Here is a 142217-nt window from a genome sequence, read left to right as displayed (position 1 = left end):
TTCGTGCGGGGCGAAGAGCGGGGCGTCGGCCGAGACGCGGGGGCAGCGCGGCGAAGGAGGGCAGGGGGGCCCCGGGTGCCCCGCGGCGTCCGCCGGGTACAGCTGGGGTTCCCCCGGCAGGATGTGGGCGGGGCCGTGGGCGTGGCCGTGCGCATGCAGGCCGGCCGGCTGGCGCCCGCACAGGTAGGGGTCGGGCAGCGCCCGGAAGCCGCACTCCTCCCGGGGCTCGGACCCGGGTTCGTCCGCGGGGCCGCGGCAGTCGGCGCGGACGCAGGGCCGGCGCTGTTGCAGCGGGGCGGTGACGGCGGCGGCGGCGGCGGCGCAGGGGGCGGGCCCGGGGTTGGCGCGCAGGAAGACGGACAGCGAGGCGATGCGGTTGATGGCGCGGCGCAGCGTGGCGATCTTGGAGAGCCGCTTGCCGCTCAGGTCGTGCTTGAGCGCGGCGCGCAGGGCGTTGAAGGCCTGGTTGTAGTCCAGGATGCGCTTGCGCTCCCGCACGTTGGCCGCCACCCGCCGGGCCTTGGACCGCGCCGGCCGGCTCCGCCTCTTCCCTTGGCCCTTGGCCTCCCCGGGCTCTCCGGGGGAGGCCCCGCCCGCCGAATCCTCGCTCCCGGGCAGGGGGGACGACCCCTTCCTGCCGCCGCCGCCGTCGTCGCTGCCGCTGTCCTCGAACCCGTCCCCGCATGGCGCGGTCCCGTCCAGCTCCTCCTCGGAGAGCTCCGACTCGGTGAAGCTGCCCCGGCCCGTCATGGATGCGGCCGTCCCGGAGCTCCTGGAATCCCAAAAAAATAACCACCAGAGAGGGCTGTGGGGCGCTGTACTACGTCTGCTGCTTAGGGACGTTCAGAGTGTCCCTGCGCTAAAGCTACACAGCAGAAGCAGCCGAAATAACAGCCTGGCCTCCCTGTCCCGCGACTCAGTCGCCTGGCGCAGTAGCTCTGACTCCCCCTCGCCAGGTGAGCGGCTTTTTAAAGGCGGCTCCTTGTTGTGTCACATGACCCGGGCCTGCCTCTGAGGGAAAAGTGTGCTCTCTCTCTCTCTCTCTCTCGTTTTTTTTTTTTTTACGGTAGCGCCTCGGGGTAAACGCAGACAAGCATCACTCCGCTGCTCGGCCCCGCCCACTGCTCCTCAGATTTTTTTTTTTTCCCCCCTTGTCTGCTTGAGTTGGGTTATTAACGGGATCAGTGTCAAAACCGAGCGCACGTGTGACACACAATGTATGCGCACCAAAGCTCCCCGCGTTCCAAAACCCTGAAAAAAAAACCCTTTTATGGGCATGAAACGCACCGCGACCATGACAGCGACCGATTTGTGGCATTATCATGTTTTGTGTCGGTTTGAATGTGTCAAGGTGCCATTTTCTTTGTTCATTTAGGAAAAATATTTAAAACTGCTCCTGTTCTCCCATATACAACCTTCATAAGAAACGCTGATAGTGAACAATGTTTCATGACTAACTCCTTTTCCCCTGACTCATTAGCTTACCTAATGATGTGTAAATAGTGCAAGAGTGCAAATGTACTTTAGAGACAATGCAAATGTACTTTAGTCAAATTGCACATGTACTTTAGTAACAGTGATAATGTACTTTCATAGTGTACTTTAGTAACAGTGCAAAATGTACTTTAGTAACAGTGCTAATGTATTTTAGTAACAGTGCAAAATGTACTTTAGTAACAGTGCAAATGTACTTTCATAGTGCAAATGTACTTTAGTAACAGTGCAAATGTACTTTAATAGTGCAAATGTACTTTAGTAACAGTGCAAATGTACTTTAATAGTGCAAATGAACTTCAGTAACAGTGCACACGTACTTTAGTAACAGTGCTAATGTGCTTTAGTAACAGTGCATATGTACTTTAGGTCTCAGACCATATGCAGGTGAAGTTACCAATATAAAAATGATAGTGTTCAGGCAGGAAAATCATTTGTTAATTCAACATAGTGATGCTGCTCTTGCCAGCACAACTTTTTAATGCAATGGCAAGCTGTCGGTTGTAGTTGAGCAAAAGTTTCCACATGTGGCATTGCCATTGGATCTTTAGGAGAGGAGCTTAAACCAAAATGACTTCAGTAAACGAGTTGTGAAATATGATATATATCTGTTATAAGTTGTTTAAGCCTTTGTGGGTCAGAGTGTCCTCTAAGCACATGAGCATCATAAATAACCTAAAGACAATGCTGCTCTCTGAAGATGAAAACAAAGTTTTGAAAACTGTCAACTGCCATATATTCAGTTGTTCTTATATTTGCTCCAGGCTTCCTCTTTTTTCCTACTTCTTCTCTGTGGCAGAAAAAGTTTGCATCCTGGATCTTGGGTGTTCTGTGTAAAAAAATTGGCCGAGGACCTTCATGACAAATTGTGCCTTTATCAGATAACAACCCTTTTATACACATTTCCCTTTACACCTTATCCCTGAGAAAAAAAAAAGAAAAAAAGGACACTTGTCTCCTCTCCGTGTAAGCTGAACACATCGCCACGGCTACAATTAGCGGGGGTCCTGTGGGGCGGCTAGCCCTTCCGCGTAGCTGCAGTGAAGGACAGCGTAATTTCGGGTGTCTGCGTCGAGGCCGTGTTATAAATCAGCACCCCCGAACGCCCCCCCCCCAGGACAGGAACAGACAAGGGGCCCGGACTTCAAAGACGAGGAAGAGGAACGCAAATGTTTTACAATTATCACCTGCGAATGGTGGCTGTTTGCTGGAGCGCTCAGCTCCCTCCGTGGCCCGAGAGCGGATCCGTTTGTCCAAATTAATGGATCACGGCTCGGCCCCAAATAATAGGAAACTATGCGGCTATGATTTAGCGACCAGCCAGCTTCTGCAAGGTGCCACTTATCTCTCAAAGATCTGTCATCTTCTCTCAGATTCCTGCGCTGATACATGCATAAATATGCAGCGTGCATATGTGTGCGTATGGGTACATTGTGTGTGTCCTGTTTTCTTCTCTGTAATATTTCCATGTGCCATCAGAGCTTCGGCATTCTTGCGAGTGACGTTTTTGGCAGATTGCCAAATGATTTGTTTAAAGGAGCGTCAATTTTTTTTTTCCCCTCTCAAGTCAAAAGTGAAAAAATCTTTTCTGTTCTCATTACTAAGGAAAAAAAAGAAAAGCGTGCCAGAGTGGTTTATCTTCTTTTAGCAGAGGGACATTCTTTCATAGGTTAACATTGTAAACATTATCCTGCAGCAAGGATTTGAACCTGCAACCACTCTTTTACAAGTCTGGTTCCATGCTGCCAAACCACAATACCATTTTTCTCGTGACAACACAACTTTCATTCTACTGCCATTATCGCATATTATACTGATCCTGGATCAGACATTAACAATAAACAGAGCCTTCGTTTGTTTCACATGCTTTTGTGGTTTTAATACACTTTTACTAACAAAACACAAAAAACAAAACAAACAACAAAAAAGTCATCTACCTGTCTAACTGATTTATTTCCTCTGTTTTTCTCTTTTTTTCTTTCTTTCACTTCTAAAGCATCGTCATTAAAACTGAGGATTCCTTCTTTCAAGGAGCATTAACCGAAAAAAAAAAATTTATGACCTGACTCCAAAGAGCATAGCTCTGAGCCATTTTTTGGGAAACGGCCCTCCGTCCCCAAGACCGAAGGTTGAAGCGATTATGCTATCTTGGGCTGTTGCTGCCCCCACCCCTAAGCGCAAAGCGCGGCTGACGGTCGTTTAGAAGTGGGCAGCAGTGGACGTGTAGAGTGCAGCAGGCCCTCCAGCCAGTCCTTCCCCATGATGGTATCAGCAGAGAGGGTGGCGGCGTCGTTACCATCGCACGGTGAACGGGAGGTCATCGTGGCCGTCCTTCTCTTCCTGGCCCAGCTTTATGGCACCACTTTCAGCGGTTACAAGGCGTCCGTTCCACTGCTGCCCGTTAGTAAAATCTAAACTGGAAAAAGGAAAAAAAAGGAGGAAAAAAAAAACACATCCTGATGACAGATTGCGATCTCCTGACTAAGTCCATTGACCCTTTGAAGAGCGGGTCTTTTGAAATGTTTTTCAAAATTCTAAGTCGGTGTTCTAGAACTCTCCATTGCCTTCAGTTACCAGCAGCAATTGTTACATCAGCATTAGAATGTTCATGTAAGAACGTTCTAATCACACGTTTGTAGTTTTACACCTTAAAGCAGTGATTCTTAAGCTAAGGGTCAGGACTAATTTTTTTTTTACAAATGATAATGCGGCAAACCTGTGTTAACGCAATCTTGGATTCTTCGTAATCAGCCAGATGAATAGTTTTAGTGGCCATGAGTCCACTCGCCGATGAGGGGCCAGATGATTCGCCGCAGTGTGTAATTTGATCTGTTAAAAAATGTACCCCTCTTTATCTAATCATCTGCAGTATGGCAGAATGTGAATATAGTGCTTTTGTTCTTTACAGCACGCATAGCTATTCCTGACATAATGTACCTCAAGAGGGTGAATCATCTCTCAAAACATGAGAAGTGTCATTAAGAATTTTTAATAGCTTGTTCAAATTCTGGGTTTGCAATTGTGGTTGGAAAGAAAATCAGCATACACGGGGGTCCCCAGGACCGAGTTTGAAACCCACTGAACTACACTATGTCAGTGTGTGTACTTGACAGGTCCCTGAAAGGTACTAAAACTCTAATTCGGGTCCCAATATTTAAAAAAGTTTAAGAACCAGTGCCTTAAAGGGTTAAGTATAACCTCACTTTTCACATCTTCCCTTTTCAACTGACACGTGGACTTGATAAGTTTGAAGGTTTCGTGAAGTTATTTTTCGTGGGTGCCAGAGGTGGTGTTATTTTTCGTTTTTTCGTATGAAATTGCATTTTTTTCAGTCTTGTTACACTGGGTCTACTTTCCCATAATTCATACAATAAGCTCTGTGCGCTTGTCTCGACCACACTTCACATGGTGAGCGGTACCATTTAGCACGTGAAGACCCAGGTCACAGTCCACCGTAGCCTGCAAATGCTAAGACTCAGCCATGCCATAGTGTGGCATTTCCATCCGCAGCTCAGCATTTCTCAATGACACCTGTTCTCCTGTCGTGTCGTTGTGGGGAGACAAAATGAGGACTTCTTTAAGACTGAGTGATACAATGACCTGTTAAAAAAATGAAATTGACCAGTACCCGTTAAAGGGGGACACAGAACTTCCAAATGAAGAGCTTGGACTACCAAGAAGAACGCACCATTTTGTGATAAATATTGTTACTTTGGTTCTTTACTTCTGGCAAGTGCCACCATCATGTTAGATGCTTCAATGACACAGTCTTTTAGGTTTATATATATATATATATATATATATATATATATAAACAGACGGTTTAGTTTTTGTGACTTTAAGGGGGCTGTCTGACCATGTATGAAAACTAAGAATGCAGCCAGGAATGGGCCTAGATCTTAAAACACAGGCCAGGGGGCTACAGGTTCAAATCCCAAGGAGGATTACTGCTGCAGCCTTGCTTAGAATCGCGGTGTATGAAGGCATAAGGCCAAATTTCCCTGCATGAGGTTGTTTGCTAAGCACGTTTTTAAAAGCCTGAAATTTTAATTTTCTGACACGGTAAGCATTTTATATCCTTTCCATTTTTGCCCAAGGCATTGTCATTTGCATTTCAAAAAGTGATTGTGAACTTTAACAGAGACACAGAATTCACTGTAATGTCCGCAAGATGTTTCTAGGTCAAGAATTCTATCACATGCTAACGCATTAATGTTTGGCTGTGGTCTGTGGAAACAAACACTCTTACTTTGAGTAATGGAAAAGTGTGGTACTTACATGCCTTCATTGAAACAGGCCGGCACCAATCAGAAACAAGGTGTTTTCCACAGTCTAACATGGCAGTAAAAAACAACTGTGTATTCTTTTTTTTTGGAGGGAAAAAAAGGGGCTGTTGCAGTGAACATTGCTACACAATACTGTTCTTCCCCTTTTTTTGTAATGCAATTAGAATGTAATTAGTAGGTTGGTTAAATACAGTTCCCCGCATTCCGTCATAGGGTCTTCTCTCTATAATTTGAAATTAGCTGTAAAAACCATAACCTTTGCTTGCTAATTGCAGGTTGTCTTTTCTGGGGCTGGGGGTGGGGGTGAAGGGTGGGGAGGAACTGGGAGAAAAAAATATATAGCTAGAAATAATCCATTTTTCACCACAGGAAAAGACACCCAAGGAAACAAAACATTCCCATTGCCAAAGCCACTTTAAAATGCACTGTGCTTTCTTTTGCCCTCACTGCGCGACGGTATTTCAGAACGCTGAAGCATTCAGCTCCTGTGGCACCTCCTCCTCGCCCTGCAGTCTCCAAGCCGTAAACCAAACGAGTCCCCCTAAGGTCAGGAGGAGATGGCCGCGTCGAAAACAAGAGAGACTGGGAGCCGCGTGCAGCTGCATGCGAAGCGGAGCATTGCTGGGGTGGCACAGTTAGGCTCCTTCATGCAGGATGGACAAACCGGTGGACCCAAAGCCTATTGGGTGGAATGCTCATGTTCCATTGTTTGTAGGAGAGTATAACTGGGGATGTCTGTGGCGTGCAGTGTGGAACAGTGGGGCTCTGGTGCATGCTGGGTAGTACTGTGAAGTCGTATCACACACAGGGTGGAACAGTGATGTTCTGTTGCAGGTAGGGTATTACAGTGATTATTGTGCATGCAGAGTGGAGCACAGATGTACTGCTGCATGCTGGGTGGAGAACTGGCTTAACATCCAGCACAGAAAGGTGATACACTACTGAATGTGGAACAGATGGACTGAACAGACTGTTTTCTGATCAACTCAATGATTCAGGCCCTCGTTGATTATTCATACATTACAAATTATTTCCATACATTATCCATTCACACATCTTTGTGTACATTATCTCCAGAAGCAAGTTTGCTTGAACACCTTATCTGGATGCAGTGACAGTACCCCTAACAGGACCTGAACCTACAACCTTCTGGTGGGTCACCCTACCCCATCCCACCACACACACCACACCATCATTGTTATTTATTTTGTTGTGTTTATACTGCTTGCTGTCAACTGTACCATTTCATCACATTTACTGTTGTATTGCGTTACTAATATATTGTATTCTAATATAACTAATATTTTTATTTGTGTGCTCTTTCTGCATCTCTTTTTTTACTTTCTTCTGTATCCTGCTTTGTCTGCAGGGCAGGTTATCCTTGCAGAAAAGCTGTTTTTAAACCCAAAATGGGCCAAAAGGTTTTTCATGATGTTTTTAAAACTTTTTCTATGTAATATCATAAATAATTACCCATTTTGGTTCATTTCTACCTGCCCCATGGTCCCATTGGGGCCCCATGTCCCGCTGCGTGGGTCCCGTCAGTGTCGCCCCGTCCTGGGGATCAGGGGGACCGCGGGCCCAAACCCCGGGTCGGGCGGGGCAGATCAGAGGGGTGCGGCGGCCCCTCGGCCAGCGTGCCTGTGTAATTACCTGTGCTTACCTGTGCTGAAAGCTCTTTTCCTCAGACAGGAGGGGGGCGGGGCCGGGGGCGGGCGCCTGTCTGCGGGCCAGGTACGCTAATTGAGGGCTTCGTTCTGGGGGGGACACGAGCGTGGGAACCCCAGGGCCTCGGAGAACCAGGGAGAGTGGGATTCCACAGACACCCCCGCTCCCCGAATCACGCAAAGCACAGCACTGTCCGGGTCCGTGAAATGTCAGCTTCATTTTTATCTGCAGAAAGCAGTATCGTCTCTCTGCCACTGTAAGAAACACTCTGCTCTCGGGTGTTGTAAATCTTGTTATAATAGCAGCAGCAACCGCTCAATAATAACTTTGCTGGGATATATTTGAAACTTCCCTCATTTTCCCTTGTAATTAGTTTCACCATAACGGCTTAATTTTGTGAATATTTTGCGCAAATTAAAAGGCACTCTAGGTCAGCAGACCATCACTCTGTGATTCGACACACAGATGCAAGCCCAAGGTTTTCGTTTTCTGAGAAAATGTTTTGCATAGACAGGATGACCCCTGATGGCAAAGTAGCTGTACCGGTGGTGAGCGCTGCAGTACATTACATTACAGGCATTTAGCAGATGCCCTGATCCAGAGAGCGACTTACACAACTTTTACTTTGTATCCATTTATACATACATACATGGCTGTATAAATTTATATATACATTTATACATGTATATATACTGAAGCAATGCAGGTTAAGTACCTTGCTCAAGGGTACAACGGCAATGTCCTGCCCAGGAGTCGAACCTGTGACCTTTAGGTTACTAGACCAGTTCCTTACCCATTATACTGCACTGCTGCACTGCACTGAGTGTGTAAAGCAGGCCGAGAAGGATACATACATGAGCAGCAGCCTCTCGCAAACCCATTTCACATGCATGTTTTTATTACAGTTTGATTCATCAGCCAGATGACTATGGAGGACCTGTGTATAGAATAAGTGTGAAACGACATGCTTAAACGTGGACTTCAGTTAAAAATTGTGGAGAAAAGCATTAAACCAGTTTGAATATTACAGCCAAAATGTACCTCTTGCTTAAGATATTCTAACTATAACTACCTTTGCCAAATACGCTTTGCTTTTATTATTTTAATATGTCCACCTTGAGCAGTGCAGTGTGGTGGAGCTGGGGCTAATGCTTTGACCTGCTGACGGACAGGTCAAATGTTAAAATTGCTACCCCCCCCCCCCCCCAGAGAAAGGCACTTTACCTGAAATTAGACCACTTAAAACTAGTGCAGTATAAATGGCTTCCAAACTGAGAGGCAATTTGAATGAAAGCGGCAGTTAAATGAAGGAGGGACAGTAATGGCGGTCCGCCTGATGCGCCAATTCCAAATTAAGGGGCAAAAAAAAAAAAAGCAAAATCTATTTGAGTTTACGACAGGAAGTGCAGGTATAATGCTTCGCTTGAAAAGGACAGCCTGAGGTTGAGACGCGCGACTTTTTATTAAGCCGTTTACCGGAGCTGAGGCCTCGGGCGTTACCTCAGCTTCCGCCAACCTGCGGTCGGATCTTCCGCCAACCTGCGGTCGGGTCCCGCGGATCCGGGTCGGGTTCCTGTCCCGGGTGAGGCGTTTCATGTGGGTTTGGCTGCGCGCTGCGTCACTTTGGTTTAATTGCCGTTTTTTTTTTATCAGAACCTCGAGCGTTTTTTTTTTCTGTGTGTGTGTGTGTGTGTCTCTTGCTTGTGTAATCGTAGGCAGGCCTACCAAAGTACGTAGTCCATAACGTTCACAATTTCGACACATGGCTCAGTTCTCACCCGTAATTAGTGGTTAGCGATAACTTACTGGCTTCGTCAATTATTTTATTTTATTTATTTTGTATAAATTTGCGTTGCTAACCCATACCGCGGTGTTGAGTAATGCTTAACCCATACCGCGGTGTTGAGTAATGCTGTCCGGTGAACAAGCAGCCTTCGTTCGGGGCGAGCTTATTTGCGACCGGGCTTTGACAGATTTACGGCTCGGCGAAGAAAGCTTGAAGTGTGTTGTTAGGAGCGACGAAGTCCCGGCCTTTTCACAGACAACAAGACACTAGTAATTATCAGTCGCCATGAATAAATCAAGGCCTTTATTGCTCCTTCAGTGACTTCCTTCAAGGTATAACCTCTTTTTTCTTTCTTTCTTTCTTTTAAAGACAGTGCAACTTGCCCAACCACACTTTCCTAAGCTTTTCCAAATCTCCTGTCCGAGCTCCAATAATGAGGGGTTGTTAGCCTGCTTTTATTAGAGGTCTCTGCCGTATTTTATAGATACATATTTCCACGGGGGCAATTAGGGTAATAAGTAAGCAGGGGTTTCGTGCGGTCCAGTACGCCGGCCGTGGCTGTGCAGTGGTATGTTAATACCTGCTCTCCATGCCGGGGGAAAATATGTGGAATCATCTCACCTCTCGGTGGAGCGCCTCCAGTAATTAGGGGCTACGGCGTCTCTCTCTCTCTCTCTCTTTCCGCATATTTACAATCGATAGTGTTTCGCCGAAGCTTTGAAACTCCCGTCTCGGGTGCGATCTTAACAGACAGGGGGAAATGACGTGTTGCTCAACCATCCGAATTTGTGCGAAAGGAATGTGCTCGTGCGTCGCGAGCCTGTTTTCACAAGCAGGAAGGGAAAGGGAATTACCTTGGTATTGTTGTGAAGTTGCATGTTTTTGTAAATGTTCAAATGCTAATCAGACCGCGCATTTTAGAAGTAGATACGCATAGCCACAGAACCACACTGTCTGTTCACAACGTTCCGCATTGCAATTTACATATACAGCTGGATATATATACTGATGCACCTGAAGGTTAAGTACCTTGCTCAAGGGTACAACGGCCGTGTCCTACCAAGGAATCGAACCTGTGACCTTTAGGTTACAAGACCAGTTCTTTACCCATTAAACCACACTATTGAATGACTGTGAGGAGAATAGGAAACTTGTGTGAAACAGTTACCTGATTGGGCAGCAGCTCGGTGGAACCGTGAAGTCACCCCAGCTATGCTTGATGGTAAAGAATTTCCATGTTTCCAGGATTTTGTTGTCTTCATGTTAATGGTAGAGGAGACTGCCTTGCAATCCACAATGTCTTTCTACGCTCTCCATTCATCAGAGCCCACCACAGAGAAAAGAAGGAGAAGCCAAAGAAGGAAAGAGTAAAACCAGTGTGCTCCATACACAAGCAGCTCCAGAGAGTGAGAATCAAAGACTCTGAAAGGCAAGTACTAAGTACCCTGCATGGTCTGCCAAGACCATAAACATTGGCTCCACTACTGTCCATGAATATGTCCACTGCGATGGTTGCATGAAACCAGGCAGCAGTACAAACGACTGCCATCACTGACACTCCTGTAACACCTGCAAGGGAAAATAACCTACATGTCTCCGTAATGACGATTATATTAAGGAGGACAAACCAGTACCAGTCACAAACCAGAGTAGTACAAATGAAGCAGCTACTACAATGTCTCTTGGTGTGGAGACTGCGAGACCTACCTACCCACTTCACTCTAGTGTGTTTCTTTTGCACCTCTGCACCTTGAACTAATGCACTTGCTGTATGTCGCTCTGGATAAGAGCGTCTGCTAAATGCCTGTAATGTAATGTAATACAGCATACAATGACCTTCTACAGAATTGTGGGCTTCCAACTTTGTGAACAGTTTGGGAAGGCCCTTTCCTGTTTTAGCATGACAATGCTCCCGTGCACAAAGCAAGTTCCATAAAGAAATGGTGTGCTGAGTTTGGTGGGAAAGAACTTGACTGGCTTGCACAGAGCCCTGGCCTCTAACCCATCAAACACCTTTGGAATGAACTGGAATGCCGACTGCGAGCCAGGCCTTACACCCAACATCAGTGCCCAACCTCACAACCTGCTCTTGTGGCTGAATGGAAGCGAATTCCCACGGCCATGTTCCGAAGTCTACTGGAAAGCCTTCCCAGAAGAGTGGAGGCTGTTTCAGAAACTAAGGGGAGGTCCAACTCCATATTAATGCCCATGGTTTAGGAATGAGATGTTCGACAAGAACATATCGGTGTGATGTTCAGGTGTCCACATACTTTTGGAAATGTAGTGTATATCCGATGTCCGATATCAAGGCACTAACATTATTTTATACTGAAATTATTTGCCAACTCGTCTGTTTAATTGAGCGTTTTTCAACTGCAGTGCTTCTGACGAGCCATGTGGTATCAGGCTGTTTTGTTCTGTGATTAAATAAATGGCATCAATCTCAGTCGGCCTTCAATAATTTTCTTTGTTGTATTCAGTGTTTGACGTAGAGACATTATTGCCTGTAACTTGCAGAAACAATTCAAAAAATGTCTATGAAACCGAAAGATTTTTTCTTGGCCTTTTGTGTACAGGTACTTCTTGGGCATCAACCCAGAGAAGCGTTCAAAATCAAAGAAGAGGGTGGACTTCAACCAGAGAGTTCTTTTCTGAGAAAACTACTAGATTTTGAGCGGATGTCAGTGTAGACATAATTTTATGACTGGACTGTATACTGTTTATACACTGGAGGTTTTATAACTAATAAACCAATAATAATAATAATAATTGTTATTATTATTATTATTATTATTACAAATTGCATAAAATTGTCAAATTTACAGTATTTAATATTTACTGCAATTTTATGGTATATTACTGGCTACTGAGTTTTATTTCTTTTACAGCTGATTTGTGAACATGTTATTACTGTAATTCAGAAATAGTTGATTATTGGAATTCTACAGTAGTATACAGCTATATCACAGTAATTAATGGTATTGTTTACTGTGACATCACAGCATAGAGTCATCATTTCATTGTAACTTACTGGGAATAGGTAAACAGTAAATTACTGGGAAGCTTACTGTAAAATTTAGTGTAATTTAAATTTACAGCCAATTGTTTTTTTTACAGTGTATGTGTGAACAGGGGAAACCATTACCTATTCCACATAATTGAACTAAGCAAAGTTGTGGGTTTCATGTGAGAAAGGGGCTTGTCGTATTGTCCAACACAATAAATTACATCATGCACTTTTCAAATTGCTTTTACACAGAGCAGTCCAAATGATCTCTGAAAATTACTGGAATTATTCCGGCGACCTGTAAATTCTTCAAAAGTGAGCCAGCTGTCAGTTCTGTATTTTTATACCTCTAATTTGATTTGCTTCATATATTTTTTTTTTTTTTTTTTAAAGAATCATGGTGCCTTTGAGATTGAAAAAAAATCCATCAGTGGAATTACAGAGTATAACGTCCCCTTGTTCTGTGGAGTCTGTGCCTGCCTGTGTCTGGGTCCAGCAGGTGGAGCTGATTGGGGACCGGATTACTGATGATGCGCACCTGTGTTCACCTGAGGGCCCAAATGAATAAAACCCAGAAGACTGCAGTTTGAGAGATTCCCTTTTGATTTTAGAGACTCTTTCAAATGGCGACATGGTGCTGCAGTGGGTAACACCATCGCCTCACAGCAAGAAGGTTCTGGGTTGTGGAGTGTGCATGTTCTCCCCGTGTCCGCGTGGGTTTTCTCCCACAGTCCAAAGACATGCAGGCAGGCTAATTGGAGACTCAAAATTGCCCATAGGTATGGGTGGGTGTGCCCTGCGATAGATGGCCTGTCCGGGGTGTGTTTCTGCCTCTCCCCCAGTGCACGCTGGGATAGGCTGCAGCACCCCCCGTGACCCTGCCCTGGATAAGCGGGTGTAGGTAATGGATGGATCTCTGTCCACGCACGTTCTCCCCCGCCCTCTCGGCTCTAGCTCGCATCTCTGGTTTGCACTAGCTGGGCCAGTGATGTCATCATTTGGACCCAGGGCTTGTCTTGTCCGGGCGGGGTAAGGGAACACCCCCCTTGACTCACACCCGCCACCTCCCTCCACCTCCCTCCACCCGACGGCTGTCTGAGCTCACGGCTTCTGAAAGAGAGAGTGAGCAAGGCGACATGGAGGTGAGTCATGATTGGCTAAGGGCATCTCTCGCTCTCTCTTTCTCTCTCTTTCGCTTTCCTGCGCTCTTGCTCTCTTTCTCTCTCTTGTGCTCTCGCTCTTGCTCTCTCTCTCTCTTTCTCATGCTGTCTCTTAATTCAATTCAGTTTGCTTTATTGGCGTTACAGAACACTAAATTTTGTATTACCAAAGCGTACAGTATTGAATAAAACAGTTAACATTGAACAGTACTAAAGATTAGAAACAAATGAACAGTAAGCACACATGAACACAAGAACCTTTTCTTTGATTTGAGATTTTGAAATACTAATGAAAAATAATAAAGTACATGCAAAAAAAGTATGATTATAGTAATAATGATGCTGAAGATGGAAAATGAAATCTATCTGACAATCTATCTATCATCTATCTCTATCTTTCTATCTCACTTTTTTCTCTTTTTTCTCTTTCTCTCTCAGCTCAGTTCAAATAAATAATACTTCCTGGCAAAACTACCAGATCAGTATTGCCAAACCATGTACAAGATATGTATAGAAGATATATTAAAGCAGTAACAGTTGGTGCATTTTTAAAATATCTCCTCTAACACTGAAATTTGACATTTTCAAAAAAAAAATGTATTGCTTGTATTTTGTATTTGGAGTTTATGGCATATATCATAAACAAAAGCATGCTAATACTCAACTTAGTCAGAGCTACTTTTACTCACTAGATGACGTAATATGTTTCAGCATAAGAGATGTGAGAACATTTTCTTTTGGAATGTACACATTAGTGCTAAGAAATATTTCATAATAGCTGGGTGGAATGGAATCTTGTATGACAAAAAAAAAATTGTTGAATCGTGCAAACTAGATAATGGTATTCCGTGAATGGACTTAAATGGTGTACTGGTTTTTTTCTCGCATTCATTCTCATCTACTTTTCTCCACTTAAAAGCCTTGTTACTAGGTGAAACTATAACAGATTTGTAGACATCATACAATAAGTGTATGATTGAAAATACATTAGCCAGTGTTAAAGTGTTACATAATTAAAGTAGACCTATGCATGGTCAGTCAAAATCTGGACTGCGTTATAAATTATGAGACTTTCAATTGATGCGGACTGTTGCGGAGGCTGAATCCAGTCTTAAAGTATTCTCTTTCTTTCTCAGTCTCTTTCTCTTTATTTCATTGTACTGTTAAGAGCCACCCATTTCCCAAATTCCAGATGGTGGCCAAATTGTGCCTAATACCAGTAATAAATAAAAAAAGAGAGCCAATCTGACTGAACCTGGGTTCAAGAGTGTAATTAAATGTTGCTGCTGTGGGCTACTGTTAGAAAGAAATTTTTTTAAATGACTGTTCTAGAAAGGCGTGATTGGATTGATCTATTGGTGCTTGTGTAGAATTCAAAGTGACCGAACTGTTCTAGAAAGGTGCGATGGGATTGATCTCTATTGTGCTTGTGTAGAATTGTTCATCCTCTTTGACTTGCACCACTTATGGACATTGTAGGAACTTGAAGTCCAAATTGAGAAACTGAAGAAAATATATTTTTTGATTGGCAATTTGATTTCAACAAACATATCCATGAGTAGCCTCTAAACATTTTCTAACTTCTTAAATAGTTATTTTCTCAGTGTGTTATATACATATGGATATGTGCCCAATCAACAGTGTTTTTAATGTGAAAAAAAATCTATTTTATCTGTTCAGTCCGGCCAGTTTTAATGAGTATTTCAGTCCAGGATATTTTGCGAGTTTCTGAAAATCTTTTGGATTTTAAATTTACCAGTATTTTTTCTTTTCTTTTTTCAAAAAACAAATCCTTCAAAAATGATGTATTGCTTGGTGCCTAGCCCCCAGAAAGCACAGAATTGCCTGTGATTAGCCTACATGCGTTGCCTACGATATCAGCGCTGGGTCCATAAAACATAAATACACTAGTCTCCCAGGCCCCTATAGCAAGGGTGTAATGCTGACAATCTGACTGCCCATGTCTAAATTGTGTCTGTTAATCATCCAGTTGGGTAATGATGACTTCATCTTTCAGCCTGGAGTTGAGGCCATTAAAATTGTTGTTTTTGTGATGTGTTGGTCTCCATGGTGATTGTCCGCACAAGTTGGCAGGGGAGAGAATTTTGGTAATTCACATGGTATTCTTTTGTGTCTCCCGAATGAAATAACGTTGTAAACTACTACAAAAACCGATAATGATTTATCTAGAGTTTCATTTTTTTCTTATTAAAAATGTTGGTGAGGGAATCTTAACCACAATGGCATAGTTTCTCTTAGATGGGCCTTGGGCGATTCGCCGTAAAGTGATCGCTCTGGTCTATCTAGTGTTAAGGGAAACTCACTTGCTGTCTCTCTGCAGGTGTGTGTGTGTGTGTGTGTCTATTTGAGAAACTTTGTGCAGACGTCTGAGCAAATCACTTCAAAGAGATGAGGAAAAAAAGATTGAATCCGAATAATATTGGCCAGACTCGGGAGGAGAAAACATTCTGGGAGAACGCATTATTTGAGTGTTGCAAATTATATGGTATTTGTATTCGGCACCATCCCTACAATCCACAGAGAACAAGCAGGGAACTGGTGTGATGAGGACCACTACACTGACCTTATTCATATGTCATCATGGCCTTTTATGGAATATTCTGGAACAATGCCCGAGACACTGTTTTTCCTCTTCAGTCAACAAAGTTGCGAGCTGATTGACTTTGTCGCAGAAGAATGTTTACCTGCCTGCAGAATTCCAGATACTGATTTCTGACTCTCTGTCATGTGGCACATACAGGCAATACTCACCTTATTCATACGTCCACAATTATTTATCGCCACCCCAAAGGCTTTATCAACTTCATCAGACGATTGCACTGAATGAATTTTGTGTGATTATGTGTGCAAAGTTAGTTTTGATAGCGCTTCATTGGGAAACTCGAATCAAAGTGCTGGTCATTCGGTTGCTATTAACTTACCCCTAATAACTGACTTTGCAGTTGTTTCCATTCTTTTTTACTACCTCTAAACAGTGACAGATACAGTATTTAAATAATTTCTTAGAATTTCAGCACATTAATTGAAGTGACTCTTAGGCAAATGAATTAATTGAAAAGGCCAGGAAACAAGTATCAACCAGAAGGGAAACAAAGTAGAAAATTATTCCTTGCCAACCAGAAAATTTGGAGAAGGAAACTGCAGGAAAACAGGGAACAGAGAGGGAAGAATGGGACAGAATTAAACATTTTTAATGAAAATTCCATCAGTTCAATACATAAACCCAGTCCAGTGTTTCACACAGCCACTTTCCTGACTGACAGCAGTTTTTTTTTGTGTGTGTGTTCATCTGCACGAGCAAACAGCCTTTCCCCTGTCCTTGAGCCAGCATGCAGAATGAACTCTTCAAGGCGTGAGATCACAAATATGTCATTAGAATGTTTTTAACTGAACATTCTATTGCTGATGTCACAATCACTCCTGGAGTTCTAGGACGCAGTGAGAGTCTGTCACAGGCGCAGGCCGCGCTCTTTCCGCGCATGCCCTCTCTGAGCAGAGGATCCCGCTCCAGTCAGTCACTCGTATCCCGCAGCATTAAGAGACCCGCCGTCTAACATAACCAGGGTCCCGCACCGTGCAATTAAACCCTGCAGCCTTTCGCTCAGAGGACGACAGCGCCAGACCCGCCGGTCGATGATTTACGCGCCCGTCCGACTCCGTGGGACTGCGACGCTATGAGACGCATGGGCTGGGGATGCTCGCGGACACACCAGCAGGAATCCGAGCTGAGCGCCCCAGCCCGTCCCCCTCAACTCCCCACCACGCCCCCACCCCTGCTGCGGACTGCCCCAAATAGTTTGAGCAGGAGAGCTCTGTTTCGCAGGAAAGGAACACAATCTGTTTTGGGGCCCGGTAATGATACACACTGACATCTACCCATCTGTTTCTGGGTTTCATACCAGCTTCTGCTATTTAATTAGCCCACGGATTTACATAATCCCACTCCATGCACTTGCAAGCTCGTGAATGACTGCTGAAGATCGTTCTCGTGTCCCTGTATGAAATAGTTTGCCATGGTCCAATGTACGATTGAACCAGCGTCGGCGTACAAAGCCAGTTATTTCACTGAGACGAGGCTCAGTTGCATTCACTGAAGTCAAGCTGAGTTAATGACTTATGAAGGGAGTGAAAAAGCTGATTTATTTTCAGGATGAAGGATCTCTGTCTGCTCAAAGAAATCACTTTGACGTCGGGGCTGCTCATCCTGTGAAGGCACTTCCGTGCGGACAGGGCCCCGCGGACCGGCATCAAACCCGGGACCGCGCCAATGCCGACTGTGCCTCGCCATAGCGTTGCCTGGAGGCTTCAGCCGATGAGACATGTCCCTCACCAGCGACCTCCCGTTTGGCCCAATGAGTGCCCACAGTCTGCCCAACTCATTTCCTGTGTAGCTGAACCGGAGTACTCTGAAATGAATAAAAGCAGCGTTTCGTTGCTCCTTTCAGAAGAATACGCGTGCTTGTCCAAAACCCTCCGGGGTTGACAAAAAGGGGCGCAGTGATTAATTGAAGTCATAATTAAATACATTCTGCATTAGGAGTGCTTTTTTAATCACGTGCGTACGAAACGCCTGCAACCTAGCATGAGGCGGTGGAGCCTGGGGAGAAGGTTGGCACCACGAGTCTGCCAGTCTTCATACCATGACCCCCCTAGAACAAAAACCTCCACCGTCCCCTGCTCAAGAACACGTCAGGAAAGCAGAGATTTTTTTTTTAACGTATTTTGAGTTGAAAGCCGGCGTCCCCCTCCTTCCAAACGGCAGCGTGGCTCTTTGAAGCCGCATTCCGGCGCGCCGGAGAGGCCCTAATTACAGAGAGAGAGCGGGCGTCACGGGCCCTAACCGCCCCGCTCAGAGCGGTGGTCAAGGTTAGGAGGTCTAGGGTTCGGCGGGCCGGTTCCCACGCGCAGCGCGGTGAGAACGGAGGGCCGCGGCTCCTGGCCGAGCCCGGCGGTAACGGCGGCCGCTGCGTCCTGGCCTGCGGTGCAGCGCTGAAACAGAGCGTGTTAGCGGGAGACATGGCGGGAGGAGGGGAAGAGGCTCGCAGTTTCGCATCATGTCTGATTGCACAGCGAGAGTACAACAGAAAAGAACATTTGTTTTTGTGGATTAGACAAAATTCACATGCACATGCACATTTGTGGCATGTCTATTATTATTATTATTATTATTATTATTAATAACAATAATTGTGTTGTTGTTACTGTTGTATCTCAAAGCCCAGTTCAATAGACAGTAAAGGGGGACTCACCTCTTCCACCCAATCTGTGTGGGCCCCATTAATGGTTGGGGGGGTGTACTATGAAGGAAGCTGAACATACCCAGAGTTTCTCTTTGTGTTAGCTGGCTTCACGAAACCTAACGACCGCAATCGGGTTTAACCGGTATCGGTATCGATATCGGTATTGGTATCGGTAGTGGTGGTTTTCAGTTTGCTAAGTGAAGGGACGGGTTTTTGTTAATTAAGCTCTGTGTGCGTTCCCTGAAAAGGGGCGGAGTCTGCATCAACGATCCCATAGTGGTGCGGCATGGCGCGCCACCAACAAAGCCAGCTGACTCCATTTCTGATCAACCCCATCCAGTCTCCCATCCAAGTACAGTACTAACTGTGGCCCCACTCTGCTTCCGTAGGGACAGGATTTTGCCGATTATAATCAGGAAACGCTGACTTTTATCTCCTAAACGTCTCAGCCGGGGGCAGAGGATCTGGATGTGCCATAAGCACACGCATCAAGAGCTTCGGACAGCTTTGACAGCTGCTGAGAGCCAGAGAGAATGTTCAGCAGTGATGCCATTACTCCCTGGGAAATCAGCAGGGAAATCAGGGGGGAAACGGCTCCCTGTTGAACCATCAGTTAGAAAATGACGATGCCTTCACTGACCCCGACATCCAGCTGATTAGAAAATTAAATTAGAATGACTGGGCGGAACTAAAGCCAGGATGCACACCAACAGTCTAGAAATGGAGTTGGCCATACTGCATAACTTCCTCGTCCTTTAGCAGCACCCACATACGTGGACATAAACAAAAGGAAACAGAAAGCATACACTTGCAATACTTGTGATGTTTTCATCTGGGAGGTCAATATTACATTTGAGGCAGGCACTATATTAGCACACCTTGCTCATGAGCACACAGTGAATGGTGAGGCATGTTCAGGAGCACTGCACAGACCACAGTCTGCATGAAACTAGTCCACATAATATGACTGTTATACTGAACCTGGAGTGCCCTCTAGTGGTATGGGTCCTCCATTGCAGAGCATTTCATTTGAATTCTTCAGAGCACATGAATTTACATAAATTGTCCTGGCCTGGCCAATGATGTTGTTAATCAAGGTTACCAAGTCTGGTATTTTAAAAATAGAATGAATAAAAAGTATCCCAAATTAATTTCCCAGAGCCAGTTATTTTATGAGGAGAGGGCAGAGGTTGAGGTGGGAGGCAGGGCTGGATGTGAAGTAACTGAATCTGGATGATCTAAGAAGGAGAAATTATATGGGCATCTCCAACAGCTCCCTGAGCTGGGCTGCAAATTCTCTGCTTGCTTCCTGGGAAATGCTGCCCTCTATTGGCCAACCAACACTACTTCTAACCAGCACCAAGTCTTCCATCCGAGTACAGTACCAACCAAGCTTAACTCCACTTTATAGCAGAATATAGTTCTCATGATTAATCAGTAAATGTCCCTGAATGTCAAGACACACCTTGAAAACCGTGAAAACCCTACTTACTTCCTGAGATCTCTACAGGGCACAGTAAGGTAAGTAAGAAGGGGCACGTGGCTGAAGCATCCTCTAACCCACAAAGCTAACACTGTCAAACAGGCTTTCTACTCAGTGATCATCTGTTACCAGCGTGTCTTACATGCCACCTATCCCCATAATGTTGGTGAATCAGTTCAATACTGGGATAAGAGCTGGATTCTCAGATCGGGGTCTTTTTCCGAATTAATGCCAGCCCAACCAGCCAATTTCCACCCAGTTTACCCGAGCACCGCTTTGGGGTTACCCAGTTCCATCCATGTCATTGCTTGTGCCAGGTCCTCTGTATTAGGAGCTGCATTTGCACAGCAAGCCTGGCGAAACAGCACAGCGTGCTGTTTCTGTGGCAACAGCGGTCCTGTTTACTTTGCATCTCCTGCACTTTTTTTCCTCCAGCGGGTTTTCCCCCAGGCCTACAGGTATATTTCACTGGTTTTGAGTGAGGCATAATGTGTGTTCATGAAATTAAAGTGCTTTAGCTAATGACATTCCTTATTACATCACAAAATTCCTTAAGATTGTAAGATTGACTTTTCCAAAAAGTTCTTATTGAACAGTTTTGTGGATGTTCCAGCTCCTTGTATCTGTTCCCCCTCTCCATTTTTCTCACATTTCAGAGCCTCCCCTCTCCTCTCCCAGGTCCTGATGTGCCTGTATCAGGAAAGAAGCTCAACCTAATTAAGCCAAGGTTAGCCGGCTCAGCAAATCCTATCCGTGGCAAGCACAGATAACTGGTATCCCGACACTGGTTATAAACTCGCTCGGTCGACCCTAGAATTCCCTCTCAAGCCAACTGCCAATCACACAGAGCCAATCACACAGAATCACAGAGAGAGCAAGAGCCATGTATTTCACTGGCGAGGAGCGAGCCATTCTCGTGTTGAAATATGAAGGTTCAAGAAGCGTCATCAATCAAAAATGCAACACAGCCGCTGCCCTCAACACCCGAGAGTACTGCTGGAAGAAAACTACAGACAGTGTCTGTACTTAAGGGGTTAATCTCTACTCCATCCCTCTTCATTGATGGTAAAGAACTGCATTTTTTCTTTGGTCTTTTTAACGTAGATTGCATTATCTCCATAAGAAATTATTTATGGCCTCAGCAATACTCCTTTCCATCCATCTAACTGCAACCCCAGCAGTGCCAAGAGGCCTTGGCAGCAGGATAGGACTAAATGCAAGAACATAACTCAAAATGGTAACCGGCTCAAAGACGTCATTGTCCGCTTCACAATAAAAAATGAAACTCTGCCGTGGCTTCATGACAAATGCCACCAACCTTGATAGAACAAAGTGACCTAAATCATTTCACTAAAATGTTTTTGTGCATTTGTTCCCAATTTGTGGCTTTACTGGATGCCCTGAAGGAGCTATAGTGATATATGGATGAGGGATCATTTTGATCAGGCTTTCCCCGGCAGTGGGACTTTGAATCTGTGGCCTAAAGGCAGTAAGTTCAAAGATGGATGAGTCTTGCCTTTTAAAGTATGACCCAGTGATGACCATGGTCTTTTATAGTACTGTACATCTTTCAATGCTTTCAATGCATGCTTGCAATTGTAGCATGGTGGCACTCATCTCGAGTGACCACTGTATGTTCCGTGAAGGAAGCCATGCCTTTCATTGCTTTGCTGTGCATCGTTTCATAGGGGGATGGACCCCCTCCCCCCCACCACCAAGACCAGAGACATCTACCTCTCAGCCGAAGAGGGTAAGATTTTTAACTCTTAACAGTGTACGAAATGGCATTTCATATTTAAAAGGACACAATACACAATGCTAAAGGCCACAATACCCCACCAGAAATGTCAAAAGCCTAATTTCCACACCTTAACATCAATGCATGACGTGATGTCATTCTAACCGATGCTCAGTATTGACAGGGTCCCACTGATTCTGTCAGGAAACTACAGAAGCTGCCAGTTAAAAAGGCTTATAGCTTGCTGAAGCCTGAAAATGAAGAACAGAAATATCAGAGGAAGGTACTCTAGTAGGTCAACTATTTTCCATTTTCAAGATATTTTTAAAATTCATATTTTTGTCCTCACCCCCTGCCTATTCCTAGAAACGAGAGATGGAATAAATTAGAAGAAATCAGACTTGTGATTTTTCATTCTGTTCTGGCTGCGGTAAGAGAAATCTTGTGCAATGTTAGCATCCCTTGTGGCCCTGCCAGTGGGGGTGGTTGAGTGAGGGGGTCCACCACGTCCAAGAGGAGGGGTCTGCCCTCTGCAACATTGCGCAGCAACACATGATGCTCCAGGCCGGGTGGCTCACTCTGGGGACTTCCTCAGCCCACTGAGGCAGCCAAAGCGGGCTGTTGCTCTTCTCTTATTGAGGACCCTGTCTAAGGGTCAGGAGGATAGGCGTGGGGGGTCATCAAAAACCTATAGCATTCATAGCCTCTGTCACCAACAAGCATGCCATCAATGAGTCCTGTCAGCGACTGGCAGGAGACAAAATTGTAAAATTCATCAAAATTCCTAAGCTTGCAGCATGCAACATACCCTCCTCAAACTACCTGCATAAACTCCATTCAGACTCCCGAAATATGCGGGACAGGTCAACCCTTCGTAGCTGGCCCTTTAAATTTTGCGGGACAGGTCAACCCTTCGTAGCTGGCCCTTTAACTTTAGCGGGACAGGTTGGCCCATTGTAGCTGGCCCTTTAAATTTTGAATGCAATTCACTGTGTGAGCTGGATGCCAGTTGTAGGCAAGCTAGTCTACACTAAGCTGTGCGATTGATGAAATGGACGTCTCTGATCAAAAGTTATAGTCAGGGGAGAATGAAGTGAGGTAGCAGCCATCGATAAGAAAAGCTCCAGTCTGGACAAACTGGTTTCTGATCAAGCTGCAATCATCAATGGGATCCTCCAGGAATGCAGATGTCTGTTGTTTTTCCAGTGAGCTGATTGGTCAGGGGGCAGTGTTTTTATATTGTATATAGTGTCCTCCAAAAGTATGGTAGAGTGAAATGTGTCATTTTTGCTATATACTTAAGGCATTTGAGATCAAAAAATGATAATGAATAAGAGGCAATAGTACATACAGTCAGCTTTTACTTCACGGTGTGTATATGTTTTACTGTTTTACAGAAGCAGCTGCTTTTGTTTTGAGTCCCCACATTTTCTGCTGTGTAAAAGTTAACAAAGTTAACGGAGTTAACTGTTACTCAGTTTTTTCCTTTTGAATGGATTGTTCACACATAAAAGAGCAATGAGTGTCTAGTTTTGGTTTTAACCTTTATTTTCATCTGTGGAGACTGCATTCAAAGCCAGAGGCATACACCATCATGAAGACCACAGGACTAACTATGGAAAACAACCAATCTGTAAGCTGAAAGGGCAGAAGAATTCATTAATAGGGATAGCTCAGAAACTGAATATATCAGGTAAAACAGTATGGAAAGTGTGGAAAAATGAAACAAAAAGAAAAACACACTGGTGGACTCACCAAGGAAGAAGAAGGAAGACAACAGCAGGTGATGACAGAGGAATCCTACAAGCTGTGAAGAAAACCCCTAAAAGAACAGTCAGTAACATCACCAGCAGTCTCCAGAGGGCAGTGGGGAAAATACCAAAAACCACCATATGCAGAACACTTCAAGAGCAGAACTACTACAGAGGCTGCACTGTAAAATGCAAGCCTCCAATCAGCAGCAACAATCAAAAGGCAAGATTAGAATTATGAATACAGAGAGAGAGCCAGAAGAGTTCAATGGACGGATGAGACCAAAATAAACCTTTACCAACATAACGGAAAAACCGAATGTGTAGAGAAAGGAACAGTCTAAAGAACACCCACCACCACCATCTGTTAAATATGGTGGAGGTTGTGTAGTGTCATGGCTTGGGCATGTATGGCTGCTCCTGGAACAGGCTCACTCATCTTTATAGATGAAGTAAAAAAGGATGGCAGTAGTAAGACTAATTCGGAAGTGTACACACAGATTTTGTTCGTACAAAGAAATTACTCCAACCTCATCCTGCAGCAAGACAAACCTCAAAGACCTCAAACACACGGCCAGTGCAACCAATGTATTCATCAATGGGCAAAAAGTGGACAGTCAGTCACCTGATTTAAAACCAATTGTGCATGTATTTCACTTGTCGAAGAGGAGACTATGAACAGTAATCCCCCAAAACAAATATCAACGGAAAGCAGCTGCATTGAAGGGCTGGTAAGGCATTTCCAAAGAAGATACCGAGCGATTGGTGATGTCACTGGTTCATAGACTTGATGCAGTTATTGCATACAAAGGCTATTCAACCAAATATTAGACTTCATTGCTTTGATTTACTTTTAAGTTCATTTGTTAACTTACTTTTGCACAGCTGAAAATGGGGGGATTCAACACTGTAAAATGGTAAAACATATATGCACACAAATACCACAAAATAAAAGCTTATTGTCTGCTCTTTTGTCTCAATTTCATATCTTTTGTTCTCATATTCAAATGCCTTAAGTACATAGCAAAAATAACAATGTTCACTCTACTGTTCCCAAATAATTGTGGTGAGCACTGCAGGTTGAACTCTTAGCCTGAACAAAAACTGCATCAGAGCAGGTTAGCTCTGCAGCATAAGTCACCATGGTGATTTAGCCCGATCAAAAGAGAACGACCTTTGTGATACCAGAAACTCAGGATTAAGCCTAAAGGTATACCGGCTAACCCACTTAGCCTGCTTCATGATACAGGCCCCAGGAAGCTAGTTTAAAATCAGAATATGCACTCTCTTTAATGTTCCAAAAATGAATGAATTAATTATTCTCGCTCATATTATCTTGGTTTCTAATTATTATTATTATTATTATTAAAACATGCTGGAAACGTACCAGTGTTTCTCTCTCATAACAGCGTTTGCTAAATCACAGCCGCCTGAACTGCTATTTCATATTTTACCGCAAGGGGTTTCAACAGAATCAGGCAGGGGTTTTCTGAGCATACTCCTAGCAGACAAGAACTTCACGCTACAATAACATTCAGTTCGAAAATGGTGCTGGATTTAAAGTAGATTTAATGAAACAACTGCTAGTTTTTTTTCTGCGAGTTTTTTTCTTACGAATCTGCAAGAACTCAAATGTGGTGCAGATTTGGAATTTGATGTAGATTTTGATGTAGATACTTACATTATTATTATTAGATAAATTATATATATCATTTCTGCTGTACGTTATTCACGTAAACATAAACGTGCCATGTACTTCGCCTTTTAAAAAATAATTCTCAAGTGTATGACTCAAAATGAACCAAATGTTTACATATCAATGCAGTATTTACAGCTCAGTGTTTTTTTATTTTTAAAATGACCCATGGAAGGGTCATCATTATATTTTTATTTCACAGACGGCCTCATCCAGGAGTATTTACAATACATATGAATATAACATTACACATTCCGTTGCAGTAATACAGCAATAAATAACGTCTGCCAATCGTCACAGCGATCGAGGTAAACATTGCTCAAGCAACAGTCAGACCTGGAACACTCAGTTTACTATTGACTAAAGTCCATTTAACAGCAATGTATTGCACATACAGTATAACGTTATTAACTTTGTGTTTGTGGACTTTCCGATTAAAGCTGGGTTTTTTCTGCATTCCGTTTCCAGGAAGGACTAACAAGTAGAGGATAGCGCACACCGATGAATCACGAGACCCTGAGTCAGTGTGTGGCATCGTACCAACACGGGATGGGGTTTTATCTGTACTTGTTCCACACGTTGCTCTGTTCTCTACGTGTATGCGTTTTGGCAGTATGGTCGCACTTTTATCGAACTGTAACCGTAATAATTTGAAATGCGTAACCACAGTAGCGAAAAATGAGATAAACAAAAAACAAAGTCCCAGAGACAACGTTTTCAAATTAAAAGTACCTGAGTTCCCATTCAACGGCAAGCATACGCTGGTGTTCTTTAGCAGCATGCATCGGTGGGGGTTAACTTTGATTAAACAAAAACATCAAACTAATTAATTTATTTAAATGTTTAGTACATGACACTGGGAATGGGAATACTATGCAGCGTGATATGAACATTGTTGACCTGTAGTTCAGAGCTATTCAACTTCAGGTCCAGAGGGCCCCGTGTCTGCAGGTATTTGCTCCAACCATCCACTATATCACCCAGTTTCACTACCTTCTTGGTCTACCGAGTGAGGTCACCCTCTAGACATAGAAGGTAGAAGGGGGGGGGGGGGGGGGGGGGGGGGGTCAAGTCCATTCTTGAAAGACTGGTGCACATGGAGGATTTTGGTTCCACAAATGACTTGACTCAATTAGCAGAATTATCCGTTTGCACCCAGCCGGTTAGAATTGGGGTGGCAAGATGGGGCACTTTGTAGCACTGTACCTGTACAGTACCTGTACCTGTATATATACATTGCGTCCCAACAGTTTTTCCAGCTCAGTATATCTAAAATAGAATAACATTTGCATTACAATCAGAGTATGATAGCCAACAGCAGTACAAAACGAATTATTTAATAGCCATTTGCAGATGTAAAACACTGAGGATGGATAATGCCTTAAAAATGTATATCTCTTATTCAAGTGGGAATTTCTTTGGGGCTTACTGAAACAATAAAACGTACTGTAACTAAAAGAAAGAAATGCATTGTCAGAAATGCACAATATCCTCGTCACGGACACTACAGTTCATCATTAATAACTGGTAAAGAACAAGGCTATGCGTTCGCACTAGTACTTTTATTTTTAAAAACAGAAAACTGGCAGAGAAAAAAACTTCCGGTTTAAATAGTTACTTGCTTCTTGTGGTTTTTTAAAGTAGGTTACGGTTACGATTATTGACAAATGTAAAAAATAAATGTAAAAAAACAATGCAAAAACTCGTGAGTGATCCATGTGAACGCAAAGTGAAAGTTGCAGGCAAAAATGGAGATCTGTATTTGAAAAAAATAAATCGCAGTCTCAGAAATTAGCCAAATATTTTATGAAATGTGTGTAGATCAGAGAATCACATACAATCCAGGTTTTACACGTACGTCTGTCCGAATACATGCGTAAATTACGAAACGTTTTGGCAGCTATCTAGTTAACTCCATAAAATGGGCCCTAAGAATCTGGCCACGTATTATATCCCACACATATCGTTTAACTTAATACAGTAAACAATGCAGTTGTTTAGATAATTTATGGTATACGCAGTTCTGTAAAGTTATCTTTGTATATGCAAACGTTTAAAGAAATTGGGGCTCTCGAACCTAAGATTATTTTGTTTACAAGAACTCTTCTCTATTGCAGTAGCATTGCTTTCTTCACATTTATAATAACATCTCACTATCAGAAGAGTATTTCTTGACGGGCTTGGTCTTCTTGAAAATGTGTGGTGCAACCGAAGCGAATGAAATTACCAATTCTCTTATCACCTATCCTCTTATCCTTTTGAAGTGCTAAACTGACCGAGACCAAAGGAGATGGTTGCACAGTCGGACTGCTGACGTTTCTACTCAACTTTACCTTAGCAGGCGGCGGAACGTACTAACTACAAGTGGCTGTGGGGCCGCGCTGGTTTCCCTGAAATCGCTGGCGTTGATTGGGCGGTACAGCAGTCTCTACATTACTCGTTCAGTGCGCCAGAGTGCACACTGGTTGGAGCCGGAGAGTGTCCCTTATTACACTTAAATGGAGGAACGGCCCAGCGATCGGGCACACGAAAAACGCTATCACCATGGAGGAGAGAGGAGCTCAAGCCGCACAAAAACATCGCTGAAAAATGATCCAAGCCAGTGCCAGCACCAGGAAACGCAGACGAAGAAAACAGGTTGGATTCGTAGACATGACTCTAAAACCTAAAAAGTTCTCCAGTAGCATAGAGGAGGGGGCCGAATGGAAGGGGACTCGTAGTAGGTGAAGGTGCCGTTTGATTGGGGTGTGTGTCTCGGCGATGTATGCATGTATGGGTGTCTAGCTGGTCGTGTATGGACATTGACCTTGTGCACCACCGGGTTCCATCCAATTCCTGCTCATTTTTCAGACTCATCTTAGGCTATTTAGCCTCGTCCGACCGAACCATTTGTAATGCAACGATTTTTTCTTGACAGCTCATTTGGGTGAGTTGAAAGAAAAGAGGAGCTTTAATTGACGAAAAACTGAGTTTAGCACACTCGCCTCCCAGCAACACAAGCCGGCTCCGCTGGAATGTTCCTGCTTTTGGTTTGCTCAGTTGCTATTTCCTGTCCGCCATGTTGGAAGTAAAAATCATACTAACTGATTCTTTAGTTAAGTCTTTAAACATGTACAGTGGTTTTACAGCACGGAAAATACTCTACAAACTCTGCTGTTCGCATCAAGTGGCATTGAAACGGTGTCTTTTGTATTTTGTCGGTTTGCCACAGTCGCATTTTGTAGGTGGGCCTGTTGCTCTGAAGTGTGCGTGTCACTGTCATACGGGGAGGGCCTGTTGAGAAAACTCTAGCTGGTAAGCTAGCCAGCTAATTGCTACCAACATGTTTCAAGTGTTTTGCGAACAAGTCTAAAATGTTACTCCACTTGGGGGGAAATTGTCTAGTCCGCATTCAATAGCTTGGAAAATATGCGTGACAGCGTCTAGATCACTTGTTTGCTAGCTAGCCAATGAAATGAGCAATATAGGCTGTAGCCAGATAATGTTCACTCGTAAGCTAGTAATGTACCGCTTGGCTAGCGAGCTAGTCCACCCAAACGGAGCAATGCTTATTTCCCAGCGACTGAGTTTTATGTTTAAAAGTCTGTATTTTGTATGCATTTAGTAACTGCACGTGGTCATATTCAAAATAAGCGAAAACTTCCAAAGATCACGAATTGACAATCATAATTTAATTCAGTCATATTAAATACAGGCCAGCCTGGTTTCTTTAGTGACCCACTTAGTTAGCTATTTAGCTAGCTAGCTAATTTTACTACTTATACAGGCACTTGCCAACTAGCTAATTTGTAATGACAACTTGTTCATTGTGAATATTTTAAATATTGCTCATTTGTTTATTATTTTCGTTAGTCTATGCTGACAACACATGAATTGTTTAAAAACATTCCCAATTCTACCCCCCCCCCCTCCCCCATACCCACTTAAGGTAGCCTGCATAGCGCATTTTTAGCTAGGTGGTATTGCTTAATTTAATCGAACTGTATTGTGCAATCTCGGATAGTAGTAGAATATATATAATTGGCTCTCATGTCTGTAACGTAAATTGTTGTATTAACATGTTTCTGTAATGGGATATGCAAGAAACGCAGGAAGATTAGCCGGGTTCAACTGAAGTAGGTAGCACCAAGCTAGCAAGCTAACGGCATGGGTAGAGTTTAACTAAAGAATGTGCTGTTCGTGCAGTTCTGGCTCGCTAGTTAGAGCGAGTTGAGACGAATGTAGCAGCGGTCCCACTTACAGTGGAAAGGGATGGTCGGTTTTTAGATTAGAACAAACATGGTGATGTTTGGTTGCCAGGCACGCATTGTGTTCGATTTGAAACGGATACCATACACAAAACAATGCAAAACGACCACTTTTTTCTAACGTAAATGTTGGCTACAGATTGGTATGAATGGAAACCCGCAGTTGTGACACGTCATGCGTGAGGTTAAAAATAGGACGTGAGAACGCCTGCCACATGGGCTCGCCTCAGACGGTGAACTGGAGCCCCCCGCTCGACGTCTTTCGATGTCGGATCGTTGCATTGGATTAACTGATCCGCGGTCAGCAGGGTAAGGTTTGGTAACAACAGTGCATGGATAATTTGTGGAAGGTTAAAGGTCAGGAGCATAACCATTCCTCGTGCCTGTGTTCTTATCTGACAGGCCAATGAACTAAAAAGAAAAAGTTATCAAACAGCACTAGCACTACTGGGTAGCGCCTTTTAGCAAAATGTTGTCGTTTTTTTTCAAGTATTAAAAAGAACAACTTAAGCGATCAAAGTCTTTGGTATTTGGTATATGTAAACCAACTAGGGATTCTTTACAACCATGCCACTCCATAATTAAATTTATTTTTAGTTGATATTTTTGTTATTGATAGGCCGGGGTTGTGTTTGCAATGAAGCCTGGTGTAGGGTCATTTAAAATGATCATTTGAGAAATATTTTGGTAATATACGTGCACATGATTAATGGAGAGTGGAGAAGTAGTGTCACTGTACCAGCTGCTTTGGAGTCATTTGGAAATCTATTTTCTTGGCATAGACCAGGGATTTTTAAAAAAAACCTTTTTTCTCATCCAGGGAACCCCACCCAGATTCAGAAGCATCATCGGCGCCCCTCATCAATTTAAGAAGGGTTACATTTAATAAAAATAAAAAAGTTTTCTATTTTCAAATATTTTCCCAACATTTATATGGTCATTGCCTATGGCCAGGGCCTCCTACAGTAGCTTTAAAGAAACTCTGGGTTCTGCTGGCCCCTGCTGAACTCACAGGCCTTAGACCGCAAGTATTCTTGCCTGCTCAATAATACAAACGCAATATCCAGCCAATCGTACACGAAAACAGAACCTGAATCTCAAAAAGTCCCCCAAAAGTGAACCTTAAAGGGTCACATGCAGTCATGTATGTGTTCACAGAACGGGCATAGGCAGGGTAGGTGATGGCCACCAAAACAGTATCCTGGCCCACCCGTTTATCTTGGATGAACCACCACGCCCTATTGCCAGTGCTGGGTTTGTTCTGCCCCAGCTTTATGCAGGCCCAGCTATATTAATATTTGTGGCTGCACTGCTGGTGAATAGCCTGTTCAAAATGGACATGTCCTCTGAAACGGTTTCCGTCAGGATGCTTTCGTGATCTCTGCGGCGGTTCAGTGAGTTGTGATGGGGTTGGATTTTAGGCGGCAGTGCAGTATAATGAGTAAGGAGCTGGTCATGTAACCTAAAGGTCGTAGGTTCGGTTCCCAGGTAGGACACTGCCGTTGTACCATTGAGCAAGGTACTTATCCAGCATTGTTTCAGTATATATCCAGCTGTATAAATGGATGCAGTGTAAATGTTATGTAAAATCTTGTGTAAGTCGCTCTGTTTAAGAGGGTCTGGTAAATGCCTGTGATGTAATGTAAGGCGCACAGAGACTACCGCAAAAAAAGGTAGAAGGCAGTTGTACATTCCCAGCACAAATCTTTGACTGTTAACTTGAAGATATTTATCAGGCCAGTGCGTTTATATCCCTGTGCAAAATCAAAATATTGTTTTTTGTTCGGTGTGCGTTTTCTGTTGCTTTCCTGGGATACACAGAGTGCGGCAATGTCTCTCCAGGCCCGTTTGCAAATCTATGCTGTTAATCAGTTGCTCGCTGTGCCTCTTTGCCTGTGGATTGGATTGTAGTTTCTCCCATTTTCTGCTTTTTAAACAACCTCTGTTACGGTGTCAAAGGGCGACGCGGTGTCCTCAAAGTTTTGTGCATTGGTGCGTGGGCTGACTGTCGTTACATTCCGCGCTCAGCCTAATTTCTGGGTGGCCTTTTTATTTTTAAACATGTCACCTAATTTATAAAATAAACAGCCGGGTTCTAGTTTAGACCCCGTATGTAACGCAACTCTCGCGAGCGATTTTAACGAAAATTTTATTTACGAGAAGCCCGGCGAGGGATCGGATGTATAGCGGCGCCTTCAGCCGCGCTTGGCCTGACGCCACGCAGCGGCCTCAGTCTAAACATCCAGTATCGCTCCGCGCCGCGCCGCCGCGACCTCGCTGCGTCTGCGACCCAGCCAGCCGAAGGCCCGCACCGGAGCCTGTCGCAATCCGAGTGGTGAACCACGCTAAACCACCAGGCAAATAACCTAACATGCCCCCTAGCTTTTGTAGTGACTTCCTATTTTTATGTGTCCTGGTTCAGTTTTTATGGCCCCCTTCTCCCTTTTTAAAATGATTAATTTTTGGATTTTCTTATTTAGCTTTTTGTGGCACAAGGGTGAGATAAATCAAATGCATATCGCCTTCGTTTGCATTATGATTTTTGCGTGATCACACGAGAGCTCTGGCAGATTTAAAGCTGAAAATGGAAAGGGTGGATTGTCAGAAGACCTGTCAGTCAAAGGACGCGGGCGTTACAGGAGCGGCCGTACAGCATCGGTGGGCTAGCTAGTGATATTTACTTGCTCTCTGAGCGAGGGAATGGATCACAGAACTTTACCAGAACTAGAAAGGGAACTGGATAAACAATGTTATGACGAGCCATGTATCCTACTGTTAACTAAACCGCTGGTATATTTCCTGTTTTTGTTAATCTGGCGTGGTAACTAGGGACATATGCTGTGTGTCAACAGATCTGTCTACACAAAGTCCCCACAAAACCAATGATTAGCTAATTGTATCGTCAGAACACACTGTCATTCTGTCGTTATTTTGATGCCCTGTGGATGCGGGGTCAAAATCAGCCTTATGGCGCTTTACATAGCTATGCTAACCGAAACCGCTAACCGAAGTTTCACATGTGTATGCCTGTGCAAATTCAAATAAAAAGTGGTACCTTGATGTATTTTATCAATCGTTCAATCTGTCTACAAGGGATCATAGTTTATAATAGCCTAACAGTGGCATTCCGTGCTGGTCATACCTGCAAGACCTACCCTTGTCACTTTGGGCATTTAGGCTATATCACGATTTCTAATTCTGTATTAGATGACCTTATGTGCACCGGTCAGGGACAGGACTTACAGTCTACCAAATTACGGTGGATTGCTGTGTATGGATGTGTAATTAAATAAAAACATAATTTAAAAAATCATATAGATGCCATTTTGTTTTAACCTGGATGTTACTTAATACCTAGATTATTATGACGGGGAAGATGATCAAGGTTGATGAGGCTGAGATGTGGAGCAGCGATGTCCGTCAAAGGAACGTCCTTTAACGATGCTGTAGCGGTGGCTAGCTATCTAGTTTAGAGCTACAATAGCTACATACCCACATTCGGTGGATCGCTAAAGCTAGCCACCAACCCTACATGGCACTGCAAGCAGAGAGGATTATAAATACTGCCTTCCACCAAAGATGCTACTTAACAGTGCTAATAAAACTGGCTTACAGTTACCGAATAGGAACTTTAACAAATGTAAATTACACAGCTTTTTGTCAAAATGCTCTTAACTGGTTGTGTTGGTCAAATTTTATTTTCTAAAGTATGATTGCCTTGCTTCTTTCTTTTAAATGTACGTCAAGTAACCACTGTAAGGTGTGTCAATGGGCTTTAGCTGTGCGTACTTTGCTTATGTTGTTCTCTCTCTCGCCTCCTCAGGCAATGGAAGAATAAACGGAAGTGCTGTGGAGAGGGAGTGTGCCACGCGTCCTGCCAGCGATTCCGTGGGCGTCGCCTATTCCGCCAACGCCAATGGCCACCAGGCGCAGCTAGACGCCGCCTGGAAGCCGAAGCAGTCCGGGAGGGCCCCGCCCGCCATCTCTAAGCCGGGGAGCAGAGGCGGCGTCGGCTACCGGAACGGCATCATGGGCAGCCGGAACGACCGCTCGCCCGACCTCCTCGCCCCCGAGGGCAAGAAGGAGCCCGCGCCTCTCCCGAACGGGGTGTCCGTGCCCCTGGGCTTCTTCACGAACGGTTACCCCGGCAACAAGCCGCCGCCGGCCCCCGACAACGACGGCAGCGGCTCGGAGAGCGGATACGCCACGCCCAGAAAGCGCAAGCCCCTGCGCAGCGGCGCCGGCGGCAAGGGGGCGGAGTCTGGCGCCCAGCCCCCGCCCGAGGCCCCCGAGTCCCCCGCCCCCGAGCCCACGGAGAAGCCGCCGGGCCCCGCCTCCAGGGCGGAGGCGCGGACGAACAAGCAGGCGCCTGTCTCCGCGGCGACGCCCGTCACCATGGCGATACCGCCGCCGCCCACGGGGGCGTGCGAGCCGCAGCGAAGGAACTTTGACGGCAAGGCCGCCGGCGCCTTCGGCAGGAAGCAGGACGACCGGCCCGGCAAGGCCAAGTCCGGCCCCGTGGTCACGGCGACGGCCAAGGAGAGGGAGGACTCTTGGACCCTGTTCAAGCCCCCGCCCGTCTTTCCTGTGGACAACAGCAGCGCCAAGATTGTGCCCAAGATCAGTTATGCAAGCAAAGTCAAGGAGAATCTCAACAGGGCCGGAGGGGAGGTCCCGCCTCCGTCCGGCCCCCAGTCGGCCCCGCCCCAGGCCCCCGGGCGGCCCGCGCAGGTCCCCATGTCCGCGATGAAGACCATCACCTCCTCCGGCTTCGCCAACGGCGCGCTCTGCTCCGCGGAGGGCCACGCCTACTCCCTGACCGGGACCCTGTTTGCCAGTACTGTACCCCCGGAGAATGTAGCGCCCCCCGCGGACGAGGGCGGAGGCGTGCTGGACGGCGCGGTGGCCGAGCCGAGGAAGCCCAGTCTTTTCGTTTACCCCCTTGCCCCGTCCTCTTCTAATATGCAACTCGCCCTCCCCAGCGGCAGGCAGGCCGACCCGCCCGTCACCGCCCCCCACCCGGCCCCCGCCCCTGGCTCCGACCCCTCCTCCGCCCCCGCCAATCAGAAAGCCCTGGGGGACATCTTCCAGAACCAGTGGGGCCTGTCCTTCATCAACGACCCCAGTGCGGGGCCGGAGGGGGGCGCCGTCGGGGCTGGGGCGGAGCGCGTCCCGGGAACGGGGGCGGTAGCGGAGGTGACCTTCCAGGGGGACTGTCCCGTCGCCCCGCCTGCCCCCCGCGAGGCGTCCGAAGCCGCGCCCCCCCCGCCGAAAGCCCACGAGTCGGAAAAACGGACTAGCCCCCAAACCCATAGCAGTGTTTTAAAAGCGGGCCCTCCCCCGGCCCCGCCCCCTCTGAGGGAGGGCGGGCCCCAGGCGCCCGGGCCGGACGGACAGAGGGACGCCGCCGAGGCTCGGAATCTCGGTGCAATAGTGTTCGCTTCCCCTAAAGACCCCCCCGCCCCGGCTGAGCCCCTCGGGGCGTCGCCCACCAATGGCGCGCCCCTGCTCCGAGGCCCCGCCCACCCCAAGGGCCTGGAGAGGAGGTGTAGCTGGGGGTCCTTTGATCTCAAAGCTGCTGTTAGTTATCACACTAAAGGTAAGCTGGTCGTTCAGGGACGCAAAGTCAACTGCTGGGGAGTCTGGGAAGAATGCTGGGGGGCTGCCATTAAAGGAAAAATTCGCCAAAAATATTTTATTGATTTATTTTTACTGTTTGCAGATGGTAGTTCCCCGAGCATGATATGTGTAATGGTTTGTTTTATAAGATGCTGCTTCTTAATGTTAAACAAAATTGTGATGACGTGGTTAGACACTACAGAAGGCAGATTTTACCAAACATCGTAAAAACCTTTTTAGCTTTATGTACACTGCGGTACTAATGTGCATCAAATATCACTGGTGTAGATAACATTTATTTAATGAAAGTTTTTCCTGTATTACTGTATGAAATGAAGGCACACGAAAGGCCACCATTGCCTCGTGAAAGCTAAGTATAACATGGAGAATTTATTAAATCTGTCTCAGTCTATAAGTTTATACCTAAGGTGCACCATTTCAGACTGAAAAGAAAGCTGTCGTGCCCAGTGCACACACCACTGAAAGGCCAGACTGGGTTATTGCTTTGCTGATAAAATCACCCAAATGGTGGGTCTTTTTGAGGCCTGTCCGAGGGGAATCTATCCTTGCAGGACTGATTTTATTTATTTATTTATTTTTCCATTTGCTTTTCCTTCAGTCACCATGGTAATTGTCATCTGATTTTTTTTTATAGCATGTGTTGTGGACAGTTGGACAAGTGTTCATTGTATTTCATTGTGTTTGCCAGGGCTGAAATTCATTTTTGGTTTGAGGGAGATTTCTCCCCCCCCCCCCCCCACCTTAAAGAACAATATTTTAGGGGGGATTGCAAAGGTTTGAGAGGGGGGAGGGGGGAGTTTGAGTGAGGGGTGGGTGCTGGCAGAAGAGGCGGTATAAAAGCATGACGGACAAAATTAATGCGACATGCTTTTATTTTGTTTTTGTCTTATTGCCGTTTTACTTTATGTAGAAGTTTGAAAATCAAAAGCAGCCTTAGCTTTCCCCTTTGTTCATGTGCTGCTTTAAAACTACCAAAATAACTTAAGACTATTCAGGAAAACTGTCCAGGATAACACATTTTGTTTTAAAAAAACAAAAAAAAAGAAAGAAACACATTGACCATGGCTACTTCTCCACTTTAATTTGCGCTTTGTCATCTGCCTGCACTTCCTCACTGGCCTTGCAAAGTCAAACTTCTCCATTGCAGGACCTCGTTCTGATATTATTTACAGGTTGGTCAGGCTCTCATTCAATGAATTCCTGATCTTGGATTTAATTCTGTTTAGGGTGCAGACGGCCAATCCCCCCTGACCCCCCTAACCCTAACCCTTCCCTCCATCAGAGCTGACAGTTGCTACTGGGATCACCAATCACCTATGAACTGGCTTCTCTGTCTCTCAAAAGACCCCTTTATGTTCTCATAAAAGTGTCTGTGAAAACTCCTTGAGAGTTGTGTGGGCGTATTTCTGGTTGGAGGCCCATCGCCCGTTACCCCAGGGTGAGCTCTGGTCTGATGGTCTCTGAGCAGCCAGTGGTAGGGAAGTGCCTGAGAACCCTCACAAGCTCATCATGAAGTCTTCATTACTGCCTTGTTTTGCAGTACGGGCTGTCCTTGGCTCCAAGATGCTGACTCGTGAAAAGACTTCAATGAAAAGATTGTGTCTGCCGGGAAGTGGTCATTCAATTTCAACTGCAGCAAAAATCAAGCTGTTGACAAACTTCTCTTCAGATTCTCAGAAGCTGGCTTTTGCAGGTGGAAATCGTACAGCTTGTCTCCCTTGCCTTCAGTGCCTTGAAGACGTTCAAAATTCATGCACCAAGACTCCAGGATGTACTAGATGTACATTTCTCAGATTCACGCACTGAGACTCCTGGATGTACTAGATGTACATCTCTTAGATTCACTAGATGTACATCTCTTATTGCTGCTTCTATTCTTTCCACCAGTGGCCGGACAGAGGAGAAGTCCTCCCTTTGGAAGTGTTTGGGCAGGAGAACAGTGTGTGAAAGTACATCAGTTTGTCACAAAATTTGAATGCCATCTAAAGACATTTTGCTTTGTCTTTATCCAATACCCTGGAGGCAGCCATGTGCTCCAGGACATCTCTGAAAGATCTCAGTGTTCTGCACAGTTCTGTCCCTGTGAACAGACTCTGTCACTGTTGGTGAATAGGTGAAGTTCAGCACAGGCTCCTGGAGTTAGCTCTGTAGCTCGTGCAACTTGCTGCTTTTATTTGCAGACTGGTCTCATTGAAGTTTCTTCACTGGCTCTCGAATGGGCTGCATCTGTAGCACAGAAAACTATGCTGTACAGTGCCCTCCCGTAAGCTCTGGATTGTGCTCTCGAGCCCCCCCCCCTCCCCCCCCCCCCCCCTTCTCAGTGGCCTGTATATGGCATTGGGAACAACTTGTTTCCTTGCCATTGGAAGTTAGCAGCACATATAGACAGTCATTTCGACTGAAACTAGTCTTTCTTGCTCGTTGTGTTCCTGCCATTCGTTTCATTACCTGTCAGTGTCGAGCGCATCGTTAGAAGTTGAGCTGCAGAGTTCCTTATGAGCCAGCGGTTCGTTAGTTGTATGTACATTTACTGTATTAGCCCTGTCTGCTGCTGCTGCACATGCGTTCGGCTTGCCTTCACTCTCCTGGAGTGAGTAGCCTAGCGGACGGCGGACGGCGGGCGATTGGCTTCAGTGTTCGTTTGAATAACGTATCCTCTTTCCTCACATTTCACTGAAGCAGCCTGCACACGCGCGTCTCGTTTACTTGGAAATGGCCTATGCAGCCTAGAGGACGGTGCTCACAATTTTTATATTCGGTGTTGTTGTCCTAGTTAGGCTATTGATGAAAATCAGTTTTCATCCTAAACGTATCGGTGGACTTTTCCTGCTTTATTGCAGACGTGGGATTCATAAAATATCACTATAATTTGCGCAATCCCGCACTGAATTTGCAGCCCTGATTCCAGTCCTCATTTTGTGAATTTCTTCTTGTCTTATGTTGTGGGGCAGCAGGGATTATTGTCCGTTAAACTAAATGTCTTTCTTGTTGGGAACGTTTGGCTTTTTCTCTTGTCTCGCCGCAGGTGAGAGTTTCATGTTGAAATTTTTTTGCTTTATGAATTTTCTTGCAATGCAATAAATTTTACACGTCTCCCGTCCCGCCCTTCCTCCGCCACACCCAACAACGTCCCACTGCAGCATCCCCTGGGGGAAACTAGAAAACCGACAGACGTATTCACACTGAATTACACCAAGGAGAGAAGAGGAATGAAAAGACCCATCAGGGATCACCGCCCCCCCCTATTTTGCTCCAAGCACTGCACTATTTTTACAGAATTGTCAAAGGACGTGTATATTATGGCTTTCCAGTAGTCATTTAATATCCCGGTTGCGTTTGCCGTTGTCTAAGAAATTTACACCAGGCATCAAGCTCAGAAGCTTAGAAGTGGGTGGCAGGGATTGGCTGTCTTTGCTCTGACTGTCACATTGAGGAGAATAACGTTTTTTTGGTTGGTGTCTGTTACACGGTTGTGTGTTTGTGTTTGTTTGTTTTTTTTTTTTGTTATTGCTGGGAATTGATTTCTCTTACTTTCTCTCAACAGAAATGGAGTGTGTCTTGAATCTGCAAAAACAAGGTGAGTAATTTGTTGATTTTATTTAATTAATTGGGTGGGTGGCGATTTGTTTTCTGAGAAGGACGAGCACCCTGCCATCTTGGGCTCTGAGAAAGGCATCATGTACGTCACAGTGTCTGTATGCTCTGTGCAGTAAGTGTGCTTACTGTAAGGCCCTGCCCTGTTTGGGTCAGTATTGAAGTTACCTGGGACAGGGTCCCTTTTGCATTCACAGCACTGTGTCTGTGTCCGGGGGCTCGTAAGAGGAGTGTATTTATAGACCTCTGCTGGTCACTCTCTTTCTGGACCTCAGTGTTTCCAGTGCAGAGGAATACTGGCTATTTCCAGGGCTCCTGATTAACCTACTATGCCAGGCTGAAAAACTCTGTTTATGGTAGATGGTTTATGGACGTGCTATCAAATTGTCCAAAATCAAAACCCGCCGACATTAAAGGGATATTTCACTTTGGTATAACAGAAGTAATATTGTGGAGCTTACCAGATTCTGTTTGCGTAGCGTGAATACTAGCAGCATCAGATGTCCCTGTTGACCGTTAACGGTTTCTCTTCACTCCCGTTCATTTTTGCGACTTCGCCGAAATTAAATTAATGGGTTTTAAAACACAAACTAACTAAGGAAGATAATAGGTCGATAAGAGAGTAGTAACATCTTAAGGTCTTGGGTTTTTCGCGGTGATGAGCGAGATGATGTTTTCAGTTTTAGGTTAGCTATAAACAGAAACTATTTCAGATAGAAATTCCGCCAGCCGTAGTTTGATTTTTTTAATGCACGCGCACATATGAATACGTCATCGTGCTCAAGTGTACAGTGCTTAGTTAAAATAACGCAAGTTTTCCCAGACCTTTTTTTAAAGTCAAAATACACCAGATATTCAAAAAACCTTTTATTGAGCGATTAACCTCCGTAGTTGGTTGATTAAAAAAAAAAAAAAAAAAAAAAACATGATTTACCGGCCTTATATGTTTTATATATATGCACACCAGGTCTACAAAGGGCTATAATTCCTAACCGTTCACCTGATATGGATATAAATATCCTCGAATTAAAGCTGACCGTCTGCACCGTTTCATATAGTTTAATTTCAAATTTAATGTGCTGGTGCACATAGCCAAAATAAAAATCGTGTCACTGTCCAAATACCTAAGGAAGGACTGCACTGTATACTGGAAATGCACTGAAAGCGAGATATCATCCAAGAAAGAGAAAGTGAGCTATCCCTTTATGCGCTGAAACACACCAAGAACTGGTACACACGGCGGCCCTCCGGGATAGTAGGTCTAGTGGGATGGTAAAGTATAATTATTTGTCTTGTGTATATATTGTATGATCTGCTTAACCTGTGTTTCTCTCCCCTCCCCCCCTCCGCAGATCCAAAAAGAGTTGTCCTTTACGGGGAGACCAAGGACGGGCCCAATCAATGAAGGCAGGAGTAAGATGGAGGAGTCGCTACACTGTGGGGCGGAGCCATCCTGACAGTCGCTGTTCACTCCTTTCAACAAACCAATCAAAGTCCAATCTTATCGATTTCAGACTCAAATCCAAAGTCCTCGCTCGAGCAGCGGGGCGTGAAAGAGAGCGGTGGCATTAGAGACTGCCCCACTGGGGTTCCAGAGAACCGAAAGGGTATCGGGAGGTTGGCTGGAAGGGAGAGAGAATCCTGTCTGCAGTTTTTTTGAACAGTGGGGGCCAGGGGCGGTTGTGGATCAGTGGCCAGATCGGCACGACGGCTCTCGGCTTGTCGAAAGACGGCAAAGGCAGTGCCGACGACCTGCCCTGGTGCAGAAGAGGACTTGCCCCCCCCCCCCCCCCAGACAGTGAGGACGGTGCGTGACTATCGGGACTCCGAACGCCGCACTTCCTGCGAAAACGGACACTGGCCTCCTGGTAGCCGCTGGGGGTGGGAGGGGTAAGGACTCAGGGGTTAGATAAGTGGGGACGGCCGAGGTCAGTGGGGTGCTAGCTTTGCTCCTGTCTCCAGAGAGGAGGAGGAAGAGGAGGAGGAGGAGATGATGACGAGATCATGGCCATTATGGGATGCCTCCATCACGTCTTTATGAATTCGAGTTAGCTGTCTATATCCGCGCTTCGCTTCACGCATCGATATACCTGAGCAAATTTGAATCCATAAACGAAAGAGTACATTTGCTATGAACTTCCTATTTTTTTTCCTTGAAAGGTTGCCTTGAAAACTGTACAAATGAGGAGAAATATAAAAAATAACTAATAAAAAAGAAAACTTAAAGACGGACAGAGGAACTGGGAGTTCTGCCTAGGCACAGGTAAACTAGAACACAAGTTATAAATACGACGGACTGTCAGGCCTTGGGGGAACAGTTGTCTTAACTTTATTTCGCGGGGAGAAAAAGAGGATCGTGCTGTACATCAAGAGTTGTGCTGGACGGCGATGCTTCCTGTTTTTTTTTGGGGGGGGGGGGGGGGGGGTTTGTTTAGGGGTTTCTTTGACATTTTGTTTTCGTTTTGTTGTTTTCCCCCCTCTTCAACGAAAGACTCGACACAAAAACCAAACCCAGGAGGGCGGAAGGAGGCGCAGCCAAGTTTGAGCGGGAAGCGGGTCCGTTTGGGGCGGGAAGCCCCTCCCACTCGTTAAACTCATTTCGCTCCAGGGTTGTTCGTGGTGTTATCAAATATATCTTCGCTTTTCTTTTCTTTTTTTTCCATCTTTTGCTTGTTTGCCTGTCTGTCTCGCCTGCCTGTGTTAATTTAAGCCTTTGCCAGCCTCAGCCCAGATAGGTTTCAGTATTTAACTTTCGGCCTACATCTGTGCATGGGTCGCTTGAACGTTTTGCTGCCTCTTATAAATTTCACACCCCCTCAGTTCGCAACATATTGGACAAAGGGGGGGGGGGGGGGGGGGGGGTGAGGGTTTCTGAATGGTGGGGTCGTGTGTGCATGCATTGCTATGTTTGTGGTTGACTGAGTTGACAATGGCTGTCATTATGTAATCCTATTATTTCTTTAAAAACATTTTCTTTACTTTTTGGTTGTCTTTGTAGAATCTTCATACGTGATCTCATACGGGTTTCAAGCCCCCTAATTCGAGCGAGTCGCCTGTTTTACTATTAAAGAACCTCGCAGGCAAGTGCACACGCAGGTGCACTTCCAAATTTAGCCGGGCTTGCTGCAAAAGCGGAGCCTTCTCACTTTCGCTAAATTAACGATTTCATCTCTGTGTTTGGACCGCACGGTTTCCGACCGCCCGTTTCGCCTCTGGTTTTCAGAGATTTCGTAGCTGCTTTTGCCCGGCGAGGCGGTGGGTGTGTCAGCCTTCAGGAGCCGCTCTGTGTTAGCGATAGCACCTTCAATCTAAACCAGTCTTAGTGTTTATGCAGTCGAGAGCGAAGCATTGCGACTGGCAGCGCCTAGCCTAGCCCCCTATTTACGGAGCTCTGTCTGCCGCCATGACATGAGACCCCAGTCCCTGCTGATCTCGTTAAGTCACCTTGGGCGTGTCCTCTCAACGGGTGAACCGGGGTCAGTTTACAGAGTCCCAGTCTAGGGCTCTGCCAAGTAGAGTGAAATGTAGGACACTGGTCTGGGCTCAGTGATAGCAGGCCGTTCCTTCAAAAAGCAGTAACGGCACGTAACACTTTTACGACGACTGTTTCTCCGTTGTGTTTCAGGTTCACGCGTGAGTTTCGCCCCCACTTCCCATCCGTGTTTTCATAACGCATTATTAGCACTTTAAATATATACAGACATATTTTTTTCTTTTAAAAATAAATATATATGAAATATAATACGTACGGTAAATGAGAGAATAAAACATACTAACCCCAGCAAAAGAAGGCTTTGGGCTGTATTTGTTTGCTGCTTTTAAGCCACAAGGTTTTAAAAAAAATTATAAAAATAAAAAAAATTATATATATATATAAATTATATATATATATACACACCTCCTGTAGATGGAAGGTATGCCATCAAATTTACACGTTTCAAATTCGGTTTCAGCGGTGTGGAAACGGAGAAATTTGTTTTCACACCCCGTCTGTGTCACGTGATACCAAAACGAGATTGTGTGCTTGGTCTTTGTTACTGTTCTGTTGTCTCCTCCACGCTCCGTGTGTGATTGTTAAGATCAGCAGAAGACGATCTGGGAGAAGAAGCTTGTTACAGCAGCTCTAATTCGCTTATCGCAGTGTCCTTTCTTTTCAGGGCCAGCATGTGTGCTGTGTGTTTCGTATGAACGGTGGCCTTAGTGTTTAACGAAACGGACATTTTTGCACACAAATGGGGAGTTATAATGTTTCCCTAGTTCATGTGTACCCCATCAACAAAGGATGGTTTTTGCGGTGGGCCTACTGTTGTCTTTCAGCAATGCTGTCAGTTTATTTCTAACACGTGCTTGTCTGTCGCTGTCTGTGTGTCTTGTTTTGTATGTCCAGTGGCTTTTACTGTACTCTTAAAAGATGTCGGCACCTTTTTCCACAAGCTTCTCCTAATGGGAACTGCAGCACCCAATATTAGAGTTGTGCTTTGAGGGTTTATGCGGGAGGCTCAGTCGCTGGTTGGCTGTGGAGACTCACCCAGCCCAGTGTAGAGAATCATAAATGAAAATGACCTCTCTATTTGACTTGGTTGTTCTCTGCCCTTACGCGCGCAAATGCAAGCTCAGTCTCGCAGGATCTCGCTTTAATTCGGGCCTGCGCGCGCCTCTCGATCGTTAGCGTGCGGGAGAGTAACACTTAGCGAACCCCTTAGCGGCTGGAGCTATCAATAGGCTTTGCTCGGAATTTTATTGGAATTTTATTGGTTCGGATTGGTGCGTTGTTGATGACGCGGTGGTTTCACCTGATTTGGTGCTGAAGCCTCGCTCCCCCTTCACTAATGGACGTGGGTGTCTAACATGGACATGAGGAGGGAAAGGGGGGGGGGGGGGGGTGTACGTTGGTGGGATTAAATACTGTGAAATATTAAGTTTCCGTTTCCTCCTCCACTTTCCCCTTTAAATGTTTTTTTGTTTGTTTTTAAACGACAGCACTTATTAAATTCAAATTTTAAGATTGTTTTTTATATATATATATATATATATATATATATATGCAGATGGAAGAAAATATATATTTCTCCCTTTCTGCCTTTATAGTAGGTTTGCGTAAAAACCAAAAACTGATCCAGGAGAGTTACTTGGATTTGTGTCTGTGTGTCTGTGTTGGGTGGGGGTGGTGGTTGTGAGAGGGGGGTGGGGGGGGGGGTGAAATTTCATGTGTTGTCTTATTTGAAGAAAATGTCTTCTCGTACCATTTTCTTAGCCTGCGGGACGTCCGTTAACCATAGAAGTGTTGGCACCACTCTGTCACCTGAAGATGGGCCAGTGGCGGTTTGTTCTGGTTTATGGTTCATCTCCCCTTCAGGGTGGACCTGGGCAGTTTACACTGGTTCGTTGTAACCTTTGACCTCCTGAGTACGTGTGGGTTTGATTTCCAAAAATCAGGATGAGCAAGCCCTCCCAGTCTCGTCTTGGGGTGCCTGCGTTTCACGAAACTTTAATGCGACCCGTTTGATAATCACTAGAAAACAAGTATATATTTATCACTGTCAGTGGCCATTTTATTAGGTACGTCCATCTTGTACTGGGTAGGGACCCGCGTTTGCCTGCAGAACAGCCTGAGGTCTCCAAGCCGTGGATTCAACCAGACGCTGGAAACATTCCTTAGAGATTCTGGTCTGTGCTGACTCGATGGCATTGTGTAGTTCCTGCAGATTCTTCAGCCGCACGTTCGTGCAAACCTCTCGCATCCTCGTTCCAAAAGGTGCTCTGTTGAACTGGGATCTGGGGGCTGTGTGATGATGTGTGATTTGTTACATGGTGTTTTATCCTGCTGGAGGCATCCATTTAAAAAAAGTGTAGACTGTGGCCATAAAGAGGCACATGGTCAGTAACGGTGCATGCTTTATATACAGAGTTTTTAGCCGCATGATTCACTGTTTGGAGGAGCAGGCTTTTCGCATTAACGAGCAGGTGTACCTAATAAAAAGGCCACTGAGTGTATGTGTGTGTGTGTTTGAGTGTGTTAAAAAAAATTATAATTTTTTTGTTTTTTTGCTTTCTTCTATTGTTTTGCATATTTTCATATTGTGCCATGGTTTTGAAGATTGAATGACATATTTGCTATTGGCTTCGATGTCCAGGTTTAGATTTTTTGTTTCTCTTCTGTTTATTTCTGTGATCCTGGAACAACGGCAACAGCGTTCACCGAAATCTTAAATTGTTTAGCGCTAGAAAAATGTTAGAATTGAATCTGTTTACTTTTATCAGACATGCACCATCACTTTTACGTGAGAACTTTGCGGTTATGTGCAGCCATTGGCTGATGGCCGCGAATCACAGTTATTACATTGAGTTGATTCAACACTTTCATGTTGTTATTAATTTTGTTTTTGTCACATATTAAGGAAGCTTGTGCTTGTAAAATTGTCACTCTTTTTATTTATATTTGACTTTAGATGCACAATGTAGATTTGAAGTACACAGCTCGAGAGAATATGGGGGAGACTACAGATTTATATTATTTTCACACTTTTTTGATAAAATGTTTAAAATGAAATTATTAACGCTAAATGATTAGTCGGTGTTAATAATAAATAACTGTTAACACAAATTTAAATGCATTTTGTTTTTTTGGTTTGTTTTTTAAACCCATGTTGTTTGTAGCTGTGTTGGTGCCCACTGACCTTGATCTCAGTTTGAGCTCTCTCTCTCGCTCACTCTCTCTCTCTCTCTTTCACTGTCTCTCTCACTCACTCTCTCTTGCTCGCTCTCTCTCTGTCTCTCTCACTCTCTCTTGGTTTCTGTCGCTCTCTTTCGCTCTCCCTCTCTCTCTAGAGAGGACGGAAGTTTCGTGTGAGCTCTGTTCTTGATCCTAAAAATGTTGTAAGGACAGTGATGGATTTATAGAGGCGGAAACATTTGGTGGAGAAGAAAAGGAATTTGGAGTGTGTTGCTGCTGGGGGGGGGGTTTCTTATTTGACTTTCTGTACTACAGTCTTCTGCTGTGTTCCCAGTCAGCTTCTTTAATGGGGGAGGGGGTAATTAGGGCAAACGTTGAATAACATACTTACCTCGGGGGTCATTGGTGTCCTCACCCAGATTTTTTTCCTCTCCTGTATTGTGGATGACGGGACTGCATTTCAGACTTGCCCTTCTCTTCTCCATAGGGCTTTCATCAGTTTGTCTGCAAGTTAAGAACTGGATTAGAAATACCAGAGATTGTTTATTATATTGTTTCATGTATTTGCATTTATGGTTTTTTTTTTTTGGGGGGGTGGGGGCAGGAGGTCTGGGATGCACCCAAGGGTTGTGTTGGCTGGTCACCGTGGATTGGTTTGAGCTAATGGCCTGCTTTCTGTGAATTACAAAAATAAGGAGTGGGTGAGGGCAGACCTATCCAATAATGAGTCAAACCAGGAAAAAAAAAAAATTGGTCATGAATGATTTATCAATACCAGAAGTGCTGCTTCTGCATCCCATCGTCGGTTGTTGTCGTCTGCAGTCGGGCGTGTCTGGCCTGAAGTGCGTGTCCCGCATTCTTCCTGTCCGCCTTTCTGCTGGCTGTGCCTCCTGGGAAAAACTGCTGACATCACCTTATCCAGAAATGACACATCTACCAGGGGAGCTGAATAACTGTTTAACGGACATCCTGTGCAAACTGCCCCCCGTGCCAGGCTGTCCGCCCCCCCCCCCCCCCCCCGGACCCGTGCCTCGGTAGAGACCTGTCATTAGCGCTGCTGCGGTTCCCGGCACCAAACTTCATTTTCCCCCCCAGTTCAGAGAAATTCTGTCCTTTTGTGTTCGTAATTCCACAAAATGGCTGCTTGCCCACCTTGTCAACTCACGGGGAGAAGGGCGGGCCTCCTGAAGCATGTAACAGGGGAGCTGCTGAGGTTCTGTCAGTCGAACTACGACCGGCCTATGAGAACACTGCTCTGGCTGGCGGAACGCTATGACTGGTCCAGATTTGAGAGATCTTTGGTGTCACAGGGTAGCTCCTCCCACTTGTGAAACCTCACCACCTTCCATTGCTCAAGATGTGCACAGAATACATTGCTTGTTTTCTGAATTGGAAGAGGCCATGGCTGTAGGCATTTACTTTTTCTTTTTTCCACCTTAATTTAGCATTAACATGTGTGAGTGTGGAGTCTTGAGATATATATCTTTCATTTTGTCTGCTTTCACAGATGTCAGCACACTAAGCAATGTTCTGTCTTTTTTTTCTCTTTGTCAAGCATGAAAATGTCCTTTAAAATTCCAAACCAATGTAATAAATTCAAAAGATTCAACTTATTTTTAACAAATTTTGCTTTCTTTTTTTTTCATTAAATTGTTAAAACAGTTACTTACAAATAAGAGCCGGTATCATGTTATTTTTCTTGGTGACTTCTTTGCAGCGACGATGCTGTTCCATTCGGTATTTCTCTTTGGGTGAGCTGTGGTGTCAGACCCAGGCAAAAGTTTAACTGTAACTGCTGAGTACTTTGCCCTGTTGGAGTTTTGATGCCACTGAATGAACAGACAGGAGAATGCCGAACTTTTGCTTATGTTCTTGCCTCTGTGTTATAGACAAAGCCCCCCCACTGCAGTCTGATGCATGTCTCGACTTACAGTCTCAAAGACTCGAGTGCTTCAGGTGGGCATTTAACTAAACTACAAGGACAGGGAATGTGCGAGGCCTGCTTTTTTTGTTACAGCGTGGAAATTGGTGCATTTACAGTATAGAAACCTGGAGCTGCTAACCTCCGCTATAGATCGGTCAGCCGGACAGGCTATGAACCCAGAAGTATCAAAAGCTATTATGTCTTTTCACGCTTCTTTATCATATGTGATACACAGATTCTCTGCGTTTTTGTCACCGATGCCAAAAAAATTAATAAAAAAGTGAGCAATAAATGGAATTGAGGTATACTTTCCATTGATTAAAAATAAATTCATTAATTAAACGTAGCCTTGCACCTTGCCCTCCATAACTGCATTCTGAGGTAGTAGCATAAAGAAAATGACTACCTTCTCGAATTCAATAATGTATTTAATTTTTTAATGCATTTCTCCACACCCTCACAGACATTCGTCAGTAGTACTAATCTAGGTTTAACTCTGTACCTAGCAGCCAGGTGTGTGTCTGCAAACTGTTGCCCCCTTTCAATGTTTCATTATGGAGTTTTAGATATGACAAGAACCACCCTAGCTAGCCCAATTTATTGTATTTATTTTTGCTAGCAGTTATTGGTTATTATGCCATGGCTTATGCTGTATCTTTCAGAAAGCTGTGATGAAAAATTAAATTGGCTTAGACTGTATTGATTTATAACTTTAAAATATATAACTTTATAGACTTAACTTGCTTTGCTAGTAAATTAGGGCCTTTTAACTAAGGGTAGACTAATACAAGTAACCATTCCAAAAAATTCTGAAGGGTTTGTATCCAAGATTCTTCTGTATATTTTACGGGTTTAATGATACTCAAAATCCGCGATTCAATACAACTTTAGATTTTGAGGGCATAATTCAATTTTCAATTTTTTAATTAAAGTTTTTTTTATATACAGACTGCTATGCTATTGCGACAGCAAAGGTCTTCTTTATTCTTTATTTAGCACATTTTTAAAAGCCAAAAAGACAATTTACACATACAAAAATTGAATAAAAATAACATGCAAGGGAAGCCCAAAAAGCACTCAAGGGGCTTGCCAGGAGGAAGTCTCTGAATTAACATTACAGGAGTCACTATCACTCTGAGAACTAGAACTGTAAAGAAAACACTTGGCCTATTTCTCAAAAACAAAAAATAATAGTCATTTTTGCAACTAGATCATGGAAACCGGTAGACAAATCTTAAATTCATATGATTGTCGGCAGGGCAACCAATACCCCAAATCTGGTTGCCCGGGGTCACCCTTTTGGTTGCAGGAACAGGGTTGGTTACCGCTGTTCTAGCATGAAGACAATAAAATAGAAACACAACTTGAAAAAAGAAACTTGCTTATAGCAGTTTATTTGCAAATAATTCATACAAGGCTATTTTTAGACCAAGTGTATATACGTATGGCTAATTTGCAGCTTGCTCTGACTAATGTTGTGCAACACTATTTGAAATGCAGCGTATGTACTCAAAGTGCAGTGATTTAATATGAAAGTCCCTGCACAATGGCTTGGATAATACGCATATTGTTTTCCTAGATTACACGCATGCTGCCTGAGCGTAGTTTTTGGTAAAATATTTCCGGTTACTGAGGTTCCGATTACTGTTACTTTACAGTAGATCTTCTCAGTACATTCCCATTCAACATTACTATTTTACTGTTACCTTCCTACCACTGTCAGAAACCAAGTCAAGGCCCTACTGTGCAGTTATCCAGGGCTTTCTTACCATTTTCAATTTATATACCCTTGACAGTCTTGGGTGGCTGTTTTGGTTTGATGAACAAATCTTATGCACCCGCATGCTGAATGAATTGCTGAAAATGTGGTTCCAATTAGAAAGTTCAGGTTGGGAAGTGGTAGGCCTGTCATGACTGTCAGAATCTACGTGTCACTTCAGTTGTCACTAGAGGGCGCCATTTTGTAAGCAGACAGGGGTCTGCCGCCCTTGGTTTTGGAGAGCCGTCAGCTCAGCTTGTTTGTGTTTTCACTTTAAACTCAGCACCCAGTTCTGACCCGAGTACCCAGGTGAGTCATCTGTGTACTCAACTCCTCTGATTGATTAATTAGGTGCAGAGTAACAACGAAAACCAGTGGAGCCTGTGGCTGTCCAGGAATACAGTTACAGACCCCTGCTCTACAATCATCGGTGAAGACGGCAGGTAAACTAGCGACCTCCATTTTCACTGAGGCAGAACCGTTCGTGTCACACACTGAAACGTAATCTGCAAACATTGCCTGTTTCTTAAATACCACCTTCATTCAAGTGAGCAATGAAATTGGACTTGTAACAAGTGTGTGGGCCTAGGCGTGAATCAGCCCTATAAACTAGCTGGAATAAACTTAAATATTGTACATCCAAGTGCCTACAAGTGAATGAGGAGCACCTGTCTAAAGTGGCCCTTGTCATTGTAAATTTCAGTAGGGCATGTACAGCTCACAGGTTTTTGGTTAAGCAGGTTACTTGGTGTCTCAACCTTTCTAGTAGAAATCCGATGTTATTTCTGTGTGTGCAGGTTGGGATATTGTGCCAGTCCAAGGAGGAAGTGACTCAGAAAGATGATCAATTTGCACCGGTACTGTGGGGGTAGTTTGAGGACAGGAATAGCAAAAAATATTCTATGTGAAGGGCAACACGGGGGTGGGGGAGTTGCGCTGGTTCTGTTGTATTTACGCTGATATACGTGCAGTTAGAGGAGATGCAGCCACAGTGGACCTGTGCATTGGGAAGCGTAAGTATAGTCCAGTCTTGAGGACGTCATTTTAATCCAAATCTCAATGCGTTACTTTAAAAACATTTACTTTAAAAATGTAATAGCCACTCTGGCGAATTGTCATTTGTGCGGGATAATTAGCCCTCAGGATGACTTCCTTCTGTGACGGATTACCGAATCCAAAGAGCGCAGAAGTCGGCCGATGGGGGGGGGGGGGGGGGGGGTTTAAATCCGTTTCTGGGGTGTGAGCTTGGAGTGCGTTGACGCAAACGGAAGGGATGATGTCACAGATTGGCTGCGCTTTCTCGCGGCGGCCGTGCTAAGAGTGCGAGGGACGCGTTGGTCTCGCGAGCGTCGGATTCTGTTTCACGCAACCCAGAGGACCCCGCCCCCCCTATCCCCTCCAGCCCCACCCCCCAGCCATAGCCCTCCCACGCTGCAGGCTCCATTCTTAATTAAATATTTACACCCGGGGGTTCATACTGCGGCTACAGCTCAGCTACCTGCTGACAGCGGGAAAATTAACGGTCACCCCCCCCCACCCCACCCCCCCTTTAACCCTTCTTGTGCCAGGCTGTTCAAAGCCCTGTACTGGGGGAGGAGAAACCGCTGAAAAGCCAATCCCCCTCCCAACGGAAATTGTCCACTTTGAGAAGCAGGGAGACGTTGGAGTCAGACCAGTAATCGATAAGAACCAGCGGCTGTTCGTCTTGCGACTCGGATCTGTCAGATGTACTGGAGCGAGCTTGGCTGCCTGTGTTTGCTCAGTTGGGGGTGGGGGATGGACGGGCGGGGGGGGGGGGTGTTAGGCGCAGGTGGGTTGCGGCAGGGCCTGGCTGTGGATGTTTATCCGGGTGGGAGTGTGGAGAGGGCTCTGCTTTCAGATGTAGCTGCTCTCCATCCTCCGTGGCTGTGATGGATGGCCTGGTAGCAGCCCCTGCTTCTGGGGAGGCCTGTCCTCAAAAGGGAACACTGACCGTGTGACCCAGCAGCTCTGCTGGACCCTGAGGCCACTGGAGTGTGTGTGTGTGAGCGTGTGTACGTGCATCTGAGTGTGCATGCATGCATGTGTGTGTGAAAGAGTGTGTGTGTGTGTGTGTGTATGTGAGTGTGTGTCCATGTGAGAGAGGGAGTGTGTGTGTGTGTGTGTGTGTAACGCTGACAGACAAAAGCCTCATCTTCCCTACATTTATCTCCCTCTGCTTCTCCTCCTCCTCCTGATAACTTTGTCTCCCTCTTTTTTCCATTTTATTAGCATACAGCAGTTATCTAGTGTTGCCAAATAATTCTGGACACAGAAAATACAAGGCCACAGAGAAAATAAAAGACAACCATAATATGATGTAGAATAGTATAATATGGAATAACAAGGAAAATGCATAAATGATCAGGTATAAAATAAAAACAATGTCACTTCTCTCAGAATAAATCATCAGCAAACAATGAAAAAGTATACTGGAAAAGAAGTAACAAATATTTTTAAATGTCTCTAAATATCTCACACGAACACACACACACACACACACACACACATTCCATGCTCTGGGGTAGCCTAATTAGTAATCAGCAAGCTCTGTATTCTTCACCTTCAATCACAGACACACACCGAAATACACACACACACACTCACATTTTACAAATGCTAATCAGATACATTTCTAAAAAAGCAATCAGCATGAACATAGTAAACTAGCTCAAGCTTACAATAAAGCATTCATAAAGGTTATGCCAATCCTAGCTAGGCTCTGAATCATGAATAGCACACACTGTTAGGTTTTTGGTTTTCTCCATAATTTTATATATATATATATAATTTTTTTTTGCCAACTACAATTTTAGTGACATCGTTGAGTGTATTCAGTGTCTTTCATCTGATTGTTGTCAAATTACTCTTTAGAATGTGCTTTTCAAAGCACGAATTTTAAGATGCAATTAAATTCATATTGTATATCAAGGAGACAAAGAACAGGCAGTGTGGGAACAAAAGGGATTACACGGGCTACATTTTTGTTTTGTTGCATTTTTAAAAAAAAAATGGGCTCCAGTCAATGTTTGGAGAGAGAAAAGACAAATGGTTCTCTGCGATTTGTTAGTCAAATGAGTGGCCTATTATTAATAATGTTATGCAAAACTATTCATGGCTGTAATCTGCATTTTGTATGTAAATCCATTGAAGTTTAATTTTTTCAAGGCATTCTGTGCCCCTGTCCTTCACAGGTGTGTGTTTCATTAACTTTGAATCCATGCTCGTTCATACAAATGCATAAAAACCCCCCATGTTTTTGCATAAATAAATACATTGGAGGATTCGTTTTAAGGATTCATTTTGAAACGGAAAATGCATTGGCCATCTGAGCCTAAAGCACAGCCATGAAATGCAGTCTTGAGAGGGACATATACTATCTATGCCCAGCACACTCCACACAGAGTGCAGATTCAGACGCAAGCAATGTAACCGGAAAAGAGTTTCCTGACCGAACTCGCTCCACATACTCCACGCGCTACACTCATACGTCAGACATTTCCAACCCTGAACGCAACAGATGTGATGGTGATAGCACAGACGGAAAGGGATGCTTCAGGCCTTTTGAGATTGACCTTATAACTAAAGGCGCTAACTGCTACTTTCCTGCGTGAGTGCTGGTGAACATAAACCATGGAGGATATACAGGCGCTGGAGACAGCTCCGCTTCCCGGTTCCATGGATTCCTATGGGAGCTGCTCACTGATGGCTGAAGCCAGTTCATGGAGGCCGCCATGTTTGACAGTGGGGCTTTTGGCACCAGATGTGCTTGTGCACCGGGTACCTAGACGTGAAGGGATGAATAGGAATGAAAAAAATCTTTTATCTTCTGTGATGCTCGGAAAAAAAAAAAGAAATTGGTCTCTGGAGTGCAGTGTGAAGAAACTTTTGAATTTCATGGTTTTGCATAGAGTTCAATAGGAATTTTTGCCTTTTAACACCTGAGGATTACTAAACTGCAATACCTCCAATAACCACTGGGGTTTGTGAGTTTTAGGGGGAATGTTAATCCCTGGTCCCCTGGTATAAACCCTGGAAATGTATATTATTTTCTAGTTTTAGGGCATTTTGCAGTTAGAATTTTTGCCTGATTTCATTATAGATTAGAGCAGTTCTGAGTTGCCTGCACCCCTTTCTCTCCCCCTTTCTATTTGGTGCCGATTAACAGGATGGTAGTCCTTTTATGATCTCTCTTATTGGTTGAGCATTTTAAGGCAATTCAGCGAAGACCGAGCTCTTATGCGTTCCTATATAATTCAATGTGAGGTGCTGGCCACGGACCGTATCCGCGCACAGCCATCTGTTATGAGAAACCGGGCCAGATTTTCACGGTCAGATATCCGGTGGTCAGCTGTAGCTGGTTCCCTCTGTTCTCTCCAGGACATAAAGTCCCCACTCGCTTTTATCCCACTCATCTGGTTACTGTAGGTCATAGTGACTGACGCAATTAATAAGAAACTATTTTTAAAAAACAGCCTTGTACGCGGTAATGCGGAGATTCTGTTAAACCGAAAATGTGAATTGGGCTGACGTCACGTCTCATGTCCCCGCTGAAGTGACGCTTTAGACGCGTTTCTAAAAACAGCCCCGGTAACGATCTCCGACTCTCTAAATAGCACGGCCTCGCGGCGAGAGGGAGGGAGGTCGTGAAACGCGGCGGACTCATTGTGTCATAAGGAATGCACCTCCCTGTGCGCGTGCGAGTTGCACAGAGACGACGCGGATACTTTAGGCTCGACAGATACTCAGAACCATATAATTGTAACCATGAAAGTTCTACATTTATGCGGTTTTATCCAAAACATTCAAACGTGCTGAATTTTCTTAGCCTTAAATTCCTTAAGGGACGTAACAAAGTACATTATGAAGTACATTAAGCAGTTATGAAACAGTGTGGATGGAAGGAACGCAGGAGCTAAGTACCTGTACCTGCGTAAAGAATCTGTGGACAGGCTTCTGTAAACAATAAAAATGCCTCACAGCCGACCTGTTCCCCAAGCTGCTGTACTTCATCTTTTCATGTTTAATGCCCTGGCCTGACAAAGGAAAGCACGGCTACATGATGTTCCTGTTCATGTTTCTCAAAAAAAAAAAAAAAAAAAAATCACAGGAAGTGCAGGAAAGGCCATCAGCCTCTTTGAAGATACTTGCTCATTATACCGACTTGTTTTAACACCAGAATGGTTAATATCTTTTATCTTCCAGCATTCTTATTATTATGGCTTTTTGCACTTTTATGGATTCCAACAGTTCACATTTTAAATATTTTTTCTTATCATTATCCAATGCTAAATAACATAAGATTTGCTAAATAACAATAATTATCAACATTGTGATACTCATGATCATCATCGTTGTAATTCACAACTGATTTAGCACCACCCATATAAAAGTGTCCGGAGATGGATTTGAATGCGGGCATCAGTCCTGACACACACACACACACACACACAGCTTCCTGCACTTGAAGAATATATACGCCTGACAGCCACTAAATCAAACAGATATATTATGCAAGTACAAAAACCCTCCATACTTTAAATGGACCATTTGCATGCCACAGCAGGAAGATGAGAGGCACTTAAATGCACCAGGTTCACAGGAAAGCTAAAGCCACCGGGCATGTGCATCCTGCCACAGGAGCCCGTCTGCGTTAAGAGGGCCAAGGCCCATGTTTCCCCCGCTCCACTCTGGACTCAGTACCATCACACGGAGGTCTCTCTGCAGAACTAAGCACTGCACACATACACTGTGTGCTCGCCCACTGATGTAAATCAGGTCATTCTCTTTGATGCCTATGCAAATGTGTTTGTTTGTGTGTGAAGCGTAATTTGAGTCATGTTTTTGCATGCTAAGTGCACTGCTTACATGTACCAGTTCATTTATGCCCTTTTTTTCTGTGCAAACAGCAAACACATTAATTAGGCTGTGTCCTGTTATGTTTTCTGTGCAGTTCTGCTCTGTTTGGTTGTTTTAGATTTATACTATGTTCTATTTTGGACATTTCTCTTCTGCTCTATTTTATTGTATTCCATTACAGTCTGTCATATTCAGTTGTATATTACTGTTATCTTCTTTTCATGATATTCTGTAATTCTTTTCTATTTTGCTTCTTCCATTTTTGTCATTTCTATTCTGTTCTATTTATTTTCTATTCAAATATATTATATTCTTCCAAATTCTGAATATTTCTATTCAGCTTTTTATATTATCTTCCTTTCTATTTATGCTCTATTCTGTCTCATTATTTCCATTTAGATTATCATTTGTTATGTTATTTTCTTGTCTGTTTCTATTTTGAGATTGATTTATATTTGCGCAAGGACTTGTAGGTTGAACACAACATGAGATCCTTGATAAAGATTAACAAAAAAGGCTGTACAGTGAGCTGTACTATATGCTCAAATGTAAAAATTATACAATATTTTTTTTATTTGACCATAACTCCTGCTTTCAATCGAAGTTGAAGTGCAGCTTCATAGCTTTGCTTAAGACGAGGTGTTACGATCAGACGAGGTCATAATGGAGCTTTATGGCTGTGGCCCATTGGCGGGTTTGGCACCAGAATAAGAGAATAAGGACTCTCACATTAAATGTAATGTAATGTCCATTGTAAGGACATCGTACCTGCTCTTAAATACGGCAGTGGCTCTTTGATGTTAATGGGGCCGTTTGTTTTGCATCTGCTGGTTCCTCGGGCTCGTGTTAAGGTCAGTGAAATCGTGAATTCCACCGGGTGCATAAATGTACCGTAGCTCTTCCACAAATAAAGGAAAAACTCATTCAAAATTCACCTTACAGAAGAAGAAATCTGCAGTTTTAGGAGTTCCTTCTAAGCCAAATCAGCAGTGAAAAGGTTAAATCGCTTTATATTATGTTATCATATCACAATTGATACCAGCGCTGTTTTCTGCTATTTTATTGTTAGCGCTTTTTTTTTTTCTCTTAGTGCCTCTAATTAGGTTGCTCAGGGCAGCACTCGTTGTGCTGTAATCTGTAATGATTTTGAACAGCAGTGAAATGGATGGGCCTGTCAGTCTATATCTAAGCAGTTATAGCAGCATCGTCTGATGGGATGGAATTAAATCTGTTCTATACACCGCCTGAGTGGTGCCCAGCGAATACAGCGTTATGTGGTGCTCTTGGCCAGCTGGTGATCAGGTGCTACTTGATCGCTGGTCTCTAATTAATTGCTGATCCCTTTTTTTTTTTTAATGAATTACCATCAGGTGGAAAAGGGGGTCGGCAATCTGCTAAACATCGTCTGATTTAAACAGATGCGGCACAAATATGCATCTTAATTTATGCAGTCACTACAGAACTGAAATTTCCTTCGCAGGATAGGTATAATGGTAATTTAATGATTATGACGAGACATTACTTTGCAGAGGTGTAGTGTGATTTCAGCCTCAGGGGTATTTAAAATTGAAAGCTATTTCTGGGGCACATAAACTGACACAAAGGGGGATAGTCTCATCTTTGAGGAGGTGGGGTGGGGTGGATGAATCCCACCTGTCAGACCTGAGGCACCGAACGTGTGCTCTTTATTACATTTTAATATGCCGTATAAATAATGCATTCAACCTAAAATTATCAGCCTGGCTGTGAACTACACAGAATTTCAGGTGCTTCGGAACCAATATTTTCTAACTTTAATTTCTATAATTATAAGGATGGTTATTTGTAAAGGTGAAAGATGCTGCTCCTTTGAGAACGCTGCACGTCAGTCGTTCTTTGTTTTTAGTTGGTGGGGGGGCTTTTAGCCGGCACGAATATGGAGCAAGTCTCAGTAATCCACAGAAAGTAGGCCTGTACTTAAGGAGGGCAACGTTTTTATTTTTAGCACAAGCTGGGGATTCATTATTCCTTCTTAATTTGTGCCAAAATTTAATTAGAAACATAATTTATTTTGGCAGATTCTTTTTTTTTTTTTTTGCTAGTGTTACGGCCTGCCTAACACCCTTGAAATACTTTTAGACCATACTTATCCTGATTCTGCTTAATAACACTCCTTGGCACAGATATTGCACTGCGCTCTCTGTTAGAGAATTAAAGACATGCTTCCAAGAGGAGTTAACCTTTTAAAAAAAGACATTTTGAGTAGAGGGTGACTTTCACTATACAGATTGATTTTTTGTGCAGAACCTGTTACAAGAGCGCTTTTTTCACATTGGCTCACTGTAGATGGAGAGCTTCTCCATCTGAGTAGGAAATGTGCACGTATGAGCAAAATTTGTGATGTCACAAATATGTCAAACCTATCATGGTCCACTCTGGGAAGATATGCAAATTACAGGAGAGTGGATGTGGTTAACTAAAACCTTAGTGCATGGAAGGCTGACTAGTTAGTGACGTTGTTGGGACAGTTGGTGTGTTGAACACTGCAGACGAGGCAGTTTTATGATGCAGTTCCTAGGGAGGAACTTTGTTCCACTCTTTACCAAAGGAGCCTGTTCTAAAACAAAAAATTGGCGGAATTTGTTTATAAAAATCACGTGGATGCACCTGACAGCACAGAGGGAACCTGTGTTTGTAGCGCACATTTTACATGTGACTGCTTCCAGAACCTCATGCAGAAGCTGATGGGTTTCGCGAAGAAATTGATTTCTAATTCAGATACCATGCCATACTGTACATCTCAGGGCCACATCAGTGACTCAGCAATGGACTTTCAGCCAGTCAAGTAAAATGCGGACAGCCAGCTGGGGTTGCATTTGTGTGGAATGTGTGATTGCTGTCGGTGTGTCCATGGTGCCGAAAACTGCTGACGTGGTGAAGTCCACCTGGCTGGTGATTAATTATTCCCAAAGGTTAACAAGCACCCAGCAATCCCACCCCATTTTGCTTGGGACACACAAAAATTAAATTCCATTCCACCATATTATATTCCTTTACATTCTGGTAATTTCCATTCTATTCTTCTCTATTTTTTAAATTAATTAATTAATTTAAATATTTTCCCCAGTGTCAAGCTGCTTTCATTTTCCTGCAGTAATTTGTATTTGAAGATCATTCAAATTGAGGCATCTTGTGAAAAGTACAAAATTATTATAAATAATAATATAATTACGTTTTCAGGAGGGGTACACATTTCAACAAGTATAAATTTTGTTTAAATAATTTTATGGGTGATGCACATGCATAGATTTTTATGGTTACTTAAAATTACTTGTTTAAAAACAAATAGATATGATTTTGTACTGAAACGAACAAATATAATTGCATCGGTAGCAACATGACAAGTTTTTTAAAAATATATTTTTGTTTTACATTTTTAAACACACACACACAAACTTGGTACCTTGGACCTGATACTCCTTTAGCTGGCGCCTTAACATTGCAGAAAACACCAGGGGGCGTAGACACCCCCACCTTAGGTCCGTGACGACTGACTTAAAGACTCGTGCGGGGCGGATCCACTGATCTCTCTATTATCAGATCAATGCGCGCGGGTCACGCCTCTGACACTTGCCAGCTCTCTTTTCTGCACGTCGTAATTAAAGAGCTGTATTGACGATATGATTGCGCTGTGGTGAAAATATGTGCACTATTTAAACGTAGATATACTGTACGTAAGTTACTTCCAAAATCAGCCATGCTGTAATATTTTATGCCAAAAGACAGCGCTTAGCGGCCAGTCACCTTGTCATAACCCTAGCCCTTCACGGTGCGACGTCAGTACTCATTGGTTAGTTGTTAATGACAATCATTTCAGACAGACAGGGATCACTCCCCCTTTGGCATATACGGATTGGTTTAGTCTTTTGCGAAACCACTGTAGGCAACTGGGCTTCATTGGTGCCATTTTGGATCGAAATGTCCATGCATATGAATGCAGGGCTTTCGGATCTTTAAAACCGTAATGGCGGTAGTTTCGTGTGGTATAAGCCTTAGATCTTTTGGGAAGGACCTTGTTCCAGGCTCTATTTTGATTGGCTTGGCCACTTCAATTGCGTCAATGTCTCTATTCTGATTAGCGTAAAAACCTTCCATCACAAGAGGAAAGGGCGGGTACCCATGGGTCTTAGGCTGCGCGTGTCCCTTCCTAGGTGCAGGCAGCACCATCCGGATGAAGGGAGTCGACTCTGTCGCCGCTTGTTTTGTTATTGCAAAGGAGCCGGCCGGGGAGTTTTATTTTAATTTCTTTTAAGTGATCTGTGTTGTGTTGAACGACACATCGACGTGCACGCGGTGGACCAAATGGGGAAAATAAGTTGACTGATCGCTCCTAGGAGAGTTTGTTTTCCACGCTCCCGAAGAGAAAGATTGCTAGTTTTGATAAAAATTCGCTAGGGCTTCTGGAAATAAGCGATGCAGGAACGTGGTCATTTCTAAAGCAAGGAAACGAGCGACCTAAATTTCAACCAACCTCGGGCTGGTGGAGCTGTGGTGGCGATAATAACAACGACAACAACCACTACGAGAGGAACATCATCTTCATCCTCGCGCATTCGGGTTGTGTGGCCCAAACAGTTGCGGTGCTTCATCTTCGTATTTACTCCAAGCGAAACATTTTCACTTTCAGCGTCGCTAGAAGGCTGAAAATAAGCACCCAGCTGGCCAGGCTACTGTATGAGCCGAAAACGACCAATACCATCGGAACTTCTACAAACTGAATGCTGCACGGGTCGGGTCGAGGCAGCGACGATGCTGGATTTCACAAAATCGCAACCATGAGGAAATTTAAAAGATGAATACCTCGTTTCCTATGTGATATATTTACCTTTGGTTATAAAAGAAAAGTGGGGAATTCTCCGACTTTTCGCGAGTGGAGAGGGGATCACCACCTGCAACATGAGGGAGGCGTAGGGCCGCTGAGTGTTTATTTATTGTGGGGGGAGCGGGGTTTGATGTCGCAACCACATTATTTTAATTTTCTTTTAAGTCAGTGCGAATCTTACATTTGCGTTATTGCGCTTGCGACAACGGCGTTTGAACTAGGCCTACGATATCAAACGGGAGGAAACTGGTGTCAGCCACAAGAAGTAGGTCAGATCTTTTAAATGATACCACCGGAGTATCAGTGAGAGTAAGCGGTACTCTCCTGTAGTTATGGCAGTCGGTGTCTTTATTTGATTTATTTTCCACAATTTTTTTTATTTTTTATTTATTTTTTTGTTTAGCCTACTGGAGTGTCAGGTTTGCCGTAGCCCGATGACCGTTTGGCAGCCACCTGCCCAACCCATAGGACCCTCATCCATCTCTTTTTCACTCTTTTTTAGATCTTGGGAGGAGTTGCCTTTTTTAACGAATATATAGGCTATAGTCTATATATAGGCTATTGTTCGTCTTCCTGGTTTTCTTCTATAGTTCTTTATTTTGCTAACTGTTGTGGAGTTAATGGCTCTGTGCGAAACTACGGCCACCAACGCCGCAAAAATGATGGCTGCGTACAACGGGGGCGCTTCAACGGTGGCGGCACATCATCCGCACCACCATCACCAGTTAGCACATCTCCCGCCTCCTCACCTCCATCACCACCATCACCCAGGCCAACACCACCTGCAGCACCCCGGCTCGGCCGCCGCCGTCCACCCGGTCCAGCAGCACGCGTCCACGGCCGCAGCTGCCGCCGCCGCCGCCGCTGCGGCGGTAATGCTGAACCCGAGCCAGCAGCAGCCGTACTTCCCCTCGCCGGCACCCGGACAAGCCCCCGGGCCCGCGGCCGCTGCAGCGCCGGCCCAAGTTCAAGCAGCGGCGGTCAAAGCCCACCACCAACACTCGCATCACTTACAGCAACAGCTGGACATCGAGCCCGACAGACCCATCGGATACGGGGCATTCGGAGTGGTCTGGTAAGCGGCTGTTTACGATTGCTGTCTCGCTCACTTCTGATGAAGTAGCCAGCTGTAGCTCACTTTCCTCGGTTGGATGCCTGTGTGCTGTTATGGTACAACCTGCCTGTGCGGTGTGTGTGCGTGTGTGTGTGTGGAGTGGTGGTTTGTTGTTCTGTCTATGCGTATATGTTCAGTTGGGAGGTGTCCTACCAGATCTATTGATGACATCTTTATTAGATATTTACGTACTGCATAAGTTGGACCACGCGGGATTTCAGTCTAAAACGCCAGCGTGGTTCCCGGTACCGTGTTATATAATTACCCCAAGCGCGCGCTCAGTTTGGTGTCAAAGTGCGCGGAGGGATTGAACTTGTACAGAGTGCAGCGTTGTCAACTCTCCCGAGGCAAATAAGCGGCCTCACCTGGAAAAAAAACACGCCCGGAATAAGCCCACCGCTATTATAGCCGCACGTGATTCAGGCGCAGCTCGAGCCTTTTTGCCGCCCTAGGTGTGATTGGATGCCGGGGGTGTGCGAGCCATTGCGGACCGGGGGATGTATGGGAAGGGGTGGGGGGATTGGGCGCGACTGTGGACTGGCCGCCGGTGTCATTACGAGGAACGAGGTCGCTTATTAGTTTTCAAACAAGCAACCGAAATGTTAAACTCGGCTCTAGAAACTGCAACCGAAGACTTTCAATCGGCCACGGTAAAAAAAAAAAAAAACAGGCTCAGAGTTCCGTACAATAACAGTTCTTGGCAGCAGGGACGGAGTACGTGCTGTGCTGTGCTGTGCAAAGGGTTACTTTAGGGTGACATGCTCGTGTCAAAGGGTGGCACAAAATCAATGGCACTTTTTTGGCTCCTGTGGGTGAATGGTTTTGCGTGGAATGGGGAGAGTAAAAAAAAAAAAAGTTGCTTTTTGTCTTGTTAATGTGTTCAGCTAAGTTGAAACTCACCGTCTGCCAATTTATCTTGTGCCTTTGCCCCACTGGTGTGTTTTTTTTTGCTTGTTTGTCTGGCCTTCCCTGTCTCTGTGATCTTTCACTTTCCTTGAACCTGTCTGATCGTCCCAAGGCCTGGGTTTACATCGGGGGTCCACAGACCCCTGGGGAGGGGGGGGGGGGTGCCTGAAGGTACTCTAGGGGGTCCCTACTCAGACTTAAAATGCAATTACTTCATATAAATTTAGGAAAATATTTTAAAACGTGTAACCATTTTTTAAAAATTCATCCCGTTTTAACGTATGGCGGGGGTCCCCTTGATGCCTTTGAGCCTGGGTGGGGGGGTCCCTGGATCAGGAAGTTAAAAGCGCCTGTCCTAAGGAGCTTTACTGTGACTTCCTGTGACATTTTAGCAGGGCCCCGAGACAGATTATGAATTGATTGAGGCTGAGCTTTCAGCAAATGGATGCTACGACTGGTGCACCTTTCAAAGGCAACGTCTCTATGCTTAACCTGTAAGGTCTTTGATTAGCTATATAGCCTTTGCTTTTCCATTTACCTTGAGTTCTGCCTCTGCGGTGCGCTTGCTTTGGGAAGGTAAGGTGTTTTAGTGTGTGACGTGCTGTGCCTCAGGCCAGCGGCTGACCCTGGAGTTTTCAGTGCGGCGGGGGGGGTCACGGGTTTAATCCCCGCAGCGGTCCGCTCGCCCCTCTTTCCGGCGGGCCACCTGCTTTCGGCGCACGTGACGGAGGGGAGCGAACCCCCCCGCCCCCGCCCCCACCCGCCCCGGTCACACGCCTGACTCCGTGGCAGATTGGTCGTCAGAACCTAAAACAGTATTTCCCTTCAGAGACCCACCCTGCAGGACGTTGAGTGCCCCGCTCCTGTACGTGCGCCAGGCTCCCAACGCGCGCGCGGTTCTCGGGCCTCGCTGCGGCGGGCGGTTTCCGTGGCGACCTGAGCGTCGCGCGCCGAGGAGGCTCGCGGCCTCGGCCTGCAGGAAGCGAGACGGCCGCTCCGCGCCTCGCTCGGCCCGCTCCTCCCGCGTACCAGGAAGTCCGTTTCGCTTCTGGAAAAAAACGCCTCCCGAGATTACGCGGTGTTATTGGCAAACCCGACGGTACGTGCGTGTGTGTCGGCGGGCATTGCCGAACAGGAAGCGGAGGGTAATTACACGCGCTCGCCTGCCAGGTCGTTGAACCGGAACGCATACGGGCTGCGGGAACGGATAAAACTTTCCTCACAGCTCAGCGGCAGAACAGCCGGCTGTACGTGAACCGCAGTAGCCTGTTAGCGTTTTGATTCATACCTGCGCTGTCGCTTTTTACACATACTATAATTAGAATCCTTCCAGTGACTGGTTTACTGAATCCTTCCAGTGACTGGTACCTTACTGAACCCGTGTTTAGCAGTTGTCTACGACCATGAAATGCACTTTTTTTGTACGTCACTTTGGATAAAAGCGTCTGCCAAATGAATGTAATGGTTTTGTCATTTGTATGTGCATAGCAGTTTGGCTAATGCCTTTGCTCCGAATGGGAGAATGATATTCAGGCTGTTTAAAACGCACTTCAGTTTAGTTCCCCCACCCCAGCACAGTCGCCCTGTAAACGTCCCGCTCTACTCGCAGCACAGTGACCCTTTGCTTAGGCATTCCTGCTCGCTCGATCGTGTTTTCTCTCTCAGTGCTTTTGCATAAAATGTTTATTTTTTGTTAGTCCGCCCCCCCCCCCCCCCCCCCCCCACACACACTTTTTCAAGGACTGGCCCTTTAAAACCGGAGCCAGAGTTACAATACGGGACCGTGACTGGCGTCAGGTGCTCCTTTTGGTTACGGACGTGCCGCTATTTGAATTATTGGCGGACCGTGATATCTGGGAAGCACTGGGTGTACAGTTTTATACTTCTGAAAAATTGCCTGTGTCGCCTGTTTTTGGAACGCGTCGTGACTAGGGGTAAGAACTCTGAGGGGCGTGGTCTCTCTTCTCCCAGTGATGTGGGGCCCTGGTCACGTCTGTCACTTTCCCCCCCCCCCCCCCAACCACCCCCCCCCCCGGTAGTACGGGCAGGCGCTCTCCGTAGCGCTAGTTTCCGCCTGACCTTTCCTCTGGATGGCTTCCTGTCGCTCTCTCTCTGTGTGCCTGTAATGGACGCCGCTGCCCACCGCCGTGTTCTCGTCCCCGTTTGACGGCAGCGAGGGCGAGATCGCTTCCTCTCAGGCCGTGTCCCTTCGTCGCCCGCCGTGGAGGGGCCCGTATCCATGGGAACCGCTCCGGGTCGCCCTGTGGTTTTGCATGGCGGGGGATTATGGGAGACGGCGCGGTTTCCTGCGCGGTCTCGGTCGTCGGTCTTGACGGACGGGTTTGTTGCTCCGTGTCTCAGACGTGTTTTTGCCAGGACTCTGTGGAATAGCAGAGGCCGCCGCCCGGCCGCACTGCAGGTGTTTGGGGATGGAGCGTGTTCGGTGTTGGGGTGGGGCGGGCGTTCAGATTTGAGGTCGAGTCTGCAGGTCGATTTGAGCCTGGTAGACCGCCTGCTCCAATTTGACCAGAGGGGTCGCTGTTGTGCAAAGATGCGGACAGTTCCTTTTTAAATGAATCCCTCATCGGGAGATACCATGGCCAGATACAGTGCGCCGTGCAGGGCCGCCGGTCGTAGGTGGGACTGAATGGTACGGTCCGATCACAGTGGCAAACCCATGGGGCGTGTGACCGAGTAGCGGTGCTTTTACGGCGCAAGCCACTCAGCAGCTTTATGTAGTTTGATTTATAAATGCAGAACTGCGTGGAAATGCAGGAACCGCAATTCTGAACGATTCCTTTTTAAAGCCTGTGGCATATGAAAGAGGCACTGTCCTGCGACGCTGAAATTAAACTGAGGAAATTGTGTGTCTTCCTGTCAGTCACCTTTGTGCTGATTATGAAGGAAATGCTCTTTATGTGTTTCAAGTCCAAGACTGCGTGCGCGTGTGTGTGAGTGCGATAGTGAGAGGGACACAGTGCGTTTTCTTTGTGCCTGATTCGGCGAATGAGCGGGCTTCCTGGACTTAGAGTGCGTTTGTCCGGCTGAGCACGAACGGCAGCGCCAGAATAGTGCACTGGACCCAAATTCTTGCTTATCAGTGATTTACCGTGGTATCTATTTGGTATCGATATAAAATTGGCTGAATTGGTGAATGGGATTCTCTCTCTCTCTGCCTGTGTGTGTGTACATTGATATAATACCCCATTAGTCATGCACCTTCCATGAAATCCCCCCCCCCCCCCCCCCGTCTCTGTGCGTCACGGAACTTCTTGCCAGTGTGAGCTGTCTGAGGAATTGTGGGAATGTGGGTGTGTAGGTGAGTGGGGCAGCTGCATGGGCAGGGGGCTGTAGGGTCCAGGCTGTGGGGGTTTTAAACGCAGCCCCTCTGACACTGGGGTAGGGGGCTGTAGGGGCCAGGCTCTGGTGGTTTTGAACGCAGCCCCTCTGACGCTAATCTCTTTCCTGGGCTGTCCTCACATCCTCCCTTACTCATCGGCCTTTTCTTCCTCCTCCTCTTTTTTCCTGCCTTTCCTCCTTTCCTGCTCTTTCTCTCTTCCGCTCCTCCTCCTCCTGGTCCACCTGGAGCGCTTGTCCCGCTCTCCGCCTGGAGGAAGAACAGGCTGCAGTCCTCCAGTGGTGGAAGCGCTGTGGGTGTGCCGCTGTGTACTTAGGTTGTGGGCTGGGGCGGGGGGGCGGGGGGGCAGGAGGGGGGGGGGGGGGGGGGTTTCCTCTGGATATCCGTAACGCGGGCATCATGCAAAACCCGTGCAACGCGACACGCAAAACCGCCTCGTCCGCCCCCGTGGAAGATCCTCCTGTAAATGTTTATTCTGGAGAAGTAACCGCAGCCCTGTTTGTGTGCGGCTGAAAGCTGCAGGCAGAGAGCCTCGGGTCGAGGCTCCGCGTTCGGTCGATAGCGTGCGTGTGGTGTTATTGAGTTTACGGCGGCGCGCGCGCGCGGGTGGGGGGGTTTGTGGGAATTATGCGCTTCGTATCGACTCGCGCCGACGCGGAGACGTAGCTGCTGACGTAGCCGCGGTGTGGAGCTTGAGGAGAGAGGACTGCTCCAGGCTGTGGGATCTGGGCGGGGACTGGGATCAGCACTTTCACCGCCCCAGGACTGCGGGGTGTGGAGGGCTGGGCGCGGCGGGCTGATCCCAGATCAGGTGTGGAGGCGGCCGGTGCGTCTGACCGGACGGAGAGCCGGGGGTCTAGAGGGGGAGACCCTAGGCCATTGAAATAGATGGATAATTTTGGTCGATTTGCTAAATGTGTGTGAGATCCTTAGCAGGGAACACACCTGTTTCAACTGCCCCGTTTCTGTGTCGACCAGGCAATTTGTGTTTTCTTCTGCTGAGATGATGTCACATCACTCCAGTCAGGAACCAAAGTAGTTTTCAGGACGTTTTTAGTTTAAGGATGAACTTCCGCTTGTCGGAAGTGTACCTCTACAGTGGGAAGCACAGCATCTTTTGTGTGAAAGGAAGGAAAAGATTATTTAAAGTTATTAATAAGGAGTTATTAATAAAATAGTTGGGTCTGTGTACCATTTTTTTTTTAAATGAAAGGATAACCTTGAACTCGATTTTGAAGCTCAGTCCTCAGTCCCTCAGTGTTAAGCTTGTTCTCGGACAGACTGTCTGAGGGGTCCCAGTAGAGCTGAGGGGGTGGATATAACACATCAGTCCCCAATGGGCAAGCGTTGCATCAGTCTAGTAATTGTCTTTTTGTGTGTTACAGAACACTCTCACTCTCACTCTCTCTCACTCCACTTCAGTAAAACCTTCTCTGATCCCAGAGTGAGAACTTGATTTATTATTTATTTTTTACCTGCTTGAATGATGTAAAGGGGGGAGGCTTGAAGTCATACCACCTGTGACACAGAGCGAGGTCCCCCCCCCCTCCTCCCCCCCCCGGTGGGCCGGGAGCTGGTCGGGGGTCAGTCTCCTGCTTTTGAGGCAGTTTGGTTTCTCATTTTTAATGGCCAGCCTGCTGACTGTGCTCTGAAGCGTGCTCTGCTGGTGCTGACAGTCTGGGATTCGTGTGTGAGAGAGAGGGGGATTTACACCTGCCTCTGCCCAATGGGGTGCCACCGGGGGGGGGGTCACAGGTGCCATTCCCAACCTGGGGCACTTCCGTGTCGCCGCTGAAGTGCTTTACCTCTCTGTCAGTTGGTGGATGGTTGTGTCTGCACCTTAAGCCGAAGTTATAGGCAGAACGGGCGAACGACGCAGATGGGTTGGCTGCAGATTTCAGCTTGGGGACAGCATGGCCGGCTTCATCAGCAACGGGGGGCTGGACCTAGAGCTGGCCGAGTGCCTTTCGCTCGTTTACGTGTGCCTGTGTGTCAAAGTAAGCTGTGGGAGGTGGCGTGGGTGCTAAGCTAAAAACATACTGTTGTGTAGTGATGTTATTAACGCTGGCGGTGTGTGATGAAGGAAACCCCTGATTGTACCCCAGGTATCCCATGAGGAAGTCATCGATTAGCAGGCCTGGTTAAGCTTGATTACACTGAGCCCTGCCCTTCCAGCTCACTGCCCCCTTCCCTCCCTCTCTGCCTGTACCCCTCTCCCTTCTCTCTCTCTCTCTCTCTCTCTGCCTCTACCCCTCTCTCCCTCTCCCTTCTCTCTCTCTCTCTCTGCCTCTACCCCTCTACCCCTCTACCCCTCTCCCTCTCTCCCTCTCCCTTCTCTCTCTCTCTCTCTCCCTCTCTGCCTCTCTGCCTCTACCCCTCTATCCCTCTCCCTTCTCTCTCTCTCTGCCTCTACCCCACTCTCCCTCTCCCTTCTCTCTCTCTCTCTGCCTCTACCCCTCTCTCCCTCTCCCTTCTCTCTCTCTCTCTCTCTCTGCCTCTACCCCTCTATCCCTCTCCCTCTCTCCCTGTCCCTTCTCTCTCTCTCTCTGCCTCTACCCCTCTATCCCTCTCCCTCTCTCCCTCTCCCTTCTCTCTCTCTCTCTCTCCCTCTCTGCCTCTTCCACTTTCCCTTCTCTCTCTCCCAGTTTTCCCCCTCTCCCCCCCCCCTCTCTGTATGGGGATGAAGTTGTTTTCGGTGACACAGTGCAGACTCTGCTGTGGGCGGAGTCTCAGTGGTGCCGTTACCCGTCCTGTTCAGAGGGGGTTAGTGGGTAATCCCTCCGACTGCCATTACCAGAACCGTGTCCCCATGGCAACGCCTCCAGCAATGCAAGGCTTGTGCCCCCCCAACCCCCCCCCCCCACCCCCCTCCCCCTCCCCCCACCCATCCTGAAACATTATTTAAACAGAAAAGGCTCCACAGAAGGGAAAACGTCCATACTCTGACCATGTTCATACAGGCCTGTGTGAGTGTGTGTGTGTGTGGGCACGTGTGTGTGTGTGTGCATGTGTGTGTGTGTGTGTGTGTGTGTGTGTGAATGAGTGAGTCTGTGTTCTGTGTTCAGGGGTTTACAGACCTGTGTGTCTGTGTGTGTGTGTGTGTGTGTGTGTGTGTGTGAGTGTGTGAGTGTGTGAGTGTGTGTGTGTGTGTGTGTGTGTGTGAGTGTGTATTTGACTGAGACTCTGTGTTTAGGAGTTTGGCGTTCTCCCAGGGGGGTCTGTCTGCGGTACACACACTCGTTTGGGGCGCAGGTGGTGCCGAAGCACCTGCATCCCAGGTGCTGTTGACGCTTCTGCCGGTTTTGGCAGGTGTGCCAGGTTTAGTGGAAACTCACCGTACACCACAGTCCCATTACCCATCTCCCCCCCATGCGCTCAAGATGTGGGGTTTTACTGTGAGGATTTTAACAGGTTATTTTTCCCCCTCTGGAAACGACTCTGTCCTGCACAGATGGGGGCCAGACGCACTTTTTTTGGGGGGGGGGGGGTTTTCTTCCCCCCCTCCCGCCAGCTTTGATTTGCCTTCTCGTCGCTGCACGCGCTCCTTGTTGACGCACCGTCATGGCGTCTGTGGAGCGGCGTGTCAAACAAGCTTTTCGGGTCCGCGCGGTGCGTCCAGCTCCGGTTCAGCCGCCCCCGCCGGGCGGAGTGTTCGGAAGGGTGCGCCTCTCCGTGCGGGACACGGTCGGCGAGTGTCGCTGCTCCTGAGCGACGTCGCTTGTCCTCTGCTGATCCGGATTGAGCGAGCCCTTATTGTGTTCTCTGACTGGAGTGGGGCCTTCTGAAATTCTGTAAAGGGTCCAGAGGGCGCGTCCTGCGAGCCGGAGGAGGAGGAGGATGACGATGATGATGAAGACAGGGAGAGATTACGGGACGTGCCGGCCTGCGGGGGACAGATCTGGCGACGCGGCGTTCGAACCCGGGGCGCGGACCCGCCCCTCCCGCACAGTCAGGGGGCATCGGGTTCATTCCCCCGCTCCGCCCCCCCCCCCCCCCCCTCACCGCTATCTGCCCCGGACAGCCGCCCCCCGCGGGGGTGACGGGGTTCACTCCGGCCGCCCCGCCTGCGCCTCGCCGATAACGCCGGGGCCCCCGACTCCGCCCATTTCTGCCCCAGGTGCGGAGCCAAGAGAGGGACGGAGAGAGAAGTGCATGACGCAGGATGACTGTTTCTTTTTTTTCCCTTTTCCCTTTTTCTGCTCACTTCTTTATATGTTTTTGTCCTCCCCCCGTCCCCCCTCCCCAGAGGCTGGCGTTGTGCTGACGGCCTGTTTTCTGAGACACCGATCGATCCGTTCGCCACCGCTCGCTCTCGCTAAATGACATCTGCTAGTCATCTGCCTTTCTGTTTCTGTTTTTGTTGTTGCCTCTGTGCTGGTGCAATCCTGTGTTAAACCTGTGCTATCCGTTAGGGGCGGGGGGGTGTGGTCTGTGCTGTGTCTCCAGCACACACCCCCCCCCCCCCCCACCCTCATAATTAGCAGGGCTGTCAGGCTGCCATATGGCTGCCTCCCTGATCCTGTTTGAGAAGGTTTACCTCAGGGCTGAGTAGGGGGGGGGGTTGGTTGGGGGGGTGTGGGGGGGGTGTGGAATGTTTTCCTGCTGAAGACACGCATAGCTTTTCCCCTGCAGATCCTCCCTCCCTCAAGTCCGCACGCACGTAATTACAACACACACACACCCACACGCACACACACACACCCACACGCACACACACGCACACACACGCAGACACGTACACTCTCTCTCTCTGGTGAGTTGGTGCTGCCAGACAGGGTGCTGGGTGGGGGGGGGTGGTGGTCAACACAGCTGGGAGACTCGCACCCCCCCCCCAGCAGCTCTGCGTGTCCGAGCGGCCTGTGGGTCCCTCCCGGGCTCTGTGTCACAGACGTCACACTCTCTGCAGGGAACGCAGCGGGGAAGCAGACACACATGCGGGACGCGCGTGCGATTAAAACAGGAGGAAGAGAGGGAAGGAGGGAAGGAAAGAGGGAGGGAGAGAGAGAGAGGAGTGCAGGTCTTGCACTGTCACTCTATCTCTCTGTTCTCTGTGAGCTGGGATGAACAGAAGAGGGACAGGATTTCAGTCTGGCGGTGTTGAGCGCTGTGTGACAGTGGCTTTCTTTCAGTTAGGGTTATTCCCCTGAACCTTTACCGCAGCCCCCCCCCCCCCTCTGCCCCCCGCCCCGTCAGCTGTTTCTGTCTTCAGTGGGAGGATTGGTAGAGACACTAAACAGCCCAGCTACAGTCCTTTATCTACCATAGCCCCCTCCACTTCCTGTCCCCATCCCTCCACCCCCTCTCCCCCTCCCCGTACTCACGCGAGAGCGCACGTACGCACGTGCACGTTTGGCCGTCAGTCGCGATTGGCCGGTGATCTTTATCGTCTCAGAGGGAGGATGGGTGGGGCAGCGGTTCTCTTCACACTAAACTCACTGGAAACCGAGCGCTTCGTTGCGTGGAGTTCATTTGCTAACCTGGAGCACGGAACGGAAAGAACCCAGAGTACAGAACAGAAAGGCCTCATGCCCATTTTCACTGGCTGTAACCAGCACGCACTTTCACCCGCTATCTGCAAACACTCTTCTGAAAGGGGAAGTGGCTCATCACTGCTCCCAGGAGAAATGATTTGGGCTGGGGGTTGATTTTGGGCCAGGGGGCTTGATTTTGGGCTGGGGGTTCATTTTGGGTCAGGGGGGTTGATTTTGGCCGGGGGTTTGATTTTGGCCAGGGGGTTGATTTTGGCCGGGGGGTTGATTTTGGCCAGGGGTTTGATTTTGCCCGGGGGGTGGAGCTGAACTGGTTTAGGGGCAGAGCAGGGCCGGGGGGTGGAGCTGAACTGGTTTTGGGGCGGAGCAGGGCCGGGGGGCGGAGCTGAACTGGTTTTGGGGGCGGAGCAGGGGCGGGGGGTGGAGCTGAGCTGGTTTTGGGGCGGAGCAGGGCCGGGGGGCGGAGCTGAACTGGTTTTGGGGCGGAGCAGGGCCGGGGGGTGGCGCTGAGCTGGTTTTGGGGCGGAGCAGGGCCGGGGGGCGGAGCTGAACTGGTTTTGGGGCGGAGCAGGGCCGGGGGGCGGAGCTGAGCTGGTTTTGAGGCGGAGCAGGGCCGGGGGGCGGAGCTGAGCTGGTTTTGGGGCGGGGCAGGGCCGGGGGGCGGAGCTGAGCTGGTTTTGGGGCGGAGCAGGGCCGGGTTGGGAAGGCCGTGTGCTGTAGCGCACGGTGACGAAGCGGAGCCTCTGACCTTTCGCACAAACCCCTCGCCGCGCCCGTCTTACTGTCCCGCTAAGCCACCTGGATCAGGAACCCTCCGTAAACCTGCCGTTGCCGGGGAGATCGCTCCCCGCCTGGCAACCACCAGCCGGGCCTCCAGCCGAGATCCCATTGGCTGCAGCACAAGCCTCTTACTGCAGTTCTGTTTTTCCGCTGAAGTATTTCTGTTGTTTTGTGAAATCAGAGATAATGCCCTTTACCCAATCCTGCGTGTGAGGAGACACCACACGTTATCATTGGATTGGCTGATTTTGACCAAATGCTGAGGTTTGCTGTCGGAAGACTTTAATAAAGTCTTTTTTTATTGGTTTTAAGTGCTTAACAGCGCAGTTGCTCCACCTCCTCTGGGATTTGTTGAGTCTTTGTTTTCCCCTCATTAAATTTAGACTTACTTTCCATAAGCCCTGCACAGGCTCCTGTCCCGTCCACAGCCGGGGGGGGGGGCACGGAGGGGGCACGGAGGGTCCTGTCCGTTCCTGGATTTCAGGCCAGCTCCTGCTCGCAATTATTTGTCATTTATGCCCAGTCATTTATGCAAGCTGACATTTTAGCTGCATTCTGCAATATGAAGAGCAGCTGATTATTGTTCTTGTACCTGTGGGCACTGCTGAAACAGGAAAGGGCCTTCCCCAAACGGTTTCCACACACTTGGAAGCGCGCAGTTCTCTAGAATGTCATTGTGTGCTGTAGCATTTAAGATTTCCCTTCGCTGGAACTAAAGGGGCCAACCCCAAACCATGTAAAACAACCCGAGACAATTATTCCTCCTCCATCAAACTTGGCAGTTGGCACTATGCGTTTGGGCAGATAGTGTTCTCCTGGCATTCGCCAAACACAGATCCGTGTGTCAGACTACAAGATTGCGAAGCGTGATTCATCACTCCACAGAATGCGTTTCCAGCACTCCAAAGTCCAACGGTGGAGTCCTTTACACCACTCCAGCCGATGCTTGGCATTGCGCGTGGTGATCTCGGTCTTGTGTGCGGCCGCTCGGCTATGGACATCCATTTCATGAAGCTCTTGACGAAAGGTGCTTGTGCCGACGATGTTTCCAGACGTAGTTTGTGGTGAGTGTTGCAGCTAAGGACAGATGATGTTTATGGGCTACAGGCTTTGCAGTCCCTCTGCAGTCCCGTTGCATTACGTTCATTTGGCAGACGTTTTTATCCAAAGCGACGTACAAGAAGTGCATAACGAAGATCGTTAAGGTACAATAAGTGCGTAACGAAGGTCCAATAAGGTACAATACTCATTATGTGGCAGTTATTCATAGCCTTGAACACATTAAGTCCAGTTCACACAGTAAGCATAGGCTAGGTCAGAGAGTAGTGTTAAGTCAAACTAGGAGGCATAACAACAAGGTACAACATCAAGATAACGATACAATGCAATATAAGTGCTGGATGGAGGTACATGTAGCATGAAAAGTGTCACTGGAAGTATACGTGTAGCATAAAAGTGCTACAGGAGCAAAGTGGAAGGATGTAAGTGATAAGAGCGATCCTAGATTGGGAGTGCCCTGCAGAGAAGGCTAGTTATGGTTAGTCCCGGTATAGTCTTAAGTCAGACCACTTCGGAAGATGGGCAGTGACTGAGTGATCTTGTTCTGTGAGCTTGTGTGGCCTGCTGCTTCGTGGCTGGGCTGTTGTTGCTCCTATATGTTTCTCCTACACAGCAACAGCTCTTACTGTTGACTGGGGCAGCTCTGGCAGGGCAGAAATTTGACCTGTTGGAAAGGGGGCATCCTATGACAACGCCACGTTTGAAAGTCACTGAGAGTCTTCAGTACAGCCCATTAAACTGCCAGTGTTTGTCTGTGATGACTGCATGGCTGTAGGCTTGATTCTATGCACCTGTTAGCAATGGGTGTGGCTGAAGTAGCTGAAACTACCAATTAGGAGGAGTGTCCACATGCATTTGGTCATGTGGTGTATATCCCTTTACCCATGCGTTTCCTAGAAATGGTACCGTTTCCGCCTTGTACGTACTGTGGCCTCTGGCTTTGTTTAGACTGCTGGTGGTTGTGACCCGAATGGCTTCGGCTGTCTTTGTTGCCTCCACCCTGTGTGTTTGCACTTATTAAAGTCTTTCTGAATGAGTGCCTGAACGTAAAACACACCCGCGTGACTGACCCTCTGCGTGCGGGTCGTCGAAGAGAAACGTGGCCGGAGAGGCTCCTCCCCCTCGTGCGACGGGGACGTGCGAGTGCGCGGGGGGGCGGTCGCTGAGGCGCTGTTGGACGCTTCCTGGAGAGCAGCTGGGGCTGGCTGCCGTTTGATGGCCGCATTGTTCCCGCTCTTTTTATAGACGCACCTGAAACTGGAGGGCCTTTCAGGCCGCACCTGCCAGGCCTCTGATCTAAAACTGCAGAGGAAGTGAACGTGCGCACTGATGCACGCACGCATGCGCACACACGCACACACACCCATACACACGCGTGGAGGCGGGGCCTGGAGGCGGGGCCAGGGGACTCATTTATAAAATGGTCCTGCCATCGCTTTGCATTTTAAATAGTGGCATGCTCAGAATACCATGACTAAATCATCATTATTATTACCATTGTTATTTAAATAAAATCTCGCTCTGCTGGATGTGAGTTAATTGCTGGTTGTGTGGAGGTGCTGTGCGTCTGAGGGCTGCGTGTGAATCTCTGAAGTGCGCTGTGTTTGTGCTTTAAGAATAATATTTAATTGATCATTTTATGCTTGAACAGTGTGGGGGGTAAACATGTTGGATTGCAGCCTTATTTAGAGGAAAATGACTTGCTGGTCGCGTTCATGAGACAGGGTAATAGCAAAGCACTTTCATGTTCAAATCAAAGTTCTTTTCAGATTATATACCACAGGTGCGTAAGAGAGACCATTTTACACACCACAATTTTTTTAACCAGATTCCATTCCTGGGTTTGCTGCTGCTGGTACTTGGTTTGGTTTGGGTTGGCTGTTGGGTTGTCTGTTGGTTTGGGTTTGCTGTTAGATTGGGTTGTCTGTTGGGTTGGTTTTGGTTGTCTGTTGGTTTGGGTTGGCTGTTGGATTGGGTTGTCTGTTGGGTCGGTTTGGGTTGGCTGTCGGGTTGGTTTTGGTTGTGTGTTGGGTTGGGTTGTCTGTTAGATTGGGTTGTGTGTTGGGTTGGGTTGTCTGTTAGATTGGGTTGTCTGTTGGGTTGGGTTGTCTGTTGGTTTGGGTTTGCTGTTAGATTGGGTTGTCTGTTGGGTCGGTTTGGGTTGGCTGTTGGGTTGGGTTGTCTGTTGGGTTGGGTTGTGTGTTGGGTTGGGTTGTCCGTTGGGTCGGTTTGGGTTGGCTGTCGGGTTGGTTTTGGTTGTGTGTTGGGTTGGGTTGTCTGTTAGATTGGGTTGTGTGTTGGGTTGGGTTGTCTGTTAGATTGGGTTGTGTGTTGGGTTGGGTTGTCCGTTGGGTCGGTTTGGGTTGGCTGTTTGACTGTAGTGTGCATACCTGCAGTACGTCTCTCAGGGTGAGTTAGGCTCTCTGCTATGCAGGTGACTAACAGGCTCTGATCATGGCTTTGATGTGTGAGGTCAGACCTGTCGCGCGAGATGCAGATTCACGCCTGCAGAAAAGAAGCCTCTCCGTTCCTCGTTAGGGTGCGGAGGCTGGCTAAGAGCAAAGGCCAGGCATTCTAATAACGGCAGAATGTTTTCACTGCGGGGATATTTACCGTGCGCGACTTGTGTTGAGTTTGTGTGTTTGTTTTTTTTTTTCCAGTAAGTCATTCGTTTTTCTTTGTCTTCAGTCATAATTTGGTTTGGTCTAATTCTGTAAAGGATCGTATGGCCGCCTTGAGGCTGGTTGGTGTTGGTAGTGTTAGTGTCTGTAATAAGTGTTAGTATCTCACTCACACTCTCATTCACATTTTCAATTTGGGCCTGAGCAATGTGCACGCATCTCTCTCTCTCTATCTCTCTCTGTCTCTCTCACTCTGTCTGTCTCTCCATCTCTCTCTCTATCTCTCTCTGTCTCTATCTCTCTCTGTCTCTCTCACTCTGTCTGTCTCTCCATCTCTCTCTCTCTATCTCTCTGTCTCTCTCACTCTGTCTGTCTCTCCATCTCTCTCTCTCTTTCCGTCTCCCTCGCTCTGTCTGTCTCTCCATCTCTTTCTCTCTCTATCTCTCTCTGTCTCTCTCACTCTGTCTGTCTCTCCATCTCTCTCTCTCTCTCTCTCTCTCTCTCTCTCTCTCCCTCCCTCCAGCCCTCCAGCCCTGGGCATGCACAGACTGTTGTGGTGTGTGTGTGTGTGTGTGTGTGTGTGTGTGTGTGTGTGTGTGTGCGTGCGTGCGTGCGTGCGTGCGTGCGTGCGTGCGTGCGTGCGTGCGTGCGTGCGTGCGTGCGTGCGTGCGTGCGTGCGTGCGTGCGTGCGTGCGTGCGTGCGTGCGTGCGTGCGTGCGTGCGTGCGTGCGTGCGTGCGTGCGTGCGTGCGTGCGTGCGTGCGTGCGTGCGTGCGTGCGTGCGTGCGTGCGTGCGTGCGTGCGTGTGTGTGTGTGCGCGCGCTACCCTTTTTAGTTCCTGAATAAGTAGGCCATTGACCCAAATCTGCGGAGAGCTCTGAAAGGCGCGAGCGCAGCCGGCGTTTAAGCGGGTCTGGGGTTTGTTCCCCCCCGCGCGGATGCCCGCGGCCGTCAGCGCGGCTGCCCGGGCGCCGTCAGCGCAGCTGGCGTCTCCGTCGCGCGCCAGCAGGTACGTCTGCAGGTGCCCGCGGATTGCCAGGTTTCGCCGGTGAGGAGGGACAAGCCGCTCCTCCGGTCACTGTGGAGCGCACTGTGGCTGTGAGTGCGTAGAGCTGTCAGCGGTGGGGAGAAAAGGAGGGAAAATGAGGATGTGCTGGAAAGTTCTTAGAGGGGTAGAGTTGATAAAATGCCTCGGTGGCCAATTCTCCAGACGGAGGTGAAACGCATCTCAAAATAACTGGAAGAAAGTGGGTGGCAGCAGGGGGGGGTTGGGTTTGCGGGTGGTGGCGGGGGGCGGGGGGGGGGTTGGGTTTGAGTTTGGGGGTAGCGGGCGCTCGGTAGATGCCAAACCCGGCCTGCCGGAGGTTCCTCTCTGGCATCCCTCTCAAAGCCCGAGCTGATTACCCTCTCTGTTCCCGCCAAACCGCCAAACCGCCCGCCTCCAGCTGCCTCCTCGCCACGGTTACGCCCCACTGCCGCTTTCAGCCGCCTGCTCTCTGATAACACTGCTTCTGTGTGTGTGTGTGTGTGTGTGTTTCACATGCGCATGAGTGTGTGTGTGTGTTTCACATGCGCATGAGTGTGTGTGTGTGTGTGTGTGTGTTTCACACGCGCATGAGTGTGTGTGTGTGTGTGTGTGTGTGTGTGTGTGTGTGTGTGTGTGTGTGTGTGTGTTTCACATGCGCATGAGTGTGTGTGTGTGTGTGTGTGTCTTTCACACGCGCATGAGTGTGTGTGTGTGTTTCACACGCGCATGAGTGTGTGTGTGTGTTTCATACGCGCATGAGTGTGTGTGTGTGTTTCACACGCGCATGAGTGTGTGTGTGTGTGTTTCACACGCGCATGAGTGTGTGTGTGTGTATTTTTTTGTTTTTCTTGCTGAACACATTTTTGACATGTGCTGAAGCCTTGATGTCAAAAATAACATAAGAACAGAAAAGGCCTGCCCTCATGATTAGAAATGAATTCATTAATAATTAAAATTCCTGTTTTTGTTCATCTAATTGTAATAGTACTCTTTGGCCTTCGTGTAGTTTCTTTTTGTCTCTAAAATCTGTAGGATTATCGGAGATGCCTGGCCTGGGTTCAGTGAGATTTTTTTGTCCTTACTTTTAACTCAAATAGATGAACTCACCAGATTGCTTGTGATGAATGAAAATGCTGCTCGTGAATTTCATTGCGAGCAAACGTTTGAGGCCACATTGAGATTTAATCCAGGCCACTGTATTAGTTGTACTGAAATGTTGATGCTCTCTTCAGATTTACGTTGTGAAATAATTTCCTTTCGTGCACGTCTAGCATGAAAGGTTTTCAGCCAAGCTCACGAATGCTGGTTTGCTTCAAGATTCTAACATATTTGAATGTCCATTTATAATTCATGGCTATGCGTAATTTTGATTTCAACGGCCAAATCATTCAGAACAAAATCTATCTTCTGCATGAATATTCATAGGCTGTGAGTGTCTGGACAGGGCTTTTCAGAGTCGCCACTGAACGCTGTAGCCGGGACAGGAAGGAAGCACCAGATTCTGGCCCGTCGGAGTCATTAGCGTCTGAAACACAGGTGCCTCATGAATATTCAGCGGCAGTGCGGCCATCGCTCCTAGTCTCTGCTTCCAGTCCCTGCGCACACACTTGCTGAATTATTGCGACTGGCAGCCATTCAGAATTCAGCACCAGTTCCAGACCTAATTAATATTCATGAGACGGATCAGGTCCTCTTCGGCAGGGTCTGAGAGGCACCGGAGAGGTGGCCTTGCCTACATTTCCCAGCAGCCCTTGGGGCCTCGTTCTGAAGTCATGCACTGATGGCCATAGCCCGTGGATTCAGTGACTTGAGGAGGAATGTTTAATCAAATAAGAGCTGCCGTTTGCATTTTCTGTTTTTTTTTTTGTTATAGTTTCACTTTCTTATTTTGCTTCTTTCGCTTATCACTTGGCTTCCCTGAAGAAATGTTCTATTATGACTGGAAGTGGTTTATAATAAGTATAATAAGTTTACCGATTGTGATTTATACATTTTCTCAACTCGCTCCAAACTAAATGAGGTTACCAAATTTAAAAATACCGCATATGTAATTTCAGCAAGCGGGTGCTTAGGCTCTGTTTGATAGAGCGCTGAACTCAGGGCAGTGTGGGTGGAGAGAGCTCAGCGGTGGGCACCGTGGTGCTTAGATTGAACGCGCCCCTCTCCGTGCGGCTCCGGCAGTGTTTTAAGTAAATGAGCTGTTTTTGTCAGGCGCTTAGCGGGTCAGAGCTTATCCCCCCAAGGGGCTGTGGCGTGAGCAGACTCGCACGGAACACCGGCCAGTCACGTGACCGTTACCCACAATCCCCCTCTCTCCGAGCCGAGGGGCAAAGGATAAGCGGGTCCTGCTGTAAACTGCGGCGACGACGGCCCTGAGCTCTCCACCTGCGCGCTGGTCACGTGTGCGCGCTCGCGTGTGTGTGTACGTGTGTGTGTGCACGTCTGAGGTGGCGTCAGTAGGCTGGGTTTACTTAGTGTTCGTGGGGAGGGGGGGGGAGTGAGGGTCAGAATGCGTGCAGGTCCGTCACCGCTCCCAGTGGGACCGCTTGCGGTCACGGTCACGGTCACGGTCACAGCTAGAGCTGAGCGGCTGACAGAAACACAGGGTCCGGCTGGGGAAGCCTGTAAAGGGTGTGTGTGCGTGTGTGCGTATGTGTGTGTGTGCGAGTGAGTGCGTGTGTGCACACACATTGATGTGTTCGTTTGCGAAAGCGCTCGTGAGTGTGCAGGAATCTAATCCCATCAGATTCCCCTTGAACCTGAAACAAGCCTGTTTTAAAGAATGGAGCAGCCTTCCTCTCCCGCTCCATTCGCTCTTTCATTCTGTTTTAGAACGCGTGAGAAAAGTGTGAGAAACGCGTGTGAACCGCGCGCCGGGAGTGAGGCCGTTAGCGAGCCCGCGTCGCCCCGCCTCCACGTCTCATTCCGCCACTAAAAATAAAACAAAAAAAAACAACACGTCCTGCTCCGGGCCAGCCGAGGCAGATTTTGCGCGGATGACGTGTGCTGAAAGTTTGACGGGCGCAACGGGATTAGATGAGACAGACACCCTCTCTCTCTCTCTCTCTCTCTCTCTCCCTCCCTCTCTGTCTCTCTCTCTCTGTCTCTCTCTCTCTCTCTCTCTCCCTCCCTCTCTGTCTCTCTCTCTCTCTTTTTCTCTCTCTCTCTCTCTCCCTCTCTCCCTCTCTCTCTGTCCCCCTCTCTCTCTCTCTGTCTCTCTCTCTCTCTCTCTCTCTCGCTTTAATCTTCGCCGAGGCCCGTGAAGACCTTGTGACCCTCGGCGCGGGTTGGGGGGGGGGGGGGGGGCAGTCTGGTGTTGGGCGTGCGGCCCGGGCGGAGGGAGAGGGGATGGGGCTTCTGTGTGCCGTGGCTCCGCCCCCCCTGCAGTTCACTCACCGGTCCAGTGGGGGTCTGATGGAGCTCCAAATCCACAGCTCGGGTTAAGCCTCAATTTGTCAATTAGTCCCGTTACAATTAGTTTCTTTTATGGTGGGGTAAGTAGGGTCAGGGTTCAAAGACACTATGACGTGTTCCTCCCCTGCCCATGCCCTGATGCTGTCTGGAGCATCTGGAGTGTCTTTGTGACCGTTCTCTGTAAAAAGCTCTATACAAATAAAATTGAATTGAAAGATAGAAGTATTTTTCCTGTTGTAACAAAATATGTATTTGTATGAGCTCAAATCTTTTTGATTTGATTAAACAATGTCTATATTTATGCTAACTGTTATTTCGTTCCTGTTGCTGCTTTGTCTAATGATGAACACACCTGTGTGTGGGGCCTTGTGCAGTGTGAGGGCGATCCTGAAGGATTGGCAGTCCTAGCTTGTGTCGTGTGCTTGTGTCTGTGCGATTTCCCCTGTCTGTCCGTGACTCGGTGTGGAATTTCGATGAAGCTTGAGGAAGCAGTTGTCCCTGTGTGACAAGGACCCATTGAGTAGATTTCGGGCAGTTGGCGTGTGACGGTAGCTCTGTGGGGCGGGGGGGGTTGGGGGGGGCACAGGCCAGGATGGGATTAGGGAGATGCTGGGTAAAATTTCTGGCTGTTCAGCAGCCTTATAGCCCAGCATGGCTGAGTGCTTTAGGCTCTGTCTGTAGTTTAGGAGTGAAACTGCTTGTTTATATTCCTCTAAATACCTCTCAGTCCTCAGAAAGCTGAGAGAGAGAGAGAGAGCAATGAGCAGAGAGAGGGGGAGAGGGAGGGAGAGGGAGAGACTTCCGTCTATACTGCAATAAATATACAGAAATTCGCAAGAAGTTCTCTGAAAATAGAAAAGTACTACTTCCAGAAATTTGCAAGTTCTTTGAAAATAGAAAAATAATACTTCCACACTTCCCGATAAACAAAAATGACTACTGGCTGAAGGACGCACAGCCTCACTAGCTGCACTGTATGTGACAACCTGTCATCAACACAGAAGCGCAATGACTGTCAACATCTGCAGTTAATTGTTATTTACATACTGTATATTATATGGCTGTATGTGTAGGCTTATGTTTTTGTTTATGTTGTATGCGCATATGAGTATATTAGTTTACAGGTTGTAGAGTTGGTTTTATTATAATGTTATTTGTTATTACTGTTGTTCTTTGTAACTCTTGCTTTGGAGAGAGAGAGAGAGAGAGAGAGAGTGGTGTTGCAGTGGGTAGCACTGTCGCCTCACAGCAAGAAAGTCCCGGGTTTGAATCCAGCCTGGGCCTTTTTATGTGGAGTTTGCATGTTCTCCCTGTGTCTGCTTGGGTTTCCTCCGGGTACTCCAGTTTCCTCCGGTGAATTGTGATGGATAGTGGAGAAAAGCACTTGGGAATTTATAGTTTCATCAATAACCAAGAATATGCCTGTCTTGCAGTCTTAACAGCTCTGTAGAGACCCCGTTGGTTCCGTAAGGATTTCATAATCAACCTGTAATTTTTGTTCTCCTCCCATTTGTGTTATACTTTGTGGCCATTGTCAAATTAATCCATTCATCAGTCGTGTCTGGATTTATTGAGAACTTTTTATCTTTTCTGGGGCCATAATATCCAGAGTAGTCCTCAGCTGGCTGTTTAATCTGTCATGTTCATGAGCATTGAGAGTGTCCGGATACCCAGAGGGAACGTTCACAAGCTCAGAGAAAATTTAAAAAGCATCTTTTGATTTTGTGTTGCATATTAGTTTTTTTTTTTTGTAGCCAGGTGCGTGTATGTGTACGTGTGTGCGTGTGCTTGTGTGTGTGTGTGTGTGTTGGTGCTTACAGTGTGCACGTTTTCTCCTTAATGTTATGCTAACCGCTAACTGTATGTGCATTCCACCTGTGCTGTGCATGAATGTGTGCTTGTGGTACGTTGTTATTGGCAGGTTATGGTCTTTTCAGTGAGCTTATGCCCAGTTTGGATTGCCCAGTTGGTGACGTTTGGTTGTTCTCCGCCCCCCCCCCCCCCCCCCCCCCCCACAGGTCAGTGACGGATCCGCGGGATGGCAAGCGGGTGGCCCTCAAAAAGATGCCCAACGTCTTCCAGAACCTCGTCTCCTGCAAGAGGGTCTTCCGCGAGCTGAAGATGCTCTGCTTCTTCAAACACGACAACGTGAGTGAGAGTGTGGCACTACTGCATCACAGCCCTTTACCCCATCGTTTAGCCACTCCCGCGGCAACCCCTCATTTAAACCCCTCCCACAGCAACCCCTCATTTAAACCACTCCCACAGCAACCCCTCATTTAAACCCTTCCCACAGCAACCCCTCATTTAAACCCCTCCCATGGCAACCCCTCATTTAAACCACTCCCACAACAACCCCTCATTTAGCCACTCCCACAACAACCTCTCATTTAAACCCCACCCACAGCTACCCCTCATTTAAACCCCACCCACAGCTACCTCTCATTTAAACCACTCCCACAGCAACCCCTCATTTAAACCCTTCCCACAGCAACCCCTCATTTAAACCCCTCCCATGGCAACCCCTCATTTAAACCACTCCCACAACAACCCCTCATTTAGCCACTCCCACAACAACCTCTCATTTAAACCCCACCCACAGCTACCCCTCATTTAAACCCCACCCACAGCTACCTCTCATTTAAACCACTCCCACAACAACCACTCATTTAAACCCCTCCCACAGCAACCTCTCATTTAAACCCCTCCCACAGCAACCTCTCATTTAAACCACTCCCACAACAACCTCTCATTTAAACCCCTCCCACAGCAACCTCTCATTTAAACCCCTCCCACAGCAACCTCTCATTTAAACCCCTCCCACAGCAACCTCTCATTTAAACCCCTCCCACAGCAACCTCTCATTTAAACCACTCCCACAGCAACCCCTCATTTAAACCACTCCCACTGCAACCTCTCATTTAAACCACTCCCACAGCAACCACTCATTTAAACCCCTCCCACAGCAACCTCTCATTTAAACCACTCCCACAGCAACCCCTCATTTAAACCACTCCCACAGCAACCCCTCATTTAAACCACTCCCACAGCAACCCCTCATTTAAACCACTCCCACAGCAACCCCTCATTTAAACCACTCCCACAGCAACCTCTCATTTAAACCCCTCCCACAACAACCTCTCATTTAAACCCCTCCCATGGCAACCCCTCATTAAAACCACTCCCACATCAACCTCTCATTTAAACCACTCCCACAGCAACCCCTCATTTAAACCACTCCCATAGCAACCCCTCATTTAAACCACTCCCACAGCAACCACTCATTTAAACCCCTCCCACAGCAACCTCTCATTTAAACCACTCCCACAGCAACCCCTCATTTAAACCACTCCCACAGCAACCCCTCATTTAAACCCCTCCCACAGCAACCCCTCATTAAAACCACTCCCACTGCAACCCCCTCATTTAAACCACTCCCACAGCAACCCCTCATTTAAACCACTCCCACAGCAACCCCTCATTTAAACCACTCCCACAGCAACCCCTCATTTAAACCCCTCCCACAACAACCCCTCATTTAAACCACTCCCACAGCAACCCCTCATTTAAACCACTCCCACGGCAACCCGTAATTTAAACCACTCCCACAGCAACCCCTCATTTAAACCACTCCCACAACAACCCCTCATTTAAACCCCTCCCACGGCAACCCGTAATTTAAACCACTCCCACAGCAACCGCTTAGTTTTGCCAGCTCAGCTCCCTCCTAATTGTGTAATTGTGTTTGATTGATCATCATTAACAGTCGCAGTTAAAGCTGAGCTGACTGAAACCTCTTTTGACTGCCACTCATTTGGCTAAATATGACTTCGAAAGGTGTTTTAATGTAGGAGTTGTATTTTATCCCTCCTTTTGGGGGGGGGGGGGTGAATACTGTTTCTTCTGCTCCCACACTCAGTATAACCAGAGTATGGATCAGAGTATGGATGATTCTGATGAGCGTGATGCTGTGCAGTTATCTTTCCCCCTGTGGTTTGCATGACCTTCTCTGGCAGATTTGACTCTACTGATGTGATGTGATTTGATGGCTGCACACCCACGTACATGTACACACACACACACACACACACACACACATGTGCACGCTCATGTACACACACACACACACTTCTATACACACATGCGCAGGCACACACGCACATGTACACACACACACACGCGCACACATGTACACACAGTCACACACGCACGCACACACACACACACACACACGGGCACACATGTACACACATTCACACACTCTTACACACATACACGCACATGCTGATATGCACAGAGACAGTCCTCATGCAGTCTTCTCCTCGCAGGTTCTCTCCGCCTTGGACATCCTGCAGCCCCCGCACATCGACTACTTTGAGGAAATGTATCCTTCAGCACCGAGCGCTTTCCCAGCATGCACTGGGGCTGATCAGAAAGGGACCTGCTGGGCGGTTTCGCCTTCAGCGGTTCCAGCCTTCTGCAATGACGGCGCATGCCGGACGGGACGTCCTGTTGATTGGGGTCTGGCATGGCGGGCTAGTGTACAGTACAGTCTCTCAGACGGGACATCCTGTTGATTGGGGTCTGGCATGGTGGGCTAGTGTACAGTACAGTCTCTCAGACGGGACGTCCTGTTGATCGGGGTCTGGCATGGTGGGCTAGTGTACAGTACAGTCTCTCAGATGGGACGTCCTGTTGATGGGGGGCTGGCATGGTGGGCTAGTGTACAGTACAGTCTCTCAGATGGGACGTCCTGTTGATCGGGGTCTGGCATGGTGGGCTAGTGTACAGTACAGTCTCTCAGACGGGACGTCCTGTTGATCGGGGGCTGGCATGGTGGGCTAGTGTACAGTACAGTCTCTCAGACGAGACGTCCTGTTGATTGGGGTCTGGCATGGTGGGCTGGTGTACAGTACATCTCTCAGACGGGACGTCCTGTTGATCGGGGTCTGGCATGGTGGGCTAGTGTACAGTTCAGTCTCTCAGACGAGACTTCCTGTTAATCGGGGTCTGGCATGGTGGGCTAGTGTACAGTACAGTCTCTCAGACGGGACGTCCTGTTGATCGGGGTCTGGCATGGTGGGCTAGTGTACAGTATAGTCTCTCAGATGGGACGTCCTGTTGATCGGGGTCTGGCATGGTGGGCTAGTGTACAGTACAGTCTCTCAGACGGGACGTCCTGTTGATGGGGGTCTGGCGTGGTGGGCTAGTGTACAGTACAGTCTCAGATGGGACGTCCTGTTGATTGGGGGCTGGCATGGTGGGCTAGTGTACAGTACAGTCTCTCAGACGGGACGTCCTGTTGATTGGGGTCTGGCATGGCGGGCTAGTGTACAGTACAGTCTCTCAGACGGGACGTCCTGTTGATGGGGGTCTGGCATGGTGGGCTAGTGTACAGTACAGTCTCTCAGACGGGACGTCCTGTTGATTGGGGTCTGGCATGGTGGGCTAGTGTACAGTACAGTCTCAGATGGGACGTCCTGTTGATTGGGGGCTGGCATGGTGGGCTAGTGTACAGTACAGTCTCTCAGACGGGACGTCCTGTTGATCGGGGTCTGGCATGGTGGGCTAGTGTACAGTACAGTCTCTCAGACGGGACGTCCTGTTGATCGGGGTCTGGCATGGTGGGCTAGTGTACAGTACAGTCTCTCAGACGGGACGTCCTGTTGATTGGGGTCTGGCATGGTGGGCTAGTGTACAGTACAGTCTCAGATGGGACGTCCTGTTGATTGGGGTCTGGCATGGTGGGCTAGTGTACAGTACAGTCTCAGATGGGACGTCCTGTTGATCGGGGGCTGGCGTGGTGGGCTAGTGTACAGTACAGTCTCTCAGACGGGACGTCCTGTTGATCGGGGTCTGGCATGGTGGGCTAGTGTACAGTACAGTCTCTCAGACGGGACGTCCTGTTGATTGGGGTCTGGCATGGTGGGCTAGTGTACAGTACAGTCTCTCAGACGGGACGTCCTGTTGATTGGGGTCTGGCATGGCGGGCTAGTGTACAGTACAGTCTCTCAGACGGGACGTCCTGTTGATGGGGGTCTGGCATGGTGGGCTAGTGTACAGTACAGTCTCTCAGACGGGACGTCCTGTTGATGGGGGTCTGGCATGGTGGGCTAGTGTACAGTACAGTCTCAGATGGGACGTCCTGTTGATTGGGGGCTGGCATGGTGGGCTAGTGTACAGTACAGTCTCTCAGACGGGACGTCCTGTTGATTGGGGTCTGGCATGGTGGGCTAGTGTACAGTACAGTCTCTCAGACGGGACGTCCTGTTGATGGGGGTCTGGCATGGTGGGCTAGTGTACAGTACAGTCTCAGATGGGACGTCCTGTTGATCGGGGTCTGGCATGGTGGGCTAGTGTACAGTACAGTCTCTCAGACGGGACGTCCTGTTGATTGGGGTCTGGCATGGTGGGCTAGTGTACAGTACAGTCTCTCAGACGGGACGTCCTGTTGATTGGGGTCTGGAATGGTGGGCTAGTGTACAGTACAGTCTCTCAGACGGGACGTCCTGTTGATCGGGGGCTGGCGTGGTGGGCTAGTGTACAGTACAGTCTCTCAGATGGGACGTCCTGTTGATGGGGGTCTGCATGGTGGGCTAGTGTACAGTACAGTCTCTCAGACGGGACGTCCTGTTGATTGGGGTCTGGCATGGTGGTGTTGTGCCTATCATCCTAAAATGATACTTTTAAAACGGCACCAATGCTTGAACCGATACCTTCTTTAAAATAATAATAATAATAATCTTTCCTTTGTGAGGTGCTGTATCTGCTGATTTTGGGGGGAGATGACTTCAGGGAAGGGGTGAGCGTGATGGTACCCTTGTATGAAAGTTAGGCTGATGGACAGACAGACGGACAGACAGACAGACGGGTGAGGAGCAGTCACAGACAGCGTGGCGGTTTTGAGGGCGGAGTTGAGGGCGGAGTTGAGGGCAGTTTTGAGGGCGGAGTTGAGGGCGGTTTTGAGGGCGGAGTTGAGGGCGGTTGTCGATCCGGACTGGTCCGCTGCTCGGGCGTCGGACCCTCGTTCTCTCAGTACTGTCAGAGGCAGTCTGGGAAGGCAGAGTGGCGGCCTGTCTCCATCGCACGAGAAAAACCGGTTTGTGCTTCTACCCCCCCCCCCCCCCGGCAGGCGGTCGCTGCTCACGCTGCTATATCAGCCCCCCCCCCCCCCCCCCCCCCCAGAGGAACAGCACGTTCAGAACCACTGATCCTCGCTCACTACCCGTTTTTCTGGAATTATCTCCAGAGTTGGGGAGGATGAAGTAGCTTGTTCCAAAATTGAAAGGTTTGTTACTGTTTTAATACAGGGTATTATCTTATCACTGAAATGGACATGCTGCTCGGATTTTTTAAAAATGTCCATTAAGTCACTTGATAAGCCTTTCATAAGCCCTTTACTTAATGCCTTTTTTTTCTCCTTTTTTTTATACCCTGCGTGTTTCTCTGATTCAGACTAGGCCATTTTTGTGAATTAGGGAAATACTCAGCCCTCAAATAAACGCGAATGAAGAACTTGTCTGCGTTGGCAGGGAAGGCCGGTTTGAACGCATTATTTTTAGGTCTTACTCATCTCGCGTGACTCCGCTTTGGCTCAACCTGCACATTTTTTAAAATGCTGCCTTCGCCTTTTCCACTTTTGACATAAATATGTTTCGGAGTTTATCGTTGAAACGCAGGATAGCCGACTTTGCGAGCTCTGGCTTTGTTTTTGCGCGTTACGACTTAAGCTATAGTCGCGACAAAAAGGGAGACAACACAACAAGGTATACTTTTCAACAAAGGAATTATTTATTAAGAAGAAAACAATGATACATGTATGAGTGAAATGTAGGGTATTTGTATTAAATGTGTATGGATGCGCGTGTGCATGGGATGTGAATGTACAACGCAAAACCTGTGAAGAAAAGAGGGTGAAGGAAAAACCTGCAGGCCGTCCAACCGGATTACCTGGAACAGAGTGAGAAAGAGAGAGAGAAAAGCGGCCCAGAAAGCACTGGGGCTTCCTTATTATAGGGTTTACCCCCCTGGTGCTCTCAATTAGAAAGGGGTGCACCGCACACACTGGCCGACTCCTGTAACTACGATAAAAATGAGACAATATTAAATGGTAAATGGACTGCATTTATATAGCGCTTTTATCCAAAGCGCTTTACAGTTGATGCCTCTCATTCGCCAGAGCGGTTAGGGGTTAGGTGTCTTGCTCAAGGACACTTCGACATGCCCAGGGCGGGGTTTGAACCGGCAACCCTCCGACTGCCAGACAATCGGTCTTACCTCCTGAGCTATATCGCCCCATATTAGAGACGGTCGTCACACGTGCGTATCCCAGATGTATGAGATGATGAATGCTGACTAAATTTTGTGCGAAATCGCGTTCATGTGATTCGCAGAAGGAAACAGCCACGAACAAACACAGCTAAGAAAAAAAATTATGAATGCCGAAATGTTCTTGGAAACGTTCTTACGCACGACGTACGATCAAATGTGATCGTATGCATGTTTTGTGAATGAGGCCCAATGCACCTTTCAGAAAAGTGCCCTTCCTCAGAGAGAATCTCTTCCTCAGAGAAATATCCAGTCTTTAAAAATAGAAAACGTTTAACAATAAAAAAAAATCTATGTATGGGTTTCCTGCCCGGGGTCAAAGTCTACTGCGGAGCTGATTAACGTTGTAATATTAGAACTGTTAGGAAGCGGTATTTTTGGAAGTGCGACAGGTTTTTTTTTTTTTTTTGCAGTCTCCCTACAGAACACCTCACAAAGCGAGAGGAACAGCGAGAGCGGTCACGCGGACTCAAATGGGAGTTTACTGGTGAGACGCCAGCGCCTGATAGCGGAAGCGAGCGCGTTCCCCCGGGGGGGCGGGGGGCGGGGGGCGGGGGCGGGGGCGGGGGCGGGGTCGGGTCCTGAGGTCGTAACGAGACGCGCGAAACCGACCCGGGGACGAAAGCCGTTCGAGGCGTTGGGGCTTATCTTCGAAAAAAACGCGGAGAGGCCAGCCGCTGGGGGGAAAAGCGCGACTGTGAAAAGTGCTGACCGCGTTCGGGATGACAAACAACAGAGCGGTTTTATTGCTAATGAACAGTTACCGGAACATTCCGCCCCGGCCCCCCTCTCGAGACTACGGGGCTGCGCCACCGTTCAGAAGCATTAAAACTCCCGAGCCTGGAATCCCGAATACTGCTGTTGAGCTGTTATTTTATTATGTAGTCAAATTACCGCTAAATCTTTTATTGTGTGGCCAAGTGTCGCTCCACTGCACGCAGCGTCTTCTGCGGAGAGTTATACGGTAACATATTTAGCGGTAATTTCACTTCAGCGTTATGGAATAAGGGCTCGAATTCACAGTTATGGAGTGGAGCTGCATGGAATTTGGCCTAGTTCACTTCCATCACAACGTGGAGCTCGCTAGCAGGAGCTATATGCCTATATAGCAGGAGCTGTATGTCTGTGTAGCAGAAGCTGTATGTGTATGTAGCAGGAGCTGTATGTCTGTATAACAGGAGCTATATGCTTGTATAGTAGGAGCTATATGCCTGTATAGCAGGAGCTATATGCCTGTATAGCAGGAGCGATATGTATATGTAGCAGGAGCTATATGTCTGTATAGCAGGAGCTATATGTATATGTAGCAGGAGCTATATGTCTGTATAGCAGGAGCTATATGTCTGTATAGCGGAGGCTATAAGTCTATTTAGCGGGAGCTATATGTTCGGTGTTCTCTATCCATCGAGCATTGTGGGTGAGTCGAATGTAAGACAAAGATATCGAAAAATCTAAACTATCCTCTTAATCGGCAAATTCGCGCAAGTTCACACACTATCCTGGAAAGTCGTTTCTGCCATCGCGCTCTCTGTCGTGGCCCCGGGTGTGTGTGAGTGTGAGTGTGTGTCTGTGTGAGTGTGAGTGTGTGTGAGAGTGTGTCTGTGTGTGTGTGTGTGTGTGTGTGTGTTTATTAGAAGCCCTCTGTCTTCCAGTCGGCTCTTATTTCTCTTCTTGGTTGTTGTGGGGAAACCTTCTGACCTGCCGGGGAGAGCGAGCGTCGAGCTGTCAAGCATTTATTTTTAGTTCACACCTGACCCGTGGCACTGCTCTGCCAGAGAATGTCTGCCGCTTCTCTCTGAACAACCGCACATCTGTTTATTATTGTGTGTGAGTGTGAGTGTGAATGAGTGTGTGTGTGCGTTTGAGAGTGTGTGTGTGTGTGTGTCTGTGTGTCTGTGTGCGTGTGCGTGTGCGTGTGCGTTTGCGTGTGCGTTTGCGTGTGCGTGTGCGTGTGTGTGCGTGTGTGTGTGTGTGTTTGTGTGTGCGCATATCGATGTTGGATACAGAGCAGGGTCTCTTCCCCTCTCTTCATATCTGACCTCTCTCACTGGGGGCTTTGCTCTGTAAGTGGTTGCTGGTGAAAAGCTTTCATTGAGTAGTCAGGTTGTTTTTGGAGATGCTTTCCAGGCGCAGGAAACAGCTTCTTCTTCTTCTTCTTATTCTGCTTCGTCTGTCCGTTTCAGAAGTGTGAAATGGGCGCTCTTACAAGTGCCTCAAACGCTGCTCGCCCTGTGGCACATCCTGTCCCTTTTTCAGATGTCTCTTTTTTTTGTTGAGCTTTGAAGCAGAATTTGTGAAAGAAAAAAAAGAATGGTTATCAGTCTGTGGGGGAAGCCAGAGCGGGAACTGACTGCTGACTGCCCAGCTTTTTACCGACCCTTGTGCTGAGCGGTCCTGTGCTCTCACATTGTGTCTGCAGTGTGTGTGTGCCTGTTCTGCAGTGTGTTTGTTTGTCTGTTCTGGAGTGTATGTGTCTGTTCTGCAGTGTGTGTGTCTGTTCTGCAGTGTGTTTGTGTGTCTGTTCTGCAGTGTGTGTGTATCTGTTCTGCAGTGTGTGTGTCTGTTCTGCAGTGTGTGTGTATCTGTTCTGCAGTGTGTGTGTGTCTGTTCTGCAGTGTGTGTGTATCTGTTCTGCAGTGTGTGTGTCTGTTCTGCAGTGTGTGTGTGTCTGTTCTGCAGTGTGTGTGTGTGTTCTGCAGCTTGTGTGTGTCTGTTCTGCAGCTTGTGTGTGTCTGTTCTGCAGTGTGTGTGTATCTGTTCTGCAGTGTGTGTGTGTGTGTTCTGCAGTGTGTGTGTATCTGTTCTGCAGTGTGTGTGTGTGTGTATCTGTTCTGCAGTGTGTGTGTATCTGTTCTGCAGTGTGTGTGTGCCCGTTTTCTTGCTGGAGAGAGCTGTGCTGTCCGGGGCATGTGTTTGCAGGGAAGCGTTTTGCATGCTTACCTTACCGCCATTGTGAATGAGCTCTTCTATTCAGCCGGATTCTAAACCACTCACCCGCAGCTCAAATTAGCTGGTGCTGTAGATTTGACTTGTTGGCCTAATTGATTTCAGCAGATGAATTTATTCAGTGTTTAGCTCACTCCAGCCCTTGTCAGAAGCCCGCTCGCTAGGAAAGGAAATCGCGTAACTGGCCTCCGTTGACAGCTTTGTTATTATTTTTTATGTGCTTATTAAGTGGCCTCCATTTGGGTGACTTTCGTAATTAGAATTTTGACATAGTCTTTTAAAATGGCTAACCGAGTTTACAGAGAGGATTTGGGGGAGGCAGCGTCCCGCCCCCCAGGATACGAACCCAACACTGCCTGGATGCAGGTGCGGGTCTGTAACTAACGAAAGGACGACCGCTGAAACTTGGTCGCGCTCATGAAAGCCGCCGTGATGACTCATTATCCGTCTCCACGGACACCCCGCGCGCAACGATGAGGGTCGACCCTCTCTCTGATGTTTTCTGTTTTTGTGTGTGTGCGCATGTGTGTGTGTGTGTGTGAGACAGAGAGAGAGATTGAAAGTGGTTGTGTGTGCACGCGTGCACTGCTGTGTTTCCCCTTGACTCTGCCCTGTGCAGCTATGTGGTGACAGAGCTGATGCAGAGCGACCTTCACAAGATCATCGTGTCCCCCCAGCCCCTCAGCTCCGACCACGTCAAAGTGTTCCTCTACCAGATACTGAGAGGTGAGGAGACACACACACACACACACACACACACACACACACACAGACAGACACATTCTCTCACACAAACACTCTCACACACACACACACATGCTCACATATGCACACCCTCACGGACCAGGACAAACATCTCTCACTCACACACAAACACTCCCCAGCTAGATTTTCCTCAAAGGAATTAAAGCAGATACTTTTCAGTGTGTGTCAGATCCATACCAGTCAGTCAGTTTAACCAGTCAGTCAGAACTAATGATGTAAGAGCGGGTCTTCGGGCCTGCCGGTGGATGCCACAGTGAGCTGACCCGGTTCAGTGGGTATGTGTGTGTCAGCCGGTGCCCCCAGGGTCAGAGCCACAGGGGGGGGGGGACTATGTGCTGATGTGTGTTCCTCTCGTGTGTCTGGTCCACAGGACTGAAGTACCTGCACTCTGCCGGAATCCTGCACCGCGACATCAAACCTGGGAATCTCCTGGTCAACAGCAACTGTGTGCTGAAGGTGAGCAATCCTATCCCCCGGTCAGAGCACGGTCTCGGCCAATCCCGGCTCGGCCAGAGCACGGTCTCGACCAATCCCGGCTCGGTCAGAGCACGGTCTCGGCCAATCCCGGCCCGGTCAGAGCATGGCCTCGACCAATCCCGGCTCGGTCAGAGCTTGGTCTCGACCAATCCCGGCCCAGTCAGAGCATGGTCTCGACCGCAACTCTGTACTGGAGCTGACCAATCCCAGCCCGGTTGGAGCGTAGTTTATGCACCACCTTTCAGATGCTTCATATAAAGTTGATTCACGGTGCAAGTACACGTGGTTCATCCACTCATTGTGGACCAAACTGGCTGCTCTGTAGTCCAAGCTCAGGGCTGGGGTGTCTTGGCGTTGTGTCCTTCCTCTAAAGACCGGCTTGTACAGGCTGACTTATCCCTGAATGTGACATTATCAGCCGTTCGTAAAGGTCAGGCCACCATCGTGCCATCTCTGCGTGTGTGACATTCATCACAACATCGCAATCTGCTTTTTCCTCCCCCGCTGGAAATGAGAACATAGAAACACTAGAACGCGTAATGACAAGGACGGGCTGTTCTGCCCATCAGTGCTCACCATTTATCTATAAAAAAAGAGCATCTAGCGCTACATTAAACCTGGGTGTGAATACCTCTTGGGTCTCTGCCTCTACTGCATGACCTGGCAGTCTAGTCCGTACATTGACAACTCTGTGTAAATTTGATACTCATGCAGAATTTACCTTTGGTGATCTCTTCCTCTGGTCTCTGGCTCTACTGTCAGAATTCTGCTGGGATAACATCCTGTTGTTGTTAACTTACTACATTTTTATGAACTGGAAAAATTCCAGTCAAAAGTGCCTTCAGTCTTTCCTCATAGCATTCACATTTCACACCAGAAACCAGTTTAGTTGCCCTTCTTTGAACTTTTTCCAGAGCTTTTATATCTTGCTTGTGGTGTGATGTTCATAACTGCACACAGTCCTATAAGTATGGTCTAATAAAGGCATTGTGTAACACCAGGATAACTTCCTTTAGTTTATATACTCAGCACTTTTTTATGTGTATCCCAGCATCCTTTTGGCCTCCTTTACTGCTGCAGTACAATGCTTAGTCTCTGTTTCCAGCAGCTGCTGCTCCAAAGGCCTTTAAAAAAATGAACAGGTTTTATTTTTGCTCCTCCCACAAAGTAGTCCTACCTTAAAGGTTTATTTCCCACATCACAACTTCTCACTTGGGTAAACAAATGTTTGCCTAAAGGTAAAACATTGTTTTGTCCTGAATTTGAAGCATTATAGTTTTGCTTTTAGCCACTCCGCTAACTTTCAGTTTCCTCTGTTTACCTTTCTGGGAAGTCCATATAATGCTTGCTGTGGGTTAGGTGTGCGCGTACATGTGTCTGTGTGCGTCTGTGTGCGTGTGTGTGTGCGTGTGTGTGTGTGCATGTGTGTGTGTGTGTGTGTGCGCGTGCGTGTATGACCTGTGTCCTGTACCTCCTCTCTCAGGAGGCTCTTATCTCCACATTCCTCTCACGGTCGCAGTGTAACCAGCTCTCAAGGCTAATGGCTAACGTTTCAGCGCCCCGGCAACGCCCCCCACCCCTCTCACTACAGCCCCCCCCCCCCCCCCCCCCACGGGGCGTGGTCCAAGGCCAAAGGCTCTGCGTGCTCAGAGCAGCTAGCCTGCGCCGAGCCCGTCTGACCAATGGCAGCCCGCCGCTTATACAGTCCAATAATCAATGCCGTTTGGTCTGCAACAGCCCGGCCGGTGTTTTCCGGCTCGTTCTAAAGCAGGACGCGCAGCGCGGGGCGCAGCTGAACCGGCTCGGCGGAGAGATGGCGATGTGGTGGATCAGGCAGTTAAGGGGCCTGGTTTGGAATGAGGACCTTCTGGTGCTGCTGCTCTCCCTGGCTCCCCGGGGCTGAGTAGCCCCTGCAGGCACCGCGGCCCTGCAGCGAGCTGGTCAGACGAGTTATGTGTGCGTCTGGGTAAAAAAACCGGAGCCATCCGTCCCCCAGGGGGTCTGTGGCTCATAGCCAGTGTGTCCATTAAAAATTATAGGCTACATTGTTCTGATAGATTTGTTTTTAAATGTATTAAATATATATCATATATCATTTATTATAATCATATATTTTTACATACATTTCATTCACATTGAGCAGTCCATTTCCAGGACCCTCGCCTTCCGTTTAACCTTTTTGCCTGTGTGTGTGTGTGTGTGTGTGTGTGTGTGCGCGTGCGTGCGCGCGTGCGTGCGCGCGTGCGAGTGATTGGAGTAAAGTGTGGTGGAAAATTACAATGTGGTGTGCAATATTGTGTATATGTAGTTTGTGTGATGCCGATTGTGTCTCTCCCAGTTGTCTTTGTGTGTTTGGTATTGGCTTATTTTCGGGCAGGCCTGGACAGATGCATTTCCATAGAAACGGACAGTAAAGGCAGTGCATTGTATCCTGTTCCTGACTCCTCCTCCCCCCCCCAGATCTGCGACTTCGGGCTGGCCAGGGTGGAGGAGCCGGACGAGTCGCGTCACATGACCCAGGAGGTGGTGACGCAGTACTACCGCGCCCCGGAGATCCTGATGGGCAGCCGCCACTACTCCAACGCCATCGACGTCTGGTCCGTGGGCTGCATCTTCGCCGAGCTGCTGGGCCGGAGGATCCTCTTCCAGGCCCTGAGCCCCATCCAGCAGGTATGCCCTGTGTGTGTGTGTGAGTGCGTGAATGGACTGGTAAATGGACTGCATTTATATAGCGCTTTTATCCAAAGCGCTTTACAATTGATGCCTCTCATTCGCCAGAGCAGTTAGGGGTTAGGGGTTAGGTGTCTTGCTCAAGGACACTTCGACATGCCCAGGGCGGGGTTTGAACCGGCAACCCTCCGACTGCCAGACAATCGGTCTTACCTCCTGAGCTATGTCGCCCCTTGATGCTATGTCGCTATGTCGCGTGGATGTGTGCGTGTGTGTGTGTGTGCTTGTGTGCACGTGTGGGTGTGTCTGTGTCTGTATCTGTGTCTATATCGGTGTGTGTGTATTCGTGTGTGAGAAAGAAAGAGACTGAGGAAGGTGGAGGCTGTGGACCCAGAACTGTAAATCTGTGGTCACTACTGGGTTGCCAGATCTTTCTCTGCATTTTGGAAGTGAATGGGTGTTCAGTTCTGGGTTGCCACATCTCGCGGTGTCTGTTGGTCAGTTTTACTCCGAATCAGCAGTCTCCGCTCGGTTGCCAGATGGGCCTGTATGTGTTTGTGTATTGCAGCTGGATCTGATCACCGACCTGCTGGGGACCCCCTCTCTGGAGGCCATGAGGACGGCATGCGAGGGAGCCAGAGCCCACATTCTCAGGGGACCCCACAAACAGGTGAGAACAGAATTCTCAGGGGGGACCCCCATAAACAGGTGAGCCCACATTCTCAGGGGACCCCACAAACAGGTGAGCCCACATTCTCAGGGGGGGGACCCCACAAACAGGTGAGCCCACATTCTCAGGGGACCCCACAAACAGGTGAGCCCACATTCTCAGGGGGGACCCCACAAACAGGTGAGCCCACATTCTCAGGGGGGGGACCCCACAAACAGGTGAGCCCACATTCTCAGGGGACCCCACAAACAGGTGAGCCCACATTCTCAGGGGGGGACCCTATAAACAGGTGAGCCCACATTCTCAGGGGGGGACCCTATAAACAGGTGAGCCCACATTCTCAGGGGGGACCCTATAAACAGGTGAGCCCACATTCTCAGGGGACCCCACAAACAGGTGAGCCCACATTCTCAGGGGGGACCCCATAAACAGGTGACCACAGAATTCTCAGGGGACCCCACAAACAGGTGAGCCCACATTCTCAGGGGACCCCACAAACAGGTGAGCCCACATTCTCAGGGGGGGACCCCACAAACAGGTGAGCCCACATTCTTAGGGGGGGACCCCATAAACAGGTGAGCGCAGACGACAGGTCAGCAGGTCGGCCTGGCCACTGCACAGGCGCTCTGTCTGTTTCTGCCAGGCTTTGTAATGCCTTCAGTGAGGCTGACCAAGCGGAGGTGGGGTCTGAGCCTGGCGGACCGTCTGAGGTCCATCAGGCACGGTTTGTACCTGCGGTGAAATTCGTGTCGGAAATTTGAGAAACTGTCCTCCTCCGCCACAACCCACAAAATCGGGGGTGTTCCGTTTTGTCGCTAGTCGCCGGTTCAGGCAGGCAGTCCTGATGTAATTACTGAATTCTTGTTAAGAGTTGTGTGACATATTGAGGGGGCGTGCTGGTGCAGCGAGTCCCTCTTTTGGGGGAGGAGGCCGTGTGTAGTCCCGCCTCGGGTTCCTGCCGACGAGCTCGCTCCGCCACTCCACCCCCGAGCGGCTCGGACGCGTTTCGCCGGGTCTGACGTCTGCCCCCGTTTTTGACGTCTTGATTAACGACCCGATCGATCGGGCTTGAAGAGGGTCAGAGTCGTTTCTTTAAATGAGCTGACGCAGGAGGTTTATTTCTCCCGGCTGCCATTTTGTAAGGGAAGGTTGGGCCGGGTAGCGAGCCTTCCCAGGGGGCTGTGCTGCGCTAGTTGAGCTGATGCCTGGGCGGGCCGTTTGAGACCCTTATCGGGAGATTCGTCGGAGCCAGTGAGTGACAGGCGACGGTGTCGTTACGGCAGAAGGGCGAATGCAAGGTGATCCTGTACGCCGTGCGGCAGGTGGGGGAGAAGGTGGTAATTGGAGAGAGCGCAGCTGCCTGGACATTGATTGTTGGTCTTTTCTCTTTCTTTCCTCTCTCCCTCTGTCAGTCTCTCTCACCTTCTTGCCCTGTTCCTGCTTTCTCTAGTTCTGCCCTGCCTCTTCCCTCTCTCTCTCCTTTACCTTCCCTTCTTTCAGCTCCTGCCGTTTGTTCTAAATCTCCCTCTGTCTCCTCCCTTCCTCTTCCTTCTCCCTCTCTTTTTCTCTCTCTCTCGAACTCTTACGTTTTCTTTTGGAAGAGTTGAGTGTGGGATGAGAGCAGGGTCACAGTTCTGTGCGATTGACCAGAACATTTACAAATGCGTTTAACACTGCCGTTGGTTTTGCTGCTTGTGTTTTGCGATGCTGTTAGTTTGGCTGCGTGCTAAGCTACTTGTGTTGCGCAATGTTATTGGTTTGGAGATTTGCTGAGCTACTTGCTGAGCTACTTGCTGAATTCTGCCTTTTCGGGGCAGTCAGCCAGGAGCAGTACTTCTGGTCTCCTTAGCGGCGTTTCATGAATGAGTTTACCCCTCACGTTTGTGTGGTGAAACTCATTCGAGCATCGCAGGCCAATACAAAAGGACCCTCCTCAGGTTTTTCGTTTAGTTTTTCCTGTCGATCCTCTGAGCTCCATGAACGTGAGCAGTCTGCTAGTAGCATTAGCTTGAGCTGAGACAAACCGTTCTTGTGACGTCACGACCAAGCTTGTTCCAAGATGGCCGCTCCCTAGTGCGAGCAGTGGCAGAATAGCAAACGTTTTCTCGCAAGTACAGGTCACAATATCCGATTTGAATGCAGGAGGGCCGTATCTCGTCTGTAAAGTGGGTGAAAAGCGAATGAACCAGAGTCGTGTTACAGTGAGTGCTTCACTTCCCCTTTAAGAAGGCTGAGGAGCCTGGGAAGAACGTTGGGCGGTCGGCACGCGTGGCTCTCTGCGCTGTGCTGTGGAAAGCTGGGTTTCCGGCTGGCCGTGCTGTGTTTCTGAGCACTGCTGCACAGTCGGAGGGCGAGCGGCGGCTGGTGCGTGTGGAGGGTTTCATGTGTTCGGGGCTGTGTAGACGTGTTGGTTGATCGGGACGGGGGCGATCGGCTTACGTCCTGACATGGCACAAGTGGGCCCCCATTAATCATTAAAAACCTAAGGGGGTGGGGTGGGGGGGTCTAACCTGGCGTCTGTGGAAGCGGTACAGAAATGCTCTCCCCCCCTCCCAGTGTGGCTCAGATGTCTGGTGATGTGATAATTAATATTATTATTATGATTATCACTGTTCAGCGTTAGCGAGCCGTGGTCTGGCTTCCATCCGGTTGCTGTTGGCTGTCGCAAAGCCGCCCCACACTTATAATTTCCCCCGTCGTAACTCTGACTGGACTGAATCCGTCCCCCCCAGGGCACCTTCGGGCCCGAGCCTGCCTTTTGTAGGACAGGAAATGGGTTTTCTCTCTGTTATTATACGCGCGCGTTCCCGTCTTCCCCCAGACCCCAGCCCGTTGGCACTCTTCCTGGGGGGGGGGGGGGGGGGGTGCTGTTAAAAGCAGGCTGTCCTCTCCAGGTGCTCTGAGGACGCTGCCCTGAGTCTGAGAGGAACACTCTGTGGAATGCTGAGCTCTGTTGGGGGGGGGGGGGTGGGGGGGGGTGCATTTCTCTTCCTTTCTCCCTCCCTCCTTTTCTCTTTCATGGGGCTTAGAACATGGGGCGGGGCTCAGAGAAAAGGCTTAGAACATGGGGCGGGACCTAAAGCAAAGGCTTAGAACATGGGGCGGGGCTTAAAGCAAAGGCTTAGAACATGGGGCGGGGCTTAAAGCAAAGGCTTAGAACATGGGGCGGGACTTAAAGCAAAGGCTTAGAACATGGGGCGGGGCTTAAAGCAAAGGCTTAGAACATGGGGCGGGGCTTAAAGCAAAGGCTTAGAACATGGGGCAGGGCTTAAAGCAAAGGCGTAGAACAGGGGGCGGGGCTTAAAGCAAAGGCTTAGAACAGGGGGCGGGGCTCAGAGCAAAGGCTTAGAACATGGGGCGGGGCTTAAAGCAAAGGCTTAGAACATGGAGCAGGGCTCAGAGCAAAGACTTAGAACGTGGGGCGGGGCTTAGAACAGGGTGCGGGGCTTAAAGCAAAGGCTTAGAACATGGGGCAGGGCTGCTTGTGATGGGGGACCCTGTCTGAATCACAGTCTTGCTTTCATTTCCTGTCATGCGTCCAGCTTCCTGTTTTTCACATTTCTGGGGTTACAGGCCACGCCTACCTTGGCCTCTGCCGGCCTGGCCAGTTCAGCCAGGAGCTCAGTCATCAGGTCTGTGGTTGGGAAAAAGAATGATATTAGGTCAAGTGTGACAAGTGATGTCTGACTCTGTGTGGGGTTGTGTAACAGCTTGGTTGTGATTGGTGTATATCAGGTGAGGTTGTATGACAGCCTAGTTGTGGCTGGTATATATCAGGTGAGGTTGTATGAAAGTCTAGTTGTGATTGGTGTATATCAGGTGAGGTTGTATGACAGCCTAGTTGTGATTGGTGTATATCAGGTGAGGTTGTATGACAGCCTAGTTGTGGCTGGTATATATCAGGTGAGGTTGTATGAAAGTCTAGTTGTGATTGGTGTATATCAGGTGAGGTTGTATGACAGCCTGATTGTGATTGGTGTATATCAGATGAGGTTGTGTGACAGCCTGATTGTGATTGGTGTATATCAGGTGGGGTTGTGTATCAGCTTGCGTGTATATCAGGTGAGGCGTGTGCATGTGCACATGCGTGCTTGCGTGCATAAGCGTTTGCGTCAGATGCGCGTTTCACATCGCGTGCGCACGAGTATTTTTGGCAGCGTGGCGTTGGAGGTCTGGAAACCCGACCAGTTCCGTTCGGCACTGAATCACGCAAACAGGAAGGATCTGGAGCGCGCTGCGGTTAGATTGAATCAGGCACTCGAGCCCTGTCTTGAGGGGAATGAGTCACCAGACAGGGAGCGTGTCTGCGCCGAGAAAAAGGGTGGGCTTTTGAACTCAGGTTTCTGTGTGGGGGGGGGAGGGTCACTAGAGTAAAAATAGCCCTCAGTGCCCCCCCCCCTCTCCAGCACTAGCTTTCATTCTGAAATTTGTTATGCTTCACAGAATATGTGTTCCTTTGAGTGGAAATGAATCTGAGAAGTGTGCATCTGTAAGTGTGCATCTGTAAGTTTGCATCTGTAAGTGTGCTTCTGTAAGTGTGCATCTGTAAGTGTGCTTCTGTAAGTGTGCATCTGTAAGTGTGCATCTGTAAGTGTGCTTCTGTAAGTGTGCATCTGTAAGTGTGCATCTGTAAGTGTGCATCTGTAAGTGTGCATCTGTAAGTGTGCTTCTGTAAGTGTGCATCTGTAAGTGTGCATCTGTAAGTGTGCATCTGTAAGTGTGCATCTGTAAGTGTGCATCTGTAAGTGTGCTTCTGTAAGTGTGCATCTGTAAGTGTGCATCTGTAAGTGTGCTTCTGTTAATGTGGTTGTGGTTGTTTAGCGGTGTTGTTGCTATGTGGAGTTTTTCTACCTTTCATAGAAGGTTATCTTATGACGGTCCTGTCCATGGTAATGCGCTGCAGATTGATTATTTTGACAGGCAGAGATGACAGGGGTCCCCACCGTAGGTTGTGTTGGTTAGATGAAGCATCCTGAATTGCCTGCCCATTACATTACATTACATTACAGGCATTTGGCAGACGCTCTTATCCAGAGCGACGTACAACAAAGTGTATAACCATAACCAGGAACAAGTATGACGAAACCCCTAGAGAGAAGTACCGTTCCAAGTGCAGGGAACAACCGCATAGTTCAACTTGGACCCTGTAGGTTAAACTGATTAATACAAACAAGAACCGCAACAACACAGTCTATGCCTGCCCCCCCCCCCCTCACTGTACATGACCTCTGGCTGACCCCACATCCGAGCCCAACCAACAAAGATGATTTTCAGCCTCTGTAGGGTGTAGGAGGGTCCTGGTGGAGGATCACAAGGCTCTGAACCCTGAAACTGAAGCGTCGGGGTGACCTTGCGCTTGGCAGATGGACACATTGAAACTTTGAGAGGTTTAGGTCACTTGGAGATAGGTGCAACCCGTGTCTCTGTCTGTTTGACTTATCCGCATGCACTGAGCGAATCACTTCCTGTTTCCGCAGCCCTCGCTTCCTGTCCTGTACACGTTGTCCAGCCAGGCCACTCACGAAGCCGTGCACCTCCTCTGCCGGATGCTGGTGTTCGACCCGGTGAGTGCTGGGGGGTGAGGGCGTGCCCCGCAGATTGAACGTTTTCACCAAATGTGTTTTAAGGAAAAAAATTTTTTTAACTAAGCCTATCACATTTTCAATAGTCTTTTAGCTGAGAGACTGAGTGATTGGATTACATTTGTCATGCGTGCTGTGTGTGGTTGTGAGGCAGTGTAGTATAATGGGTAAGGGGTTGGCCTTGTAACCTAAAGGTCGCAGGTTCGATTCCTGGGTAGGACACTGCCGTTGTACCCTTGAGCGAGGTACTTAACCTGCATTGCTTCAGTATATATCCAGCTTTACAAATGGATGCAGTGTAAATGTTATGTAAAAAAGTTGTGTAAGTCGCTCTGGATAAATGCACGCCTGGGTGTTTGCGTATACGCGTGTGCGAGCGCGTTAGTGACGACTCTTCTCGCTCGCAGTCGAAGCGGATTTCGGCGAAGGACGCGCTGGCCCACCCGTACCTGGACGAGGGGCGGCTGCGGTACCACACCTGCATGTGCAAGTGCTGCTACACCACCTCCTCCGGGCGGGTCTACACCAGCGACTTCGAGCCCGTCACCAACCCCAAGTTCGACGACGGCTTCGAGAAGAACCTCACGTCCGTGCGGCAAGTGAAGGGTGAGCGCCGCCACCGCCAAGGGGCACGGCCAGCAGGGGGCGCCGTTTGAGCCGCTGCGCCCCTTAATCTGTCTGCCTCCTCCTGTGTGTTGGGCTTCCTGTCTGTTTGAGCAAGGCCGCTCAGCAGACCAGGGGAGCCTCTTTTGTTTGTGGTGTGGCTCGGTGTACTGGCTCTGTGGTCTGGAGTTGGTGTGGGTTCTAGTCTAGTTCTGGGTTATGTGTGTGTGTGTGTATGTGTGTGTGTATGTGTGTCTGTGGGTGTGTGGAGGGTGTGTGTGTGTGTGTGTGTGTGTGTGTGTGTGTGGAGGGTGTTTGTGTGTGTGTGTGTGTGTGTGTGGAGGGTGTGTGACTGCGCTGCCTGTGGTTTAGCCGTTTCCCTGCCCTGCTACCCTACGCAGTGCTCTTCTGTGTGTAAAGTACATCCACACAGCGTGCATGGTGTGTTCATAGCACAGGGCCAGGACAGGCCTGTTCTATCCTTGCGTTAATGCAAAGCTATTAGTAAACTAACCAAAGCAACATGGACTGGCTTGGTGCTGAGGCATAGATGCTGTAGATCCAAATTTGGGTGGTATTGAACATTCCAAATTTTGAGAAATAATAATAATAATAAAAAATGAAAATAAAATAAAAAGATTGAGGTATAGCTGAGGTCTGACTGTGGGGTGTTAGGGACACTTGTTGAAAGGTTGACCTGAGGTGAGCTCTGTGTTGTTTTGGCTGCCAGGTGTTAGCGACACTGTTGGCATAAAAAGAAGGCTTGCCACTGTTGAGGCCAGAAATAAACCCACCCCACCCCCCCCCCCCCCCCCCCCTCTTTATTTCCACTAAGCGATTAACCCGGCTTCCAGGTACAGAATGTTTTTCCAGTGTGTGTGTGTGTGTGTGTGTGTGTGTGATTGATTGCTGCAGTGCCTGGCACGGCCTGTAGAGGGAGCGTGAGCGTGCTTTGACGGTAGAGGTTTTTTCCAAGTCTGTCTGTTCCCTGCATTTCTGTGGTGGAGGTTTTAGGAGCTTTGACTGTGCAAGCTCTGCGCCTCCTCTTAATCTGTTTTTAGATGAAAAGTGTAATGCTGTTGTCCACCCCCCCCATCCCGCTCCACCCCGTCCCGCCCCTTCTGTGCTCCTTATCCACAGAGATCATTCACCAGTTCATCCTGGAGCAGCAGAAGGGGAACAGAGTGCCCCTCTGCATCAACCCCCAATCCGCTGCCTTCAAGAGCTTCATCAGGTACAGCCCTGTCTGCCCCAAACGCGCTCTGGCAGTCCCACGCCCGTACCAGAATATACTGAGTGACTATGAACGTTTCAGACTTTGAGAAGATTGAGTGTTAAATAAGGCATTGTGTTCGTGCCAGGATAAATGTTGGCTTTTGCCTTTAATATACTCATTATGTCTGTGTAATGGTCCTCTCTCTTGGGTGACTGCATGGAGGCTGTTTTCCCATTTCATTTCAACATGTTTTTCTGTTTTGTTTTTTGTGGTTGTTGATTGAATGTGATTAATGCGAAAGGATGGTCAATATAGTTGATTTCAGAATTCTAATGCTCTCTTTTGCTCTGTTTTCTGTTCTCTTTCTTCCCATACTTTTCTCTGTTCTCTCTCCCTCCCTGCCATCTTTTCTTTCTTTTCCTCTCTTTCTGTGGTCCTCTGTCCCTCCTCTCCTCCCTTCTCAGCTCCACAGTGGCACAGCCGTCAGAGATGCCCCCCTCCCCTCTGGTGTGGGAGTGACCAGCAGAAGCCACGCCCTCCTGCCCCCGCAATAGGCGGGACCAGCGGAGGCCACACACCCCCCCTTCCCTCTGGTTGTGGGCGGGACCAGTGGAGGCCACACCCCCCTCCCCGTCTGGTGTGGGAGGGACCATCGGAGGCCACACCCTCCTGACCCGCCTGCCAACCGGCGCTCCTGACTACTGAAGGCTCAGCTTCCGAAGCGGAGGGGGGAAACAAGGACTACGTAGCATGTCACTGGAGTCTAGGACTAGCAACGTTCGATTGTGTGTGTACTGTAATCTTAACTAATGAAGTTTTCAAGAACCAACCACTGCTGTAACGGGGTTGGGTGGGGTTAGGTGAGGTGGGGTGGGGTGGGGTGGGGAGGGAGGGGGAGGGGGGTGCTTCCTTGTCTTCACACGCAGTTCTGCTGACGGGCGTCGAAGTGTGAAAACGTACGTACGCGTGTTGGGGTTAGGTGTAGGCGCTGGGCCCAGCAGCACCTGGCGCACCTGAATGTATCCGTGTGGGCGGGGCTGTCCCTGAAGGTCTTTGGTCCCGCCCCTGTACACCTGCCGCGCCCCATCTCAGCTGCCACCGTGGAGCGGGGGGGGCTTAGGGCTTAATGTGTAGAGCAGGCCAGGTGGCATTTTATTTATTTGTCGTTTACCATTACGCAGAATAGTGCGCATTATTCTGTAGTCTCTCCCTCCCTCTCTCCCTCTCCCTCCCTCCCTCCCTCCTTCCCCTCTCTCTCTCCCTCCCTCCTTCCCCTCTCTCTCTCTCTCTCTCTCCCTCTCCTTAGCCCAAGTATTTGTTGACAGTGTGCGCCCGCCCAGTCTGGGTGATTGACGAGCCTGAGCTCCGCCCCCTCCCGAGCAGTTCCAGAGCTGAGGGTGCAGGCGCTGGGCTGTCACGTCAGTGTGGGGCTCCTGTGGCCCGGGCGCGAGCGCTCAGCCAGGAAATGGGCCCGCACGGGCTGCGGCAGGGCGTGTCATTTCCTTTCTCAGGGTCCGAGGGGAGAACGTTGCCCTAACGAGGACAGGCCGAGGGCTAGGGGCTGTTGGGGCGGGTGCTAGGGGACAGAGGCCCTTTTTTTTTTTTTACGTCTGTCAAACTGAGCCTGTCTGAGAGTTGGCCATTTGTGTAACTGGCTGTTTGCGCTGTTGGAAACAGCGCCCCCTCTGTGCGTGGAGGCCGCAGCGCACCCATACGCAAAAGGTCAGTTTACCACACTTGAGACTGACCTTCACCGATGATGAACTGAACCAAAAGAGTTTATTCTAATGAACTGAATGATTTTTTCGTAAAAGGAGGAGGCGGAGGATTGCGAGGACTGCTTCAGGGTTCACGACGCTGAGCCGTTTCCTTGGTTGCGTAATTTATTTCCGAAAACTTGACTGAAGGTTCTGAAGAGGAGTTTGGTCTCCGCGCGACGGCCGCGGTGCACAGCTGATGTCACAGGACGTGTTGTAATCGCGCCGGTGTTTCGTTGTTTCCGGTCCCCCCCGCTCCCCAATTGTGTGCAAGGGCCGGGGCTGCGCAGTGTGTGCATTTGAAGGCAAAATAATTGGAAACGTCAAGCAGTTCAGCATACTGCATGCTTCCATAGCGCAATGACCTGGTCTGCGTGTACGCTCGAACGCTGATGTGCGCGCACACACACACACACACACACACACACACACTCTTGTTCACTCTCTCACACACACACGCACGCACACACACACACTCTCTCACATGCACACACACTCACTCATTCACACACGCACGCACGCACACACACTCTCACATGCACACACACTTACTCATTCACGCACGCACGCACACACACACACTCACACGCACGCACACTCTCTCACATGCACACACACTCACTCATTCACACACATACACACACTCTCACATCTAAACACACTCATTCACACACTCACTCACACACACACAGACAAACACACCTGTTTGCAGGTGGAAATAACAAATATTTAACTATTTAATATATTTTTGATTTTTCTATTGCTATTATTTCTTAACATTCTATGGAATGCATTCTCATGGTCCACAGAATATATGTAAATAAGTGAAGAAAAAAATAGATTTAAACTTTTAAAAATCTGAAGAAAAAAAAAACATTTTAAAGAAAATCAAGCAAGACTGCTGTATAGAAGGTGCATTAGCCTGCACATTTTTAGGGCTGTGAATTTGATTTTATTTTTGAGACATATATAAATATATATAAATATATAAATAAATGTATAAATATATTTTTTCTTTTTTTCTGGTTCCCTGCACTGGAAAGTGTACAAAAAAATAATTTCATTAACATAAAATCATAAAACCTACATGGAAAAAAGCAAAAAACACATCACCGATTATGTCAGTTGTCTTGTGTGTACTGCCGAGCTGTGGAAATGGATATTGAAGTAGAAACATTCTGGGATTTTTTTTTTCCTTTCAATTTGTTCCTATTAATAATAATATTATTTGAATTTCTATTTTAGAGAAACACTGAACTCTTGCGTGTGTATATGTATATAATTGATTCACAACGTTAGTCTCTACCTCCCAAGGTCAATGACTTGGTTGTTTACCTCCACATCTTTTTAATTTAAAGTGGAGATTGGAAAAAAACTTGAATGTCCCTTCCAGCTTTTATATATAAGTCAGAAACAAGTTTTTTTTTTTTTCACTGAAAAACAAAATAATTCACTGGATTCAGAAGATTGGGTTGGGGGGTGGGATGGGTGTGTGTGCGGGGGTTTGTAGCTGAGGGGCGTTCGATCCCAGTATTTTAACGCAGGATACCAAGTCTGTTGGTTTGGACTGTTAATCACCAGAATCAAACATTATCTGTGTTAGGTGCCAGCACTCCTCTAAGAAAGGAAAATGACTTTGGAGAATGACACATCTATGGAATTTTGAAGGTTTTTCTTTTCATTTTTTATTTATTGATTTTTTTTGTTTTGTTTGTTTTGTTTTTCTGGAGTGGGGGCGCCAAACAAACCAAACGAATACGCGATGTTTGCTGTGTGAGACTAGCTTGAACTCCCGTTGCACGTAATCCGAACTGGTACTTGCGCTATCAAAGATTTTTTTATAAGACATTTGACGTTTATACTCAAAGTTAAAGTTATTTGGATACATTTTACGATAAAAAAAAATAAAATCAGAAGCCCTGCTTTGGACGGCCTGAAAGCCAAGGCGGAACGAGAGAGGTTGCCGAAGATGAAGAGTCATCAGATGTCCTCTGTGGCAAAAATTGCGCTCACTTTCTAAAAAAAAGTGTAGATTTGAAGTACAGTGGTGAAACTCATTAAATGTGACATTTAAAGAACAAAAACACTGTTGTGGCTTTGCTTATTATTATTATTATTATTTTTTTTTTATCTGTTTTTGTTAGGATCTTCAGAGCAACTTCAGAGCTACACTGTTTGCGTACTTAAGCATCATGTTATATTGTGTGCTGCCACCGTGTGGTCACACTGTGTATTTCCCGCACAGGGCTGTTTTGTGAACACACACTGATCTTCTTTTCATTCCGGACAGGTATAGTTTGTAGTACTGTGGTACTAATTACAAATTACCAGCAATTACGGGAGTTGGAAGATTTTAAAAAACCAGCTGATTATCCACCTTTGAGCAGCTCAGGAGGACTAACTGGTCTTCATGTGAGCAGGTGGAGGTGGGTCATTACTCAGGTCTTAAGTCTGCTTTCTACCCCTTTAAAAAAAAAAGGGAATGGCCCCTTTCAACCAAAATGGGGGTACTCATCTGATCACATGTAGGTGGGGTGGGGGTGTGCCAAGCAGCCGAAACAACGTGAATCACCCTGCAATGCAGACGGAAGTGGGGACATCGATAGCAATATCGATACAGCAGTCAGCACCTGCCATTTCACAACCAGAGACTGACTGGAGGAACTGCTGGTAAACCAGACTAGGACAGTCCCACCTGTACTGTAACATCCTTTCCCAGGATACACGAATGATAATTATTCACCATCCTGTGATGAATAATTAGCAACTGCTTCCATTCAGTACTTAAAATGGCTGACATTTCACATCTAGGCTTACTGGGCATTACACATCCCCCTAGCTGTGAGAATGAATGTGTCCCTTTTACTAGGAGATCATCCTTTGTTTAAGTATCACGCAAAAGAATGGCAGTGCATTCAATGGTTAAAATTCCTCGTCAAATTTTACGGATGTCCTAGGCATTACTCACCGGCTAAAATAATGATAGCATTTTAGACCAGATATTTGTTTATATTTGCTGACATGCAGTAGAATGGAGGTGCATTCCTGGTGGGGGAAAATGCCTAGTCATGTTTCACAGATGTACGAGGCACTTAATGCCACCCACAGAATTCATTGTTTACCCTGTCACTCTTCTGACTGGGATTCCAACCACAAGCGACAGTGAGTCTAAGTGGAAGGTTCATTTGAAACCAGTCTTGTCTGTACCATTTTGGATTCCACCTGACACAGTTTAACCATTTCTCTCTGGATTTTCCCCTGGCCCTGTACGTGCAAATGGCAAAAATATCTGCAGTGACAGAGAGCCTTCTTTACTGTTGTATAGTGTCACATTCTTGCGGTCGCTGCAACCATTGTTTAAATTAGCAATGAGTACTTTTTATGGGGTGGGAGGAGGTGTGTAGCAGAGGCTAGCTAAAGTAGCTGGCTAGCTAGTCACTGAAGGGCTACTGACTTTTGCTATGTGTTGTGTTCATTGTTCATAGCCCACAAGGTTTCATGTGTGTACATTGGATGTGTTTAACTTAAGGGCACACTGCTAGTTTCCCTCTACTAGCTCACCCATCCCAGGGAGACTCGCCACTAAGTCCAAAATTTCAATGGTATCATAAAAAAGGGAGATTGCAGGTGCGTACCTGCCTCGGATCAGCTTTGTTGTGGAAGCAGCGGGCTGGAGCTGACAGGAAAAGGGTGTCATCCTGCCGAAATCCCTGGAAGAGGAGGCGCTGCATTCATCTTAAAGTCAGTGCAGCGCTAAGCAAGATGGCTCGGCGAGGCAACCTCTGTCATCGCTCTCGAGGAACAGCTGCACCAATGAAGAGGCGGCATGGTGGGACGGTAGGTCTTTACGAAGCAGATGCTAAGAGGCTATAACCCAGCGAGCCTACCCACAGCTCCCCACCCAAGTGAGAAACCGCCCTCGACGTCTTCCTCAGAGGGCTTAGGCCAACAGACTCATGGCAGCAGGTCCAACATCGCTCTCCATGGCAATCTCATTGAAGCGCTGTCCCACCCCGATGACCTGGAGGCCATTTTAAAATACCGGCACTCTAACGTCTGAATGGATGAGCTGGATGGAGAAAGGAGGCGACCGAGGGACTGTGGCAGCTCCAATCAGGGCAGTGGCGGAGTGGTGAGACCTTTGGTGCCGGGGGCAACCACGGGCGGTAGACGTCAGGGAGCAGCCGCTGGGAAACGGAAGCAGGCTGGCCTAGACAGGGCGCTGGCAGCAGCATGCGCCGCAAAATGAAAAGGGTAGTCTGCTTGGGACAGTTTGAGGTGGACACGGGACCCCAGTGACATCCGTCATTGACACAGGCTCCACCATCGGCCCGATTCACACAGGACTGCTGCCACAGTGCACCCTGGGTTCCCACGGACATTCGGCTGGAGACGGCGACGGGGCGGATGCAGCAGCCCCCATCAACCAGCAGCCAGGGTGGGCTCCACTGCCACGGCGGGACGGGGCAGAGGCTAAGGTCATGGAGGTGGCAGTGGCAGGTATGACCCATCCCTCCCAGAGTCCCTGGGCATCCCCGGTGGTGCTGGCACATTAGAAAGCCAGCGCCACCATCAGCCCTGGGGTCCAGTTCCTGCCTGTCCCCACTGCTCCAGAAGTTCTGCCAGCCTTTATTTATTTTTGAGAAATATGAGGTGAAGTATTTTTAAAGGACAAACGCATTTCTAGATTCTTCATTCAGCTTTTCTTTTTTTTCAGACTCGTACCATATAGGTGTGCCTATACTGCCATACCGCAAATAAGTAACGTTAGCTACTCAGCTAACGTTACTTATTTGCGGTATGGCAGTATAGGCACATGATACACCTGCTTTAGCTTTACCATTGAACGCAGACGAGGTGATAATGGCGTGTAACATTACGTATCGGCTACTCTGTACAAGCTATATATTAGCCGTAGTCGTGTGTACTTGTTTCAAGCAATAGGGCAGCATAATCTTGCTGTTTTGGCCACTTTTATGTACTGGAAGCAATTTGTTTGAATTGATCATTCTGACAAAACACAAATGGTCAGGATTGTCGGACAAATTATCATCCACCACAAAATGCTGCCGATTGTTATAGGGGCAGTGTCACAATTAATATTTGTATAAAACATCAGTGGTAGTTTTATGTTGTAGCATTGTTCTTGTATAGCATTTAAAAGAATTGCTATTACAGGAAAGGAGAAACTTCCCCTCTTTTCGCATGGCCACGAAGTCTCTGGGAAAGAGATTTTTGTTAATTACATTATTTACAATAATAAATCCAACTTATAAACATTTTCTCATGAAGTACAAAGGCCTACCGACTAATTTGGCGACTAAAGTAGCACTATTTACTTGCGGTAGTATTTTTCGACAGGATAGCAAAGATCGACAGACATTACTATCAATTTGCGCTACCGATAGGGCATTTCGACAACATAGGACAAATCGACTGAACGCCGACTGTTTCCCTCCGTGCCAGTTACAAGATGCACAAGGGTTTCACAAGTGTTCTTGGAAGTCTGGGCGGTTATTGGTTACTGGTGGTCTGAGGGTAATTTGTCATGTAAGGTCAATGACTCTTAGCAATTTTATTGGTAATAATCGAACCGCATATTGTTGCTAATTAACATTATGCTTATTGGGCTATGGAATGATGTTAACATACATGTATTGGTAGGTATGGCTAATGCTATTGCCCATATTAAGAGTTTTGCTTTCTTGTGATAGTGTTCTGTACTTGGACATGCCTCCGTTACCAGGCGCAGAGATGGTTCACACCCCGGTACAGTTGTACCGGTACTTACTTCGGTGCTGCAAGAAACTACCCACTCCGGTCATGCAACAGCACTATCGACATGCAGTAAGACAGGTACCGTTGATTAAAGGTGACTGTACGTCGGGTTTTATATGTTGTAATATGGGCCGTTTTCAAACTAAACGATCACTAAACGAACACTACATACCGTTAATTGTTTTCCCCCATGACCATTGAAATGAAAGGCTACAAGCTAAGCCTGTTTATGTCTGAAAATGTCATGTTGGACAGATTTGCCCCCGTAGTTTGTTGGCGCGTAGATGACTTCTCCAGGATGGCTCTCTACAGCAAGTTGTGTGTACATATAATGCGTGTAACCGTGAAGGGGACGTTGTACGTGAGAATGGCCTTGAACATTCCTGGTTGCATGGTCTCTTGCCTCGAGTCGATCGCAACGATACTGTATAGCCTGGATGTGGGTAATGTAAACTGTAAATGACTTGGTGTGTGCCATCATGAAATTTTCACAGTGCGGTAATCTTGTTCAAAAATATCTGTTTACAGTATTCTCTTGGTAATAATTAAAATAAGCTGAAAGTCGCAGACAAATACAAAACTTTGTATACCTCCCATACATCACGAGCTTCCAACTAAAGTCGGACACGCACTCACATTTAACGACAGTCTTTCTAAAACAACACATCGTTGTGTCAGGTACTGTAGGCATTACTCTCGCCAGCTAGCTTTGTGTAAATTCAATATGAACAAGATGCATGTAGGCTATTCAAACATGTTTAAATAGACCAGTTCACAATCTTTTTATTTTTATTTATTTTTTATCAGGGAGAGGGGAGGGGGACCCAGTATTTCTGAAATGGCTCCGTGCACACCTTCCAGTACCCTCACGTTCATTAAATCACATTAACTCAATTGGCACCTTCTGGGGAAAATGTGAACAGCGATCTGGTTTGCACGTGTGACTTCCCTGGTGTCTTTCTCACAGGGATACAACAGCCATGCAGATGAAGACGACCCTCACCGGATACGGCAGATCATTCAGCGGGCCATTCAGGACGCCGACTGGATCCTCGGCAAAGTGGGTAACGGTGTGAGAGAGAAGGGGCCTTCTGGAACTTTCTCAGCAGAAAGGCTCAAAGGAGTGAATGCAGTGGAGGAATGTATTAGCTTGGGCCCTCTAGAACTTGGCTATGCAGTTAATTTGATTGTTATAATATTGGGAATATCACTTAATAGGTATACAGAGGCAGAAAAGAAACTGGGGTGGAGCACTTTCCCAGGATACACCTCCATTTCAAAGCCGTTCATTTTCAACGATACTCAATGAGAGCAACAATTTAAACACTGAAAAACCTGTGGTTTGAATATATCACCATCTTGATCTATACTAGTTGTATGTGCGCTCTGCATAAAATAGAAGTCAGAGTTAAAACCATTTTGTGATCCTGTTCATAGTTCCTCCTAGGCGATATGAGAGAAGTATCAGTACTTAAAGGAAATGTGTAGTTGGTTATCGATGCTGAAGGAGGTTTTTATTATTATTGCCATTAAACCTTTATTTAGACAGGCAGCATTTATAACATGTTTGCAGATGGACAATATAAAAACAAAATTATAGACGATAAAGATTATGGAAGACAAGTTTTACCAACAATACCAGGACGCACTGACTCTTTCCCACAGGAGTATTAAATGTCAGATGATTTCCTGTTGAATAAATAGTGGGAACGTGTGACCATGTAATTTGCTGAATTACAAAACCTCTAATCTGCACTGTTGTTTTTCTTTTCTCAGTACAAGCAAGAATAGAGGAAGTAAGCAAAAGAGGCTTCGGATGGGAAAGAACGATGTCATCGTTCTGCGCTTCTATTGGTCAGGGAAGACCCGCGATGGAGTGCTGTTAGCTTGTGGCCAAAGCGCTAAAACATGCATCAGACATGCCGGGGCTAATGGTGCTGGATGCTTAGAAATGGAATGTCCCAGTACTTGGCACTGAGACTGAGGATTCTGAAACCTCCTAATGCTGACACGTGCTGTCCATCACTTGTGGGAACCAATCAAAATATTTGCTTGCTTATAATGTATTATAAGAGTTTATAAATGTTACAACATAATAATAATAAGAATAATGATACATTTATTTGTATAGCACCTCTTCATGCATGGATTGCAGCACAACGTGCTTTACAGCAGACTGACAAAGCATATGTCAAATCCATTTATGATAACAGTAAGTAACAGTAAGGCTAAAATGAAGAAAAAATGAGAAAAGGATTAAAAACAATTTAATGTCAAAACAAAAACAAATTCTTATATTATGTCGGCTTTTAGCAGTACTTGAAGGGTGAACTGATTAAAATAAGCTTGAACAGTAGCCTGTCACTGTAATCCATCTAGGAGGTGCACTTACTAAAGATCTACTCTGTAAATTATTACTTAACATGTAAATACGTATGTGAAAAATTGTGTATGTACTTTCTGGTTTACTACAATAAATGCTGAATGCTTGGCATGATTTGGCAGATTTGTTTCAGAGCCCTTAAACGGCGAGAGGTAAGATTATCTTGTGTGATTTCACATCCCACTGGCGGGAGTTTAACTTTCATAACTGCATGGAAATCGGTTAAGCATGCATAATGGCTTAAATCCAGCGCTCCCAGATAAGGTCAATGCTACCGAGCTGTGTATAAGGTGACCCGAGCGAAGGGCGGGTTCACAGTCAGACAGGCCAAAGGGTGAGTCCCCATGGTGACAGAATGAGACTTAAAACTATTGTTTGTTGAGTCCTCTTACAGCTGTGTGTTCAGTAAGAGTGTCAAGGTTTTCCACTCCTCCCTTGTTGCCGTTGTAGTGGTTGGGAATGACTGGATCTGGCGTCATTTGCCACTCATATCCTGATGCCATGTCCCCCGTCTTACTGGGAATGCACTGTCTGAAGGGACAACGGCCTCTGAAAGGACCCAGTCATATTGGCCACTGTGACTTCAGGCCCAGGGATGCAGAGGCAAGGGGCAACCACTCCACCCGCTTATCCCACACAAAATGGCAGCCATTTTGTCTTTCTCGCATTGAGAAGTTGCGGCGTAGGTGGGCCGGTGGAGTGCGATGACGTGGCTGAGTCCTGGGAGGTTTGCAGATCAGACGAGCAGCAGCATTCTGGAGCAGCCGCAGAGGTGGTGAGGCCAGCGGGGAGGGAGTTAGAGTAGACCAGCTGGGAGATGATCAGTGTCTGGAAAAAGAGCAGGTGGAAGGGGCGGAGTCACTCAGCGTTGTACAGGAAGATTGTGCATGCCCAGTGAACTGCCATAATTAGCCATGGATATAGCCTGAGAAAGCATTTTTCGACCTCTGCCAGCCAGCTTTGCCTGTGGTCTGTGGGCTAGCTAAGAGTACCAGCTGTAAAGCAAAGGGTGGAGTACTTCAGAGGTTCCAGTCCTGGGCACAGCTAATTAGCCTGTTGAGCGTGATGAACTGGCAGACACAAATTCACAAGATTGTGCTAGCCCTGCAAGAATGTAGTTTTCCCCCCATTTCTAAAAAAATAAGGTTCTCCTGGTTTTACAGTGTGTATTTTGGAGTCTTTATGTTTGATGGGGCATAGGGGATGGCTCTGTGGTTCATGGATGCCTTTTTTTCCAAGGATCTTTTGCTGTTTTCGTCTTTAAGGAGGAAATGTGAAGTGTTTGTCATTAAGGTGAAAATGCATCCTTTTGGGGGAAGAAGCCCCCAGGAGCATCTCACAAAACCAAATAAGTTTTATGTATAAAAATGATGTAATTTCTGATTGTACTTAATGAGACTTTGTATGTCAAATTTGGACGAATTGCCATCTTAAAGCCACATTATGCCAGAAGTAGCTATGTATGATGTGATGTCATGTATAGTTAACATGCTCATATGCATGAAACTGGCATCCTGGTTGGCTATATTAGTTAAAACGCGTAGACGCGTCCAAAATTTCCCTGTTGACAAGTTTTGTTTGCTGTGTTGAGAGGTTAAAAAAACGAAATTTATAACGATTTTGCTTCGTTCCCAAACCATATTGTATACACCATGCCAGATTGATCAAAATTAGGCTTCTGAATATTTAGCCAACTAAACACATTATAAATAAATAAATAAAATTATTCGTGTGTATAAATAACGAGTAGATTTCGGTGCAGTTTGTCTTGGAGGGAAAATGTTTAATTGGGTTATGGACTTTTTAGATGGAAGGACTATTCAGGTGAAGATTGGGTCAGAGTTATCAATCAAATATGTTGTGGAAAACGGGACACCTCAGGGAAGTGTAGTAAGTCCAACTTTATTTTCCATCATGATAAACGACATATTTATGAATATCCCTATGGATATGGGGAAGTCATTGTTTGCAGATGACGGGGCTTTGTGGAAAGGAGGGAGAAATGTTGAACACATAGTGAAGAAAGTGCAAGATGGAATTAATCAAGTTGAAAAGTGGGGAACAAAGTGGGGAGTTAAATTTTCAGTTGGAAAAACAAAATCTATGCTCTTTACAAGAAAGAAACTCAGGGAATGCAATTTGAAATTGTATGGAAATAATTTAGAGAAAGTTGTGAGTTTTCATTTTTTGGGAGTATATTTTGATATGAGGTTAACATGGAGGGAGCATATTAAATATGTTTGTAGATGTAAAAAAGTGATAAATGTCATGAGGTGTCTTGCAGGATTGGAGTGGGAAGCTGATATAGCATCTCTGAAATATATTTATGTAGCCTTAATTCGATCAAGATTAGACTATGGAAGTATCATATATGGATCAGCAGCAAAATCTGTGCTGGCGGACCTAGATGTTATACAAGCTTGGGCTTTACGAGTGTGTTTAGGAGTAGTTAAAACTTCCCCAGTGTGTGCACTCCAAGTGGAAGCAGGTGAAATGCCACTGTGGTTGCATCGGAAACAGTTAGTGGCTAACTACTGGTTTAATCTAAGGGGGCATGGAGATAGTCATCCAACAAAAAGGGTACTGCAGACAAGCTGGGAGAAGGAGAGGATGGAAAAATCAAGTTTTGGATGGGCAGGAGATCAAGTGGCAAGAGATATGGGAGTATATGGTAAAGAGTTTGGCGAAACTGTGGTGTGGCCTGTTAGACCTGTCTGGGAGTTAAAAAGTGTGGGGGTAGATCTGGAATTACTTAAGATTAAGCACAGTAATAAGAATGCTGACTTAGTTAGTGAAAGGATCCGCAGACAGATGCGACAGGGGCTGCAGTTGCTGTGCCTAGTTACCAAGTGGGAATTAGCAAGAGAACATCGGATTGTTTAAGTGTGTATGCTGTTGAATTGTTTGCCATATTGATGGCATTAGAATGGGCTGAACGGGGTAGGGTTAACAAAATAGTAATATGTAGTGATTCTGTGTCGGCCATTGCAAGTATTAAGACAGGTACAGCCAGAAATCACCAGGATCTGCTGTATGAAATCTTCTTTGCCAATTCAAGAGTGGTTAGGCAAGGGAAAAATGTTACATTCATGTGGGTCCCAGCACATTCAGATATGCCGGGAAACGAGAGAGCAGATACGTTGGCAAAAGAAGCAGTCAAAAAGGGAAGTGTTGAAATCAATATCAAGTTATCAAAATCAGAGGGAAAGGGCATTGTGTGGGGAAATATCAATAAAGAATGGCAGCAGCACTGGGATCAGGAGAGAAGGGGGAGACATTTACATCTGATACAAAATAGAGTAGGCAGTGTAAGAATATACCCGGCATATCTGAATGTGCTGGGACCCACATGAATGTAACATTTTTCCCTTGCCTAACCACTCTTGAATTGGCAAAGAAGATTTCATACAGCAGATCCTGGTGATTTCTGGCTGTACCTGTCTTAATACTTGCAATGGCCGACACAGAATCACTACATATTACTATTTTGTTAACCCTACCCCGTTCAGCCCATTCTAATGCCATCAATATGGCAAACAATTCAAACAGAAAAGAGGAGGTTGTAATATCAAGATTAAGAATAGGACACAGCAATTTACGCAGCACACTTCATGTTATAGGTAAACATCCAACCGGTCTTTGTGAAATCTGTCAGGTACCAGAAACGGTAGAACACCTTATCATTAACTGCAATAAATATAGGTCTGAATGGAAGGATATGATGGAGGAGATGGGAGGTTTTATGATAACAGGAGCAGGATTGAGGAATGTACTGGAGTGTGGTGCTAGTGGGCAGGGGAGGAGATGTTTTATTAATTACCTTCGGGGAACGGGACTGTTAATGAAAGTGTGACAGTAAATAAGCTGTAGGAGTTAACTTACTCCGAAAGATGGCAGTAATGCAACTTTCAAGGATGCAAGCTGCCGGTAAACAACACCGAAGAAGAAGAAGAAGAAGCAGTTTGTCTACATTCGGCTTCCGTACAAGGGACTAACGACCATGCTCGTTTGTAGCTGTAGTTATGCTATTGCTTTTTAGTTATTTCAGTATGTAGCAACACATGGAGGAGTCGTGTCAAAATACATAATTACAACAAAATTTAAAGTACTTTTACAACCTTTATAATGGCTGGAAGTCGTCTTGAAAAGTTCGGCACAGTTTTTACACGGTAAGAATAAATTTAGGCTTTCTAGCAAACAATGTCGAACGCCAGAGCGAGTTAGCAAACGCCGGTAGAACCTTTTCAAGGTTAACGTTAGCTTTGTCGAAATAATATTAATAATACATGATCTGTAGAGATTCGTTGTGGTTGACTTTGCCGTAGATAGCTAGTGAGTTGTAGCAGAGTTGTTAACTAGGTAGGTATATTATTCGAGTAGCGAGCTAAATGTGTAGCCTGCTATAGCGATAGTATGTATATAGTTAGCAGGGCCTGAGCGTGCTTTCCAAACAAACCCTGTTCCTGGAGATCCACCATCATGTAGGTTTTTATTTCAGCTAATTTGGCACACCTGATTTTACTGTAGCTCAGCGAGATCTCTAGCTGTTGAATTAGGCCTGCTTTCTTAGGGATTGAGTGAAAACATACGGGACGGAAAGGTTAGATCTCCAGGAACACAGGGTTGACCACCACTGTACTACATAGAATAGAATAGAAACATTACGTGATTATGTTGGATAGCACTAGGATATCGCTATCGCAGGTCGCTCACTACCTGTTTGCTAGAAGTACAGTAACTGTTCGCTCTGATGCAGTATAATTAGTTGGCTTACAAACATTATGCAGCTGTTGCTCTCGTTTTTGTTAAGGCCCGTTTTGTGGTTAATTGTGTGTTATTAATTTCCCAGTCATTGTTTCAATGAGTAACATCGCATCTCCATTTTGAAGGGTGCGAGACTTGATGCGAGCAGGTGTCTTGAAAGAGAAGGACAAGCCAATTTGGTACGATGTATATGCCGCCTTTCCGCCCAAGAGGGAGCCGCTGTATGTAAAACCTCGGACCAAGGTGTATGGAAAACAGTCGGCGGATACCGTGCCCGACATATTTTACAAAGAGGACGCAATCAGAGCGTAAGTATTACGTTATGTCAGATTTATGTGTATTTTATTGAATTTTTTGTCCTTTTTGGTGGGTTTTCTAGGTGATTTTCTGGTTAATCGTTGGTGTGCTCGTGTAGGATTTAAACTGAAATGACGGAGTTTGGTAATCGTTTCGGGACTCTTGCCCTTTATACAGGGTTTTTCCTCTTAGACTGTGCTGATGGGGGTCTTGACATTGCATTGTGCTTGTGAACGGCGTAGTGTAGCTGGATGTTTGAAAACACTCGCGTGGATGAACTGTATATTTACAATCACAGTAGGTGGCGCTGTTTGTTCATCTTTTGTGTACTTTTAATACTTATTACGATATTGGTTAATACGGGGGGGCGGGGAGAAAACACGTGAAGCATATGGATGAACTTTGTATCGGTGTCTAATTAAGTATTTTAAATATTTTTCTCCCAGAAAATTCTTTGAGGTGTACGGGAATGGGCCCAGGGCTTTTGACCTCAGCAAAGGCAACTTTGTGTCAACCTGTCAAAGGTAGGGAAGTGGCATTTTTTAGATGTGTTTGTCTTCTCTTGGCGAATCTTTAAAGAAAGTTGAACAATAACTGTACTTTCCTTAGCTATGGTTATGTAGACAAAATTTCTTGGTTTGCCATGACTGATGACTTGATGTCAGGTTATTTTTTGTGATGGTACCAGGGCTCACATTTCATGATATGTGCTGTAATTAAAGGGATAGTTCATTTATTTAATACTTTGGTTTGGTGTGTTTTTATTGACCCAGTCAGTGTTTTTTTTGTTTTGTTTTTGTGAAATTAAGAATATTTGGGTTTCTGATGTCTGGCTAGCTTTGTATGGGCATTATGGGGAGTCTGTGGTCTGAATCAAGAAAATGCACTTCAAGTAATTCCAAAGCAGTTTGTAGCAATTCGATAGCATTTAATCACAATTATAAACACAGATGTCAGTTTTTATATTGTGATGTCACTCCTTTCCTCAAGGAACTGGTTCCGACTGGAAATAAGTTAGAATTTTTAATAATAATAATAATAATAATAATAATAATAATAATAATAATAATCGGGTAATACGCACACACAACTGCCGGAAGCATGATGCCCCTGCACAAGCTGTTTTGGAGCCTTGTTACTTGAAGTGTATTTTCTTTCCTAAGACCCCAGCCCTCCAGATATCCAGCCGATGTGACGTTTAGCAGGTTGTCAGACATCTTTGAAAATGTCCTTCATCGCCAATAGAAACTGTACGGGCCAGTCAATGACATGTACCGAAACTGAATTAATATATATATTTTTTTAAAACCCAGACAATGAATCATCCCTTTGATTTGTGCACATTTGTCTTTGTGTCTATTTGTGCGCATGTGTGCATTTGTGCCCATTGTGTGTAATGTGTCTGTGTGTATGTGTGCGTGTATGCTTATAATGTGTCTGTGTGTGTGTGTGTGTTTGCGCATGTATGTGTGTGTATGTAATATGCTTGCATGTGTGCTTGTGTGTGTAATGTGCGTGTGTGTGTGTGTAATGTTTGCTTGTGCGTGCATGTGTGTCTGTGTGTGTAATATGCTGGTGTGTGCTTGTGTGTAATGTGTGTGCGCGTGAGTCTGTGTGTTTGTGTAATGTGTGTGTAACGTCCATACGTGGGTGTGTATAATTGTGTGTGTGTGTGTGTGTGTGTGTAATGTGCATACGTGGGTGTGTGTAATGTGTGTGTGTGTGTGTAACGTGCATACGTGGGTGTGTATTGTGTGTGTGTGTAATGTGCATACGTTGGTGTGTGTGTGTAACATGCATACGTGGGTGTGTGTAATGTGTGTGTGTGTGTGTGTGTGTGTAATGTGCATATGTGGGTGTGTGTGTGTGTAACATGCATACGTGGGTGTGTGTAATGTGTGTGTGTAATGTGCATACGTGGGTGTGTGTAATGTGTAACATGCATACGTGGGTGTGTGTAATGTGTGTGTGTGTGTGTGTGTGTGTAATGTGCATACGTGGGTGTGTGTAATGTGTGTGTCTGTGTGTGTAATGTGCATACGTGGGTGTGTGTAATGTGTGTCTGTGTGTAATATGTGTGTGTGTGTGTGTGTGTGTGTGTGTGTGTGTGTGTAACGTGCGTGTGTAATGTGTTTGTGTGGGTGTGTGTAATGTGTTTGTGTGGGTGTGTGTGTGTGTAACGTGCGTGTGTAATGTGTTTGTGTGGGTGTGTGTAGGTTCATTGAGAAATACCAGGAGCTGGAGGCCCAGGGGCTGCAGGACGAGGACGCTCTGTTTGAGGGGGCAGGGAGAGCGCTCCTCTCTGAAGGCCTCATTCTGCGACGGAGGGGAGGAGCCACCATCAGCACCGAATGAGAAATTACGTTAATTATTCCACAACGATGGGCTAGAAACGATATTAATTATTCCATAACGGTGGGTTATGAGTCAGAAATTATATTAATTATTCCATAACGATGGGTTATGAGTCAGAAATTATATGAATTATTCCATAACGATGGGTTATGAGTCAGAATTTATATGAATTATTCCATAACGATGGGTTATGAGTCGGTGGGGCAATTCCATCTGTTCTGCTACTCCAGACTCATGATTTGACATTTGGAATCTGAGACCACAGCAGCCGTCGCCAGATGTTTTAAGACTGTAGTTCATGCCAAACAAATTTTCTTCCTGAAAACCTGGGTAAAACATTCTCAAGTGCTGATGGCTTTTTTCATACATCCTGGCTTGTTGTATTCGTAAGGTTAACACTGCAAAGTGTGCCAAACGATTGGGGGGAAAAAGGTATGAATAGTTGTGGCGCATTTTTTTGAACAAAATATTTTTCTGTGAGATTGTATTAATATCAAATGCAATTCTTCCTTTTTTGAACTTGCAGCATAGCTGTACTTGTACCTGCACTGTGCTGTCATCTGTAATAAAGGGGTATAGATCGTTTTGAAGGGCATTGCACATTACATGACAATACAGTCTTTTAGTTTCTCCTATTCTGAGCGACATACGGAAGTGGAGAAGGGTCAGGGTGACTCTGGAATACAAAAATGCCGTATCGCCAAGGATGCACATAGGCCCCTTAAGTGTTATGTCAACCTAACGAGCAACAAGTTGTATTGTCACTGTGAAATCAGCTGGTAGCTTGCTTCCCTGTTTATGCAGGAGGCAGTGAGGCATGTGCGGGTTGGGTGACCACTTTAACAACATTAAAGTTTAATATGTCAAAAACACTTTCTCTAGCAGTCGTCAGTTTTTGACAGTTTTTTTTTTTTTAACACACGCTAATATTTCAGAATCTCCAAATCTCTCCATTTGTCTGTAAATTGCAATCTTAATTTGCTTGAACACACAGCAGGATTGGTTTAACGAGTTATCCCAGATTGTTCACATTTCCTGCGTGACGTTAATTGCTCCCGCTCGCTCTCCTGCGGCCGCTTGTGGCCGTTTGCGTGTTTGAGCTGACAGAATCCTGAAAGCTGCTCGGGTCAGTATTTTTGCTAATATGTAGGTTGTGTGACAACCATGCCTGGAAAAAAATGAATTAAAATGTGTTTCAGTGGAAAATGGGAAAATACATAAAATGCCTAAGACTATTCTTGACTCCATAATATGTTTGAGATCATTTGAAAATAATAAAAATAAAATATTTTTTATTATAAAGTTTTTTTTATGCGTGTTTATAATGTGCATGCATACACATACACCCGCTCTGATGTAAATGTGGGTAAATGTGTGCGATGAAAAGCTACAGGACGGCAGATCTCCAGGAACAGGTTTGGGCAGCCCTTCCCCATGGGACTTCCAGTCTACTTCCAGCCGCATCACTGCACTAGGAATTGGAGCCATAACAGGACACCTCAACAGCTCAGTCATTTATTTATTTATTGTTTTTATTGTATTTATTGTATTTGTTTTTTTCCATTATGGTGAACAAAATAGTGAGTGTAACATTATAAATATATATTTTTTTAAAGCGGAAAAAAAATGTGCAAAAAGTGAATGTTTGCATATGAAAAGAGTATTTGTATGAATATGTGTTTGATCATTTCTTTTCTTGGCCACATTTTCATTAAATTTTTTTCCACCCTCTGACCCAAATTCATTTCATGAATCCCAGGGTGAGACGTGAATAAACTTGTACTGTCTTTTTATGTATCATTTTGCCCCCCCGCCCCCCACCTCTTCTTCCCCGTGTCTTTCTCATTGTCCCTGTCTCGCTTTCTCTTCTCTCACAAAGACATCCCATCTTCCTCAGCATTAAACAGGCTGAATGTCTGAAAGGCGATTTAATTGATTCGTCTTCCCATTGTCCGCGATAAGGAGCCGCCCGTCAGTCACCTTGACGGACAGCTCTCAAATCTAACCGAGTGAGTTCGTGGGGGTGGTGGTGGCGGTGGAGGGTTTGTTGGGCTTATACATTAGATTGACACCCCCCGGGTGAGCGTTTGCTTTGAATTCTCTGCATTACCCGCTGTTGCCGTTGTTAGCTTCCTCGTTCGCTAGCCGCAGTGTCTCTCGTCTGATAAGGGGCGGGTCCCTGACCTGGCGGCCTCCTGGCCTCGCTCTCAGATGAGTGGCGTGTGAAGCTTGACTGACGTTCTTGCTTTTTTTTGAGACCAGGTTTCTTTTTTGTTTTCCTTCTTTTTTCCCAAATTGACTTGGATCGTTTGGTAATTTGCAGCGGAAAAGATAGTTTGCGGTGATTTTGAGCCAACACCTGAACCAGACCTTACTGAAATATACTGGATTTAAAAAAAAGATACATACGTATCAGATGTTTACAAACACCTAGGATAACTACTACCCGTACTGATCATTTAAAAATAATGTTTCTCAACGCTCTCTTTGTTTTAAGTGTACGTCCAATTTGATAGACACGTACATGCATATGCATACACGTGCACACACAGAAACACAAACACACACACACACACGCAATCTGCTTCATGGCAACATTGGCAGAAACTGGGATCAGGTAGTATTGACTTCCAGTCCTGAAGTAATGATTGAATGGAAAATGTCACTTGAATAATGGCTTCAAACTGTGAGATTTTTGCAGTTGCGGCCTCTAGGTGGTGCTGTAGTCCTTGGTTTCCCTAGATCTGCTGCTGTTGAAAGAACGCGTGTAGCACAGTTCAGAGAGGACAGGTCAGTTGTGGCTAATTGAAGGGCAGATGCTTATTGTGGTGTAGATTCTATTTAAATGATTCCACCATTATTACCCCCCCCGGTCCGGCACTGTGTACGTGTCTGTGTATTGGGTACATGTACATCATTTGCATGTGTTTCTGTCCACAGGAGTATACATTTTTGTGCATATTTGTGTGTTTACATATGCCTGTGCGTGTTTTCGAAAACCAAATTTCTCAATGTAATGGCAGAAGAAAAGTCTCAAATATGCAAATGGTTATTTGCAGCACCCAGGAAGTTTTAGATGGTAGAGATAGGAGATGGTGAATTATTAAAATGGGTAAATATGTCAGAAAAACAGCAGAAGCAGAGTCATATATCCAAGAGCAGTCAAAGACCAAGCTATTTACAAACTATTAACAAAAATCTTTATGTAATCTTCGGTACACTTTGGAAAAGAAAAATCTTTAATGCGAAATGTCCAGCATTAATTCAAGTCCCCCATTGGGACCAAACGTTCTGTTAGAGTTGAATTAACAGCAGACATTTTACTGTGTGACAAGTCTGTTGGTTTCTGTTGGTTAAAGTTGTGTTTCAAATAAAATCAGGTCTGTGGTTAGTCAAACTTTATCCTGGAAAAACAGCATTGTCAGGAATGCCAAATATTGCCTTTATGGACAGCCGGCTAAATAAATCCTTGACAAATGAAGAATAATTAATTTCTGTGACTCAGCCTGGGGATATGATGATATATCTTTAGATTTTCTAAACAGTGAGAAAGTCCCAAATGAACAGCTAAAGCTAAAAGGATTAGAGTTAGGTTTGATTGAAATTGAACTTGATTTGAAATAGCAACAAGAGGAACGGAATTTGAGCATAGTGTTGTGGGAAACGGTGTTCCCCAGGGATTGTAGTTTATATAACTGAACTTGATAAAGCTATTGAAGCTCTATTGAGAGCCATTAAGCCCCTGGAAAGTTTGAACACAGGCTTTAAGGCGGGACAGAGTACACTGGGCCTCATGCCCTTCAGTACGCATGTGAATATATGCACAAGTAAACTGCATGTTTCCTGTTGTGTGTGTGGGTGTGTGTTCTAATGTCAACGTGCGTAAGGTAGGCTTCTCAGTGGCTGCTAACATCTGTCTTTGTGCGTTCACCTTCGCTCGTTGAACTCAGCACTCATGTCATACACACATACGTACGTAAATAAATATGTGTGTAGAAACACTACATGGCCAAAAGTAAATGCACACCTGACATCTAACCCAAAATTATGGGCATTAATATGGAGTTGGTCCACCCTTTGCTGCTGTAACATCTTCCATGCTTCTGTGAAGAGTTACTAGATACTAGATGATGGAGCTTTGCTGCAGGGATGTGCTTCGATTCAGCCAGAAGAGCATTAGTGAGGTTGGACACTGATTGGGCAATTAGGCCTGACTCACAATTGGCTTTCCAGTTGATCCCAAATGTGTTGGATGGGGTTGAGGTCAGGGCTCTGTGCAGGCCAGTCGAGTTCTTCCATGCCGTTGTCGACAAAACCCTTTCTATATGGGCCTCGCTATGTGCCCTATGTGCTATGTGCACTATGTGCCCAATGTTGCCCTGCCCCACACTGTTGGGGATGAACAGAATCATCTAGAATGTGATTGTAGCATTAAGATTTGCCTTCACTGGAACAGAGGCCTAGCCTAAGCATGAAAAAACAGCCTCAGACCAAGGAGTGTCCAGATACTTTTGGTCATATAGTGTACATACATACATACACACCTACATATGTGCGTGCTTTCTTGTGTGCTCTCACATGAAGTGAAGATGAATGGACAAGATGAGAAAATGCAGCTGCCGATCTCAGGTCAGTCCTTGGGGCAGGGACCCAGGTGGGCTGGGCTGCTGATCGCAGCTCAGTCTGCAAAGCAGGGAATCCAAGTCCAGGTTTTTTAAAAAATCCGGTCCGGGTTTTCCTTTTTGAATCCAGTCCGGTTTTTTTTAAAATCCGGTCCGGGTTTTCCTTTTTGAATCCAGTCCGGTTTTTTTAAAAATCCGGTCCGGGTTTTCCTTTTTGAATCCAGTCCGGTTTTTGAAAAAATCCGGTCCTGGTTTTGTTTTTGAATCCAGTCCGGTTTTTTTAAAAATCCGGTCCGGGTTTTCCTTTTTGAATCCAGTCCGGTTTTTAAAAAAATCCGGTCCGGGTTTTACTTTTTGAATCCAGTCCGGTTTTTAAAAAAATCCGGTCCTGGTTTTACTTTTTGAATCCAGTCCGGTTTTTTTAAAAATCCGGTCCGGGTTTTACTTTTTGAATCCAGTCCGGTTTTTTAAAAAATCCGGTCCGGGTTTTCCTTTTTGAATCCAGTCCGGTTTTTTTTTTAATCCGGTCCGGGTTTTCCTTTTTGAATCCAGTCCGGTTTTTTTGAAAATCCGGTCCGGGTTTTCCTTTTTGAATCCAGTCCGGTTTTTTTAAAAATCCGGTCCGGGTTTTCCTTTTTGAATCCAGTCCGGTTTTTGAAAAAATCCGGTCCTGGTTTTGTTTTTGAATCCAGTCCGGTTTTTTTAAAAATCCGATCCGGGTTTTCCTTTTTGAATCCAGTCCGGTTTTTAAAAAAATCCGGTCCGGGTTTTACTTTTTGAATCCAGTCCGGTTTTTTTAAAAATCCGGTCCTGGTTTTACTTTTTGAATCCAGTCCGGTTTTTTTTAAAATCCGGTCCGGGTTTTACTTTTTGAATCCAGTCCGGTTTTTTAAAAAATCCGGTCCGGGTTTTCCTTTTTGAATCCAGTCCGGTTTTTTTTTAAATCCGGTCCGGGTTTTCCTTTTTGAATCCAGTCCGGTTTTTTTGAAAATCCGGTCCTGGTTTTCCTTTTTGAATCCAGTCCGGTTTTTTTAAAAATCCGGTCCGGGTTTTCCTTTTTGAATCCAGTCCGGTTTTTTAAAAAATCCGGTCCGGGTTTTCCTTTTTGAATCCAGTCCGGTTTTTTAAAAAATCCGGTCCGGGTTTTCCTTTTTGAATCCAGTCCGGTTTTTTTAAAATCCGGTCCGGGTTTTACTTTTTGAATCCAGTCCGGTTTTTTAAAAATCCGGTCCGGGTTTTGTTTTTGAATCCAGTCCGGTTTTTTTAAAAATCCGGTCCGGGTTTTACTTTTTGAATCCAGTCCGGTTTTTTTAAAAATCCGGTCCGGGTTTTCCTTTTTGAATCCAGTCCGGTTTTTTTAAAAATCCGGTCCGGGTTTTCCTTTTTGAATCCAGTCCGGTTTTTTTGAAAATCCGGTCCGGGTTTTCCTTTTTGAATCCAGTCCGGTTTTTTAAAAAATCCGGTCCGGGTTTTGTTTTTGAATCCAGTCCGGTTTTTTTAAAAATCCGGTCCGGGTTTTACTTTTTGAATCCAGTCCGGTTTTTTAAAAAATCCGGTCCGGGTTTTCCTTTTTGAATCCAGTCCGGTTTTTTAAAAAATCCGGTCCGGGTTTTCCTTTTTGAATCCAGTCCGGTTTTTTTTAAAATCCGGTCCGGGTTTTCCTTTTTGAATCCAGTCCGGTTTTTTTTAAAATCCGGTCCGGGTTTTCCTTTTTGAATCCAGTCCGGTTTTTGAAAAAATCCGGTCCTGGTTTTGTTTTTGAATCCAGTCCGGTTTTTTTAAAAATCCGGTCCGGGTTTTCCTTTTTGAATCCAGTCCGGTTTTTAAAAAAATCCGGTCCGGGTTTTACTTTTTGATTCCAGTCCGGTTTTTTTAAAAATCCGGTCCTGGTTTTACTTTTTGAATCCAGTCCGGTTTTTTAAAAAATCCGGTCCGGGTTTTACTTTTTGAATCCAGTCCGGTTTTTTTAAAATCCGGTCCGGGTTTTCCTTTTTGAATCCAGTCCGGTTTTTTAAAAAATCCGGTCCTGGTTTTGTTTTTGAATCCAGTCCGGTTTTTTAAAAAATCCGGTCCGGGTTTTCCTTTTTGAATCCAGTCCGGTTTTTTTAAAAATCCGGTCCTGGTTTTACTTTTTGAATCCAGTCCGGTTTTTTTTAAAATCCGGTCCGGGTTTTACTTTTTGAATCCAGTCCGGTTTTTAAAAAAATCCGGTCCGGGTTTTCCTTTTTGAATCCAGTCCGGTTTTTTTAAAAATCCGGTCCGGGTTTTCCTTTTTGAATCCAGTCCGGTTTTTTTGAAAATCCGGTCCTGGTTTTCCTTTTTGAATCCAGTCCGGTTTTTTAAAAAATCCGGTCCGGGTTTTCCTTTTTGAATCCAGTCCGGTTTTTTAAAAAATCCGGTCCGGGTTTTCCTTTTTGAATCCAGTCCGGTTTTTTAAAAATCCGGTCCGGGTTTTCCTTTTTGAATCCAGTCCGGTTTTTTTTAAAAATCCGGTCCGGGTTTTCCTTTTTGAATCCAGTCCGGTTTTTTTAAAAATCCGGTCCGGGTTTTCCTTTTTGAATCCAGTCCGGTTTTTTTAAAAATCCGGTCCGGGTTTTCCTTTTTGAATCCAGTCCGGTTTTTTTTAAAATCCGGTCCGGGTTTTCCTTTTTGAATCCAGTCCGGTTTTTTTTTAAATCCGGTCCGGGTTTTACTTTTTGAATCCACAACGGATGGCAACACTGAAGCACATTTATAGTTACTTTTGCTAGCTTAATTTACGGTTGCCTAGCATCCCGCAAATCGGAATCGTCCTTTATTTGGAAAGTTGAATAGGCGTTCCGTCTTTAACTCATGGCTACTGGACGCATTTTCATCCGTAGGTTTGTGAATGATAACAAGGGATAACAAGCATGCCGTGATACCATTCTGACCTAAAACCAAGAATGGTAATATTGACTAAGTGACAGGTGACGGCAAACTTTTAATTAACTGGCATTCAAACCCCGTTTCAGAGGGTCTTCCCTCATTAAAAAGTACTGAAATCACTACACAAAACCTATTTGTGTGGGTAGAGGCTATGTAGTGACATGTAGGAATTGTGCAGTGAATGTATGGTTTATGTACTACTGACGATACACCAGTAGATTTTTGTAGAGTTCTGTAGCAAAACAATAGTGTTTCCAGTAGTAATCAAGCAGAGTGTTTTGCTACTTGGTGTTAGTAATGAATAAGTTGTCAAAACACTACTGCTTCACTACACAGACTTTTAAATAGTAATCATGTAGAGGTTCTGCTACTTACTTGACCCATTTCAAACGACGACTGAAGACTCACCTCTTCAGGCTGCACCTCTCCCCATCCCTCCCTACCCCCCTGTAAATGACTGTAAGCTTAGGGTTGTAACTAGGCAGCTGTTTCGTAGGTGACTTAGGTGCATTAACTGTCTTAACTACTGCTTGTATTTTTTCCATAGATTGCGTTGTTGCCGTTCTCGTTGTGTTAGTGTTAATCAGTTTAACCTTCAGGGTCCAAGTTCAACTATGTGGTTGTTCCCTGCACTTGGACTGGTACTTCTCTCTAGGGGTTTCGTCATACTTGTTCCTGGTTATGGTTATACACTTTGTTGTACGTGTATAACATAAGAGCGTCTGCCAAATGCCTGTAATGTAAATGTAATGTAATGCTTGTATAGTGAATGTAGTCACAACACTACAGCAAGACTACTCATGGTGGCCATTTTATGTCATGAACATAGCCAGCATTAGCCCGCCGATAGGCCTATTTCACATTTCCGGGTATGTAAACCAGATGTAGGGGTCTCTCATTACCGGTTAGCTTAATCGCCTCCAAAAACAATGGCAGCAATGAAGAGAAGTGTTGTAGCGTTCCTCTGTCCCTACATCATTTTACAATCAAAACACTTGGTAGAATCAACAGCTGATGTCCAGTCACACGCAGTTTGTTTTTGTATGATTGATTAAATTCATTACAAACTTTTAACTGACTTGCTCTGCATAAACTACAAAGCTAAACGTGAGTTTCTTTTTCAAAGTTGTAAACTAAAGAGAGATGTCAAGCCGATCAGTTGCAGTGGAACAGCGACGAAACAGGTATTCTCCTAAACAGCAATCAAGTCTACCATGGTCAATGTTAGCTAACATTACTGTTAGCCTGTGTTCATTCAGATGATCATCTTCAAACGTTATTAACTTATTTGCAGAGTGAAAGTAACGCCAGGCCAAGGCGTCCGCCTAGTTTTAGGAGGGCAAGTGCAGCACCAGCACCCACAAAAGATGACGACTTAATTGCAAGGATACTGGCACAAAACAAGAAAAGATTGTCACGGGTAATAATAGCTTCTACCTACCCAGCATGTTTTTAGATTCATAGCCTAAATGCAATCTGTTTGATAGACTAACCCTAAGTGAAATAGGGCTAATGGGGGAAATATCTTTTCTTTCAGGAAAAAGAAACACTGCTTCTCTTTTCAGGTGTTAGTTTTTAGATGTCTAATGTTCATTTAACTTAAGCAGTTATTTCTACATTTTAGAGCATTGGTGGCTCAGTGGTAGAGCTCTCATAGTCATTGTTGGTATCACTCTCTCTCTCTCTCTCTCTCTCTCTCTCACACACACACACACACACACACCAACAAACTTTGAGGCACTGCGCTGCAAAACATTTAATAAATACGTTCTGTGCTTCAGCCATTAAGTATGTTTCTTCAAATCGATTCATATCATTGTGGATAATGGCCACAAGATAAAAATGCCCATTCTGTTTGCAACATAGGACTTTGATTTCGCTAACTAGTTCTTTAATTTACTACGCATTTTTGAAATGTGATCGCTATATTCTGTAGTCGCCCCCACCGAGGCAGCGCACAGCAGGCAGAGGGCTGAGAGCTGACCATTCCCGGCTATCACTCGGGGAAACTCTCGCATCGAGGAGGAGGAGGCGTCAGGTGCGGGAGCTAGCGAGACAAAAGCCTGGCGTGGCAGCTGGATTTCTTTCAAACCCCCGCAACCTATACATCAAAATGAAGCTGAGAACCTGTAGTTTTTGGCTGTTGGCTATGTGGTAATTTCCTCCATTAAAAAAAACAAAAACAAAAAAACAGTCCAAATATTGAAAAACCGACGTTTTTGCCTGTAACATGCTGTATGTATCAGCCATAGGTCTTGGCTATCAAATGAACACGAAATCCAGTCCAAATTTCATGGTAACAGGTGCCATTAAGGGAAACTATGAGGACATCCGATGGTTTGCAGTGTATCCCAGTGTTCGAATTACAAGGGGGATTGAGGGGGTCTGACCCCCCCAATTAAAACTTGGACCCCCCCAAAAGAGGTAAAAACAACAGATCGGGGGTGTCGAAACATTTATATAGCCTATCCTTCTTACCTGTAATCTTAAATATTACAATATATTTCCCATCAGTGGCGTCACTAGGGTTGGTGTCTTGGTAATAATTGTAAAAAGTTTCAATCACTTTTACATTTTTTATATAATCTTTTTAAATCATAAAAAATACACTTCCAAATAAGAGGTTTAGATGAACTGGACTGAGGTAAATTGAACCTGTATCTTGATATGCCCCATAGATGTCATAATGAAGCAGCTAAGAAAAAAAAAAACACTTCTAGGATAGGAATTACTGAAAATAGGCCTACTATAAAAATGACACAGGTTGAAAAAAAAACCAGAATTATCCTTCTAGCTCGCCACTAGCTCCCTTGACCCTATCCCCACTCTGTTTTGTTAAAACCGTGTTTAATCGTGTGAGAGGGTGCAGTACTGCCGATTGTAAATCATTCCCTGCTTCCTGGTATCTCACCCCTGGCACTGAAAACTCTGTGTGTGATCTCAGTATTTAATTTCAAACTGAAGGAGAACAACTTGCAATTTACAGCACTGTATTTCAACCTAAATTATGAATATAATCTCATCTAAATTAGTATTGCAAATGGTACAGGAGGCCTGCTTAATTTAAGCCACAGTCTCTGTGATGCCCACATCAGGAGTTATAGAGTCAAACAGAACACCCCCTAAATGGGTGAGGATTGCCCCGATTTTGGCATCTGTGCGAAGGGGTTAAGCAGTCCCTGTGATGACCGTATTGCAGCATCTCTTTTCCACAGAAAAACACTTATCTGGTGCACCTGAGCACGATGGGAATCATTATCTGGTGCACCTGAGCACTATGGGAATCATTCTGGTGCACCTGAACACTATGGGAATCATTCTGGTGCACCTGAACACTATGGGAATCATTCTGGTGCACCTGAGCACTATGGGAATCATTCTGGTGCACCTGAGCACTATGGGAATCATTCTGGTGCACCTGAGCACTATGGGAATCATTCTGGTGCACCTGAGTACTATGGGAATCATTCTGGTGCACCTGAGCACTATGGGAATCATTCTGGTGCACCTGAGCACTATGGGAATCATTATCTGGTGCACCTGAACACTATGGGAATCATTATCTGCCTCTGGATTTCCCTCAGAAAGCATAAACATGCTGTGGAAAATTCGCCCCTGGCTAAAAACGGTTCTGTCCATCTGGTCGAAGTCAAATGGATCTGTAACTGACAATTAAGCCACAAACCCTGCCCCTTCGAGTGCTGTAATGAGTGCCAAGATCAAACAGCAACTCCCCCAAAACCCACCCCATTTTTTGAGTTTTATGAAAATGCACAATGCCCTTGCTTGCACGCTGCAAATTTGCATGCGAAATCCGTCGGCACAACTTCAGAAACTTAGTCTTTTTTTTTTTTTTTTTTTTGGGCACGAGATGTCACCTGCCGCACCACTGCGTCCTGATTGCGAGAGTGGCTCGATTACTCTTCGCGCCCGCCAGATTATAACTCAAATACCGTTTCACCATTAACCGTGCAAACCGCGCAACAACAAAAAAAAAAAACAGCTCGTGAGCACGGCGTGTGATGTAAATTGCGATGTCACATTAAAACTGACATTGGTAATTCTGCGCATCGCCAAGCCGTTCGGATGGCGGATCACACGAGGCACTTTGACAGCTATAGATTGAGTGCGTTTTGCCGCGCAGAGTCAATTCGGCGCGGTCGCGGGAGAGAAATTTCTCTTTTACGCATTTGGAAAAGCACACAAATTAAGAAATTACCTCAGAGCAGACTTGGTCTCGGTGGGCAGGCATAGGTATTGTCAAACCTTATTTACTGGTAAAAATTGAAGTTCTACTTTTAGTAACTAAATTTTGTTTGTGTAAAAGTATTTGATTATGGCATGGTACACTGTTCTCAAAATGACGACTCTACCACCACCCCTCTGCAGGGTTATCCCCAATCTTCGGATCACTGTCTTATATCACTTGTATCCTTGGATCTTTACCTCCTAGCCCTTTCGTGTTATACTTGCGGCAGCAGCGCAGAACTGATATTATGACCTAAAGGTCGCAGGTTCGATTCCTGGGTACAACACTGCCATCCTACCATTGAGCAAGGTATTTAACCTGCATTGCTTCAGTATATATCCAGCTGTATAAATGGAGGCACTGTAAATTCTATGTAAAAAAATTGTGCACGTCGTTCTGGATTTTTTACATAGAATTTACAGTGCCTCCATTTATACAGCTGGATATATACTGAAGCAATGCAGGTTAAATACCTTGCTCAGTGGCAGTGTTGTACCCGGGAATCGAACCTGCGATGAGTGTCTGCTAAATGCCTGTAATGTAATGTAACTTGTATCTTCATCTCACACTTTCGTGTTGCATTTGTACTATCATCTTGATGTTGTAGCTTTTTATCATATCTCTCGTAGTCATGCCTCACTTCCAGTTTGACTCGCCATAACTTTCCTGACTAAGTCTTTGCTTAGTGGGTGAACTAGACTTGATGTTCATGGCTATGGACACCAGATACTTAATGAGAACTCTACCTTATCAGGCCTGTAGTTCTGTAGTCCTTCAATGAGCGCCTGCCAAATAAAATAAAACGTAATGTAATGTAATGACAACAGCTGCAATAATAGTAATGTAGAGCAGCATGCTTAAGTACCTGGGCTAGGTCGGCCCTTCCAGTGACATCTTTACTGCCTCAATACAAGGAATGAATTGGCACCACTGTGATAAATCTGCGTAATTCTGACTGTGTACAAAGATTAAACATCCTATTGTATTTATACATTTTATTTTCAACAGGCGTCCACAATATGAAAATTATGGGGCTAATATAAATTGTCAATATCTGTCTGGCCATATTGGTTGATGATGATAGCTCCCTATTTGAGATTATAGCACAAATGCATCCAGCTTACCACATTCATGTAGATGAGCACAGAGATGAATGTACAGTGCGATGGAAAAATATTCGAAATTTTATGTAACTAAATCTTTCATCCTGCTCACTTAATGAAGCACAGAGCACTTTCTCTCTGGTTAATATAGCTTTGTGTGTCTGGCTTGCAAAAATTCTAAATTAAAATAAGAGGTTCAGATGTCTGTTGATTGGGCTTTTTTTTTGAACATTAAATCTTTATTTAATTCACAGAAGCAGCGCATCGGACGAGTCACCCCTCTGTGTACGTCATCTCATCATATCAACCAAAATCTCAACATCAGGCTAACACAGTGACAACTGTCTTCAGCTTTTATCTGCTCATACCAGTACAACCAAATAGTGCATTTTATTTTCTGTCACGTCTGAGACACAGACCCCCATATTTGCTCCGTAGCGCACCTTCAGTAATCCGGAGCAAATGATGAAGATCTCGAGTCAGAAGTGGTGCAGATTGGGTTTGTTTGTTTAAATTCTCCCCCCGTCTGAAAGCCCAGCGTGTGAGCGGGCTCCGCGCCGTTTGAACCCGAGCCAATAAGACGCGCGCGTGTCACGCCTCTTGTGGAGGGCCCTGCTCGCGCGGCTGATTGGGTGTATTTAATCCTAATTAGCGAGCCGTTCTGATGGTGGGAAGAGGCAGGTGTTAACGAGGGGTCTGATTGGAGTGTTCCTAGAAGCCGTCGGGGACGCTCTTGGTCTTGCTGCGTGTTTTTTATTCCATCTTTGCAGCACATCAGGTCCTCTGCAGTGAAAGTACAGTAGATACTATTATTACTACTATTATTATTATTATTATTATTAAAATGTTAACATTTTGGCCAGCAATAATTTTTTTAGCAATTAAATGTGTGTAAGGAGCATTTGTCCCAATAGTCTATAAGCGCACATTTAAAACACAGGGACCACAGAAGTCCGGCATCTAAACTCTGACCTTGAAACATGACACACAAAAAATAAGAAAAATTAAAGCTAAACATTTAAAAGTGAACAAAGAGGCGTGGCAGTAATATTTTAGGCCTGACGTGTAAAAAAATACCTGATTCTAGACGAACATAACTGATGTCATAGTAATTGCAATTGATGTCAGAAACAACCACCGAAGTGCTGAAGTTGGCCTGGAACAACCTGGTACGAGTAGCTGAGGTGTTCTCCCCTCTGTTTTACTGAGCGGCACGCATGCAGATCCGAGCCAATTCCGTTTGATCCACCCCCGTTACAATGTGTACAGAAGGGCAGCGTTTATATCATGGGTTTGGCCCACAGTGAACACTGGCCTTTTATTAACACGAGTGCGATGATGCGAAGCCAGCTGAAAACACCGCCAAAGAAAGGGGGGTTGGGCTGTGGGACCCGAGCAAGCCTGCTCACTCACAGAGAGGGGGCCGACTCTCTGGGAAAAACGGCCCGCCAAATAGACCTGCCCTCCCAGCATGCCTATGGGGGCGTCGCGAGGCGGTGTTACGGTACGAAGACGTGCATTAAGAGCGGTCCTCTCGCCTGCAAGACGGGGGCGGGGGGAGGGGGAGAGAGGGAGGGAGAGAGATAGAGAGAGAGAGAGGGGGAGAGGGAGAGATAGAGAGAGAGAGGGAGAGAGTTCTACAGGAAACTTCAACATTGCAGTGAATGAACTAAGGGAGAAAGCACGCAGGGCCTTTTACGCCATAAAACGACAAATTTGTGTAGAGATTCCAATTAGAATTTGGCTTAAAATCTTTGGAGCTGTAATCGAACCAATTGCTCTTTATGGCAGTGAAGTGTGGGGTCCACTCATCAGTCAAGAATTTGGCAAATGGGACAAACATCCAATTGAAACCCTGCATGCAGAATTCTGTAAGCATATCCTGAAATTACATAGAAACACAACAAACAATGCATGCAGGGCAGAATTAGGCCAATACCCATTACTTATTAAAAAAAAAGGTCAATCAAATTTTGGAAGCACCTAAAACAAAGTGACCCCCACTCACATCAATACAAAGCCCTGCAATACCAAGAGTTGAGCAAAGCAAACAATCCCCTCACTCAGCTGGTCCTGAGCCTTAGTTCCCCACATACACTAACACACACTAACACCTCACCTGCTCAGGATCAGAACAAAACTACAAACATAATTAGAATAAACCAAATTGCAACACAGCTTAAAGCAGAATTATATAACCTACTGGGAAACTAAAACAAAATTGCAAAGTAAAATGAAATGTTATTTGGCCCTAAAAAGACAGTATGCTGTAGCGAACTACCTGACCACAGTTACTGACAAAAAACTGAGAACCACCTTGACGAGGTACAGACTCAGCGAGCAGCCATAGAAACTGGCAGGCACAGAAAATCATGGTTGCCAGAAGAAAAAAGATTGTGCCAACAATGCAAAGGCAACCAAATTGAAACGGAAAAACACTTCCTAATGGAATGCACAAAATTTGACCAAATTCGCCAAAAATTCTACCAAAAAATAATCCAGAAATGTCCCCAATTCAATGATATACCCAATGACGATAGATTACCCTACCTATTAGGAGAAGAAAAAGGCTGCTGCATACTAGCAGCACAATTTGTGTTCTCTTGCCATACTCTGAGGGACAATGTGTGACCACCTCATGCACACATTTACACACAGCATACACACGTACAAGCAGACACATAATATTCACTCATGCACACAACACACAGATAGTCAGACACACACACACACACCTAACATCACTTACTGATATTTTTGTATATATTTTTTTTATTTATTTTTTTATATAACGGATTAATTGTATATAGTTGTATGTTATAACCACTGCTTTGGCAACACAAGTGCCTATATTTGTCATGCCAATAAAGCACTTTGAAATTGAAATTGAGAGAGGAGAGAGAGAGGGAGAGAAAGAGAGGGGGAGAGAGAGAGGGAGAGGGAGAGAGAGAGAGAGAGAAAGAGAGAGAGAGAGGGAGAGAGGGGAGAGATAGAGAGAGAGAGGGGGAGAGATAGAGAGAGAGAGAGAGGGAGAGAGAGGGAGAGGGAGAGGGAGAGGAAACAGCAGGTAGATGGATTCCTGCACATTTACAAAAAGCTGTCAGGCCTTCGGTCCTGTCGGGTAATCTCTCCCCCAACGTGGAAATTGGGACAAGGACTCAAAAAAAAAAAAAAAAAGAGAGACATTAATTTTTGCTGACGCCACGTAGCGCATTTTTCATCGCGGGTAATAAATGGTAGCTGATTGAGCTCGGACAGCGAGGTCGGCTAGCAGCAGCCCGCTCTGCGCGTCGTGTGTGAACGCGCATGCAAGGCAGGCAGCCGTGTGTACGCACGCACGGGAAAAGAACGGGAATGTCGCCTCCTCTTGCTTGTCGAGATCCTACCTGCGTTCTCTCCCTGCTATATTTTGCTCGTACGGTGTTGCATTTAGATCATCCTTCAAGGAGTATAACAATGCCAAGATGCTGCTAGTACATTGTTTCACGGTGCCTAAAGGATCAACAGAGCCAAAGAATTGTGACTCAAATCTCAAACATGCATCGAATATCCTTACTCCATAGCAAAGCATTTTTGTGGAAAATTTTCAGTAAAATCACTCAGTGAATAAAAGATTTCATTTCCATCATTTATTTTTAGATTTACATTACGTTTTTACATTTTCAGAGGAAAAATCTGTTGAGCATCAGCTTAAAATTAATTTAGATGTTCACCCCTTTGTGAGGTGAGCAAGCACTTTTTTTTATTAACTCCCGGAGATGTTGCTGCTAGCCAATTATTTTTAATGTATGGTTAGCGCAAAGATTTTAGAGCATGTTCTGTGTTGCTTTACTGTGTTACGCTAACACTACCTGCTAATTAATTTATTGTGCAGATAACTAGGATAGAAAGGGCAAAGAAACGGATTTGGGGCCTCATTTATAAAACATTTCCTTGGATTTAAACATAAAATAGTTTCCCAAGTTATGCTTATACTTGATTCATAAAATGGAGACCAGAAATGGTGCTTAAGGTATCTTGCACCTTAACACCTGTGATATATAAATCTCAAATGAGCTTCAATTTGAACTCACACTGAACATACAATTACCCTCTGTGAATGCCAATAGCAGCCATTTTCCTCTAAATAAGGTCACATTTTAACATTTCTTGCATTCTTTGTGTTTGAATTGATGATGAGTTAAGTTCTATTTCAAAAACCGAGAATATAGCACACTTCATGCACAGCCCTCAAACATGCAGTACCTCCACATAACCCAATGGTAATGAACTTATATTGAGAATAAACTTAACATAGATATGCTCTTGTGCATGTCAAAGTGGGATTTTATAAACAACTACTTAATCATGGTTTTCTGAAGCCACCGTTTATGATACAATTTGATAATAAAACCATTTTCTTTCAATCTGATCTGAAGTAAGACCGATCATAAGATCTTAAGACACTGCCTGCATGCTTGTCTGCAGAATTATATTACGTATAAAAACACAAAAATTACTTAGTTGACACATACTCATTGAAAGGGTTGTTTTCGAATGCACCTGGGTTCAGAATTAATACCACCAACTCGGCGATATCTCAACTGAAACAGCAGCTCAAATCAGTCACGCCCCCAAGAAGACACTGCCCGTGGAAATGCAAGATGAACTTGTGAGGACGTTTAATATGCAGAAGGCCTGCCAAAAAAAAAGACTGGTTAAGTTTTGAACCTTCCCAGGGGCGCCGTTAAGCCTACTGTACAAAAATGGCAAATCATGCCACAACCACAGACACTACCAAGATCAGGCTGCATTACCAAACTGGATGACAAGGGTACCTTACCTGTCAGAAAAGTGACCAACAGGCTACCGGCTACAGCACTGACAGAGTTGAAGTGTTCACTGGTTAAAATGAAAGAGAAATGTCAGCATCTACAGCATGTCACAGATTTGGGAGTGTGGCTCGATCAAGGGTGCACAACTCCGGTCCTGGAAGGCTAGTCCGCATGCTGGTTTTTGTTCCAACCAATTACCTAAGTTTAAAGCTAAAGGGGAAAATAAATTTCAGCGCATTAAATTTGTAAAGGTGTAACAGGTCAAAGTTTGGTTTGGGGGCAGGGGAGGGGGGGGGGGGGTTGGCTTGGGGGGTGAATATTTTCTGGAGACACTGTCTGTATGAGGGTGCACTCTTGCGACAAGTTATGAGACCATTTTCTGTAATTATAATACAATTATTACTACTTACCATTCAGTTCACATGGGGAAGGAAACAATCAATGAAACAGTTCAAAACGGTTTATTTTATTTTTCCAGACAAACACATCGATTTCTGGACCACAGTAGAGGATGGAAACCTTTCACAAACATTTTTTTTTATTATTTGAAAATACAAATATAAAATTATACTTTCCACATCTGAGATGTGAGAGACCCCCATCCACTTAGTTTTTTATTTTACAACAGGGCTTGAGCAAGCCATACAATAAGACCTGGAAGATGCTTCCAGAAGTCATTCGATTCAGTCAGTTCTTCGCCGTAAAAAGTCTTTTAACATTAAAAAATGGGCAAGTGTTAAGAATGGCCAAGGCAATCCTCAGAATAGTGTTATTTTATTCTGGCGGAATCAGATGAAAAAGACATTTCATTTCACCCCCCCCCCCCCCCCCTCCCCAACCCCTTACTGTACACACACCCAATTTCTGTAAAACCGTAGTCAATTCATGTATGTATGTGTTTGTGACAAGTGGTGCTCTGTTTCAGGCTATTTGTTTATCGGGTAAACGGACATGCTGCAGTCAAGGCGGCCCACTGGCCCAGTCGAGCCTGGCCGCTGTGGGCCATGTACGATGTGAACTGTAGCGTCGTCGCGTCGCTGTGTAACCGCTCTGCATTTCAAATGCGTCGGCACGGCGACGTTGCCTTAGAAACCCTCATAACATTACAGGACATTCTGACATCGGCCGTTAATGTGCCCTAGGGTTCGTTGGAGACCTTTGAAAAAGGACAGAAGGGGGATTTTACATAGTCTAACATACAAGAATGCGTGTCGGCCAACATGGACACACTCACATGCGCACACATATACACAGTAGATTACACCGTGCTCTCCAAATTCATGTAGTATGAGCTGTAGAGTGAAATCGGGTATTTGTGCTATATACTAGGCAATTTGAGATCAAAAAATGAATATGAAACAAAAGAACAGTAAGTTTTTATTTCATGGTATTTACACGTGTATATGTTTTACCATTTTACAGAAACAGCTGTTTTTGTGTTCCACCCCCCCCCCCATTTTCAGCTGAGAAAAAGTATGCTGACGGATGACAGACAGGTATTAACTGTTGTTAACTGTTGGTGTTTCCTTTTGGATTGGTTGTTCACACATACAATGCCAGTGAGTGTCTAGTCTTAGTTTTCACTTAGTTTTTATTTTCATCTGTGGAGACCCCATAAGGATTCAGAAGGCACACACCATCATGAAGAGAATTACCTATGTCTGAAAAACAACAAATCCGTAAGCTGAGAGGACAGAAGAATTCATTAAGAAGGATAAAAACTGGGTATATCAAGTACAGCAGTTTGGAAAGTCTTGAAAAATAAAGAAACCACTGGTGTACTCAGAAATAAACACCGTACCGGTTGGCCAAGGAAGACAACTGCAGCTGAAGACAGAGGAATTCTAACAGCTGTAAAGAAAAACAGCTATCGGGATGTCTAAAAGTGACATCACCAGCAATCTCCAGATGGCAGGGGTGAAAATATCGCAAGTTGTACGCAGAAGACTTTGAGATCAAAATTATAGAGGCTACACTGCAAGATGCAAACCTCCCATCAGCAGCAAGAATTTAAAGGTCAGATTAGAATTTGCCAAAAAAAAAAAAAAAATACAGAGATGAGCCAGAAGTTCTATGGACAGATGAGACCAAAATAGACCTTTACCAAAGCGATGGAAAACCAAAAGTGTGGAGTAAGCAAGGAAGGGCACATCGTCCAAAGCATACTACTTCATCTGTGAAATATAGAGGAGGTAGTGTCATGGCCTGGGCATGTATGGCTGCTTCTGGAACAGGCTCACTTGTCTTCATTGATGATGCAATGGAAGATGGCAGCAGGATGAATTCGGAAGTGTACAGACAGATTTTGGCTGGCTGTGTTTACAAAGAAATTCCTCCAACCTCATTGGCTGGGGATTCATCCTGCAGCAAGACAATGAGCCCAAACACACTGACAATGCAACCAAAGCATTCATCAGTGGGAAAAAGCAGAAAATTTCGAACCAAGTCAGCCACTTATGTCAGCCATTATAGTCCAATCAAGCAGCATTTGGTAAAGACAGAAACCCCCCGAAACAATGATCTTCAGAAAGTGGCTGTAGTGAAGGCCAGGAAAAGCATCTCCGAAGAAGATACGGAATGTTTGGTGAAGTCAATGGGTCGTGGACTTGATGCAGTTATTGCATTCAAGGGCTACGCAACCAAATTTTAAACTTCAATGTACTGATTTACTTTTAAGTTCATCTGTTAATTTAATTTTGCACATCTGAAAATGGGGGGAACTCAGCTGTTTCTGTAAAATGGCAAACATATTTGCATGTAAATACCATAAAACACCTGTACTTTCTTCTTGTATTCATCTTTTGATCTAAAATCCAAATTCCTTAAGTATATAGCAAAAATAACAAATTTCACTCTACCGTTACTTTGTTTTACCATACTTTTGGAGGGTACTGTATGTATGCATGTATGTGTGTATGTGTGTTTGTGTTTGTATGGGTGTGTGTGTGTGTGTATGTATGAATGTATATGTATGAGGATTGCTTGACCATTACCCATCACTTGCCTCCAAATTCAAGTTTAAATGGATACGGTTACGGTAGGACACTCCCAATTTCGCCCCACACCTTCCAGGTCGTTTTTTTTTTTCTTTTTTAAAAAACTTTATTTAAACCAACAATTCCAAATGAATTAACTAGTCTAGCAAGATGTGTGACATTCATCAGCTGTAAACCGCTGTACAATGGAAAAATAATAATAATAATAATAATAATAATAATAATTACAGCAACAGAGCCATGCTACCTTAAAGTCCAAGCTACAGGATCAAATTAATAAAAAATAAAATAAAACAAATCTATAAAGTTTGGACTGCTTGAAGAGATCACCAGCCTTTAGATTAATCAGAACCAAACTTGGTATGGAAGATTTACCAAGGGCACCAACCTTTGACTCTTACAAACTGCTAGCATACAACTCGTCTACTCACAGGCCAACAACTAACAAATCCTTTTAGAGAAATACACTGTCTGACAATAAGAAAAGCATCAGAAACAGTGTACACGCACAGAGAATAAACTTCCTCCTTATCCTCATCAACCATAGAGAGTAATCACCAATCCACTGTAATGAACAGTTATGAGCGAGTATTCATGAACTCCGTAATGAGGGGATCTCCAGCTTCAGTCCTGGAGGGCCACAGCGTCTGCAGGTTATTATTATTATTTTTTTAATTGGTAGCAACTTAGATCAAGCCAAATAATGACTGAAATGAAGCACTTAAGAGCTGGGACAGGTAAAACCGCCTAAAAACTCCAGGACTGGAGTCCGAGATCCCTTTTTATGGGCTCCTTTTTTATTTTATCAATCAAAAGAAGTTCTGCAGCTAAACTCTATCGAAACTCTCCCTCGCTCATGATTACGCTCTTACAAAGTACCTCAAAAACAGCTGAAGCCAATTCCATCTGAACTGTGTTGTACTAAAAAGTATTTCAGCTGAAATACATTTCATGAATTGAAAAAATACCTTTTCCTGCATTTTTCAATTGCTGGACTGAAATATAATTAGACGCAACCCCACCTTCCTAACGCAGGCCACTACGGAAGAACAGAGAGACGGACGAGGCGTTTCGGGAAGGGTACGCAGGTCCGCCACAGAGAAAGCGTATGTCACCTGCGAGGCCATCGCATCCTACCTCAGCATTCAACTCAGCAGGCCAGCCGAGCCTTCCGGCCTCCTCCTCCTCCACAGGTTACTGCGCGCGGGCTGTGGTCTACACCCTGACTCTCCGCAAGACTCCAAATACGACTTACTCTAAAAC

General features: G+C 46.2%; 6 protein-coding genes and 1 long non-coding RNA gene across 12 annotated transcripts in view; 4 read left to right on the top strand and 3 right to left on the bottom strand.

The window, feature by feature from the left end:
- The window catches only part of LOC118209926 (class A basic helix-loop-helix protein 9), a 972-nt gene extending 222 nt beyond the window's left edge, over window positions 1–750 (bottom strand). Inside the window, exon 1 of the mRNA XM_035385654.1 lies at window positions 1–750. This exon is cut by the window's left edge and continues 222 nt beyond it. Coding sequence (XP_035241545.1) covers window positions 1–750 — 750 coding nt within the window.
- A 26643-nt stretch (window positions 751–27393) lies between these two features.
- nufip2 (nuclear FMR1 interacting protein 2) lies at window positions 27394–41231 on the top strand. Of its 3 annotated transcripts, none has more exons than XM_035385770.1 (4): window positions 27394–27967; window positions 33401–35176; window positions 38762–38794; window positions 40164–41231. In XM_035385770.1, exons 1-4 carry the CDS (start codon window positions 27829–27831, stop codon window positions 40214–40216), a joined length of 2001 nt encoding a protein of 666 aa, XP_035241661.1. In that variant the 5' UTR covers window positions 27394–27828; the 3' UTR covers window positions 40217–41231. The 3 variants fall into 3 exon arrangements, with proteins under 3 accessions (XP_035241661.1, XP_035241664.1, XP_035241663.1); XM_035385773.1 differs by lacking the exon at window positions 27394–27967 and adding an exon at window positions 27998–28256; XM_035385772.1 differs by lacking the exon at window positions 27394–27967 and adding an exon at window positions 28281–28624.
- Window positions 41232–46057: 4826 nt separating this feature from the next.
- Window positions 46058–58787, bottom strand: LOC118209388. The gene is made up of 2 exons (XR_004761704.1): window positions 58487–58787; window positions 46058–46374 (listed from the first exon to the last, which is right to left on the bottom strand). It is a non-coding gene; the product is annotated as an uncharacterized LOC118209388 (long non-coding RNA).
- Window positions 58788–59194: 407 nt separating this feature from the next.
- Window positions 59195–103758, top strand: nlk2 (nemo-like kinase, type 2). Its single transcript, XM_035384641.1, has 11 exons — window positions 59195–60980; window positions 81691–81820; window positions 84001–84056; window positions 91566–91672; window positions 92082–92167; window positions 94649–94858; window positions 95427–95528; window positions 101006–101092; window positions 101518–101716; window positions 102854–102947; window positions 103394–103758. Exons 1-11 carry the CDS (start codon window positions 60526–60528, stop codon window positions 103446–103448), a joined length of 1581 nt encoding a protein of 526 aa, XP_035240532.1. The 5' UTR covers window positions 59195–60525; the 3' UTR covers window positions 103449–103758.
- A 2403-nt stretch (window positions 103759–106161) lies between these two features.
- On the top strand, window positions 106162–112520 carry lyrm9 (LYR motif containing 9). Of its 4 annotated transcripts, none has more exons than XM_035384028.1 (4): window positions 106162–109186; window positions 110433–110542; window positions 111432–111524; window positions 112241–112520. In XM_035384028.1, the coding sequence occupies exons 1-4, from the start codon at window positions 109168–109170 to the stop codon at window positions 112253–112255; spliced, it is 237 nt and encodes a 78-aa protein (XP_035239919.1). In that variant the 5' UTR covers window positions 106162–109167; the 3' UTR covers window positions 112256–112520. The 4 variants fall into 4 exon arrangements, with proteins under 4 accessions (XP_035239919.1, XP_035239918.1, XP_035239920.1 ...); XM_035384027.1 differs by lacking the exon at window positions 106162–109186 and adding an exon at window positions 109211–109339 and having other exon boundaries at window positions 110401–110542; XM_035384029.1 differs by lacking the exon at window positions 106162–109186 and adding an exon at window positions 109516–110236 and having other exon boundaries at window positions 110401–110542.
- A 4282-nt stretch (window positions 112521–116802) lies between these two features.
- On the top strand, window positions 116803–121133 carry mrps23 (mitochondrial ribosomal protein S23). The gene is made up of 4 exons (XM_035384024.1): window positions 116803–117016; window positions 117737–117919; window positions 118355–118432; window positions 120125–121133. Exons 1-4 carry the CDS (start codon window positions 116973–116975, stop codon window positions 120261–120263), a joined length of 444 nt encoding a protein of 147 aa, XP_035239915.1. The 5' UTR covers window positions 116803–116972; the 3' UTR covers window positions 120264–121133.
- Window positions 121134–140975: 19842 nt separating this feature from the next.
- The window catches only part of msi2b (musashi RNA-binding protein 2b), a 71390-nt gene continuing 70148 nt past the window's right edge, over window positions 140976–142217 (bottom strand). Inside the window, exon 7 of the mRNA XM_035384021.1 lies at window positions 140976–142217. This exon is cut by the window's right edge and continues 3650 nt beyond it. The gene's annotated coding sequence lies outside the window, so the exon portion shown is untranslated.

The sequence above is a fragment of the Anguilla anguilla genome, chromosome 12 (genome assembly GCF_013347855.1).
Source record: "Anguilla anguilla isolate fAngAng1 chromosome 12, fAngAng1.pri, whole genome shotgun sequence".
Classification (NCBI taxonomy): Eukaryota; Metazoa; Chordata; class Actinopteri; order Anguilliformes; family Anguillidae; genus Anguilla; species Anguilla anguilla.
This window is presented reverse-complemented; position numbering and strand designations above follow the sequence as displayed.

Bases quoted from the DNA above. Each gene is read 5' to 3' on its own strand.
- mrps23 (XM_035384024.1), top strand. From the start codon at position 116,973: ATGGCTGGAAGTCGTCTTGAAAAGTTCGGCACAGTTTTTACACG. The intron at 117,017-117,736 runs GTAAGAATAAAT...TCCATTTTGAAG, and splicing joins TTCGGCACAGTTTTTACACG to GGTGCGAGACTTGATGCGAG. The intron at 118,433-120,124 runs GTAGGGAAGTGG...GGGTGTGTGTAG, and splicing joins TTTGTGTCAACCTGTCAAAG to GTTCATTGAGAAATACCAGG.
- nlk2 (XM_035384641.1), top strand. From the start codon at position 60,526: ATGGCTCTGTGCGAAACTACGGCCACCAACGCCGCAAAAATGATGGCT. The intron at 81,821-84,000 runs GTGAGTGAGAGT...TTCTCCTCGCAG, and splicing joins GCTTCTTCAAACACGACAAC to GTTCTCTCCGCCTTGGACAT. The intron at 101,717-102,853 runs GTGAGCGCCGCC...CCTTATCCACAG, and splicing joins GTCCGTGCGGCAAGTGAAGG to AGATCATTCACCAGTTCATC.
- lyrm9 (XM_035384025.1), top strand. From the start codon at position 110,360: ATGCTATTGCCCATATTAAGAGTTTTGCTTTCTTGTGATAGTGTTCTG. The intron at 110,543-111,431 runs GTACCGTTGATT...TCTTTCTCACAG, and splicing joins ATCGACATGCAGTAAGACAG to GGATACAACAGCCATGCAGA.
- nufip2 (XM_035385770.1), top strand. From the start codon at position 27,829: ATGGAGGAACGGCCCAGCGATCGGGCACACGAAAAACGCTATCACCAT. The intron at 27,968-33,400 runs GTTGGATTCGTA...TCGCCTCCTCAG, and splicing joins AACGCAGACGAAGAAAACAG to GCAATGGAAGAATAAACGGA. The intron at 35,177-38,761 runs GTAAGCTGGTCG...TTCTCTCAACAG, and splicing joins TGTTAGTTATCACACTAAAG to AAATGGAGTGTGTCTTGAAT.